The sequence below is a fragment of the Acomys russatus genome, chromosome 5 (genome assembly GCF_903995435.1).
Source record: "Acomys russatus chromosome 5, mAcoRus1.1, whole genome shotgun sequence".
Taxonomy (NCBI): Eukaryota; Metazoa; Chordata; class Mammalia; order Rodentia; family Muridae; genus Acomys; species Acomys russatus.
In genome coordinates, this window is record NC_067141.1 from 38,774,995 (window position 1) to 38,879,291 (window position 104,297).

Below are 104,297 nucleotides of genomic sequence, written 5' to 3' on the forward strand. Positions count from 1 at the left end.
ACAAACAAACAAACAAACAAACAACAACAACAACAAACCCAAAAAGAACATTCTACTTTCTGCTTGTGTGGCAGGAGAAGTCATCTGCCTTCATGGCAAATAGACATCCCTGGAGCACACCAGATAAGCATTATTCAGGAAGTGAAAAAAATTACAGTGCTTCCTATGCTACAGGAATTTGGGTTTGCAACAGTTTAAGAGACTGAATGGATGGAATTAAGCTCCACTTGCAATTTGTGCATAAATGTCATTTTAGTCGAGGTTTGTGTTGCTGTAATGAAACACCAATGAGGAAAAGCAATTCAGCGGAAAGGATTTACTTCACTCACACTTCCACATAACAGCTCATCCATCATTGAAAGCAGCTGGGGTAACTGGGTGTGGTGGTGCATGCCTGCAATCCCAGCACTCGGGGAGGCAGAGACAAGTGGATCTCTGTGAGTTCGAGGCCAGCCTGGTCTACAAAATGAGTCCAGGACAGCCAAAGCTACACAGAGAAACCCTGTCTTGAAAAACCAAATGAACCAAACCAAACCAAACAAAAATGAACACCATCCTCCAAATTAAAAAAAGAAAAAAAAAAGCAGATGGAGTAAGAACTCAAACAGGGCAGGAACCTGGAGCAGGGGCTGACGCAGAGGCTGTGGAAGAGAGCTACTTATGGCTTCCTTCTCATGGCCTGCCTGCTCAGCATGCTTTTTTAAATTGAAAATATTTTTTTCATACAATATATCTTGATCATGGTTTCCTCTCAGACTCCCTTCCCCCATACCTGACTCATCAACTTCACATCTTTCTTTAGAAAACAAATAGGAAAAAAAAAATCAGTATGAAACAAAGCAAACAGATAGAAAAAAAAAAAAAAGAAAAGAAAAAACCTGAAGACACATACATACACATCATACACACATAGACACAGGCACACAGACACAAACACACACACACACACACAAAATCATAGTAGACAACCAAAAGACATGTAAGGTAGAAAAGCGCACCTAACGAAGAGCTATGAGACAAAACATCAAAGCTACCATGAGTTTGTTTTGTGTTGTCCATCTACTGCTGGGCGTGGAGTCTGCCTTAATGGTGGTTTCTGTACCTAGTGAGACTCTAGTGGAGGAGACTACGTTTTCCTTTGTGAGTGGCTATCATCTGGGGAGAGCTTTTGGATGAGGAATGGGATATCATGTGCAGTCTCCTTCTCAGTATTGGGGCCCCATCTGTCAGCCAGCTTTCTCATAGCACCAAGAACTAGCAACCCAGCGCGTCCCTACCCACAATGCTCAGGGCCCTCCTCCCTTATCTACACTAATTAAGACAATGCTCTTATAGGCTTGCCTGCCCACAGCATGATCTCATGAAGGCCATTTTCTCAACTGAGGCTTCCCTCTCTTGGATGACTTTAGCTTGTGACAAACTGACAGAATTAGCAGGACAAATGTCTGAAAACAGAAACAGCTACCCAGAAAAGGCTGAATTCTGTCTTTTAATATTAACTTTTCTCCAACTTTTTTTTTTTTCAAGACAGGGTTTCTCTGTGTAACAGTTCTGGCTGTCCTGGACTCTGTAGACCAGGCTGGCCTCAAGCTCACAGAGATCTGCCTGCCTCTACCTACCAAGTGCTGGGATTAAAGGCATGCGCCACCACTGCCCGAAAGTGGGAGTGAGTGACTTTTTCCTTTTTTTTTTTTTAAATTTAATTTAATTTAATTTAATTTTTTAAATATTTTATTTAATTTTAATTTATGTGCATTGGTGTGAAGGTGTCAGATCTTGGAGTTACAGACAGTTATGAGCTACCATGTGGGTGCTGGGAATTGAACCTGGGCCATTTGGAGGAGCAGGCAGTGCTCTTAACCACTGAGCCATCTCTCCAGCCCCCGTTTTTTAAATTTTAATTAAAAATTTTTTTTTTACTTTCTCCAACTTTCAAAAAGCATATTTTGAGCCTAGGTTTTGCTCTGTAGCCTAACCTGGCCTTGAACATGCAGCAAGTAGCACATCTGAGACTGAGTGCCTTAATAGCCTATACTTTTATATTTTCCCCAATTGTACAATTGCTTATTAAATTTGTAACTAGGCCTGTCGCAGCCTTTCAGGATGATGCTGTGCTTCTGAAAGGAAAAGAGTGGTGGCTCAAAGTGAAAACCACAAGCCAGGCGTGATAGTGAGCTACAACGAACTGGGCAAGAAGATTTCCATACATGGTGCTTTTTCTTCCTGGTGCAAAGGAAAAGTCATTGATTTTTTTCTTTCCCTTTAGTTTGTCCTAAAAGAATGGGGGTGGTGGTGGTGGTGGTGGTGGTGGTATTACTACTTTGGAAAATCTCCTAACAGTCCATCCTTCCATGTAAAGGAAATGAAACCAAAACCAAATTCAGATTCAAGCCTTCAACCTTTTTCCTTCAGAACCAAATATGTATACTAGAAGTTACCCCTTGACGGGTCTTGATATTTGGGGCTCATTAAGAAAAGAAAGCATCCCTGGGGCACCATCCTTCTCAGTTAAAAACAAATCAGCTGTTCACCTCCATTCTAAACTCATTAGCTTAAGCTTTAATGTAGAAGCCCCACCTTAAGACCTGTAAGATCAGATATTAACTCTCCATGTGCACGTGCCCGTTAGAAGGCTTGACACTTTGAAAGCTCGCGGTAAAAGGAGAGATCAGACAAAAGAAAAGAAAGCCTAAGACTGGAAAGAGGAAGAAAGAGGGGGTGGGGGCGTGGCCAACAGGGAGAAAATGAAGCCCTTTAAGTTGTTGGGGCTTGTGGATGGTGCCCAGGCGTGCTTTCAGTTTTGATTGTTCACTGTCATATAAACTTGAGCTCTTTGAAGGCTGAGCAATATCTATTCACCTTTGACTTTCTGGCATGCAGCATTGTCTGACAGACAGTCTTTGTTTCATGGACTGTTTGTTGGTTTGACTCAGCCCGCTCTAGTAATGAACATTCTGAAACTTAAGCTTCATAGCTAGAGATGCATCTATGGCCAGAATGCTTTTTTATTTGTTTATATGGTTTTTGTTGTTGCTGTTGCTGTTGCTGTTGCTGTTGTTGTTGTTGTTGTCTCTAGACAGGCTTTCTCTGGGTAGCTTTGGATGTCCTGGACTTACTTTGTAGACTAGGCTGGCCTTGAACTCACAGAGGTCTGCCTGCCTCTGCCTCCCTGAGTGCTGGGATTATAGGTGTGTGCCACTGCACCTGGCTGACCAAGACAATCTCTTCAACTAAACGAGGGACCTGGGAAAGAGACTCTTGGGTTCTGTCTTAGAAATCCTGGGGGAGGGTCAGAGGATCTGCCCTGTGAAGCCCAGCATTGAGCACAGGTCCCTAGGAACTGTTTTGTGAGTCATTTGAGATACTTTCTCCCATTACTGTGAGTTTGGTGAACAGCACGAAGACCTCAGCTGGCCTCTACTTGCTAATTTTGCAATAGCTATAGAAGGCTACATTAATCTGTGGCAAGAACAGCCCAAAGAAATAACGGCCTTTGATTTTTTAGATTAACAGACCAGAAGAGGTATATCTGTGACTGGGACTTCCAATCAGATGTGCATCATTTGCTCCCACCTCTTATCCATAAGGTACTCAATAGCCCAGAAACACCCACTAATGGCTCCTAGAAGACACCCCTAAATCAGCTTTCTTGAGAGTTGGGTTTTGTGACTGGTGTCTTCTAACTTCTTACTGAGGCACTTTTTTCTAATCAAGTCACTTTCCTGGCCTTAATACCTTGTCTCTGGGCATAACTGACCAGTTATGTAGCGAGCAGCAGCTCTGGCTTTGGAAACACACTTGTAACACAGTGCCTCCAGTGTGTTTGATACAGCTTGGAACCAAAGCACCTGGTAAACCAGTGCATTAGAAAATCAAAGCAATTAGAGTTTGCTTTGGGCTCAGTGTTTCTCGAAACTTGATCTGAAAAGCATGTGTGACTGCTAACGTGCATGATTATTGTAGAGATTAAAGTAGAAGATGATAGTCACAGGGCACCCAGAGATGTCAGCATGTTCTATTCCAAATCGTTCTTCTCTGGGGTGAGTCTGTTGATTTCTAAGTTTCCAGGGTTGTGAAGAGAGCTAACAGAGATGGTCTATGGAGGACACATAGGCTCTGGTTTGCCTTATAAGAGTGACCAAGAGGAAATGATTTTTCCTTCCTTCCTTCCTTTCTTTGTTTCTTCTTCTTCCTCCTTTTCTCCTTCTCCTTCTTTTCTTCTTCTTCTTCTTCTCTTTCTTCTTCTTTTTTCCTTCTTCTTCGTCTTCTCTTTTCTGAGACAGAGTTTCTCTTTGTAGCCTTGTCTGTCCTGGACTGGCTTTGAGGACCAAGCTGGCCTCGAACTCACAGAGATCAACCTGCCTCTGCCTCCCCAAGTGCTGAGATTGTAAGTGTGAGCCACTGTGCCTGGCTTGACTTTTCATTTCTTAATAGACAAAGCAACAGCATGCCAATGTACTAATTTAACAAAGAAGTGATCATTGAAACCACACTGAGAAGCGAGGGAGCAAATTTTATTTACTGTGTCTGCAAACGCGAGCTCACCAGGCAGAAAATCCAGATTGGACTTAATAGTAGGTGGAGTCAATTTAACGTCACCTGTCTGTGATAAAGACCTAGTATTGTTCATTATAGTATTTGTAATCCTTTGAGCATCACCTCTCCTCTGTGTCATCTCTTCCAACACGCAGAGCTACATCTGGAGTCACTGACCACAGCCTTAGTCAAAACTGCCTAGTTAGAGGAAATCCCCAAAATAACGGAAGTTACACACACACACACACACACACACACACACACACACACACACACACACACACAAAGCATTTGTATGATACGTCATAAATAGACCAAGGTAACTGATTTCGTTCACCTCTGTGAGGAAGGTGGGTTTTCTTTATTATTCTCTCTGTATAGGTAAGTACATAAGAAGGGGTTCTTGTTATGCTCAGCAACTCACAGGCGTCTAAGAAACACCGAGAACCTACATTGAATGTCTCCTCACCTACAGCTAAAATCTGTCTGATGAGAGTAACTATCTCATCTGATGTCAGTCTACTTCTTTGGAGTCATCCCGTTCCTACATATTAGGTAGCAGAGCCCAAAAGGCATCGTGACAACTTCACAGGGCTATAGAAGACAGTGTCCACGTGAAGGTAGAGCCCAGATTTTATTCTACTTTTTGACTCCCCGGTCGAAAATCCAGACAATGTGTTGGTAGCAGGACTGGAAAATCTAGGATGAAAGCGGGACTGCAGCTGAGCTCTCTCTGATCCACACAGGTCAGGCCCAGGGGCCCCAGGTGGCTGTGGGTGGAGCCAGGCGCACGCGTATCTAACTGCGATCTAGAATAGGTAGGATTTGCGAAATGCTGGCTTTCAAGTCCTCTAGTCTCCACCCGAAGATGATTATCATAGCTGAAGTTTTGGCAACCGCGTGGACCCTCCCGAAGGGCAGGACCCGTAGCCTTTCCTCCAGGAGTTGGGACCGGGCCAGAGCTGGGTCCTGGCCGAGCGGAAACCGAGCCCCGGGTCGGGGTGACGGGGCGCGTGTGTGAGCCTGGGTCTCCGGAATCGGAGTCCTGGAGGAATCGAGTACCGAGAGGCGTCTGGGTCCCGGAGGAATCCGCTGCCGCTTGGGTTCCTGTGGCGGTGAGAATGAAGGTCAAGGTAAAAGTTGGGCCTGCGGATGTCTGCATTGGCCCCTGTCCACAGCTACTGTGGGCCCTGAGCACGCGTGAGCGGTTGAAGTTCCGAGGTCCTGGAGAGGGGCAGTGCTTGAGAGGAAACAGGGTGCTGTGCCTGTAAGACAGCTGGGGCACAAGCTGCCCGGGTTTTTCTTGACTTCAGCACTTTGAGAAATACTATCATTTATTGTTCCCCGGGTGTGCTGGCATAGTTCAGGCTTGCCACGCACTGGCTTTTTTCAGCCTGAGCTGGCTGCTAGGAGCGCATTCTCTGCTGTCTTCTCCGCTCCATCACCACCTGTGACCCTGGGAGCTTAGCTTTGGCTTTCACATTTGGGGAGACTGGAAAAGTACTATTTGAAGATTAAGTGGGATATGAAACACCATGTGCCCTAAAAATACTGCTTCCATGCTCTCTACCGCTGAGCTAAACTTTGCAGCCTACTCAGTCTCTTCAGCAGCTGGGATAAGGGGTCTGCACCACCCGCCTGACTTACTAATTCATCCTGACAATAATTCTGTACTGTCGTAAATGTCATCACTCTCCCACAGCCTTCTTCCTCCGGGGACAAAACGAAGGCGAGGGGCAAAAGTAGAATTGAGGTCTGAAGCCATGTCAAGGTGTAGAAAGCAGGGATAATCTTAGCCACACACATTGGTTTGTTCTACAGAACTGCTCAGCAGGAAATGCAGTCTTCAGTTCTTTTGTCCCTGTGTACAGACTGAAATATTATCGTGTGGGTTGCTGGGGTGTGCATGTGAGAGCAAATGACAGCGTCAGGAGTTGGCTCTCTCCTTCCCCTGTGGGATCTGGGGAAGGATTTTGGTTATCAGGCTTGCAGGATAATTGATTATACACTTTTACTTGATGCCCCATCTCTCAGGCTTCGGTATGACTTTGATGCATTAATTTGTTCTTTGCTTTGGAGTCCTCCACAACCAATATAGCATTAAATATTTAGCTGGATTGGCATTTGGGTTTAACTTGTGAGAATTTGCTTGGCTGTTTATTTCTCATCAGAGATTGTAACCATATGGAATCAAACAAATTATATATTGGGATATATGTATACATATGTATTATATATAGAATGCATATATACTAAACATGTCATATAAGTATATAGCCTAGATATATATTTATAAATATGAAATATGTAAATATAAAACACACAATAAATATATCCTTTAAGTATATATATTTAGGATATATATCCATTATTTATATATATATCCTAAATATATATTTATAGATTATATTTAGGACATATTTTAATATTTATTTATGTATTTATTTGGATTTTTTTTTTGAGACAAGGTTTCTCTGTGTAGCCTTGGTTGTCCTGGATTCACTTTGTAGACCAGTTATCTATTTATCTACTATTTATCTATCTTTTTTTTTTTTTTTTGGTTTTTTGAAACAGGGTTTCTCTGTGTAGCCTTGGCTGTACTGGACTCGTTTTGTAGTCCAGGCTGGCATCGAACTTACAGCAATCTACCTGCCTCTGCCTCCCGAGTACTGGGATTAAAGGCATGCGCCACCACTGCTTGGCTCAATTATATTTTTATATTTATAAACATATTTATTTAGGATATATATATATATATATATATATGTATATATACCCATTATTTTAATTTGTGCATTTCTTTTTCACATAAAAGGAATCAGATTGTATATATTGCACTGTTAATAGTTTCTAGAGGAAAAAATTCTTGTCAATATATATGGTGCTTGCTCAAATTAAGACCATGTACACAACATTTTCTCCATATGACTATCACTTCTCTATATTCATCCAGCCAACACATGTTTGTGGAATGTCAGCTATGTGATGAGGCCTCACTTGGAACCTGGGAATGCAAGACTTTTACTGAGATGAAGAAAGGATGACAAGCCCAACGGGACTGAGTTCAGCCTCAGCTAGCTTCTGAACCTTCCCTAGAGTGCACGTGTCATCCAGTCAAGCAGCTCTCCCATACTTCCCTCTCCATAAAGTCATAACTGTTAGCTTGTGTGCCATCAGACCCTTAGAACTATACCCTTGAGATAAAGAAATAGACTTTCTGAATGGACAAACGTCATGACATGTCCATATATGCAACAGAATATTTATAGCCTTAAAAAGGTAGGAACTTAGCTGGGCCCAGTGGCACATACCTGTAATCCCAGTACTTGAGGAGGCAGAGGTAAATGGATCTTTGTGAGTTCAAGGCCAGCCTGATCTACAAAGCGAGTACAGGACAGCCAAGGCTACGCAAAGAAACCCTGTCTTGAAAGACCACACACACACACACACACACACACACACACACACACACACACATCAGGAAGTTTTGACATTTTTACCAGATGAATAAGAACTGAGGCCACTGTGTTAAATGGTATGAGCCAGTCATGAAAGATAAACAAACGATTGCACGTATGAGCTATAAGAATGCCAACTTTATAAAAGTAAAATGTAGAGTGGTGATTGCCAGATGAGGGGGAGAGGCAAGACAGAGCTGCTGAGTGGGGCTGGAGTCCCAGCTTTGGAGCACAGAGCAATTCCAGAGATGGCTGCATAACCATGTGAATATATGTATCAACATTGAACCACACACTTAGAAAATAGAATGGTAAATATTATATCCTGGATGTTTTGTCACAATTAACAATAGAAACAGACCAGTTATAGGTTATGGTGGTCCATGCTTATAGGGCCAGCACTCAGGAAGCAGATGCAGAAAGATCATGAATGGAAGCCAGCCTGGGCTGTGTACTGTTAGAGGCCTGCTCAAGCTCCCAAATAATGACACAGAGACCGATTATATTTATTAGTAAGTTTCAAGCACTATAGCTGGGCAGATACTCTTCTATTCCTATTGGACTATGCTGTCCCGGCCTACTGCCCAGCCACAGTGTCCTCCCTCTTCCCCCATTACCTGCCGTCTTAGGCCCACCTTGGCTGCTCCTGCTCCATTCATATCCTCATGGCAGTTCGCTCATGGCAGCCTTCTCTTCTCTCTCTCCTCCACCTGGGGTCCCCCTCCTGGGATTAGAAGTCCCGTGTTACCTCTTTTGTCCAGCTATAGGCTGTTCAGCTCTTTATTAACCAATCAGAGATGATGGAGAACAGTTTTTATACACAACATTGAGACAGGAGTTGCTTCAGTAATGATGACAGTGTCAGCATCCAGGACTGCAACCAGATCTCTGAGTACAGAAATCAGCATTTCAATACACAGTGCACTAAACCATGCCCCACCTCAAATTAATATGACTCCCTCCCCCAAACTTTGGAAAAAAATGATTGTGTAATCTGAATAATATAGGAAAACTCTAAGACTGTTTCAGAGTGTCCTAACCGATTTCCAGCAATGCGAAGCATTCATTTAACTTGCCTTGAAGGCTGGATGCTTTCTCAGGGTTTGGCTAGCGTGTCCTTCTACCTCAGCCCTACAGTCCATCTCTGCAGACATGCGTGTGGAGGCCAGAGGTCAGCCTCAGGTGTTGTTCCTCAGGATGGCTGTCCACCTTGTTCTGAGACAAGGTCTCCCCCTGGGATCTGGTGTTTTCCTGCTTGGGTTATGCTGGATGGTTTGGGAGGCCAAGACACTTCCCGCCTGAGATAACATGTAAGGTGTCTGACTTCTTCTGGGAGTGTTAGGGATCAAACTCAGACCCTGTGCTTGTGGAAATATTGCCTAGTGAGCCACGATTCCAGTTGCCTACAATCCATTTTGACTGGGAAAGCAGTTTACTCAGAGTTCAGCGAGCTGCCTTTCTAGCCATGCTTGCATTGCCTTTCCCCTGCTGACCTTAGGGATGTAGCCTGTGAAAGCCTGGTTTTCATCCTAGTGAACTCACTAGTGGAAGGCATTGCACTCTCTGCCGCAAGCTGGCTCCAGGGCCTCTTGAGATAGCCCAGAGCCAGATGGACTTCAGATATCCCAAGTTTCTAACTGCAGTGCCTTAAATGGTAAGATCAAGCTGGTTAAATGGATTTTTCTTTATTTCTGGCCCATTCTTAAACTGTGTGTGGACACTACTTGTAGGTTCAGTTTTCTTAACCAATATATTTTATTAGGAACTTATTAACCAAGTGTATGTTCTTTATAACCCGAGTAACCTAAACAATAGGAGAAGAGGATTAATAAATAACAAAACCGTAAGGATATCAGTTCTGAGCAATGATTCTCCTGGTGTAATCAGCAGGATTTCTTCTGCTGGAACCTGGAGTAGCCAGAACCCAGAACCTCAGCAGGAGCCGGAGACCCGAAGCCTTCCCTCCTGCAGTTTTCTCTAGGAGCATCTCAAAGTGCAGCGATGAACAGCCAAAACTATCCCGAGTCTCCAAAGGCCCCTCCTCCAGTTTTGGCCTCATTTATATATCTCCTCCCAGAGTCTGTTCATGGGATCTTTTCAGCTGGCAACAATCAAGCTCCCGCACAAGGTGGTTTGATTGCTAGTAGATTAACCTCACCTGTTCTCACAAGATCATTCAGATCCCACACTTGGGATCATATCAAAAACAGGTTTATCTTTCCTTCAACTACCAGTAATTTCCGTTGCCAGAGTCAAAGCCTAGGTCACTGAAGAACTATAGTTCCCCAACGTGCTTACCTTACTTGGCCAGTTATGGACTAGTCACTTCTGACAAATGGCCCCTTTTTAGTTAAGCAAACAGCGGACCAAGGAAGAAAAGATCTTGTTGAGAAATAAGTACTTTCTATAGCAGCTGTGTTAGGAGACCGTGGAGGAAGCTCACTGCCTGTTGTGTTTGTTTGACATTCTCTTCACCCTCTTTACAGTTAGGAGATGTTGGGAGATGCCAGCTCAAGCTGCCTGTGCAAACCGCAGTGGATGTCGGGGAAAGGCAGAACCCTTTGCTTATGATTAGATTGCAATGTCTGAAAAAAACCACATGCTGTTTTCAGAATGCACATTGAGTTACCATTTCATGGAGTTCTCTCTGTTGGGACTAAATAAGAATCAAGATATATCAGTGATAAATATTTAGAAATGCTAGCAACATCTGTGATTTGTGGTCTCCGCACAGGCTGTTCCTCATTTGTTTCTACATATTTTTGTTTATTTTCTGAGGGGAGGCTTTCTTTCTGTCTGTGCTACATTCTTTTCTATTTTTAAGAAAAAATTGTGTGTGTGTGTGTGTGTGTGTGTGTGTGTGTGTGTGTGTGTGTTTGTGTGTGATATATGGGTTTGTGCACATGTGCACAGGTGCGCTTGCCCACACAGAGACCAGAGGTTGATGGCAGATGTCCACAATTACTTCTTCACCTTGTTCTTTGAGATTAGGTTTCTCACTGAACCCTGGCACTTGCAGCTTTGGCTAGACTAGCTAGCCAACAAACCCTTGGGATCTATCTGCCTGGCTCTGCACCCCCACCCCCACCCCCACCCCCAGCCCCTGGCCCCAGTGGTGTTGTTACAAGTGTGAGCAGCCACATCTGACTTTTAAATGTGGGTTCTGTGACTCTGAACTCAGGCTTTCATAGTTAAACAGCAAGGACTCTAACCACTGATTCATCTATCCCTCCAGCCCTTCCCATTTTTAAAGAAGAATCAATGAACAGTTTCATTAAGATACATTATATCTATCTTAAATTCACTTAAATGTCTAACTTGATGGCGTTTCATACAGTCCCTGAGTTGAGAATCCATTTCCTGCAGTCAATATTAAAACACTCACTGTACCCTAAAGGAACCCCACTGGTGTTAGTTAGTTATCAACTCCTTCTCCAGCCTCCGCACTATCCGACAACCACTGGTCTGCCTTCTGTCGCTGTAAGCCTCCCTTCTGGCATTGTGTTGACAGTTGTTTGTGACAAGCTCATCTCACCGAGATGTGTTCAGTGCTACCCGTGTTGCAGAGCATGCAAGAACTCACTCCCTTTCTGTGTTTTATTGAACACTCTTCCATTGCAGGCATATATAATGATAATCTTGTCATTAGTCATTTGATGGGCATTGGGGTTGTTTCTGTTTCTTGGATCATGCAATGATGACTTTTATGAAAATTTTCATATAAAGTTTTAAGTGAGTTTGTCTTCATTTTTCTTGGGTAGACATTTAGGAGTAGAATTTCTGGGAGACACAGTAAACTGTTTAGCTTCTTGAGAAGCTATAGACTTCTTTCCTAGAGCTACGGTACCATTTTATACTCTTACCAGCAGTCTATGATATTTCCATTTTTTTTTCTCACAACTTTTATATTTTTTGACTTCTGGCAATAGCCATCATAGTGTATGCACAGACCACCTCTTGGTTTTGACTTGTTTTGTGTGCTTACAGCTGTTTGGATGTTTTCATTGGAGAACTGTCTACTCAGATCCTTTCTGTAGCACTTATATTTGAGCCAGAACTTGAGATCATCTCCTGAAAATCTACGTATTCACACTCACAGAAGAGTCGATTTTCAATGCTTAGTGGCCACCACCCTCTTGTGATCTCTGTGGGTCTCAGGAATTGCACAGAGGACATTCTTCTGTGTTGCAGGAATTTTGCTGGGCATTTTCCGTGCTTGATAGATGAGGGTCCTCACAGGATTCAGGTTGTGAAACAACCTTCAAGATATTAATTTTAAAACCGTAAAACATGCTGTTGAATTCTTATTTTTTAAAAGATGCATTTATCTTATAAATATGAGCATTTTGCTTGTATAGATGTGTACCATGTGGGTACCTGGTGTTTGTGGAGATTAAAAGAGGGAGATCTGGTCCCTTGGAACTGGAGTTACAAATGAGTGTGAGCCACCATGTGGACGCCAGGAATTGACCCCAGATCCTCTGGAAAACTCATAACCACAGATCCATCCATATTTCAAACTCCCAACTATACTTGAGATGGAGGGTTCTCTGAATATCTGTATGTGCATGTGCGTGCATTTGTGGCTGTGTGTGTGCACATGCGTACGTGTGTGTGTGTGTGTGTGTGTGTGTGTGTGTGTGTGTGTGTGTGCCATTGTGGATATTGGAGGGTCAAAGGACAACTCAGGTGCTAGTCCTTGCTTTCCAATTTGTGTTTTGCGACAAACTTCCTCTTGTGAATGCTGAATTCCAAAGCTGGCGAGCTTTGGACTACGGGTCCTAGGGAATCTGAACACGGATGTCATGTTTCCACAGCAAGTACTTTATCCACAGAGCCATCTCTCCAGCTCCTTAGAGCATTTTTGAAACAGTAATTTGGGGAAGAAAATCACACATGGTACTCCCAAACCTATGCTGGATGCAAACGAGAGGCAGAATAATGCCAAATGGGGATAATTTGGGGGTTATTGTTCTTACTAAGAAATCCTAAGTAGTAGTGGATTGGTCAGGGTTAACGGTCTCGAAACTTCATCTGAAGGCAATGTATGTGGTACTTGGGATCAGCTGCCTGGGCTTTATAGAATGGTTTGAGTTCATGTCCAAGAATGTAAAACGTGAAAGTATATGTTACCAGTCATAGCTTGGAATTAGCAATGAGTTCTGCAGATAAGTGAGGGTGCATTGAGTTGCTAAGGGCATGAACCTGAATGAGTCTGCTATGGATCCTGAGTCAGATTGCCCAAATATGAATACTAGGTCTGAGCACCTACAGACAAACCTGGGTCAGACTGCCATCATATAAATCTTACTGTTGCAGTACTTTTATGAGCTGTTGGGTCCCTTGGGAAAAATTTTCACCCTTTATATAGATTTAGTACCTCATTAGTAGAAAGAATATAATTGCATTCAGGTGCTCCTGGGCAGATTAAGTACTTGGCTGTGTGCAGATGAGTGCATGGAGAGGGCAAAACAAATAATCACCGCACTGTTAATATTATTTTACAAGCTGGACTAGATTTTGAATATGGAGACCTCTTTCTTCTTTCTGCAGAAAGTAGATATCATCCACCGATTTAAGGATCAAGCAGTTTTGTAAGCTGAGCCTTGTACACATCTCTGAGAGACGGTTTTCATCCCAGATGGATCTAAGTCTAAGAGGGTATTTCACAGACACTTGGCTGGTATCCATTAATCCTCTGCAGCCTTTGTCATCACTGTCAGCCTGTTCTTCACAAAGAGTCTCAAGCAAAATACAACAAAACAAATCCCAATCTCTGATCTTATCTATGCTAGATAAGACCAAGTAAGGAGATATTTTTGAATGTATAGAGAATAAGATTTTAAATCTTTAATGAAAAAAACAAAACAAAACAAAACAACAAAAGCTCTATATTTCGGTCAGAGGCAATTCGTGGCCTCCCATTTGGCTGAGATTACAGGGGAACACCCATGTTCTTAGCTCCAGGGGTCCAAAGCGTTGCAATTAAAAATCTCCAAAATATTAGTGCTATTCCAAGGACAGCTTCAATTAAAACAAACTGACACAAGACACTTTCAAACTAGATTTTTATTCTTTCAGGGAGCACAGAGGAGCCCGTATTTGGCTTTTCTCAAGTTTCTTGTAGTCACTCCCGCTATTTGGGCAAGCACTCCTCACAAGGAGCTCTTATCTCGGAGACCTTCAGACAGAAATTGTGTTTTTCTGGCTACCACCTCCGTTCAGCAAACATCTAGCTGAAGAGCAGGGTTTGTAGGTGAAGGACCAGGAACCCCGAAGGAGCCCTTCACTGTCCTTGTGCTGGGGTGTCCGGGTCGCGTCTGGGCCCCTCGGGTCAGCAGAGGGCAGGTCTGTGGTGCAGCTGGTACAGGGACACATCTAGAAGGTACTGGAATTCCTGTTTGTAGAGCATAATGGTGGGTTCCTTTAAATTGCTTTATCTTCTTATAGTTTGGGTTCATGCTTGGAAGCAGCTAGAGTGAAATGTTGCTTGTTATGAGACGTTATAAGCATCTGGGTGACATGTTCTGGAGTAGGAAGTTTGCTGTTCTTTTTGTCTAATCCTTCTTTTGTAGCCGTCCTTTTGAGTCCAAGGCTCTTCCTTATGGATCAAATGCATTCCTTCTCATCTTACAATGCCACAAGAAATCGAACACAGAGGGGCCGTCTTAAGAATCCAAGCCCAGTGGAAATGGAACCTGTCCTGTAGTTGGCTGCTGGGTGACTCTTAAGAGGGAGGTGCTGTGTGGTGGCGGTGCCCTCGTTCCTTCCTGAGTGACCTTGTGTGCATTCAACCTTCACAGACCATCACCGGGGCTTTGAACACCAGAGCAACAACAACAAACACAAGTCGGGAAATGGGCCTAGCAAATACTTCATGGCTGCCAACCTCCATTAGTCACAGCATTCCTGCTTTCCTACTGACAGACCGACTGCTGAGGCTTCACTTCCTGAACCACCCTCACTCCCACAAAGCCTTTTTTTTCCCTCATTGAATTTTAGGAGAATCAGTTGTTCTGAATGTGGAAAATTTGATACTAAAATCTGAAAGGTGCTCAATATACTGTATTTATTAATTTTTATGTGTGGGTCATATGTATGTACATGTTTGTGTACATGTACATGCCAGTGTGTGTGTGTGTGTGTGTGTGTGTTTGTGTTTGTGTGTATGTCAGGAGTATTCTTCGATCACTTTCTGCTTTGTTTTCTGAGACAGGGTCTCCCATGCACCTGGAGCTTACTGATTTTTCTAGCCTGGCTGGCCAGTGAGCTCTGGGGTTGCCCTAGTAGAAAAATAAAGATTTTTTTTTCTACTCTGTTTTCTACCTGTCAGTGCTGGGCTTACAGAAACAAGCCTTTGGCCTCAGGTTTTGTGTGCTTTCTGGACATTTGAATTCAGGTCCTCTTGTTTGAACAAACTTTATTGGGAAATCTCAGGCCCCCAGCAGCTCTTGGTAGAGTTAAAACCCAGCATACATCAAACTCTAACCCCAACATCTGAGCAAAAACAAACAGAAGGGTGGATAGGGTGGAAAGGATAGAAAACATAACCATAAAGAGCACATCAATGGCTCAAAATGTTCCTATTTTAAAAATAACACCTAAATATTAAGATTAAAAATCTTAACATGATAACTTTTAAAAAAGGGGAGGAGATTAGGCAAGGAGTGTTCTTTATTGAAAATTCTCAAAAATCTCCTAGAAAAAGAGTCTCAAACACACACACACACACACACACACACAAAACAAAACACCAAAAAACAAAACAAACAAACAAAAAAACCCCAAACAACTGTGTCTCTGATTTCCTCAGAGAAACCCCTGGCCAGATGTTTAGAGGAATTGACAACAGTTTATCACCTCTGGAGACTCTCAATATTTGCACACACGTATATGGGCACAATATGTTACTTCTTCCATGTTACACTTTTGTTTTGCAGGACAGAAAGCAGTGGCCATGCTGGCATACAGCCCAGGTAGGCATGGAGGGTGTGGCACTGTCTGCCAGTGGGCAGAGTCCAGTGGGTGTAAGTAGGCCATCATGCACCAGTGTATGGTGGGCACACAGAGGAGAATTTGATCGAGATTTTATTCTAGACAGCAGAGGAGTAGAGCATAGCCTGCAGGGAGAGCGGGCTGAAGAGAACTCCTGGAGGTGAGTTCAGGGCCTTGGAAGATGTTCAGGTGCATATAAAGCATGGAGAGTGAGGCAGGGAGGAGAGTGAGGCAGGATAAGGCTGGCAGTGAGTAAGATATGAACTGAAGACTCCAGGCTTCACTGCAGAGACTGGGCAAAAGGAGAGCAAAGTAGAGTTACGAAGGTCTAGGGACAATCAACACAAAACATTACGATGACTTTATCTAGGGAAGTGGAGGCACTCCATATCTAGTGGTGATATAGATGCTATTTCAGAGATAGGACCAGCACTCCTCATGGATGACTGAATAGGAAGCAGCAACCGCTAGAGGTCTGGTTTTGCTCTTGTTTGAAAGACTTAGTAACTTAAAACATGGATAGGAGAAGAAAACACTTTTTTTTTTTTCCTGAGCAACAAGCCGGATATTGGAAAATAAATGGTATTCATCTTGTTTGGCACCAAAAGAGAAAGTGCACGGTATCTTTAGTGAGAATGTAGTCTGGAGTCCAGCAGGTGGTGACAGGGTGGTTCGTTAGTTTTGAAAAATGGCCAGCTCTGAAAACATAGACTGTGGGTGTCTTAATCTAGAGGTCACCGAGTGTACTAGACCTGCGCATCTAAGAAAACATGATTCCCACTTCCACTACAGCCAGTATCTGCTTTGTACTTTGCTGACAATTATCTTTTAATTGGGACCTTTCCTGGAACCGGGAATGGAGAGCGTAGGGACAATGTGGTTTGTGCTTCTAACACACTCCGCAATTAGTCGTAAAGATTTGGAGCAGAATGCAGGGAGGAAGCAAAGTTGTAGTCATTAATAGAAAAGAAGAAAGAGAGGAGGAAAAGTAACCCCCCCCCCTTTTAACTCAGAGTGCCCTTCAGTAAGGATAGGAACGTCTTGGTTTCTAATATGGACACTTGTGTACAATGAGGCACCATAAGGAGACCAAGACGTGTGGCAGTTTTAGTTGGGGAAGTGATGGACAGGCTAAGTTTGCAATTAGACTGTGGTATTCTTTCTCAGACCTGACAAGGTGACTGGCTATGTGCTGTGTACACAGTTAGTTGAATTGTAGACAGGTGAGTGGACTCGCTATCATCAATGGCAACAAGAGGTCACTGTACTTTGCCCTCCCCTTCAACGCACATGACCATAGTTGATGTATAGTCAGAATCCCTGAGCACAGAATACTCTCTTAGATAAGACTTCTGTTGTCTTTGTTGTTCAATAATCCCATGCTTTCAGGGTGCAGCTACGGGGGCTTTCAAACTTCTAAACATTCAAGGCAGTGAAAGGAGGTTGGTTTTCTAGCAGTAAAATGTATTTGCTGCTTATTTCCTTTGTCATTATTACTTTTAAGTGGAAGAATTCAGTTACTTCAAAAACCCTTTTGGAAGGAAGTTTAACTCTTTAAATAACTACGAGTTGTTAATTATCTGGGGCAATAGAAGTGCATTATGGCGAGAACTTTCTCTAACATGGAGGAATGTTCACTGAGGTGCAACAGAGCTTAGCTTTGAACAGAGAAAGTGGTGACTGGGCTACAGGGGAGAGACGGCCAGCTCACTTTCACGCTAGCATTTGTTGTCTTTTATTGGTTCTGTTCCGTTTGCAGCATTACCTCTTAAAGGGTGTATTGTGGGAAGATTGCTCAGAAGTAGAGTACTTGCCTAGCATATGTGAAGCCTGAGTTTGATCTCTGGAACTCGGAGAAGAAACCCCCCCCTCCAAGAAAAAAAAAAGACATGCTGGGACCTGGCTTAGCCTTTCGAGGGGTTATAGAATGAAATTATAGGATGTGCCATTATAACATCACAACTACTGTTTAAAAATTTGTTGCTATATGACAACACAATTGTAGAGGGTTTGAGCCCTGAGGGAAGGGAGTGTGATAAAGACATCCCATTAGGGCTGAGAATCCCAAGGTCTCTAACTCTCTGCATGTTGTCCATGCGGGGAGCTCTGTATTAGTTCCCATCTACTGCTCCTCCTGGGATGGCTGACTGAGATACTAATAGATGAGCATAGCAGAATGTCATTAACCCGTTTTATTGCTATGTACCTTTAGTTGGATAATAGTAGTGCATTTTCTTCTAGGCCCATGACCTATCTAAGTGGTTGGTTGCACCCATCACATTTATGCTACTATTGTACCAATATATCTTTCAGGGACATTATGTCTCAGAGTTTGTAGCTGGGAGATCTTTATGATTACCTTTCTTCTCCAGTAGCGTACATAGAACCTTCCAGCCCCATGAATGCTAGTTAGTAGGGCTGAAGCTTCTAGCTGTGCACTAGCTCCACTTCTCTGTGTCCAAGGATATAAGTTAAGTGTTGTTTTCTGCAATTTGGGCTTTTCCATTAGGTTGTGGAGGGCAACCCATTGTCTTGGCAATAGTCTGTAATGTTTGGGGCATTTTATGGGCCCCTTTGTCCAATGACTCAACAAGATTATAACCCATTTTGGTACTGGAAGTTTGACTTAGATATAGTTATATGTTTAGATCTGCTTCTTAGGCTTCTTTAGAACTTGTTATTTGTCACAGGCTAGTCCTGGAGCCACAGTGATTCTCCTGATTTGGCCTCTGAATGCTGGTATTATAGGCATGAGCTACCACACTGGCTCTCTCTTTTCTCTTATTGTTAGGAAGTGCTTGCTTGCTTGTTTGTTTATATACATACATACATACATACATATACATACATACATACATACATACATACATACATACATACATAGAGAGAACCAGTGTCTCTCTATGTAGTGTTTGCTATCCTGGAACTGGTTAAGTACATTAAGCTGGCCTCAAACTCACAGATACACCTGCCTCTGCCTCCTGACTGCTAGGGTTGAAAGCACGTACTGTCATTTCCTGCTTTTTGAAGAGATTTTTTGAATTTGTCTAATTTTAATGGCATGTGTTTCTACCATTTATCCTCACCCCCACCCGCAGTGTGAGACAGTTTCTTACTGTACAGCCCAAGGAGGCCTGGAATTCTTGGCAGTCTTCAGCCTCATGAGTGTTGGACTGATAACCCAGTGCACTGTGTCCAGATGCAGCCGACTTTATGAAGCCAAGTTCTCGCGTACTTTCTGCCGTGCTATACCCAGCACAGGTGTTACTGTGGATAACTGAGTCACCTTCAGCCTGAAATTCCCTATATATCCCCCCAGAAGGTTATAGTTCCTTTAAGTTTAGGTTTTGGTTAACTATTTTAGACATATAATTTTATGAGGGTTATAGTCTGCGTGCAAAGAGACTCTTCACAGATCATGTTGGTTCCCAGGGATGTGGGGGATGCTGCTGGTGTTTTGGTGGCTGTGAAGCTGTTTTGAGGTATGTAGCCTAGCTAGCAGAGCTGGGATACTTGGGTGGCCCTTGAAGGTAATATCCATTTCTGCTTGGGCATGAGTTCTCTGTTTCCTGCCCCACTTGGCTGGCCAGGACCTCTGTGCTCCTGTGTTCCCTGCCTTCCCACAATGGCAGACTAACACTTTGGAAACTACGAGTCATGACTGACCTTTTCTCCTGAAGTTGTTCAGTCAGGTATGTGTCACAGCAGTACAAAAATAAAGCAGTTTAGCTGTCCCAGAAAGTGTGTCTTAGACTATGGAGCAGACATGGGTGTCGTTTTATTAATGGTTTAGATAATTTGTTTGCTTGTTTGGTTTTGAGCATAAAGACCACCTGTAGAGCTGGGATGTAGCTCAGTGGTTGATCACTGCCCATCGTACATAGGCCTGTGGGTTTGATCTTGAGCTCATAAACAACACAGTTGGAGGTATTTGTCTCCTGGGAAGTGGGAGGGCCTTTTATGACTGCCTGGAAAGTCTTACAGGCTAGAAATATTATACAACAGGTATCCTGGAATTCCCTTTATAGCTCTTTATTTAATTATCTGGAACATTTGTAAAAGAACCAATAGAAGAGGTTTCTATTTCCTCTTCTTTTCTTGCCAAAATGACTGAACATGCCCAGAAATTCTAAGTGTCTTATACCTGCATTTTTACTCCTTAGAAGACAGGATGACAGTGTGTGACAACTGAGGAAAAACTTATCATTTACTGATATTTTGAAATCCTAAGGGCTTGAGAGCTTTAAGGGATGTAAGGAGGGTCAGGAAGGGACACAGTCGCATTTCATTTGCAATTTTATTATATATGGGAGGTAACTGCTATTGCTGCTAACACATAAATGTATTCTTTATTAACCCATGAGTTCACGTAGTCTAGAAATTGATTCTGGGATTCTAAATGCTTTTGCCTAACACATCAGTGTGGGAAGATCTTTACACAGAAGAAATTGCATTTTAATCATTTGTGGGTCATTTGGCTGACATTCTATTTATTTTAGGGTTGTTATTTAAAAAAAAAGAGAGATTTTTGATGTTGTTACTTTCAAAAAAGAGAAAGAATAATAAGGTACTTCTCCATTTTCTTTCTGCAAGAATTACTAAATTCTGCCTCCTGGAAAGAACATTTAATGGAAAATCAGTCAATACACCTCATTGTAGTGTTTGTGGAACAGTTGCTACATTTCTAGGTATTTTGGGTTTGGATACTATTTCTTTCTGAAATTATTCCTCTTGGATCAATTGAGTCAGAGGAATCATCCTTGCAGAGTTCACTAAATATGCATACAATACTTCCTAGAGCTGAACCTCCCATAGGAGTGGCCAGGGAAGACAGGCCAGGTTCATCTGTGGGAGGCTTAGTTTGAATGAAGGGATTTCTCTAAGGGAGAAGTCCTACAAAGAAATCACCAAATGTCTCTCTGAAATCTGAAATGATTATGTTTTTTATTTGAGACGTTCTTATGGTTTCCTTAAGATTGTGAATTCCAAGATACATATGATACTAGCCTCTTTAAGTAGAATCCACAGGGACTGGTTTGATCTCTCTCTCTCTCTCCTTCCCCCCATCCTCTCCTCTCTCTCTCTTTATGTGTGTGTCCATATATATGTATGTATATGTATATGTATGTGTATGTGTGTGTGCACATGGCAGCTAGAAGTTGATATTGGGTACCTTGGTTGCTCTCTATCCTGCAGATGGAGGCTTGGTCTTCCACTTGATCCCAGAGCACACTGATACCACTAGTCTAGCTACATAGACTGTTCCAGAGACTCCTAATATCTGCTACAGCATGCTGGACCACAGGTGACATCACACACACTCTGCAGGTGCTGGGGATTTGAACTTCAGACCTCACTGTTGCACAGCAAGCGCTTATCTACTGACGCACTGCTGTAGTCCAGACTATGCTCTTTTCCCCTTCTCTTTTAGATGCCCTGGGTTGGGAATGCAGGGTCTTGTACATGCTAAGCAAACCAAACCTACTGCTACTGACTTGTATCTATAGTTCATTGTCTTTCTTTTAACTAGGCCATAATAAAGTTAGTAAATAAAGACAGCAGAGTGGGTGCCACTAAATCGTGTCAGTGTTGTGCTGTGTGCCTCTTAGAACAAGTGGTATCTTCATCGGACAGGTTTTTGTGAGCCCTTTGAAAGTACAGAAAAGCTTTAAGAAGAAAATAAATGATCTGTTCCTCTGCTTCCCTTTCCTCAGTCACTTAACCCTGTGGATGTTAAAACAAAGAAATGACCAGGGTTTGAAAATAAAGGGGCTCCTCTAAGACTGTCTTTTCAGAGATTCCCCAGAGAGAATCTGTATTCTGAAGATAGTCCAAAGCACCAGGGTCTGGGAGCATGGCTTGGTGGGAGAGCCCTTGCCTGGCATGTGTGATATGGGGCTTTCAATCACCAGCCCTGCAAAGAAAACAAGCAATACCATGATGTAGAACAATCCATGGATGATGGCTGTTGCAGGGTCCATCTCTGGATGTTTCTTTGTATTTCCTCATTTTTACCTCAGGTCTAAAATTGGATGTAAAAGCTAATTTTAACTTATGGTTAAAATTTCCTCCCGCAAGGTCAAATTAAAAATGAAACAAAAACAAAAACAAAATAAAAAACAAAAACAAACCAATCTATAGAGGAGTTATAGCACCTCATCTTCACTGTGAGCTCAGGCAGCTTTGAACGATCCATCCTCGGCCTCCTGAGCCCTGGGATTAGAGGCCTTTGCTATGTTTTGAGGTAAGATACAGGAACTGCAGAAAGAAAGTTTCTGTGTTCTTATTATGTCACAGGCTTCCTGTTTTTGAAAGGAAAATTCTGTATGAGGGCATCTGTAGGTCTATTTTGAATGTGCTTATTTCGATGTTCAGTCAACAATCTTTGGGTCGGAGCTTAGAGCAACATAAATGACCGGCACTGGACCTACATTCCCTGGAGTTTAAGGAGAAAGTGGACCTGTAAGGCCATTACATCATCTTATGAGAAGTCCAGCGAGGAGGATTTGGAGGGCTCCACCTTGTTCTGTGGAGAAAATTACCACGGAAGCTAAGTTGCCAACAACCAAAAGCAATGGCTGATGATGATAACTAAGCTTTGTGGAGACCTAATAAGTCCTTGGAAGAAACCTAGGCATTTAGTGAACAAACTATCCAATAGCTCTGTGACTGAGTCTCAGAGAACCTGGCTTCGATTCCCAGTACACACATGGTTACTCACAACTGTCCATAACTCTAGTTCCGGGGAACCCTGTGCCGTCTTCTGGCCTCTGGAGGCAACAGACACACATGCAGTGCAGTTATATACATGCATACAAAACACTCATATGCATCAAAAATAAAAATAATTCTTTGAAAAAAAAAGGAATAGGCTGAGCTCAGCTTGCTTAGTGTGTGTATACAGGCTCCTAAACTAGCAGTCAGTCAGCTGTTTATTTGTTATATGCTTGTGTTTAGAGGTAGCATCTTGCTGTGCTGTCTCAAACTCTTGAGCCAGTTGGTCCTCCTGCTTCAGCTTTTGAGGTAGCTGGAGGCAATATTGGATGTCACTGTATCTGGTTCACAACTGTTCTTAATAGCTAATTGTGCACATGAGGTATTATATCAGTCTTTACCTCTTTCTCCTTTAGTTTTACTTTTTCTTTTTCTTTTTTTCTTTTCTCGAGACAGGGTTTCTTTGTGTAGCCTTGGCTGTGCCAGACTTGCTTTGTAGACCAGGCTAGCAATCCATCTCATCTGCCTCTGCTTCCCTGGGTGTTGGGATCAAAGGTGTGCACCACCATGCCCAGATATTTTCTACTTTTCTTTTTTTTAAAATTTTATTAATTTATTCATATTATATCTTGATTGTTAGCCCTTCCCCTGTTTCCTCCCATTCTTCCCTCCCTCCCATTTCTCCCCTTCTCCCCTCCCCTATGTCTGTGACTGAGGGAGACCTCCTCCCCCTATATATGTTCTTAGAATATCAAGTCTCTTCTTGGTAACTTGCTATCCTTCCTCTGAGTGCCACCAGGTCTCCCCATTGATCTAGAAATTATCATAATGAGTGAGTTCACCCAGAAGCAAAAAGAGACAAACGGTATATATTCACTTATATCAAAACACTAGTCCAAGGGATACGTACCATGAAAATCTTTACTTACCAAGAAAGTGGGTCAGAGGAGAGGATGTCCGATTGAGACTTTAGGCAAGAGTAGCATTTTCTACTTTTCTTAACACCAGGAATCTACACAATTCCAAGGATTCAGCATGGAGGCCTGTCCAAAACTCTTAAAAAATTATTCAATAGATTCAAATATTTCAAGTTCAGAGTGAGGAAATTCCTTGAGGACATATTAATGCCTTTGTAGCATTTTTTTTGTTGTCACTTTGCAAAAATTAAATTTTTAATATATGTGTGGAGTAGCTAGGTAAAACTGTTAATATTTTAATAGGGATGGAGCTTAATGATTCTAAACGATTATGTCATTTATTGTTATATTAAATATGCCATGAGCTCCTGACCATTCCGTTCATTTTAAATTATGTGGCTTTACATTATTCCAGATTTATATTTTCAGTGGCTCCCCCAATTAATGGGTGGTTCTTAATACACAAAAATAGTTGTAGACTTCAAAAGGGATAGGAGGCTAGACAGACTTAAGGTGGTCCTGGCCTTCATTTGGAAAGTTTTGATTAAATGGACATAGGTGCTAACGCACAGGATCCACGCTCGCCCTCTCTCTTCTGCTTAAAATCTACACTCTGACATCTTTGTTGTTTTTAGTAGTAAACTCTCAGATTTAGAGAGTGTGAACTTAGAAAAAGAATATTTCCTTCACATTCTGTTATAGTTTGTATGGCTGCCCAAAGATACATCCACACATGTAATCTTAGGCCATATGGCATCAAAATATTTTCATATTAGAGGGTTGGAGAAAAGTGCTAAAGCATTTGATGATCTTTCAGAGGACTTGGTTTCGGTTCCCAGAATCCACACGGTGGTTCACAACTCTAGTTCCAGGGGATCTGATGCCATCTTTTGGCTTCCTGGGGCAGCTAAGTGTGTATGAAGTGCATACACACTTATGCAGGCAAAACACATTTACACATAAAAAATGACATCTTAAAATAAATATATAAACTAAATCAAAAACTTTTTTCATACTTTGACAAAGCCAAGCTTTCTTGTGTTTCTAGACTTCTAATGCAGCTTGTGGAGGAGGCTGGATAAGACTTGAATTTTGTAGAATGAATGCTCTTTGTTAGAAGGAAGAGTGAGTCCCGATTCCCCATGTAAGTTTTGTATCATGAAGCGATGCTGCCAATGGTAAAATGTGCTCACAGATTATCTAAAGAACATGCCAAGATGATAACTGTCCTTTGATATACTTTATAACTGTCCTTAGATATACTTTACAGTCTTTTGATACCTTATCTGTATTGGTATTTAGGTACTGATAAGTTAAAAGTATTGACGTATAATATGCATGTGTTAGGATTGTGGCACAAGATATGGAACTCAGTCTTAGGTTTAAGAGAATGTATCAGTTACAGCTTTACTAAGATCTTGTTACTTAAGATGAGATTCTGTGTGAATTAGCTTTGTATTTTGTGTGAACATTTGCCTATAGAAGCTACTGAGTGCTTAGCCTATTTTGGTTTGGTTGGTCTTGGCAGTGTGTGTGTGTGTGTGTGTACATCAATGCACACATTTGTGGTTGTGCACGTGGTAGCTGACATTGGTGTCTTCCTCTGTTGATGAGTCAGCTAGATTAGTTTTCAGTAGGCCCCTGGGAATTTCTTCTCCCCACCTCCCTGAGTGTGGATACAGGTGCATGCTGCCACACGTGGCATTTCTGCTGGGAGCTAGGCTCTGGACTCAGGTCTCATGTTGGTGCACCAAATGCTTTGCAAAGTGGGCTGTGTTGCCAGTCCCTGGTGTTTGAATGAATATCATGATAATTATGCATCTCTTGCCTACCTGAATTACCACTGTTATACCATACTCTCATTTCATTAAAACAGATCACAAAATAATGCTTTTCTCTGTTTCAGAAATCCTGGATTGAAGGAGTATTTTACAAGAGAGAATGTAACAAATTCATACCTAGCTCAAAAGACCCTCACAGGTACAGTTTTTCAATTACATTCTTCTTCTTCTTCTTCTTCTTCTTCTTCTTCTTCTTCTTCTTCTTCTTTCTTCTTCTTCTCCTTCTTCTTTTTCTTCTTCTTCTTCTCCTTCTTCTTCTTCTTTTTCTTCTTCTCCTCCTCCTCCTTCTGCTAGTGCATTTGAAGAAATTTAGAAATATCACTTGTGTTTGATGATATCTATGAAGTGAGGATATTTATTCACTTCAATGTGTTTCTTCCTTTACTCCATAAAAACATGCCACAAATATTGTAGAAAACCTAGTAAGAAAAGAGACGTTGTCAATTACCTCACAACAGCCCCTGTGCCTATCATCAATATGTTCCTGTTAAAAAGCCTGTTTAAGGAAGTAGTCAACTCAAAAGAGGAAAAAAAAAATACACACAATAACAATACTTGCTGCACTGTGGTGGATTCCACTCCATGCAGCACTCCTTTGAGGCAGGATAGGTGTCATAGGGATGTAAGGCTGTAACTCACCAAGTTTGGGCAAATCAGTTTTATTCTCTGCACATTGAGTATTCAAAATTTTGTGACTATTCCTTATCCCAGCTAAGTACCCCTGGGAAATGATGGTTGTTGAGGACACATTAGGGACACAGCAGAGATCCAAAGGGGTCACCAGGCTTAGGTGTGTTTTCCTCTGGGGGTGGGGGGGGCGGCTTTGTGTTTACTGTAGGCTGCAGAGCTGAATTAGAGAACTCTGCGTTCTGAACAACCCTATGGAAACTCTACTTGGAGAACAAAGTTCAGCAAGGCAGCTGGTGAGAAACAGGGGAAGAAAGGACTACGGAAAATTCCTCAGGGTAATCAGGTCCATGAAGTTAGGACTGGAAGTCATTGACCTGGTGGAAAATTGATATGGAAGTAGAAGAGAAATATTTTAATTAGGGTAGCCAGTCTATTTTAGATTTCCTCGTGTCGTTGGCCTCATATTCGTTTAAAGTTTAGAAGTCATGAGTACGTGGAAAGCATGGTTAAGGTCCTTTGGCAAGGACTAAAATGGTGTCCTTTGCCTTTGTTAAACATTGACCAGTCCCACCCTCACTGAATCACCTGTGGTTGGTAAGCCCTGCGATTGGAAATTCTCATTTTACCTGTTTACAAAATGTTTATAGATGCCAAGGTAACACCGTTCCCCCTCCCCGCACTCATCTTTTATAGTGTCATGTGATGTGATGGTAGGTGCAGCAAAGCAGGCCGAGTCCCAAGTCACTCCTCTCTCTTTAAGTGGGAAATAATCTTCATAATCATCTTGGACCTCAGGAAAAGTGACACCAAGGGTAGTCAGCCCTAAGATGCAAGGAGAGTGCTGAATCTGGACCAGAGCTCAGTGTTGGAGCATGCACTTAGTGTGCATGGGGCCCTGCGATCAATCCCCAGTTATCGGAGAAAAGAAAACCATTGCTATATATTTATTTTAAGATAGTGTGTCAGTATGCATCCCAGGTTGGCCTTAAATTCATCATTCTTCTGCCTTAGCTCCCTGGAACTGGGACTATAAACACATGCCACTATACCTGGCTTCATCGATTATAACTCTATGAAAGATTCAAGACTTCTACATTTTATGGAGGAAAAAAAAACCAAGTCTCTATGTTTGTGTGATCACAAAAATTTTAACAGATGATACTACGGCCATTCCTCTTACACAGTCCATTTTCTTGGATTCCAGTAAGATTCTCAAAAGGATAGCCTTTATGTGTTTTTGTCCTTGTAACGGGTAGGGAAATGGTAGTGTATTTGTCACTTTTTATCCATGTGACAAAATGGATGGAGGAAGCATTTAGGGATGAAGGACTTATTTTTGACTTTCAACTTGAGAAGATCTCAGCACAACATGTAGGGTAGTCCACTCTGCCTCCTGTGGGTGGCAAGACCTCGTTTACACTGTCCAGACAAGAAAACAGAAACTGTGGTTGGAATGAGTCATTACCTTCAAGGGTCTGCCATTAAGTGAAATAGTTCTGCCAGCCAGGCCACACCTCCTGAAGGCTGTAAGCCTTCCCACAGGACCACAGGCTGAGGGCTGTGGGCCTAGAAATTAACCATTCAAAACATTAGACTGGGGTGAGGATAGGGTCAGATTCACACAAAAATACTAGGATTTCACTATTTAGTAGCAACAAAATTTCCTCTTTTACTAAATCTTTTTTTTTCTTCTTTTTTTAGCTCCTAGTAAAAACACAAATCGAACAGAATTAATTATAACCTCTTTTTCTCCTTTTTAAGAAAAGACACAAAAGCTGGTACAGGAAAAAGTGAAAGTTAGAATGCCAGGTTCTGAACAGCTTATTTTGTTATTTTATGAACAATGTCTTCTTTTTTTCTCTTAAAAAAACTATGTTTAAAAAAATTACACTGAAAGTACAATCATTGATGACTAAGGCAGGAAAGTTTCTCTAAGCTACAAAGAGGAAACTAATGAGGAAAATAATTATATTAAGTCCTGAATCATTTTCCATGTTCAATAAAAGAATTCTTAAGAGATTTGAAAAAATTATATGCATATGTATGTGTCTAGAAAAGTAAAGCAGATTTAACCCTTCTTTTTCCTTTTATTTATTTATTTTGACACTGGAGATGGAACCTAGGACATCATAGACTCCCCAGTTAAGAAAAGTAGAACAGTGTACGAAAGAAGGATTGCCAAGCAATAACAATGAGAAGAGGCTCTGGGGCTCTTTGGCAGAGCCTAGCTTGTACAGGCCTTAGTTTCCATTATCAGCACCATATCAAACAAATAAGCCAAAGCAAACGAAACCATCTTAAAACTAATGAAACAAAATTAACCAAACCATTCCAACTAAACCAAACAAAATCAAATCAAACCAATTTGAACTAACCAAATGAAACCAATCAAGCCAAAAATTAATCAAACCAGTTCACTAAACCAAACCAACTAAACCAACCAAATAAATTAAGCTAATCCAACCAAAAGAAACTAACTAAACCAAACCAACCAAATCAAACTAACTAAACCAACCAAACTAAACCAAACCAAACTAACCAAACCAAACCAAACAAAACACCCCAACAAAACAGTGTTAATGAACAGAGTGGCACTAGACAGTGCAGGTGGATAAACACACACACACACACACACACACACTTACACACACACACACACACACTCACTCATTCACTCACTCACTCACCCACTCACTCACTCACACACAGTATCTCTTGTGCCCCTGGATGGTCTGGAACTCACTATGTCACAGAGCATGAAATTGAACTTCTGATCTTCCTCATTCCACCTCTGAAGTGTAGGAATTATGGGTGTGTGCCATCATTCACACTTTATGAGGTACGAGGAGTAGAACCCTGAGCCTCTTGAGTGCCAGGCAAGCACTCTATCTACTGAGCTACATCACTGGTCCTGTTTTATGACTTTAAAATATTTAAAAATATGCTTTATTATTTGATTTCCTAGAATTCTGTGCTATTGTTGCTGTTTAGTAACTGTAATAGCAACGATAATAATACTATCTACCTTCCACGGTTAACCTCCACGGTCAGATTGACTGGATTAAATAGCTTAGTAAATTTGACTGAATTAAGAATCACCTACTGGATTAAGGAGCCACACCTCCAGGTGTGTTTATGAGAGTATTTCCAGAGATGTTTAATTGAGGAGGTAAGACCCACCCAGGATGTGGCTGGTACCTTTCCTATAGGCTGGAGTCAGAATGAATAAGAGAGGAAAGGTTGAGCGGCATCATTCTTCTCTCTGGTGCCTGACTGATGACACAGTGTGAACAGCTGCCTCACACTCCCACCTTCATGACTTACCACCATGATGGACTGTGTCCCCGCAAACTGTGAGCCAAAATAAACCCTCCCTTCCTTCCTTAAGTCGCCTGTAGCAGGTATTTTGTGAGAAATAGTAACCAATGTACTATTTTTGTTACACGTGCCAATGCACCAGGCAGCATGAGCTACTTAAGATGTATTAGTCAAGATAATCCTTCTTATTACCTTATGGGGGTCATAAAGTGTTTAAAATTATTTTTAAATGTGAGAACTGGGGCTTAGAAGAGTCACTGAATCAACAGCATTCAAACCTGTTTTGGTTTCGTTGTCCAAGTTTTTATTAATTTTATCATTGTTTCTACAGTAGAATTATATACAAGAAATAACATGGGAAGTAAATTATGCATAAATATTTAACAAATCCTTATCTTTAGACAATAGAAAACGATAAATATTTACTAGATAAGCATTATGTTATTGCCGCATATATTAGTAAACTAACCATAATTTTATTTCTTTGACTCAGATGCACTCCAGGCTGCCAAGTCTGCCAGAACTTGGTCAGGTGAGACTTTGACAAATCAGCTTCCTTTTTCTTTTAAGACACTGTGCTGGAAAGTACTTGGGAGGATTTCTTCAGATCTCAAGAGCTTTTTTGAAGGTTCCAGCAGGGATGTCAGGTCTTCATAAATTATAGACTGAAAAACCGTCTCCTTTATCAGGGAAGGCTGTCCTCTTCACTGAAGCACACTGCTTAGTGAGGGACACCCATGCAAGAGTGAGGGGGAAATCAGACACCTGAGTACTGGCTAGATCAGTGGGAACAGCTCTGTTGACGAGTGGGTGACAGATGTGTCCGACTGTTCGCAGTTAGAGACTCAGAGTAAGACGCCTGTTATTTTCCTCTGCAAAGGATGGAGGTACAAAAGGGATGTGGGGAGTGTGTGTGTGTGTGTGTGTGTGTGTGTGTGTGTGTGTGTGTGTGTGTTTTGTTGGCTTGATTGAGCATAGTACTTGAATCTAAGGGAAGTCCTGAGTTATTAAGACATGGAAACATCTTAGGATATTTGATAAGAACTTTTACCACATAAAGCATGTATGGAACATTACATTTTATTTTCCTATCTCATTGTATTTGGATAAAATGTAGCTCTGTGTTGGCTATGCAGTGAGATATTTGACATATGAGTTGCACATGTTATATTTGCATAAAACAGGCAAAACACCAACACTGCACAATAAACAAAACTGAACTGCTGTACAAATTTTAATAGTGATGCACATTTTAATGTACATGCCAACAAATGGGCTTACCTTTCCTTTTTGTCAGTAGAACAAAGTTAATATTGGTTAAACTCAGAAACTTTAACTTTTTTAAATTATTTGATTTTTATATTTTTAAATTTTGAGAGAGTCTTGAAGTCTTGTTAATTTGCCTAGGGTAGCCTCCAATTTCTAATTGTTTGGTCTTACTCTCACTAGTAGCTGAGATTACAGGAGTTCCTCACCACACCTGACTTGCTGGCTTCTTGCTTTTCAGACAGGGTCTCACGTAGGCCCAGCTGTCTTTAAACTTGCTATTCAGATGTTATTAAATGAGCTAAGGGTAACCTTGAACTTCTGATTCTCCCTTCTCCACCTTTGTACTGATGAAATTATTGGTGTATTCCACCATGCCCCATGTTTGTGCCAAGCCTATGCCCTTCTCTCTTGTTAAGACAAGCGTTCTTCCAGTGGAGCGATGGACCTAGGCCCCTATGTACATCCTTATTGATGAGTGTTCAGGTTACGTAGTCAGTTACAATATTTTATAATAATTATGAGCAGAAAAACAGTGAATGATTCAGTGCATTTATAATTCAACTTCTATTTTGACCAACATTTACTATGTGGACTGATAAGAGCATATAATAGTATTTATAAATGAATATACATATATTAGGGACCATGGTAAAGGTTTCTGCCTTTGAAGCTGGGCACAATGGCATATACCTATAATTTCAGCACTCAGGGAGGCAGAGGCAGGTGGATCTCTGTGAGTTTGAGGCCAACCTGGCCTACAAAGTGAGCCCAGGATAGCCAAGGCTACACAGAGAAACCCTGCCTGAAAAAAAAAACCCAACAAAACAGAACAAAAACACACAACCTCCCCCGAAACAAAACAAAACAAAACATAGACTTTACATGTTTTACTCTATACCACACCACTGAACATTTTGGGATTTGTATTCAAATATATGTATTGCATGCATACTTACTTACAAATTATATAAATATATATTGTATATTAGTAGAGTTATAAAGTGAAGGGAAAAATAGATGAACACTGAAACACTGTATCAATAGAAAAAGCTTTTGTTTCCCTCATCCCAACTATTTTTATTTGAAAGGATGTGGAGTCACATCTAATGGCACCTTCTGTGGTCCAACTACTCATGAGGCTGAGGCAGAAGAATCATTTATTTAAAGTAGGATTTCAATACTAGCCAGAGCATCCTGGTGAGATTCTATCTTTTAAAAAAGAGCCAGATAAACAAATGAAACAACAGAAAACAGAGAGAGAGAGAGAGAGAGAGAGAGAGAGAGAGAGAGAGAGAGAAGAAATAAAGTCCAATTATACATAGTTATGATCTTTTATCACATGGTTGACAGAGTATATATCCATGTTACGAAGGAGAAGTATGGGCTGGTGAGATGGCTTACAGGGTAAAGGAGCTTATAGCCAAGCTCAGTGAGCCTAATGTGAAATTTTAAGAGTTATTAAGATGTGAAAAAAAAAAAAAAGATGTGACATCTATACATCGATCTGAGGATTAGAAGTACTGCACCAATTTTCCACTCTGAGTGACTTGTTTTCCTGAATTCAGGTGTTACTGTGGCCGGCTGATTCACGAACATCACGGGCTAGATTATGCCTGGAGCCTCTCCGCTGTTGAAGGCAACGGAAACGAACAGTGGTCTGTTGAGAAGCACACAGTGAAAAGCCCTACGGACACCTTTGGCACCATTAACTTCCAAGATGGAGAACATATCTACCACTCCAAGGTCTGCTGATCACCCAAAACCACTTTACTAGTCTTGGACAAAAGACCCTGCCAATGTACTTCTAAGGACAGTGAGCCACATGACGTGGCTTCACTGAAAAGGTGTCAATGTCATCGATCCATTGTCAAATCCACCCTTGTCCTCTCTTCCCTTAGGTATGAGGGGCATTGTCTGCATTCCAGGTATAGAACTAGGTCCAGATGGGTGAACAGATGACAATTTAACAGTGGGGACCAAGCTAGGGTGAGGCTCCTGGGACAGTTATGAATTCTCTGCTTATTAGTCCCTTTGCACACACCGAGGGTGATCAGATGACAGTATTTCAGAGTTCATCATCATTTTATTGTTAGGGGGTTTTGGCATCATGGAGTCCCGGTAAGGGTGTTCTACCCCTTCTTCAGTTTGGTGTGTTTAGTAAGTTCTCAAAATTAGTTTTCTCGATATGAGTTTAATACAGCTATGTGTCCCTATATGGTCTCAGTGAACTTTATAAATTTGTAGAGTTGTACCCGTTTAAGTTTTAGGGGTAAGTTTCACAGTCTGTTCCTTGGGCCATTTGTGTGGCCAATCAATGTGAAGAGTCACCCCACCTGCGCATTTACAGGCAAAGTGGAGCTAAATGACCCCTGTAAAACGGAGTCGCTCAGACAAGGTGCAGCCTGTAGCACTGTGGTTTTCCAGGATATGCAGTGACTTGGGCATGGCACAGCCTGATTTTAAACAGCACCCAGGAAAAAGTAGGGCACAGGGACAAGGGTAACAATGTTTTTACAGGCTGCAATCCCAGTGTCCTAACTTCTTCCCACTGGGCTCTACCTTCTATAGCTTGTACCATCTCCCACTCCTGCCACAGGCTGGTGTGTGGGCCTTTACTGATGTGCATTTGGGGATACTGCACATCCAAACTCTAGCATACAGTGTTAGGAGGCCAGCTGTTCCTCAGCTGCTCTCTTCTGAGAGTGTTAATGTCCTGCTGTTTTCTTAGCAGCAGATGTCCCAAGTGGAACCACCCTAGGAAAGCTGAGTACCAGCCATCTTCTGCAGGCGACTATCAAATGGCTGGATGGAAGCAGATGTTCCTTTTCATAGAGCTACAGTGCAGTTCTAGAGGAATCCACATGTAGTTATACGTCCTCTTGTTGACAGAAAAAAATCCCCCTCATCTTCCAGTCCCCTTCTGTGCAATTTTTCTTTCAAGTTTGATTCTCCTTTCTTTTGTCGTTTTCCCCCTAAGATTGTGTGTGTGTGTGTGTGTGTGTGTGTGTGTGTGTGTGGCACATGTGTAGGGGTGCTGGTGGAGGCCAGAAGAAGAAATTGGATGCTCTGGTGCTGGAGTTACAGGTGGTTGTAAACCACCTACTGTGAGTGCTAAGAATTGAACTTGAATCTTGTAGAAGAATATATATATATATATATATCTTTTTGTTTTTCTCTTATTGTTATTGTTTGTTTGTTGCAATACTGGGGATAGGACCCAGGACCTTCTATGTGCAAGCCAAGAACTCTCCTTATTGTCCCACAACCCCAGACACTGTTTATTCTAACCACCTCCATGTACTCCCTTTTCTGTGCATTCATTACTTACTGTGTCCCTCTCTACTCCTTATGGCCCAAAGCGAATAGGTTTCCTGTACTCACATTGCTTGAGGGAAACAGGAAATAAATGTACATGCATCACAAAGTGGCGGGTGCCGTGAGAATGTAACACGGGTTGTTTGAGCGAATGTGAAGAAGATAGCCCCTTCTATGAGAGGACACTGTGTGCCATGAGAAAGCATTCAAAAGTCGAGAAAACAGGCTCGTGTGTTAAGCTGAGATCTGAAGGGGAACAAGTTGAATGGGCCCAGTGAAGCTGCCGGTTGGCTTGTAAAAAGGTCAGAGGACATTCAGGACAATTGAAAATATGGCTAGACGTATCTCTTGATGATTAGCTTTTTTTTTAAATTGGCTTTATTTTAAGTGTACAGATGTTTGTCTGCATGTATGTCCACATCGCATGTGTGCCTGGTGCCCAGGGAGGTCAGAAGAAAACACTAGACCTCCTGGAACTGGAGTTGCAGATGGTTGTAACTCTCCATGTGGGTGGTAGGAATTGAGTACCTGTGTCCTCTGGAAGAGCTCCTAGGGCTCTTAACCCCTGAGCCATCTCTGCAGTCCCTACAACAAGCTTGCTTTAGACTCAGCTTTTGGCTGTCGTAACAATGTATTTACCTGAGTACATTTTACTATATGTCTCAGCAGGGAAGGGCTGCCTGGGCTTCCTCTATCCTTCAGGCTCATGTTGAAGAGCACCAAAGAAACAGATTATCTTTTGTTTCTATTTCAGTCTCCTTCCCAGAATCCCTCTCACCTCATTCTACAATGAATCTGAGACAATCTGTCTGTTAGGTTCTGTCCAGAGGAGTGAGTCACTTAGAAAAGAAACAGAAGAGAGGTGTTCAGTCGTCCGTTGGGCAGAAGAGGCCAGTGCTAATAACTTAGTTCCTTATCAATGTTTGTATAAGAAACAGCACCTCCTTGGATAGTCCATATGGATAATATGGGGGAGGACTTAGAGGCAAAGAGAGCTCACCTGAGAGAAGAGTTAGGGGCACGGGTAGGTAGGCATAACCCTTTGCCCTTGCCATTGGTCTCAGCAACAAAACCATCTAGTAAGCGTCTGCCTGTGTTTGCCCTGCTACTGCAGTGTGCTGTAACGCCTGGCATCTCAGCGGCACCTCTCACAGATGGGCTAATGATCAACCTACTATTCTTTATCAGTGTTATGACAGCTGTTAGCTAGAAATTCCAATATTTTAATTATGAAATGAAGTGGTCCTATAGTAGCGAGTTGAAGGATGAATGGTAACACACTTTAAGTTGCTGTCATTAATTTAGAGGCCACTGTGCTCATTTGTACTTGCTTGTGTGTGTGATTCCACCCATGCTTTCCTTCTGTTTTTTTGGGGGAGGACATAGACCTGTAATTCATGGTTTCCTAATAATGCCCACCTTTCTTTTCATAATGCTGGCTTATCCCTGTGGTTGGTTAGGATTCTGTTTGAGGAAGGCAAACTCACCTCACTGTGCAAAACTTAAGTGGCCTGTAGTAGCCAGTCATGGCCAGGAATGTCAGAGGAGCTGCAGTGACTTAGTGGCTCTCTCTGATGTGACATCGCTGATTTTCTTTCTTTCTTTCTTTCTTTCTTTCTTTCTTTCTTTCTTTCCTTTGGACTGAGGCTCTCACAGATGAGGGTGATTATTTTGAAAAGAAAATTTCCTCAGGGGAATAATTGTATACAAAGAAATGATTGGCAGGTGTGTTAAAAAAAGATAGCATAGATGTTCATGCTCCTGAATTTTTAAAATTTTACAAAAACATGAAGCGGATCAAGTAAATGCAAAGCTCTGGCATTTATGAAAAGCCATATTTCATCGGCCTTGTAAAGCTCTCTCCAGATGGCTCTGCTGATGGACTGAGGAAGTGTTTTTGCCTAATCTCCAGCCTTCAGAAGAACTGTGGAGGCCAAACCAACTTCCTTGTAGTGATTTACAATTCCCAGAAGGAAGTTGGAGTGAATGTGGAACCTTTAAAAACAAATATTACCATTAGGTAAAGTTAAACTTTCAGAGAGGCCCTGGGCATGTCCTGCCAGGCTGTGGCCACCTCAGTGGCCCTGCTGTGTGTTCATTGTCTCTACTGACTTGCATGCTTCCCTGCCTTCTGTTCATGGTTCTGTGCTGTCCTTCCAGTACATTAGAACTTCTTGTGATACAAAATCGGATCACCTGTTGCATTTAATGGTGAAGGAGTGGAACATGGAGCTGCCCAAGCTTGTGATCTCTGTCTATGGGGGTCTCCAGAACTTCAAGATGTCCTCTAAGATCAAAGAGACCTTTAGCCAGGGTCTGGTCAAGGCTGCAGAGACCACAGGAGCATGGATCATTACAGAAGGCATAAACACAGGTAAAGCTCATGCCTCCCTCCCTCCCTTCCTTTCTTCTTCTTCTTCTCTCTAACTGTGCATCACGTAGCCTGTTACTGAGTCTCTGCTCTGCTCACAGGACATGTGGTGATATTAGGGAGAAAGGCAAACCAATGCAAACCAAAAAGCCCACCCCAACACAGTGCTTTCTGAGCCACATGCCTTTACATCAGAGTTAATCTGCATGGTATTTTACTGGTTCATGGGAGAATGCTAGAATCCTCATGATGTCAAGCAGTAAATGGGACCCTCTAGCAAGGAAAGAGAAGTGTCCAGTGTTAGAAATTTGTTAAGGAAGAGGAGAATTATTCAGGCCCTCGCTTAGAGATAAGAGGAAGAGCGGGTAAGAGAGGAGAGAGAGAGACAGCCAAGAAGCCAGCATCAAACCCATTGTGCTAGGAGCCTACCTTAAAAGTGACGTTTTCACATCATCATCTCTTTGTGTCTGTGAGAGTCTGTTTAGCATGCTCTGTGAGCGGAATTTCGATTTCTACTCTGGTTGTTCCATAGGAGTGTCCAAGCATGTTGGGGATGCCCTAAAAGCCCACTCTTCTATGTCTCTGAGGAAAATCTGTACAGTTGGAATCCCTCCTTGGGGTGTCATTGAGAACCAGAGAGAACTGGTTGGAAAAGACGTGAGTAGACAATGCTTTCACAACCAAGGAAAATGAACAAGCCTCTGAAGTGCGTACTTTACAATATACCCAAATGCCTGATAAGTCGCCTCAAATGTGATACATCCCAAACTGTCATCTGCCTTCCCTCTACAGCTGTCACCCTATCTCACAAAATGCCAGTCCCATCTTATAACTTCCTAAGACAAAAAGCTTGGATTAAGTTTAGAGAAACCCTTTTGTGGAATGCCTCAAACCCACCCTATCAATCAACTCTCAGCTCTACCTTCAGAATATCCCAGGAATCTGACTTCTTCCCCCTTCCAAGTGGAGGAAGATCCAAGTGGCCATGCTTTGACATACAAACACTTGTAAACATCTTCTTTTCTCTCACTCTTGTCCTCTGTTGTAGTCCAGCCTCAGTGCAAAAGCAGAATCCTTCCTATGGGGTATAAATTGGACCGTGCTATTCTCCTTGTCAAATTCTTCAGTGGGTCTGTTCTTCACACAGCTAATGTATGGATCCTTCCAGTGTTTTGCACAGGGTACAAATCACAGTTTAGCTGGCACCTTCCAATTCTCTTTCCCCAGCTTACACTGTTTTATTCATTCCTGTGTGTTGATTGTGTGTGTGTGTGTGTGTGTATGTATATATATATATAAATAAAATAGTGAGTGTGTGTGAGAGTGTATGTGTGTGTATGTGTGTAAGAATATGTGTGTGTAAGAATGTATGTATGTGTGCATACAGGTGCACATATAGGTAGGTGCACATATAGGTATGTAGACTGTGTGGAGGCCAGAACATTATCTTGATATTGTTCGTCAGGTGCCCTACGTGCCTTGCCTTTTTTCTTTTGAGACAAGGTCTGTCACTGATCTGGATCTCACTGAGTAGGCTGGACTGGCCAGCGAGACAACCTCAGAGGTTGCCAACTCTGTCTCCCCAGTGCTGGAAGTACAAACATGTACTGTCATGCTTAGCTTTTATCCCACCTCATAGCACCCTGGTTTTTTTTTTTTTAAATGTGCATTCTGGGGGTTGAATTCTTTGCAATGACCAAATCGTGGGCACTAGAGTGCATGTCAGAGGTTCAGCAGAAGTCCGCCTCACCAATGTGGAAAATCAGCTGTTCATCGGCTACATCTGAACTGAAGGTCTTGTGTCTCTGCATGCATTGTCCTCAGTTGCTGCATCAGGTGGTGCAGGCGTCCCTGTGTCCGGATCCGCAGGCCTTTATGGTTTCCCTGTGGAGCTCCTGCTCCCTCCTGGACCTTCCATCTTCCCACTCTTCCCTACAACTCTCAGCACTCCACCCAGAGTCCAGCTTCGAGTCCCAGTATCTGTCCCAATTCCCTGCTGGGTGGAGTCTCTCAGAGATCAAATTTGGGTTAATATCCACTTACAAGTGAATATATACCATGCATGTCTTTCTGGGTCTGGGTTACCTCACTTAGGATGATCATTTCTAACTCCATCCATTTGCCTGCAAATTTCAAGATGTCCTTGTTTTAATAGCTGAATAGTATTCCATTGTGTAAATGTACCACAGTTTCTTTATCTATTCTTCAGTTGAGGAATGTCTAGGTTGTTTCCAGATTCTGGCTATTATGAATAATGCTGCTATGAAAATAGGTGAGCAAATGTCCTTGTTGTATGGTGGAACATCTTTCAGGTATATGCCCAGGAGTGGTATAGTTGAGTCTTAAGGTAACACTATTCCCAATTTTCTGAGAAAGCACCAGATTTATTTCCAACATGGTTATGTAAGCCTGCACTCCACCAGCAATGGAGGAGTGTTCTCCTTTCTCCACATCCTTGCCAGTTTTTTATCTTAGAAATTCTGGTAGGTGTAAGATGGAATCTCAGAGTTGTTCTGATTTGCATTTCCCTGATAGCTAAGGATGGTGAGAATTTCTTTTTTTTTATTAATTTATTCATATTACATCTAAATTGTTATCCCATCTTTTGTATCCTCCCGTTCCTCCCTCCCTCCCGTTTTCACCCCATTCCCCTCCCCTATGACTGTGATTGAGGGGGACCTCCTCCCCTTCTATATGATCATAGGGTATCAAGTCTCATCTTGTTAGCCTGCTATCCTTCCTCTGAGTGCTACCAGGCCTCCCCATCAAGGGGACATGGTCAAATATGGGGCACCAGAGTCCGTGTGAAAGTCAGTCCTCGCTCTCCACTCAACTGTAGAGAATGCCCTGTCTATTGGCTAGATCTGGGTAGGGGTTCGATGTTTTCTGCACATATTGTCTTTGGTTGGTGCCATAGTTTGAGCAGCGCCCCCTGGGCACAGATGTGCCCATCATAATGTTCTTCTTGTAGGTTTCTAGGACCCTCTGGATCCTTCTATTTCCCCATTCTCCCATACTTCTCTCACCTACAGTCCCAATAGGATGTCCTCACATCTATCCCAATTTTCTGGTAAGTGAAGACTTTCATGGGGCATGCCCCTTGGGCTAGTGTCCAATTATAAATGAGTATATACCATTTGAGTCTTTCTGCTTCTGGGTTAACTCGCTTATTATGATCCTTTCTTTTTTTTCATTATTAAAAACTTTATTAATTTATTCAGATTACAAGTCAATTGTTATCCCATCACTTGTATCCTCCCATTCTTCCCCCCTCCCACTTTCACCCTATTCCCCTCCCTAGGTCTATGACCGAGGGGGGCCTCGACCCCCACTATATGGTCATAGGCTATCAAGTCTCATCTTGGTATTCTGCTTATTCTTTCTTCGAGTGCCACCAGGCCTCCCCACAAAGGGAGGTGGTCAGATATGGGGCACCAGAATTCATGTCAAAGTCAGTCCCCTCTCTCCACATAACTGTGGAGAATGTCCTGTCCATTGGGTAGATCAGAGTAGGGGTTCTATGTTTACTATTGCATTGTCCTTGGTTAGTGCAATAGTTTTAGCAACCCCCCCCACCAGGCCCTGATCCACCCATGATGATGTTCTTCTTGTAGGTTTCTAGGACCCTCTGGTTCTAGTTCCATCCATTTGTCCACAAATTTTGGGAATTCCTTGTTTTTTAAAGCTGTGTAGTATTCCATAGTGTAAATGTAGGTAAGCATTTCTTTAAGTGTTTCTAGGCCATTTGATATTCCCCTTTGAGAATTCTCTGTTTAATTCTGTACCCCATTTTAAATTGGATTATTTGGTTTGTTAGTGTTTAATTTCTTGAGTTCTTTATATATTTTGCATATTAACGCTTTGTTGGATGTAGGGCTGGTAAAGATGTTTTTCCCAATCTGTAAGCCATTGCTTTGTTCTGTTGACAGTGTCCTTTGCCTTACAGATGCTCTTCAGTTTCACGAGGGCCCATTTATTAATTGTGGATCTTAGTGCCTGGGCTGCTGGTGTTCTGTTCAGGAAGTTGCCTGTGCCAATTAGTTCAAGGCTCTTCCCCAATTTTTCTTCTAACAGATTTAGTGTGTCTGGTTTCATGTTGAGGTTCTTAATCCACTTGGACTTGAGTTTGGTGCAGGATGATAAATTTGAATCTATTTGCATTTTTCTACATATAGACATCAGTTAGACCAGCACCATTTGCAACAGGATTCTTAAGTTAAATAATGAATAATGTTCAGGTTTTCATACTAACAGGTGTGTAAATGCTTAGGACTTGTTATTCATAACTGGAATTTTCTGGGTTTGATAAAGATATTGAATATTAACTTAGAATCGGAATTTCAATAAACTGTACGATGAAGGAATGATGCATGTTGACTTACTCCTTCTGAGCTGCTCAGTTTGCTTTCTTATGCACCACAAGACCATTTGCCCAGGGTTGGCACCACACATAGCTGGCTGAACTCTTCCAAATCAATTGTCAATAAAAAAAATTCCATAGCTTGCCTATAAGGCAATGTGATCAAGGCATTTTGTTAATTTGAGGTTCCCTCTTTTCAGATCACTCTAGCCTGTATCAACTTGCCAAAACAAACAAACAAACAAACAAACAAAAAACAACAACCCCCCAAACAAAAACAAACTAACCAATGTAGGTTACAAATGATATTTAATCATAGCATTCTTTGTATGCTTATTAGCTTAAACATCCTATAAAGAACAACATATTTCATTAACAGCTATTTTATCTCATGGTACACAAGAACATAGGAAGAGCAGAATAATATGCGATACCTTATTTGGCAAGTTTTCAAAACCTTGAGATGCTCACCTATTATCCTTCAGAGGTGGAAATGGCTCTTTGTTTTAAGCTCATGAGTTTAAATTGAAGTGTTCCAATCATCCCATCCATTCATCCCAGTGAGTGATGGATGATGATTCATGTTCAAAGGTATCATTTTTGTCAAGTGGAGCCTTTTTTGTATCCTGAGTACTTGAACAAAATTATATCTGCTCTCACAACTTTTTGAATTTTTTTTTGTTTTTAGCTTTTTATTTTTTTATTAAATATTTTTTTATTTTTTATGTATACCTTTATATTATTACATATATATACAATAAACTACCTAGAGTAAGAAGAACCATGAAACAATCAGGAATTATAGAATTATATATATATATAAAGAATATTATTATATATTCTTAGTATTTTGAATGTTCTTGATTTTTAATACAAAGGAAGGCATTAGAGGCTAGTTGTACTTGCTTTTTTTTCTTCCTAGAGAAATTTCTTGTTGTTTAGGCTTCAGTAAACAGACTTTGACTTTTCATGGCGAATAGTATTTTGTTGCTCTATAACTGAGTCAATTATTCCCCTGATTGTCCAGTTACATGGTTTTCTGTTTCTCAAATTTTCAGCCAACATTATTAATATTATAATAAAATATACAACTTAATCCTAGATTGTTTATTTCCCTAGGAATAAGTGGAGGCAGTTGTGTACATTGACACCTTGTCTTTTAGAGAATGGTAAAAATTTATATTTTACCAACAGGGTGCAACGGAATTCATTTTTATCTACCCCTCCCTCTCCATTTTGGCAATAGCCAAGTCTTCTGATTATATTCTCTGGTTGTTTATGAGGTTTATGATCTCTGTACATCTCCTTATCCACTACTATGATTCAGCCCAGCAATAATATTGCCAGTATTCATCATCTCTCCCAGTTTTTACTTTGTATTATTTATCCTTACTTTCTATAAATACAAAACATGTAGTAAACCTATCAGTGATTTTCTTTTTGGTTCATAGCATTAAAATTGTAGCTTGAATTATAAAGTTAACTGTTAAAGTCTAGTGCCTGTTGTTTCTTTGAAATTTCACAGAAACCCTGTGCCATTGGAATGGGCATTATCCTCGCTCATACACAAGAAAAGGGAGATAGAAATTACTCAGAGTTAAAATTAGGCTGGTTTTACACATGGAAATAACAAGTGCAGCAGCTTAAGGGAGAGTCCACAAATGTAAAAAAGTCCTTGATGCCACGTAGCTGTTTATTATTCCACATTTCATTTGGAATATGTGGAAAATAGTGCCAAAAGAATATTCTGAAGTGTATTAGAACAACTTCTGAATAGAGGTGTAGGCTTGGCCTGGTATCCAACCTTGAACTAAAGTTTAGTGGCCAGAAACAAGGTAAGTACAAAAACGAGAAATCAGTATTTAGACACATTTTATTGATATGTCTAGCATAACATCAAATCCCGTGGTTGTGTGCTTATCCTGTTGAGAGGGGTAGCGTACGTGTGGGTGTTGTGGAGCATGCCTTTTTCATGCACTGGGAGGAGCATATTGACCTAGTACCTCATTTGATCTAGAAGAGACGGGAAAATTTTTTTAAAAAAAAGATACACTTGTTGAGATACATTGTCCTAAAAAGTAAGCTGGCCTTTTAATCTGGAAAGGTCCTCCGTTAGTGCACAGGGACAGGGTTTAGATCAGTGAAGTCTGGGGAAGGACTAGGAGCTCTGATACCCTCTTGCCTTTGCCGTCTCTCAGGTGGTGTGCATGTACCAGACTCTGAGTAACCCACTCAGCAAGCTCACCACACTCAACTGTATGCATTCTCACTTCATCCTGTGTGACGATGGGACTGTGGGCAAGTACGGAAACGAAATGAAGCTCAGGCGGGACCTGGAGAAACATCTCTCAATGCAGAAGATACACAGCTGTAAGTTCCATCAGAGGTCTGCATCTGGCTGGGGCTCGCTGGTAAATGAGGAGCCTCCTTGCCATTTGCTTAGGGTGGACAGACCTAAGTGTTTGCTGCCTTGGAGGAGCCACTTCACACACGTGAGCCAAACGATAGAAGAAGGCAGGATGTAGGCTTATACAGAATTGTTGGGGACATTAGGACAGAGGAGAAATAACAGGCGGCCTTTTGACATTTGTGGAACAGGAGTAGGCAGGCAAGTTAGAGAGCCCTTACAGAAAGGGTCTCAGGAGGCTTGGAGGCCTTTTATTTCGGCATCACTAAATGGGCCGTGAGTTGCACTGAGCCGAGCTTGACCATATCAAACCTCAAAGCCCATTCCCAGTGGCACACTTCCTCCAACAAGACCACACTTACTCCACAAGGTTACACCTCCTAATAGTTCCACTCTCTTGGAGCCTATGGACGATATTTTCATTCAAACTACCACAACCCACTATCTGTGAGAGTAGGCGATGGCACGAGGAAGGCCACAGCATGGCTCTGAAGACACTTTACCCAATGTAAGTTCTCTGTCGCTCAAGGATAAAATATTGTAAATGTAAAACCATATATATAGATGTAAAAGTAACATGCAGGGTATATTATAAAGGCCAACCTCAGCTATATAATTAGAACTTGTTTCAAAATACCAAAAAGTCACTTTTAAACATTTTTCCAAATCATCATCTTCTACACTGTGAGTGGTTTATGATGCATTCTTTCAGAGATTTCTGTTCACTTATAGAACATGCTATACATATAGCCATGAACATATATACCTATAAAATACATATTTATACCTAGGAATTTGAAAATATAAATAGGATGTATTATTATAAAATGTCATTTTATAACTTTTCCATTTAGTAGCTTTTATAAAAGAATGGCTCAATAGTTGCTGCAGCTTTTTTTTTGTCTCCTTGATTTGATAAAGTAATATTTAATCATGATAAGAAATTCAAATAGTGAAAGATGTACCATGCGGAAATAGAAAAGACATTGAGGGTTGCCCTTCCCACCACTAAAAGTTTGTTGAACTGACAAAGCTTGGCTGTTTTTGATGATGATGGAGACACTGATATCTATTCTACAGTTCTGCTTATTTTTAAATTCTTTTAGAATTTACAAAAATGAGACATTAAAAAGTTTTCAGGCCCCTTTGTTGTTGTTGTCATTGAAGGCTTTTATTGATCTTTTAGCCAGCAAAAGCTTGAAGATTTCCTCACCATATTTATGCTGCCTTTTGTCTGAAGTCCAGGTTTCTGATTTGGTCTTGATTTAATGAAACAGGAAGAGACTCGTGGTAGCTGAAGGATTTAAGTGTAGAAATCCATGTGGCTGGCTGACATAGACAGGACAACTCTGTAACAGTGTGGTACTATTTGTGACCTGAAACAGGCTCGAGACAAGGTGTGCCTGTGGTGGGGCTGGTGGTGGAAGGAGGCCCCAATGTCATCCTCTTGGTATGGGAGACGGTGAAGAACAAAGAAGCTGTGGTGGTGTGTGAGGGCACAGGCAGAGCTGCGGACCTCTTGGCCTTCACTTACAAACATTTGGAGGATGGGGGGTGAGTTGTTGTCCCTTCCGTCTTGAAAACACTGTGACTATTCATTCTTCCACTTTGGGCTTTCAAGCTGTGCATTTTTTTGTGGGTCAGGTACTGTCACAGGTCAGGCTGAGACAGTCATTCCTCTCTCAGTGTCTGGACTGTGTATCAGACCCTGCTTGTATCCGGGAGAGTCACTGTTTTCTTAGCTGAGCAATGGCCTAATTTTAGGCGTCCGGACAGTTTGTGACTATTATGTCCAAACTAAGAAAAGCCACTGCATTCTGGAGCCTTGACAGCTTGAAGACACTACCTTAGCGTGTATTGCTTCAGGGGGCCTGGGTGATGAATACTGCCACATTAGAGTTCATTCTTCTCTGCAGCCCTCTTCTCCTGCCATGCATTTGCTTCTTGCTCATGGGCTGTCTTGAAGACAGCCTTCTGGGTTGGGTACCCAGATGGGGTTTCTTGCACTGGTGCTACTGGCTTGGTCTCTTCTGTGGGTTTCATCAAATTATGCCCATTTATTTCTCTGCCAGGATTCTGCGCCCTCAGGTGAAAGAAGAGATCTTCTGTTTGATTCAGAACATGTTCAACTTTAGCATTAGACAGTCTAAGCACCTTTTTGAGATTCTAATGGAGTGCATGGCACACAAAGACTCTGTAAGTATTATGAGCTGATGACTTAAAAAAGGCCACCTTTCAGAAATCAACTATTTTTACATTAAAAAAATAAGTATTACATGGAATACTTATTTTGAACTTTGATGGATATTATTTTGAAAAAATTTGACTGTTGAGTGTGTAAACTTGGATTCCTACTGCCCCAACTTCATTCTTATCCTTTGTGCTTTAAATGTCAGATTCTATCTGGGACAAAGCACGTAGATTTACAGAAGAGTTACCAAACATAAACACCTGTAAGGGTTGAAAGAGCAGCTCCAGGTGTCTAGTGAATTCATCTGCTGTGCTAGACGACCACATCACAGCATCTCGAGCGAGACCTGCAGGAGGCCTCCATGTGTGCACTGGACAAGGGCAAATTTGAGAATAAGGTGTGCAAGAGAAAATGTAGTTCAATCTGGGCACGATGGTGCACACCTGTAATCCCAGCATGCAGAGACATAGGCCGAGAGGCAGAGTCAGAGTCAGATGCAGACACAGAGAGGCAAGAGGCAGAGGCGGTTGGTCTTTGTGAGTTTGAGGCCAGCCTGGTTTACATGGTGAGCTCCAGGCTAGGCAGAGCTACATAGTGAGACCCCATCTCGAGCAAAGCAGAAAGCAAAGAAGGGGCGTGACTATAATATGGATTCAGGAAAACTGCTTTGCATTTTAGGGAACTATTTCCATGTCATCAATAGACTACTAGGATGACATGAAACAGAAAATTAGAGTAAATATGCGGATATGTTATCATTTGTATGATCTCCCCAGAAATGGGAGTCTTAGCGAAATCATTAAGAAAGTGTGTTGGTGCTAAAGCTTCTAACCTTAGAAAACCAATGGAACAAAGTGAAGCCTGGCAAGAATGCACACAAAAAGCCCTTTGGCATCTTCAGTGACCACAACCCTGTTTATAAGTAGCCACATGTTTTTAAATTTGCTCTTTCATCCGAAATAGTCCCAGGAATGAGTTCAAGATGGCAATCGTTGCTCAATTCCACTTTTGAAATTATGCAGTTGAATGTAAACAATTTAAGTGGTTTGGCCAGTCATCCAGTTAAGAAATGGCAGATCTGAACTCAGAGGTGACACCCTGCCGTGCTTTACATAATTAGAAGAAAAGGTCACATGAGCGAGCTTGCTACAGTGCTTGCTTCTTTCCATCATTATGTAATATAATTACCGAGCAGTGAGCAGAAAGATCAAGAGAGGCGAAGGAAGGAAACTGGGGCGCTCACACCACAGCCGCTGAGTTCCATGGAATTTGGTGGTTGAAAGTTCCATTTTGTTTATGTACACAGTAGCATGTTGAGACCGTTGGTGAGTTTTATTTACTTATTTTTTTTTAGATTCTTTCTCATTTGTGGATATATAACTTAGATTCAGTGGCTTTAAGATATGTCCCCAATGTGGACTAGAATTTGTCATCCCTGACTCTTTTCTGTTAAAGTAGCTTCCTGTATTACATGAAATATACTTTCATCTGGAAAGAGTGTGTGCATGTGTGTGTGTGTGTGTGTGTGTGTGTGTGTGTATTGTGTGTTTGTGTGCATGCATAAATTTGGGTAGAGTCTAAACATTTAGAAAGGAGACCAAGGGCTAGAGAGATGGCTCAGCTGTTAAAGGCTAGGCTCACAACCATAGAAAGGAGACCAAAAAGGAATAATACTACATGATGAAGAAGTATAGAGGAGTGTGTGCATGGGACATAGGGAAGAAAGAATTGGTGAGAAGGGTAAAAGTTGGGGGCCAGAGAGCATGGGGGTGGGGAGACAGGGAAGAAACAAGAACCACAAAAACGTCATACATTGTCGTGGTGGTATATGACATTATATGCTGATTTATTTTAAAAGTCATTTACACACGAGGATGTCCTGGGCACTTTGACACTGCGAGGGCTGCAGCTCATTGTACCATCTTTGGGGTCCATGGTCATCTTTTACCATCCACGGGGTCCGTGGTCATCATGTAGCATCTATGGGGTCCATGGTCACCTTCTTTCATCTATGGGGTCCATGGTCATCATCTACCATCCACGGGGTCCACGGTCATCATCTACCATCTACGGGGTCCGTGGTCATCATCTACCATCCACGGGGTCCACGGTCATCATCTACCATCCACAGGGTCCATGGTCATCATCTACCATCCACGGGGTCCACGGTCATCATCTACCATCCACGGGGTCCATGGTCATCATCTACCATCCACGGGGTCCATGGTCATCACCATACTGAGTTTATGGGGAGCATTTGAGGAGTCACTTACCACTATGAAGCAAAGGTCTTAGTTTCTCATTCTCATTCTGAAGGTGGATGAGTTGGTTTGTATTGGGAGTTAGCCCAGAGTCTCCTTCCCTAGGGCAGTGAGTAGTAAGCACCACTACACATGGGTTTTTTAAAGTTTGTCTTTTCCCCAGGTGTGCTAACTCTCTGTTTTTCTTGTATAAATGAAATAAAACCATGCTGTTTTGAAATGACAAAATAAGGACTATATTCTTTGGTGGTTTGAATGTTGATCTTCTGGGTGCCATTTGAAGCCATTTCTAAGGTAGTTTCTAAACTGTATGGCTTTCTGACTTTCACCCATCATAGATTACCATATTTGATGCTGATTCCGAGGAGCACCAAGACCTTGATCTGGCAATCCTCACAGCTTTGCTGAAGGGTGAGTGACCCAGCAGACCTACAGTTCTGCCTCACTTCCTGTCCTCATGTTCTAGAGGCTTCTGTGCTTCTCACCCACATAGTTTTGAATAGAATATATGATTATTCCTTTCTTTCCCTCTAGGTACAAGCTTATCAATATCAGAACAATTAAATCTGGCAATAGCTTGGGACAGAATGGACATTGCCAAGAAACACATCCTAATTTATGGACAACATTGGAAGGTATAATGAAAATGAGGTTATTTGAAAAAAAGGATTTTGCGTATTGGTGTATTAGGGTGGGATGAAGAGAGAATTGAAGGAGGCAGAGGTGTCATTCTGATGGCCAGGCACCCAGGGAAGTGAACGCATGTCTCTTCCTTGGTTTGTCTTCCTGAAAACAAAAATTTCCAGGCTCTAAGGAAATTTAAATTCGAAGTTAAAAGAGCAACACAATGGAGAGGTTTTTAAAATGTATTTCTTAATGGGTGTGTTTTGCGTTTTAATTTTTAGAACTTAAATCTTTCTTAGTGCTTTGTCTTACATTAAAATGTAGTATTTATGGTGGAACACGTAGAGACTACCACAAGGAGACTAAAAGCAAGTGCATTCTGAGCCCTTCATCTCTGTCATCAGCTTTGTTGTAAAGTGCCAGGTTAGATCACAAGGCTAAACTGTCTACCGGAAGCCCTTGTGATTAAACCAAGATAAAAACCAGAGAGGTCTGAAGTGACCATACAAATGGCAAGCAAAGATAAAGGGGTAATTATTGCCAAGGAAAAACTTATTTCACAAGTTGCCCTCGGAAAGACTTGGGGTTCACCTTAGAGGTCAGTATCCCATCAGCGTGAATACCAGTCAGCCTCAGGTCATACTGCTGATGTGTGGGCTGTGATGACCGTAGTCCAGGGTACTTTGTAGACACTTTAGCTAAAATTACTGGCTCTGTTGTCTGATAGAGGACTAAAGCCGGAGACAGGGTGTGGCTATATGAACCTCTGGGGGCCTTTCTCATTCGCACAGCGCAGGTCTCCAGATTCATTATGCACATCATTTCAAACCTGCAGTTCTAGTTCCATTCTATTCCCTTTGATCTCTCTACTTTTTCTGGATTCCTGTTTTCTAGGTATTTAATCAGTTGCTCCTAACTTAATCTCTTGCTTTTCTTGTGTTTGTACTCGGTGGGTTTTCTCAACTTTTCAGCCTCAGAGAAGCCTTGTTTTTCTGGTAGTGTAGGGTTAGCCCACTGATTCCTAAGGGCTGAGTGGATTTTCTGTGTTCAGTGGCACCTGAAGTAGATCTGATTTTATCTGTCTGAAGCTGTCAATAATAGTTGTCTGGAGCCTTTCCTCCTGAATTATTTGGCTTCTCCTAGATTTTTGATCCATTTGTGTTGAACGTCTACCTCAAGGGTGGAGGACAGGCAGGGAGATATTTTGTGCCCTGTGAGTTTAGTTTTCACTTCGGCAAAGGATCATGGGATACTGTTTGCTGAGGGATTCCCCTCAGTATCAGCACATTCTTGTCTTCTCTTCCATTGTTGAAAATGCCAGAAAAGAAATGTCTATACCAGCTGTGAAGTGCAAACCTCACTGCACGTGGTAAAGGGTCAGACGGGGACAATGACTTCCAAGTCCCCACATTGGACCAAGTATGTGTACATGGACTTCACTGTGGTATGATTGCTATATAGCATAGCTCTGTGTGTGTCCTGATGCTGCTTACTTGGACTGCTTGGTTTGGGGGGACTGTTGAGCCAACCACTGCTTTGCACGTTCCACACCACTTTTCTCATGTCCTCAGCCTCCCGTGCAGTACTTGTGAATTGATTTGTTTAAATAAATCCCTCCACTACAGTTTGAGTGGAATTTTTGATAGGGAAAAATTAGATGAATATTTTCAATATGCCATTTGTACCCCCAGTCTAGGTAAAGTTTAAATGGAAGATTGATGGCATCAAAATAAACAAATAAACAAACAACAAAATTGAAACCAAAATTAAAAAAAAAAAAATCACCAGTCAAATGAATTAGTCAGCATTTACTTTCATTTTCAGACTAAATATAAACCCAGAAAACCCTTGATTTTCATTTGAATTACCTTTATGACTCACTGTCAGTTTTGGGGAACTTTGAGAATGTTACAGTGTTTGTTTTTTGTCACACAAAACCGCAAACAATTCTTGACTGTCTTCAGTTAGGCCCTGAACATTTTTTTAAGGGACATTATATTTTATAATGATGACATCTATGTAGTGTTTTTCTTAAATTTTTAATGTTAATTGTCTTCATACCACTTCATACCCAAAGCCTGGTGCTCTAGAACAAGCAATGCTAGATGCCTTAGTAATGGATCGGGTGGATTTTGTGAAACTCTTGATAGAAAATGGAGTGAACCTCCACCGTTTCCTCACCATCCCCCGCCTGGAAGATCTCTACAACACAGTGAGTATGCAACACTTCCTGTCAACTTGTTCAGGATTCATTTGTAGTTAGCTTAGGGTTTGCCTGTCTCCTCAAATGCTCATGTACCAACATAGTTTTCAGAAATGCAGACTTACTTTCCAACTTAAGTCACAATCTTACCAATTCTCTGTCTGTCTGTCAGTCTGTGTCTCTCTCCCCCCACCCCATGTGTGTGTGTATGTGTGTGTCTGTGTTGTCTGTGTGTGTGCGCGTGTGAGTCATTGGATTTTCATTTGTTTGTTTGTTTATTTATTTAATCATTTACAGCCTGGTCCCAGCCTCCTCCTTCCTCTCCTCCCGGTTTCATCCTTACCCCTCCCACCCAGTTCCCTGCTTTCTACTCAGAGAAGGGGAGGCCCTCAAAGTGTACAATCCCACCCTGGCACCTCAAATTGCAGCAGGACTAAGCACATCCTTTCCCACTGAGGCCAGACAATGCAGCCCAGCCAGAGGAAAGGGATCCAGTGGCAGACAACAGAGTCAGAGGCAGCCCCTACTCCCATTGTCAGGGTACTCAGGTGATGACCAAGCTGCACACCTGCTGCATATGTGTGGTGAATCTAGGTCCAACCCGTGCATGCTCTTTGGTTGGTGGTTCAGTCTCTGTGAGCACCTCATGGGCCCAGGTTAGTTTACTCTGTAGGTCTCAGCTAGTGTAACCCCTCCCCCCCATACTCCTGGGAGCCTCCGCTGTCCCAGAGATGCCTCCGACCAATTTCCATTCTCTCTCCTGGCTCTCCCTGCTTCCCACACTCTCGACTCTCCCCATACCTGATGTCTACCCTTTTTATCCTCCCCACTCCCTCTCCCTCCAAGTTCCCTCTCTTTATCTACTTCAGATGTCTATTTTTTTCCTCTTATGTGTGAGATTCAAGCATCCTCCCTTGGGCTGTCCTTGGCTTCTTTGGGTCTGTGGATTGTAGCACGGTTATCTTTTACTCTATGGTTCATATCCGCTTCTGAGTACATACCTGTGTATCTTTCTGGGTCTGGGTTATCTCACTCAGAATGATGTTTTCTAGTTCCGCACATTTGCCTGCAATTTCATTTTATCTCAAGACACAGAGACAGTATGGATAAGAACAACTTTTTTTTATTCAGTTTCTTGGAGTGTCTTGACATAAACCTAACATTACTGTGATGTTCTTGGGGCAGTGAAATGACTCAAAGTGTAAAGGCATTTATGGCCAAGGCTGACAATGAAGTTCCAACCTTGAGACCTTGAACAGTGGAAGGAGAAAACTGTCTTTAGCAAGTTGTTCTTTGACCCCCATGTGTGCATGCTTGTCTAAACACACAGACACACAGACACACACACATACACATGCACACATGCACACACACACACATACACACACACACACACACACACACACACACACACACACACACACACACCACACACACACACACACTAACCAAATGTAAAAATACAAGATGTTCTTAAAACTTCCCTGTCTAAAACTGTTGAAACTGATCTGGCTTCTCCATTGTGAAAATGGCCACTGCTCATGCCAGGCACCTCCATGGATTGCCCTTCCTGTTCCTTTCACAGTGTCCTCTCTTCAAAGGTTATTGCAATTCTGTCCTCTTCATGTCTCCTGTTAGTTAACAGTGGTCTCTTTTAGAATTTGCAGTACTTGCAGCTTTTTCTTAGCGCACACATCTTCACACTGCTGGTTACCTTTTAGGATATGCGTTACTCCTCACTGCTATTGTGAGCACTTCCTTGAATCCTTAGAAAGATGAACAGCACAAGGAAGGACTCAGCAAAATACCCATTTACAGAATGCGTTTGTGCCCAGAGATGTGATTATTTAATAGAATTTGTATATGATAAAGGGTAGTCAAAAATGCTTATAATTTGTGATTCCTACTACATAAAACTAACATCCTTACTGCCTTTATCCATACACATGCTTTGAAAACTATTTATAAATAATCATAGCTTCTCTTGGGAAACTCTCTCTTTAAGATTTATTTGGAATCATTACCAAAGATGTTGAAAAAGATTTTTAAAAAAAAATATTCTCGGTTACCTATGTTCTCAAATAAGGTGCCTCCAGCAATGACCATTAAAGGAAATTATTCATTTTCTTCTTTTTTAATCACAGAAACAAGGACCAACTAATATGTTTTTGCGTCATCTTGTCCAAGATGTAAAGCAGGTAACCTCACTATGAAAGTTGAAAATGCTCTTTGCGTATAGTACCTTAGCTTTGAGATAGTGGAGTGGAAGTTTATGTAAGTCTGGATTTTATTGTGAATTACTTACTCTTTTTTTATGTAGTATTATAGATGCTTTAATCACCAACTTTTAGTCTTCTAGGTTTCCCCACTTTGTTTCTGCTTTTTAAAGTCTGGACCACCCTATAAGTACCATTAGCTATGACAAACATGGACCAGAGGATGTAGTTCAGAGACAAAATGCTTATAGAGGACCTGAAGTTCAATTGTCACCACCACACAAACAGACAAACAAACAACAAGCAAACAGACAGGCCAGATTTTGTGGCTCATGCTTATAATTCTAACACTCAAGTGGCTGAGTAATGAGGATCCAGGTTTTACGGGCAGCCTGGGCTACGTATTAGACCCCGTATCCATCACATAGCCAATAGAATATCAGCAGCACAGGCCTTTTGGTGATGCCTATTGTGGTGATTTCTAGTGTTTTTTTTGTTTGTTTGTTTGTTTGTTTTTGTCATTTTTTTGAGTATCAGTGGCAGCCTAGGGATGCAAACAATACTTTTGTACATCTAAGCTCCATTGTAGGGAGTTAGGGTGGCTTAATATCCTGGCTTGTGTTTTGCTCAGAATGTTCTCACTGAATGTTGAATAATTTGCAACTTGACAACTTCAAGTGTCTTTCACTTGTCACATTTTAAAAGTTTCCTATTTTTTGAGGCTTAGTATCTCATTGGATAGAGTATGAACCTTCTGCTTCCATTGACTTAGTTGGAGAGTTAGATGACGGGAACATATTTACTTGGCAAACTTACAGTACGCCAACTTGCCTATGCTGATATAAATGTAAATTCCATTGATTTAAGCTATAGCAAAATGACTTGCCTAAAGGATCTCCTACAACTTTATCATGATATACTGAAGAGGAAGGGATGGGTAAGTTAAATGTGTTGTCCTCTGAGAGCATGGCCAAAGAGACAGAAGAAAACCTAAAGCTATGACTCCTTGCTCTTCCTCGCAGCATACTCTTCTCTCCAGCTACAGAATAACACTCATTGACATTGGGCTGGTCATAGAGTACCTCATTGGTGGAGCATATAGAAGCAGCTATACAAGGAAAAGCTTCAGGGTTCTCTACAACAACCTCTACAGAAAACACAAGGTAACATCGTTACAAGGTACTCCAGTGAAGGGAAGGGAATTGCGAACAGTGGTTTTAGAAAAATGGCGAAAGGAGTCCCAGGGGCCATGAGGCTTCCATTTGAGGGTGCATATCACCTGCTGTATGTAGAGTGCTGTGTTAAAGCTTTGCATGCTGGCAGGAGATGAGTAAGAAACTTCTTAGAAAAAAACAGATTGATAAGTAAATTACCCACAGTTCAAAGTGGGATGTTATACACGCTGTATTGACATTGAAGTGGTGTGATGAATCTGGCTAAAGAACAGCTGCTCTGCCTTTTCTTCCTCTTGAAAAACAAAGAGATCAAAGGTCAAATACTTAATAGATTTACTTCTATAAACCAGTAATGGTCTATAGTCTGGAGACTATTGGGTTATGCATGTAAGGATTATAGTAGAAGATGTAAACAGTGTGAGTTTAAACAAGAACTAGCTTTACAGATGAGTATGTTTTCTGTCATGGTTTTGGGGGACCAAGATTATAAAGGGAGAGCTGCCATCATTGAACTGTACCTAGAGGAGTTGAGTTCTCTTTAGAGATAAAGACATCAGAAAAGGAGCCCTGGATACTGACGTGGAGTGAAGAGTGGGCACAGAGAAGGACACAGCCCTCAGATCTCAGGGCAGGGCTCTATAGCACCGCTGAGACTTTTGTCATGGCTGGGCAGGGATGAGACTAGAGGATTGCTTAGGAAGAGGTTTCATAAAGAACCTGGGATATCCAGCTACTCAGGACCTTTATAAAGAATTGAAGGAAGAGATAGCCCAATTTAAGTTTAGAAAATGAACAGCCCTGCCCCAACCTGCAAAACACATGGAAAACCACAGTTCAGCTAGGAAATAACCCCTGCTAAGATTTCTGAGGGCAAAAGACACCCAACATTGGCCACTGCCTTTGAAGAGTGACACTACTGTGTGGCAGTCTGGAGAAGATCATCATGTGACCTTGATGTGGCTATTTTGCTGCTTATTTGAGGCTCCATTCCTGCTCTTCCTGGTAATGGTCCATAGTATGACATAGACCATCTCCCTAGTTGCTTTTCCCTGAGTGTAGGTGATGGTATTTCAGTGTACACTGTGCCAGACTGCAGTGCTAAGATCTACATGGTATGGATTCAGAGAGGTCTGACATCGAATCCTAGTGGTCTTCTTACTTGGTATATGAAACACAACCTGTCTGTGTTCCCACTCTCCGGTCTAGCAAATGGGCATATTAATGTCTGGTCCATGAAGTTGTGAGCATACCAAACTGATCCACATCCTTGTTACAGAGGAAGCTTTGCGGGACCTAGTAACAATATTCATTATAGTTATTGCCATGTTGATGTTAATTCTCTATTACAATAATGACAAAAATAACGTGGATTTTGTCACTGACAAGCCTTGACTTTATCCTTCCTATGTTCATTTTTCATCCATAGAACAGAAACTGAAGGAGGGTAGAGTTTTTCAAAACCTGGGGCTTGTATCCAATGCTCTTAACGTCAATGTCTGTATATTTGTTTCTTCCTGCCAAGACTTCACTTGATGGTCAGGAAGTAGAGACTTTATATATCACCTGGAAAAACTCTAGAACCTTCTAACTTCACTTTAACCTTAGAGCTCTTTGGGAATGGAAAATTTTCCTTATCAAAAACTATAAAATTTTATTGCCTGTTTTGAACTAGGTCTGAGGCTATTGATTCTAGTGGAATTTCCATGTAGGAGAGGAATTTGGGTGCATAACAGGGAACAAAAGAGTATATTTTTTAAGATGGCAGGAAACAGAAGTGTTTGTTAGAAGAAGGGACAGAGTGTTATTTGAGAGGACACAAATTTAGTTTTCATCATTGTCTGGAAAGAAAATGTCACTACTATAATTAAAAAAAAAAAACCTCTTTCTTTTGTTTTCTTGACAAAACAAAATAACAACACATGCCAGAGTGTGAGTGGCTTTGCCCAGAGCCTTTCCCAGCATCCTCTTCATCTGAGACATTCCGTGGGAAATAGAAAGGAATCTTCGGAAAGCACACTGCATTCCCAGTTCTTTAGGACTGCCCAGCCCTACAAATCCAAGGTAAGAGGCCTTTGTTTGTAGAGTTGAAAATGAAGCTGGTTTTGCAGACTGAGGTGGCCTCTTCATTAATGCTGGAGAAAAGGAGATGCCAATGAAGAATCAATCCCCAGTGTCATAAACAGATGGTATAATTTCCATGTGTCACTGCTGACACAGCTGTTCTTCTGCAATGCGGAGGATTGACAATCCAGTGATTGTCTGGGCTTGTCTCTCAGGTTCTCTTCCTTGTTTTCACCTCTGCCCTGTGCAGTTGGTGACTCAGGCAGGCTATGGATGCCATGGTATTAAATACTCATAACCATTAGCCTAACATGACACTCTTTAAAAAAAATAATTTATTTATGTATTCACTTTGTACCCACGTCATAGCCACATCTTTCCTCAACTCCCAGTCCTACACTTCTTCCCTCTTTCCCCTCCCCCTCCCCTATTCCTCAGAAAAGGGGAACCCCCTTCCCATCTACCCCAGCTCATCAAGTTGTATCAGGGCTGAGCTTGTCTTCTTCCCTTGTGGCCTGGCAAGGCAGTCTCATCAGGGGAATGTGATAAAAAGGCTGTCAAGAGAGTCCATATCAGAGACAGCTCCCACCGCCCTTACTAGAGGACCCACATGAAACATGAGATACCCATTGGCTACATCTTTGTAGGGGAACCAGGTCCAGTCCATGCAAGGTCCTTGGTTGGTGCTTCAGTCTCAGCAAGCCCCTCTGGGCCCTGGTTAGTTGATTCTTTTGGGCATCTTGTGAAGCTCCTTTTACCTCCAGGTCCTTTTCTCCTTCTCCCCACTTTTCTATAAGACTCCCTACATATTGCCCAATGTTTGGCTGTAAGTTTTAGCACCTCTTTCAAGGTGTTGCTGGGAGGAGCCTCTAAGAGGACAACTTTGCTAGGCTCCTGTCTTCAGGCATAGCTGAGTATCATTAATAGTGTCAGGGGTTGGTTCTCTCCCATGGGGTTGTGGGTCTTGGGTTGGGCTAGACATTGGTTGGACCAGATATTGGTTGGACACTCCCTCAATCTCTGGTCTATCTGCTCTATCTTTATCCCTTCACATCTTATAGGCAGGGTGAATTTTGAGTAGAAGTTTTTGTGGGTGGGTTGGTGTTCCCTTCCCTCTACTAGCAGACTTGTCTAGTTAGATGTTGCCCTCTTCAGTCTCTGTGGTCCCTGCTACTAGGAGTCTCTCTAGAGTCCTTCTCATATCCTCCCAGGAGCCTAGCTTAACTTAGGTCTCCAGCTTGTAACAGGACACTCTTAACCTCCTTACCGAAGCCTGCTTGCTATGAGGACCTCTCCCTTTGTAGCTCTCAGTTCTTGGGAGATAGTCCTTTTGTATCTTCTTTTCTCTAAGTCTTTCTTGAAGTTAGTTTTGCCTAATTTTGCCTAATGAGTGTGTGTCTTTAGCCCATTCTTCTCTGGGACAGGAGGCTATTGCTTAAGTATTTCCATGGAAATCATACACCATTAGCCATAAGATGCTTCCTTTCCACAGCTGTTGGCACAGTCTTTGGCCACCATTAATAAACATCCTTTTTATCTTTAGGATGAGGAGAGGAATGCTCTAATAGTTTTTGTTGTAATGCCTCAAAATACAAATAATTATTTAAAAACCTTTATTATTTTTGAAGCATTTTGCTAAGCACTTGGTTGAGCTGGGAAAGTGAGCAAGTAGAGGTAGATAAAATGTTGACTGAGAAATGGCTCCACCTTTCCCAAGGTGGTAAACATTATACAGGACACTGAATCAGAGACAGGAAGCCATACAAAGGCACACAGGGAGCTTGAGTGGCATGTTGGTTGAGCTGGAAAGGGTGAGTGGCCACGACGTTTCTTGTCATCAAATAAAATACAGCAAACTGATCTATTTGAATGTATGCTGGCAGCCCTAGTGACACTCTTCAAAGGAACAATGACCAATCAACCTGTTAAGGTAGAAGTAGAGAATTTTAAAAATAAAATTCTTACTTACCCAAATAGACTACAGGACTGGGTGTCGTGGCACATGCATTTAATCTCAGCACTTGGGAGGCAGAGGCATGTGGATTGCTGTGAGTTCGAGGGCAGCTTGGTCTACAAAGCAAGTCCAGGACAGCCAAGCCAAGGATACACAGAGATATCGGTCTCAAAAACAAAAAAAAAAAAAACAACAACACCAAAAAAAAAAAAAAAAAAACCCAAAACCAAACCAAAACAAACAGATAGACTACCATCAAAACACAAATTGTGCTTGCTGGTTTATACTAACGACATTCCACATATTTTTGAGACAAGATTTCACTATGGAGTCCGGTCTGTGTTTGAACTCAGTCCCCATGGCCTTCTCAGTTCTACATTGTAGTTCAATAAAGCTTGGTTTAAAAAAATAGTTCTGAGAATTGAACCCAGGACTTTGTGCACATCAGTTGGTCTCTGTGTCACAGAGCTACATCCCCAGATGATTGCTTTTGTATGCTTTACACAGTGGGTGCACCATATCAGTTTTACTGGATATATTCTAGCAACGGTTCTACCATGGTGAATATATGGGCTTTTTGTTTGTTTGTTTTGCTTTTTTCTTCTTTAGTGATGGGATCTAACCTAGATAATAGTTATTTTTAAAAGTGTCTCCCGAAATAAGACCAATAATAACTTATAACCAACTCCCATTAAAAATAACCCTCTGTAGCCCAAGAAGCAACCAAAAACCTACCTGACCCCGCTTAAAGGAACTGGGGCTTCATTCTCTTAAGGTTTCTTCTGGCTGATTTGGGGTAAATAGTACCTTTGTAGGGGCCCAAATAAAATTGGGGAAATGGTTAAACAAGTTAGAAATAGCATTTGTTGTCCAGTTTCTAAATGTTGAGAAATTCCAGGCTTAATCAGAGTCCTGTGTGGGACAGTCTGAAATACTGGACCAATTGGAATTGGAAGCTTTCTTTGAAGGTATCCTGGGAGATGCCTTGTTATGATGAGGAACAGCAACTGAAGCACTTGGTGCTGGAACATGAAGGATACAGGATGTCAGTGTCCAGCATGCTGAAAGGAATGAATCCTTTCAGGTCTGATACAATGTCAGTGTCCAGTTCTTTTGTTCTGAAAACGTAATTTCTCAAAAGCATTATATAGTCCTAAATTTTAAATGTATAAGGTAAGTGTGATGCACAGAACAATTAAAGCTGGTTCTCTGCTCTTCATATGAGCAGAAAAAAAAGACATCCGTGAATCTTCATTCATGCCATATGAAGAATGGCATGTAGTAATTCATAGGGATTCTGTAGCCAACAAGAAACAATGCCTATGCTTAGACATTCATGCCTCAGCCAGTCTCAGAGCTGTTCCCATACAGTGGGATTAGCAATATAAATCCCCTGCTTGTTCTGCACTTTAAATTCTTCACATCCCAATTGTATCTCCCTCCCTCATCCCCTCCTGGTCCCCTCTCCCTCCTTTATCTCCTCTCACTCCCTCCCCTAGTCCTCAGAAAGCAGAGCCCTCCTCCCCTAACATCTGACCTCAGTCTATCAAGTCTCATCTGTACTACCTGTGTCCTCTTCCTCTATGTCCTGGCAAGGCTACCCAACCAGGGATCAAAGTTCAGTGTCCAGAGTTCATATCTGAAGTAGTTCCTCCTCTCTATATTGTGGGATACACAAGGAGACTGTGTTACTATATCTGAGCAGAGGGTTTAGGTCCACATCATACATGGTCCTTGGTTGATGTATCAGCCTCTGTATTGTAGTGTAGTTATTCTATATTATGTGGCTAATATCCGCTTATGAGTGAGTATATACCATGTGTGTCTTTCTGGGTCTGGATTACCCCACTCAGGATGATCTTTTCTAGTTCCATCCATTTGCCTGAAAATTTCAACTTCTTTAAACATTCTGCTCCAACAGGGAATTTTCTAGTTTTTCCCCTTAAATGCTTAAGTGATAAAATACATCTTCTTTGAATGCCAAAGATAGTAACTTATTAACAGTGATCAGGAGTGGGAAATTTTAAATTAATGTTATACTGCTGATGGATTCTCAAAGAGTCCAGTTGAAACGCTGAAAATGCCCAGGTTTCATGCACCGAGACCCAAAATGTACTGGTAGCAGAGATGCCTGGTGTTGTGATAGTAAATGCTCATAATGGAAGTGATAATGGTGAACCAAAATCAAAACCATATTCCAAGGGCCTATGAGATGGTCAGTGGGTAGAAGTGCTTGCTATGTAAGTTGTATTGCCTGAGTTCTATCCCTGGAACCTGTAATAAAAGGAGAGAACCAATGAAAAAATAAATAAAAAGTGTCTCCCGGACACTTGCTGTTTTACATTTAGCTAAGCACTATGCTCCTGAGTCCTTAGGATTGTGTTTTCCTTTGTAATAGGACAAGCCTGAAGACTCTCATAAATCAAAGAAGAAGCTCAAGGAAAGACACAGCCTATCAGAGGATCCCGAGGCTGCTGGCTTCGTCTATCCGTACAATGATCTGCTGGTGTGGGCTGTGCTGATGAAGAGGCAGAAGATGGCCATGTTCTTCTGGCAGCATGGCGAGGAGGCCACGGTCAAGGCGGTCATTGCTAGCATTCTGTACAGAGCCATGGCCCGGGAAGCTAAGGAGAGCAACATGGTGGACGATACTTCGGAAGAGTTGAAAAATTACTCCAAGTATGTCTTCTCTCTTCACACTAAACAGTTTTGAGAATGTAGAGACACATTTTCCTCTCTCATTTTTACCATAGGATAAATAGACTTCCTGAAAATTGTGTTTTATTCAAACATCCCCTGAGGAACAGAACCAGTAGGGTGTATAGATAGTTTTATAGGAGGAGAATTATAAGAGAATTGATTTAAGTGAGATTTATAAGAGAACTGATTTAAGTTACTTAATTTATTTAAGTAACCGAGAACTCCTGACACAACTCTGTGCAGGCTGGAGGCCCAGGGGTGCCAGAAACATGGCTTGGCCCATGTCCAGAGGCCCCAGAACCAGGGATCCCATGCAAGGCCTGGGATCTGGGGAAGGGTGTTGTTGCTGTAAGCTGTGGAACCTTCAGGCTTTGGATGCTGGACTGCTGTTTTCCAGGGGTGGTGACAGGTGTCTCACCTCTCAAGGGTGGAGGCCAATCATTTTCTGTACTTAGCCTCCTCGGGCCCCTTGAAAGACCAGTTAGTGCCTACTTTGAAAAGGCATCTTCCTCATGCAGTCCACTTAGTCTCACATGCCAAGTCTCAGAAACACCATCATAGATTCAACATAATGCTGATTTCTAGGTATCTTTAATCCTGATCAGCCAGCGTTAGCCATTAGACTGCACCCTTCATACACTCTCGTAATTAAAGATTTGAAGGAACTCTGTAGAATACAGGAGGGAAGTGACCTTCCAGCGAGGAGAGCTGAGTCCTATTTATAACTATATTTGAATTGTCCAGGTCAGCCAACTAGATTTTAGCTTTCAGTTCCTTAAGGATGGCTAATGATTTTTTTAAAAATATATTTTATTAATTTATTCATATTACATCTCAATTGTTGTCCCATCCCTTGTATCCTCCATTCCTCCCTCCCTCCCATTTTCCCCTTACTCCCCTCCCCTGTGACTGTGTATGAGGGGGACCTCTTCCCCCTGTATGTGCTCATAGGGTATCAAGTCTCTTCTTGGTAGCCTGCTATCCCTCCTCTGAGTGCCACCAGGCCTCTCCATCCAGGGGATGTGGTCAAATATGGGGCACCAGAGTTTGTGTGAAAGTCAGACCCTACTCTCTACTCAACTGTGGAGAATGTCCTGTCCATTGGCTAGATCTGGGTAGGGATTTGAAGTTTACTGAAGTGGATGACATTGGTGCCCTCTGGAGTCTCAAAGTCTTCGGTGTTTGTTAAGATTGCTGCTTACCTTAGGTGTCTTTCAGGGTAAGAAAAGACACACAAAGTAGTAAAGAACCAGAAAGTAACTGGTGGAAATGAAAAAGAATAGAGATTAACAACAGCAGCAACAACAACAACAACAACATGAACAAATAAATAAGTGAAAAAGAAAAAGAGTAGAGATGTTTCCACTAATCTGATTACTAAAGTGTTATAGACCTGTGAACAGTGAAGCTCAGTGAATGATGGAAGCTAATCTGTAGCTTGATTTACAGAGCTAGTGCATTTTCAGAGAAGGAAGCCTCCTGGCAAATTTCCTGAGGGCTCATGGGTCTAGTTTCTTAAATATTTAAGGATTTTAGAAAAAAAAATAATAGTTACACAATGTTTCTTGGACACAGTGTGTGTGTGTGTGTGTGTGTGTGTGTATGTGTGTTTATTTGTTTTTGTTTTGTCAGAAGTTCTCTGTTAGAATTTCCCTGTAGACCTGCCCATACCAGGGTGAATATAGCGCATCACATAGCATGGAATAGCTTCTGACACAAACACTAAATTCTATTCTGGGCTACCAGGAAAACACAAGTTGTCTTCCTTCCATATGGGAAACAGATCTGTTTCACAGCAGGTGCCTTAGCTTCTGTGGCAGAAGCTTATTACACAGCTTAATTCTCTTTTGACCACACCGCCCAATTAACTGGTGTTTTCTACACGCCGTAGTAAATCTTTGAAGACATTTCTAGGGCTCTGACTGACCTTTTGTGTTCTCTGTTCACCACTGTGTCTTTAGGCAATTTGGCCAGCTCGCCCTGGATGTGTTGGAGAAAGCCTTCAAGCAGAACGAGCCGATGGCCATGAAGCTGTTGACCTATCAACTCAAGAACTGGAGCAATTCCACCTGCTTGAAGCTGGCCGTGTCTGGAGGACTGCGGCCTTTTGTGTCACATTCCTGTACCCAAATGTTGCTGACAGACATGTGGATGGGGCGTCTGAAAATGAGGAAAAACTCCTGGCTGAAGGTACATTCTCTTGCCATGTGTTCATATCAGTGGTGCAGTGTGAAGGTCAGTGCATTTGAGTTCCAGGTGGGTACCTCCGGCACACAACAGCTTCCTGCAGGTGCACAGTTCACTCATCCTTTAGAAATCTCTGGAAACCACTTTGCCCGAGTGACTTTTCAAAACTGGATGATTGTACCTGCCCTGCCACCCCCAAACCACTCTTGTGTGAGGGTGCTCAGAGTTAAAAGCAAATACAAGAAACACTTTGCTATACCAAATGGCAGTGCCTCTGAGAATTCCAAGAGGAATGAGGCTTTAAGAATAATACTGACAGGGGTTGGGTGCATAGCTTACTTGCAGAATGTTTGAATGACGTGCATAAAGACTTGGGTTTGGTTCTCAGCATCATAAAACAAATAATTATCAATAGACAAGACATGAAGTAGAATTAGCAATTTTTTTTATTGCTCCCCTAATCCAGTGCGTTGCCTCGGGGACCCCAGGGCTCAAGGGTCCCCTCTAACAACTATTCACACCCTTCATCGTCTCTAAATTCTCAGCCTCTTCAGTTATGTAATCAAGAGCACATTAGTTCAGTGCTTAAGATTTATAACACTTATCGTGGAACCTATGCATAAAGCTTTCCACCTGGTCAACCTTAAAATGCATACATCTGTGAAACTCAATACAAGCGGTGGAAGCACAGATGTTAAGACCTATCTATGTGAGACTGTATTTTGTGTTTTAATTGTCTTCTTCCTACAATTCCTAAAATCGTAGTATATGTTAAACTGAATAGCTATTACAAAAATATGATATTTTTTGGTTAGATATATGATACTAACTCAACAAAATAAATGTTACATAAGGTAGGAAAGGCTACATGTATTTTAATTTCTGCTAGTGAGACCAGAGAAATATGAAACATGCCAATCAAAAATTATCTTATATAGCTTCACAAAATACCATAGAAAAAGCCATTATTTCCCAAAGTTCTCCTTTGATCCCCTTTAACTTCATGTCTGGAGGTGGCATGGGACTGCCTCCACTTATCCAGATCTTGAAGTAGCTGCTTGGAAATTCCTTGTCATGAGAAGGCTATGGCTGAGAGCCTGAGGTAGCAATGCCCCTTACACACATTACTTTCAAAAAATGCTGTTTCTGAGAACTTAGTGGATTTTTTCTTTTATATATGTGTGTGTGTGTGTGTGTGTGTGTGTGTGAGAGAGAGAGAGAGAGAGAGAGGAGAATGAGATATGAGAGAGAGAGAGAGAGAGCGAGAGAGAGGAGAGAGAGACGGAGAGAGAGAGAGAGGAGAGACGAGGAGAGAGGAGAGAGAGAGAGACGAGGGAGGAGGAGAGGAGAGAGAGCAGAGAGAGAGGGAGAGAGAGAGAGAGAGAGAGAGAGAGAGAGAGAGAGAGAGAGAGAGAGAGAGAGAAGGGGGGATTGAAACGTAACTCTAAATGTTTTCCTCCAAACGTGTTGATTACGAGGCTGAAGTAGCTTGATGCATGAACTCCTTAAACTCCACTAATCACTCTTTTCACCAATAGTCCAGTTATCTATGTTGGCCTCTGAGTTTCTGAAGCAGATTTGCAAATAAGTTTGGGATGTCCTTGTCAGAACAGTCCCAAGTAGAGGAGTTTGTAAGATCACCAGGAAGAGCCACTGGGATGGAAAAACTGATTTAAATAATTTAGTATGACAGACTCCCATCTGTCCCCAGAAGTAGATATTTATAGTCCTTCTGTGGTGGAACACTGCTTCTCCAGGCCAGAGGATTTGGAGGCCTCCCCAGAAGCAGACATAACACGATGCTGTCACTGTACATCTGACGGTGGTGTTTTTTACACTTGGAGGAATAACATATTTGGGTCAGAAAACACAATTGTGTTAGAACTAAAGCCTAGAAAGTCTTCACAGATCAGAGGTTAAAACATACTTAGAAAGTCATTTCAGCACGCGGGAAGGAACAAGTTTGGCAGGTCTTTACTTTGGTCTACAAAATCATGGGGGTGGACTGGCAGATTAATCTAACATTTGGCCAGTGAATTCCAAGCTGCTAAGACCTAACTTTAGTTGGAAGAAAGATAGAGAAGCCACCAAATTGGCTTTCACAAATGTAGTAAATACTTTAAACTATTTCTCTTGAAAGGATATAAACATTGAACATAAAAAATTCTTTCCATAAGGCTGTTAATGTGTAAAATATGGTAGCCTAATGAAATTTGCTTGAGCCGTCCTTCCATTAGGTCTTCCTGGAAGACAATAGGTTTGTACAATATGAGAGATGGGTCTTTTATAGTATTAAGTTTATGATATAAATTTTAATACATTTTATATGGTGATATCTATTTAATGACTTTAAATTATTAAAATAATGTAATCATCACCAAAGAATGCCCATAACTGCCTACCCAGGTACAGTTTTCCCCAGGGGGAACAAGTGCCATATAAGTACTTTCAAACTTTTAAGTAGTCCTGGAGAGATTGTACTGTGGTGATGAGCACTGGCAGCCCTTCCAGAAGCCTCAGGTTTGGCTTTCAGCACTGACATGGTTGAACATGGCAGTCTGTAACTTCAGCTCCAAGGGATATGACATCATCTTCTGGCCTCTGTGAACTTTGGATATATTGCATGCCATACAGTGTACAGGCAAATACCTACACAACATTAAAAATAATAAAAAACTTTTAAAGGATGTATATTTAATTTTTAAAATTTTTATTCTTTCTAAAACATATTTAATGTGTTATTTGTCTTTAAAATACATTTATTTGCTTTTACTTATGTATATATGAGTGTTTGCATGTATTTATGTTTGTATACTACATGCATGCCTGGTGCTAACAGAGGCCCGAATTAGGCATCAGGTCTTTGGGGCCTGGAGTTGTACACTGTTGTAAGCTGCCATGTAGATGCTGGGAACTGAACTCAGGACCTATACAAGAGCAGACAGTACTTTGAATCACCAAGAAAGCTTCCTAGCTTTTAAATTTGCCTATTTAATGCTAACAAGGCATTGCACTGTTAGGCTGACTGTTAGCTATATCATCTGTCCTAGTATGGCTGGACATTCAGATTGTTACTAGGTTTTTGCCTTTGCAAACACCTGTGTGTGAGCACCTCTCTGTCCGCCTTTGTCCAGAGCTGAGCAACACATTTGTCGAATTGAAACAGCTGAGTTACAACATACATAGACTCAGGACAGGAGTTGATCTGGGTGTGGTTCTGACTATCTACAGGCACTGTTTTTTATGTCTGTTGTTAAGATGGTACATGCGTCCTTTGTCCTCTGCTCATCCGGTATCTTGTTTCCTTTGCAGATAATCATCAGTATCCTTTTACCACCCATGATTTTGACATTGGAATTTAAAAGCAAAGCAGAGATGTCCCATGTACCACAATCCCAGGATTTCCAGTTCACGTGGAATTACAGTGATCAGAGCCCGAGCAGTACCAAGGAGAGCGCTTGTGCGGTTAGTACACTACCATAGGAAAGAGAGCTTCTGTAATTGTGCACACAGATGCACAAGCATAGAGCTTATCTATAGCAGGCATCTGGTAAACAAAACGTCTGCCTTTTTTAACATTAGCAGAGTATTTATTAACGCCCCTCATTGCCCAGACACACACAACACACATACCTCTGTTTGTATATGCTGCTGTCTTGCTATGTTTCCCAGAATGGCTTTGAATTTCTGGCCAATGTTTCAGTCCAGTGAACTTACAGATTGCCCTGGGGTTACATATTAATCTAGAAGCCTAGGGCTGATTCATCAACCAAGCCTTTAGTTTTCTCCATGTAATCTCCATCTTGTTATATACTGGTCAGGTAGAGTATGTAAGCAACATATCTCATTTCTGCTTGAGGAAGGGAGTCATCGTGTCCAACAGCTATTTCAGCATTGCTGTGCGAATGGCAGAACAGATCGCTTTACCACTTTAAGACTCCCTCAACACTGCCCCAGAACACCACCTGTAAGGTTCTCATCAATAGAGACACACATTTAGAGTTTGTGTTGATAGGCTAGAGAGGTGGCTCAGTGGGTGAGAAGGTGCTTACCGCCAAGCTTGGCAACCTGAGTTCAATCCCAGCCCTCATGTAGAGGAGGAAGAGCGATGACCCAAACAGGTTGACCTCTGACCCCCACACACATGCTGTAACACATGTGTGCACCCCAAGCAAATGTAGCAGATCATTTTTGTTGATCCTCCATGCTGTACCCCACGCATCTCATCCATCACATCTGGAGGCTGTAGGCAGTTTTGCTTGCTCTGGAGTATGCTTTCCTCTGGCTGAGAGCCACTTCCTGAGCAGTCGACTGTCACAGCCAAGTGTCAAGGACACTGAATGCTCTTGCTGCTCCCACTCTGACCATGACTCATCAAGCTGCCCTTTGCCCCAAGGTGTGATAAACATCTTCTCTGATACTTACACCGAATGAAGTGCCTTTAACATCTTATCTGATGTGCCTCAGCATGCATGATGTACTTATTTAATGCTTGTTTAAATTTTATTCACCAAATACTAAATGCGGACTGACTGTGATTAGTATCATGTGGATGACAGTTGTTGGTGACTGATTGAGCATCTGTACATTCTGATGCCCTGAGTATCTGCGTCTCCTGGGTCACTAAGGGCTTTAGTTATTGCTCCTGTTTATCTATGTGTGTATGTGTGGTCCCTCCTCTTCCTCCCCTCCCTTCTTCCTAGTTCCATCTTGAACCCTTGGACCTGGCAAATCAAGTACATTCTACTGGCTGCAGAGAGTATAAAGAATCTCTTAAAAGTCTGAGCTAGACACATGATTACATTTGTACCAGTCCCAGGTCCCAACCCAGCGAAGAGAAGGAATGCATTGATGACCCCACCCCTAGAGAGATTCCAAGGCTTGGTGCAGTGGTCTTCTTTTTGGGCATCTGCCTGTTTGGTTGTGCATGCCAAGTTTAGGGTGCTGGTAGAAACTGAACAAGGAAGAAAGCTGTTCATCACCATATACTTAAAATATAGATGCAAATCTCACAGGACAGGCTGGAGAGATGGCTCAGAGGTTAAGAGCACTGACTGCTCTTCCAAAGGTCATGAGTTCAATTCCCAGCAACCACATGGTGGCTTGCAACCATCTATAATGAGATTTGTATACACAATAAATAAATACATCTTAAAAAAAATTAAAAAAAAAAAAACTCACAGGACACAGGCCATAGTTTGCCAGTGGATGCAATTCCACTTTTGGCTCTTGCAGATTTTGTAGAATGATGGACTCATCAACACTCAGGGTACTGTGAGAACTGGTGCCTTCCTCTCAGAGCCGTTCTCAAAGGAGACGCGGAGTTCCTTCACAGAATGGCAGTTATTGTGTGCTCCTAACATTAAAAATATAGTAAGTTCTTGAACCTCCTGACCAGTGTCCCTCTAGAGCACTTGTGCCCCCAGGTGGCTTAGATGTGGTCACCTTCACTGATTAAGTCAATGAATATTTATATAAGTCAGATATGGCCTCTGCCACGATGGGCTTATTATCAGGAAACTATCCACAAAACCTTAGCATTCTTCAATTTGAAACACTTAGTGGAAGTACATTCTATTATGAATAGCTTGGGGTCATAAAGATGGATTTTTTTTTTTTTACCCTTTGGAATCATTTTAAGCAAAATTTATTGACTAGACTTGTCTAGCCACTCCCATCCCACACCCCACACAATTATTAATTTTCACCTAGGAGATTTGATAGGCTATAAAAGATTTTATCACACTAATTAGGTGCGTGTATTTGATTAGTTGAGGAACATTGTTTACAGTGTGAACTGTGGGAGAAAGCTGGAGGCAGCAATCGAAATAGATGAGGTTTAGTATGCCTTTGTGATAGTAAGTTTTCCTTCTTGTTCCCATGGGGAGCCGAAGCTATATTATCAGATATTCCATGTGCTTTGTAAGGTTTTATTAATGGAGGTGGACCTCCTCCATGTGTGTGTGTGTGTATGTGCGCGCGCGTGTGTGTTGCACTCTTTTTTTTTTTTTTTTAAGGTTTATTTATTATGTATACAGTGTTCTGCCTGCAGGTATGCCTGCATGACAGAAGAGGGCACCAGATCACATTATAGATGGTTGTGAGCCACCATGTGCTTGCTGGGAATTGAACTCAGGACCTCTGGAAGAACAGACAGTGCTCTTAACCTCTCAGCCATCTCTCCAGCCCTCGTGTTGCACTGTGTTGCTATGTTTCCTAGAATAGCCTTGAGTTTCCGGACTCAAGTGTTCCTCTCGCCATAGCTTCTTGAGTAGCTGGGACTGCATGGACACACTCCCATGCTAAGTCAGAATTCTCTTCAGAAGTTTCCAAAATAATTTTGTTAAGAGACATTTAAATTGCATAGCTACTAGTCTCTTGCAGCATGGCCTCTGTGGCTAAATTTTCCCAGGACTAAGCTGCATGACGGTAGCAGAGTGGCAAACCCGGGGAGCAAGAAGAATGAATGGGTGAGGACTAGGGACTGGTCACAGCTTCATGAGATGTAGACAGGGCACAGAGGCAGGAAGCAATGTAGCAGAGAGTAAGCAAGGCACATGGGGCCATTTAGCGGACTTGTGGTTGTGGAGGGTACTGGACAGGCAGAGAGTGTTTTCAGGCATGGCTGGAAATGTAGAGGATTGTGAGACTCTCATATGCCTTGTGAGAAAGCATTGTTCTCTTTTACTCACCAGAGAACCAGTGAGTGTCTGTGACCAGCGTGGTGAGACGAGCTGCTTGTTGGACGATCACCGCCTTAATTGCGTAGCATAGTTTCGTAAGAAGACAGGCTAGAATCAAGGAGAACATGGACCAGCAAGGCCATCAAGGGCAGTAGGGATAAGGATGTCAGCCAGGATCAGTAGCAAAAGATGCAGAAAGAAAAAGAGGGATTTTAAATGAATAATCAGTTAGGCAGGCAAGTATGACTGAGAATTAACCGTTGACAGCAAGGCCTACTTGCCCAGGGGTGGCACTGCCCATGCTCACAGTGGGCTGGGCTTGCCCACATAGATTGGTAGCCAGCTCAGTCTTATGGAGGCAGTTCTTTACTTGAGAATCCCTTTTCTCCCATATGTCAAGCTCATAACTAACATTAGTTGTCTCAACAAGGAATAATTATGGCTGACTGTGGTGATGCAAGGCTTTAGTCACAGCACTGGAGACATAGAGGCAGGCAGATCTCTGGGAGTACCAAGACAGCTAGAGATATATAGTGAGACCATGCATCAAAAAATGGTGGTGGTGGTGGTGGTGGGAGGGTTCGGAATATAGTTATGGTCCTGTATTATTCTTGTTGGTGGCAGAGGAGCGGGGAATTGAACCCAGGATCTTATACAAACAACATGAGTTCTACCACTGCATTCTATCCTCTTCTTACAGCATTGTTGCTTACTTTTCAGAAAGACTATGATTTGGAAAGAGGCCCTGATGAGAAAATGGATGAACATGTGCACTTAGACTTAAGAACTGGGCCCCAGAGTCTTCCCTGGACGAGGAAAGTCTACGAATTCTACAGCGCTCCCTTTGTCAAGTTTTGGTTTTACACGGTTGGTGTTGTTACAGTAGTGTTAATGATTATCAATGGCTCATGACAATGTTACTGATGGTATGTTATTTGCTAACCTGAGATAAAAATTTCTTAAAATTTTAGGAGTCCCATTAAAACTAACAAACATAAAAGGGGAGATGTCAGAACAGGAGGGTGGGAGTGTTGGAAGAAGACAAGAAAAAAGTGTGTATGGGTTAGACCACATGCACTTTAAGTTCTTAAATGGCACCCCATTTATGGCATAGACTTTCACTATACACCCTTGTCAGCCTGGAACTTACTAGGTAGGGGTAGATTAGGCTGGCCTGGAACTTGCAGTCCTCCTGTCGCTGCCTCCTTAATGCTGGAATTAGAGATGGGAGACCATTCTCAGGTCATGTTTTTCTTTCAGAGTGTTTACACACAGCGTAGCCAAGCCTGAGCATTTGGAGTGTTTAGGTATAATGAACGTAACAGCCCTGAGTGTAGAATTTAATGATGGGTTTATTTCTTACTTTCTCAGGCAAAATAAATAAGTAATCCATAAAAACCATCAGTTGAATTGATGTTTTGTGGGAATAATGTGCTTTCTTGCCTTCAGTAGCCTATGCTCTGAACATAAGAGGATGATTTAAAGTTGGGAACATGAGCTGTAGGATCAGACTCCGATATGCGGTGGAGAGTGGCCATTCAGAGAAAGCACACATGCAGTGAGCGTGTCTCACGTTTATTTAATAGCACTTATTTTTCTAATGCTTATCTATGCTTAGGTGACTCACGTCCAGTGTGTTGTATTCTGCAAACATCTGAAGAGTGACAATTACAGGGTGTCTATATAAATGTACATAGTGTATAATCTCAGAATATAGGTTTGGCAGCCATACTTGTTGCACATACTTAATAAATGTATAGCTCCAAATGACAGTTACCCTGCTTCTAAATATCAAATCTATGACTGAGGAGATGGCTCAGTAGCTTATAAAACAGCAAGAAGACTCAGGTTCAAATCCCCAGCACCCATGTGAAAATCTTGGGATGGTGCAGCATTTCTGTGATTCCAACACTTTGGAGGTAGAAACAGACAGATTCCTCCAGCTCACTGGCCAGTCAGTCCAGCTATATAGTGAGTTCCAGGTTCAGTGAACATCCATGACTCAGTGTAAAGCAGAGCTGACTCAACAAGATGGCTCCTAGGTGAGAGCATATGCTGCCAAGAACCTACAAGGTGGAAGGAAAGGACCGATTCCCACAAGCTGTCCTGACTTCCACACTTGTGCTGCGGTCTGTGTGGGCTTGTACCATGCGCTCAACACTGCCTGATACCTAGGAGACTATGTTAGCTATTTATACTATACCTAGATTACTAAGCTCTTCATGTGTCCATATTCATATTCATATGGGTACATATTTACAGTTGTGCGTGCTTGTATGTGAAGACCATAGGTCGACATCAGGTGCCATCCTTGATTACTTTTCACCTTTTAAAAACATTTGTTTATGCATTTATCCATTTATTTAGTGTTTGTGTATGTGTGTGTGTATGTGTGTATGAGTGTGTGTGTGTGTGCATGTCTGTGTCTGTGTCTGTATGTGTGTGTGTACAGGTACCCCTAAAATCCAGAAGACCATTTCAGATACCCTCGAGTTACAGGCAGTTGTGAGCTGGCCAACATGGGTTCTGGGTTTTGAAGTCAGTTCTTCAAGCAAGAGCATTACGTGCTCTTAGCTGCTGAGCCATCTCGCCATCTCCTTATTCAGAGCAACAATTTAATAATTATAAAATAACACTCCTGAGGTAATGAATGTGAGCTTACCGTGAAGATAGGCATCCAGTGACGCTGTTTATCTTGGTATACATGTGTTTCAAGCTGAAACTGGGGGGAAGTCATGAGGTCCTTTCCTGGCTTACTGCTAGCTTGTCAGTGTGCATGCCTCAGTGGTTAGTGCCAATGGGCTGACATCTCCTTCCTGGACCAGCAATCAGTGACTTTCATTCCTAGACCATAGATACCTATGCCTTCCTTGACATTAAGCAATCAATCATCAGAAGTAATTTCCAGTTGTATTTTCATGTTGCCATGTGCAAGTTCCTGTCTATGCTTCTGGGCTGTCTGCCTTTGCTTAGCATCATCCCTTATGGTCACTTGAGCTCACATGCAGGGAATGTGTGTCCCTCACAGATGGCTTATTTGGCATTCCTCATGCTGTTCACTTACACAGTGTTGGTGGAGATGCAGCCCCAACCCAGCGTGGAAGAGTGGCTTGTCATCTTTTACATCTTCACCAATGCCCTTGAGAAGGTCAGGGAGGTGAGTGCTCCTTCTAACTGTGTCTTCTGGACACCCCGGATGAGGTGTTCTTGGCTCTGGGGATGAAAATGGACTCACATCAAGTGTGTGAAGGAGAGACAATACACAGGAATGTTGCTCAGGGAAAAATTTCTGATGTCATTTCTTATCCTTACCAAATACCTTGTGTTGAACTTTGGTACTCAAGGAGCAAGAGGCAATACCCTCTACTTGTTTTTGAACTCTCCAGCTGTTGCCTTCCACAATGTGGCTTCCTTTGTGGTGTGGAGTTTTAATCATTAGCTTACCCACGTACTGTCAGTTTACCCCAAGGAGTGACACATGAATGGTCAAAGTTGCATAACACATAAGGAACACACTCTCAGTGTGTGGAAGTTCCTGGTAACTACACTTGGAGACTGAAGCTGAATATCTTTTTGGCAGAAACAGTGAAAGAAATAGTCATTTTCATTCTACTTTGCCACTGGTCAGTTAAAAGTTATCATTCTTAATGCATTGTAAATATAATCCATAGTTATGACTTTGACTGTCCTAGCTATATGTGTGTGTCTCTGTCTTGTTCCAGTGGTAATTTGGCCAAGATTCCATGCTAAGTAAGTGTTTTCTCAGAGATTATACTGTCATCTGCTAATGAGTTTTATAGAAGAGAAGCACTATCTTAATTCTACCAACTTTTTTTATGTTTTGGGAGAAACAATCATACTGTTTACATCGCTGTGTGTCTTATCATATTGCAAGGGATGTTGCTTATACCAGCGAGTTCCAACATCATGTTCTCAGTGGTTTGCTAGGAGCTCACTCAGGAGCAGCTGTAGGACCAGATCATCAGTGGACTGCTTGGTTTCTAGCTGGTATTCTTTGCTCTCAGCTCAGGAAGCAGAAGCGTAATTTGGCAGAGCCTCTGCAGTACTGAGTTCTGAAATGTCCTGGTGTTGCTCTAGGACATTTGCTTCAGATCCATGAAAGCTGGAACAAAATTCTTTCTTTTTGTCATTTCTAGGTTCTCAAGTGGTGGTTAGGGTTATTGGTAATGATTCTAGATATTAAAGTTAATTCTTCATTAATCTTAGATAATAGTCATTAAATATATACTTATAGAGTTGTTTAAACAACTCATTAGCAAGGGTCATCTGAGCCTCAGGTCCTCTTAGTATGTAAAATTTGGTAAGACTTGGCTTACTGTCTAAATGACAGGTTAATGCACTTAAAAAGATGCTATTGATGGCGTCCCTCTCCAGCTGTGGTTTTGGCCACTGAAACTAGGGGTCAAAGGCCCTGTGTGTTACAACTCTAGTCCATCCACACCCTGTACCTTTCTTTAAACTGTTCTCTCCTTCTGCCTTTAGATCTGCATTTCAGAACCAAGCAAGTTTACTCAAAAGGTGAAGATGTGGCTGAGTGAATACTGGAACCTAATGGAGACTGTGGCTATTGGCCTATTTTCCATTGGTTTTGGCCTACGGTGGGGACACCCACCTTTGCACACCATAGGAAGACTCATTTATTGCATAGACATCATATTCTGGTTCTCTCGGCTCATGGACTTCTTTGCTGTGAATCAACATGCAGGGCCGTACGTGACCATGATTGCAAAAATGGTGTGTACATTTATACATAAATGTCCCCTTCAGTGACTCCACCTTCATGTTTCAAGTCTCATACTTTAACTTTCTCTCTTGTGTTATAAGGATGTCTACGCATGTTTGTTTCTGGGTGCCCTTACCTGTGCTTGCCTGTGTAGAGGACAGAAGTCAATGTTGGGTGGCTTCCACTACTGCTTTTGCCTTAGTGGTTTTTCCATTGCTGTGAACAAGCACCGTGACCAAAGCAATTTATAAAGGAAAGAATTTACTTGGGGCCTCGTGGTTCCAGGGAGTTAGAGTCCATGACCATCTTGGTAGGGAGCATGGCAACAGGTGGGCAGGCATGGTGCTGGAACAGTGGATGGGAGCTTGCATCTGAGCCACAAGCACCAGGCAGACAGAGAGCTAACTGAGAAGGGTGTGGCCCTTTGAAAGGTCAAAGCCCACCCACAGCAACACACTCTGTCCAACAAAGCCACACTGCCTAATCCTTCCAAAACAGTTCCACCAACTGAGACCAATATTCAAATATATGAGCCCTATGGGGGCTATTCTTATTCAAGCCCCCATGGCTCTCTACCTTCTGTTTGGAAACAGAGGCTTCTTATTGAACTTGAAGCTCACTTTTATCTAGACTGGCTGGCCAGTGAGATCCCAGGGCCACCTGTCTCCCCGTACCATGTCTGCCTTGTACATTCATTCTGGGAATCTAATTCAGCTCCAATAGGCACGTTAATACTGAGCCATCTCCACTAGTTAAAGTTTGAAATTGTTTCTAGAAGCATATTCATTTTTGGCTAATCATAAATGTGTATATAAAATGGGCAGGGTAGCTAATAGGAACACTTAGTTTAGTCTTTTGTGAGGGCTGGCCATGTGGGATTGAGTCATATTGTGTTTTGATTTGTATAAGGCCACCACCAAGAATGTACTCTCTGAAAGCACTAATTTGTTCTTTTACCACTCACTCTTACTCTTAAGAAGACCTCACTATGCACCACATACTATACTAGATATTTTGCATATATTAACTCATATACTGTTTGCAGCAACTTTATGAAATAAGTAGTGTCTACTTTTTACATACCGGGAAATGGAAGTTATAAAGTAAATCACTCATGAGCATATGTGGGGAATCTAGGCTTCCACAGTGGGTGGATTAGCTCTGATCTGTCCTCTGATCTTGCTGAACATTGTGCCAACTCTTGCCATCTGGAATTTTGAAAGTACCCAAAGATCTACCCTCTTGAAATAACATCAAGATTATCTTGGCGTTTATTTCTAGCAAACAATGAAAGTTAGTGTTCTGGAGGGACAGGGGTAGTCCAGAAATAAATAAAGACAGAGGGAGAAAGACCTGAAGAGCCTCAAGATGGACCTTATTGCTTCTGCTTCTATCTCTTTCTCATGGCAGGACTGGGATTTGAAACTAGGGCCTCATGCATAAGAGACAAGCACTTTATGGCTGAGCCCCAGGCCATCCCTTAGCTTTTCTATTTTCTTGCTCCTTTTCTTTTAGACAAAAAGTGCATCCTCTGAGTTTGTTAATGTCCCGTTTGTTAGAAGATCTATGTGGATAATTTGTATGTCGCAGTGATTGGCGCAAGCCACTTCCCCCTGACGCCAGGTTTGATAGGTTCTTTGAGTGCTGACTCCAAGATGAAGAACTTCTCCCGGGTGTGGCTTAGCCATGCCACTTAGTCATTTGCAGGGGCTTCTATGGCAGCAACAAGAGTTATAGTTAAAGTCCAGCTCAGGAAAAGTCACTGCTATCACTCTTCAGCCCATTGGATACTTGGATCTTGTAGTCCTCACTTCATAAGATAAAAAAATGTGGAGAAAGGGGACATGTTGGTGACTTCTGAGTCTGCACAGTGAGCAAGTAGGTGGAGCTGATGTATTTTAGAATACGGAAGGAAACCAGTGTAATCAATCCCGAAGACACTAAGTGGCTCTGGGAGGTAAATCTGGGAACAAACAATCATTGGAATAATTTGTTCTAACCAAATCTTTGCTTTAATTGGTCAAAAGTTGGGTTAGCCAGTCAAAAGCAGCTAACATTTGATCACTGCTTACAGAAAGAATCTCTATTTCTACTTTCTGCACATCATGTGGCTCCATCAATGCCACTGACCTAAAGCACGTACTCTGAAGAACAGCAGTTTTCAATGCACAGGGGTCGCTTATCGCTACTTACATTATGATTCATAACAGTAGCAAGATTACGGTTATGAAGTAGCAACGAAATAATTTTATAGTTGGCGGTTACCATAACATGAGGAACTGTATAAAGGGTCACAGCTTCAGGAAGATTGAGAGCCACTGGTGTGGAGAAAAGAAAATAATGTAGCCAGAGAGAACTCAGCTGTTTTGGATGGAGGCATTTTAACCACTGACTAGAGTATCTAGCTGTTCACCTGTGTGGTGGCGATGACCGCTAGGGCTGACTTTGTGGTAAATTCTGGTTGTGCTGTGCTGTTTTGCAGGCAGCAAACATGTTCTACATTGTGATCATCATGGCTATTGTCCTGCTGAGCTTCGGCGTGGCGCGCAAAGCCATCCTCTCACCAAAGGAGCCCCCTTCATGGCGCCTGGCGCGGGACATTGTGTTCGAGCCGTATTGGATGATGTACGGAGAGGTCTACGCTTCCGAGATAGATGGTACATATGGAGCTTTGCCCTCATGCAGAAACAACCCCTGTAGATGCCCAGAGTAAAAACGAATCTGAGACGTGTTCACAAGAATCCTTTCAATGTGTCTCTTTGTAGTTTGTGCAAGTGAAGCGCCTTGCCCTCCGGGTTCCTTCCTGACTCCGTTCCTGCAGGCTGTCTACCTCTTCGTGCAATACATCATCATGGTGAATCTGTTGATTGCCTGCTTCAAGTAGGTAACCTTAATTACATACGATTGTTTCATTTACCAAAACACAGCCATATTGAGTATATGACCTTTTGTTCTTATGGGTGTCCCATGTTTTATTACTGTGGCTTTAAAGCAAGGACACGGAACTATTGGTAGGAAACACATTGAAACAGCGAAGTCATAACTGAAGTACATGCGTGAGTGGAGAGCCGAGCTGATACTGTGTAATTAAGAGGTCTGCAGAGCTGACGGCTCACTAAGGGCTTGACGTGTGCTGCTCCCATGTGGGCCCTGTCGGTCTCACTTTCTTCTCTCTCACAAGTTGGTTTTTCTTCCCACTCCCCTTTTCTGACTCAATTCCTCCATTTTACAAGAAAAGGATCTTGGGCCTAGACCTTGGGACTTTTTCTTTATCTGTGCCTTTTCATGTTCTTCTTCTTATTTTATATATCTTGGAAATCTTATTTCTAGGGGCTGCTTCACTGACTTCCTGGCTTATTGTCCCAACCCTCCCAGTGGCAAACTCTTGAACCTCCCTCTTTTCCAACATAGACTTGTTCCATTTCCCCTGATTACTTATTGAAGACAGAGTTCTTTTCATTTAAGTCCCCAAAATACTCTGTGAATGTCACTACCTGCTGGTGGGCAGGCGGAGTCACCTGTGAATTGATGACATGTACTTGAGACCATCCTTGAGAGCTTGCGGAACTGCAGACTGATGACCCCCTCACCGTTTCCCATTTGATAGTGATGAGATGGAGTCCATGGGCGGGCAAGACCTCATGTGTCCAGGCAATGCTGGGATGTAGTCCACAAATGTCCATGTCCTCATGTCCTCAGGTGATGCTGACACTGTGAGCTCAGTGACCACACTCTGAGAACCAGAATTCTAAGTCGGCCCAGTGTCAATCCTCTGCTTTGAGGGCCCTGGGACACACTTCTCTCAAGGGACACACCATCCTTCTTTCAATGATAGTTGTGGCTCCTTCCTATCACTGGTCCAGTTTTGGTTGTCAATATTTTTATGGCTAAATTTGACTCAAATTCTACTCGGCCATTTTTTTTCCCTCGGAAGAAACTTAATTAAAAACATCTAAGCAGAGTTTTGCAATGGGTATTCCATTGGGCCTGCTACCTCTTGTGTGTTAAATACATAAACAGTTCAGGGCAATATCTTGAATATCTTGTTTTGAAGAACTCTACCACCTTCTTAAATTTCCACTGGGAGTTCTTCAGTATCAATGTTTATTGGCTTCTTTAAAACTGATGTAACTTAAGAGAAAATCCAGAGTGAGCACCAATAGGGGCTACTTTCACTAGAAAGTTAACGTGAATAATTCATCAGGTTCCCTTTGGAAGCTCTGTGTATTGGCTTATTTAAGGAGGAATCGATTCTCTCGTCTGTCTTCTTCATTCATATGAGTCTGTTGAGATGCTTTGGCTAGAGTGATTCTAGCAGTTCTTGCTTTTGCCCTGTGAGGGATAGGTTTATGTGTTCCATAGCACAGAGGAATATCACACTTGTTTACGTGGGAGGATGAGTTACATTCTGCAAAAGAGCTTCCTTCATGCACAGCAAAGGTGTCCCATTGACAGCACCGAGTGCAACACGGCAGTTTCTGTTCCTTGTCTAAAATGCTGCCAATTTCTAATCTCTGATATCAGTGTCTGCATTTTGTTCATTGTTCCAATGAACATATATATATATATAGTAAAAACTGCTTACTGTATTTTATTTGATGGAAGAAAAATCATAGGAGTATAACAGTTATTGGTTAACTGCTACTGCTGATCTGTTAACCAATCAGAAAGGTTGGGAGATAGAGTCTGTCACATTTCGAGGTCCCAGATTAAAATGTCGTCTCTCTCCTTTTTAACCTACAGCAACATTTACTTAGATATAAAATCCATCTCGAATAAGCTCTGGAAATACAACCGCTATCGCTACATCATGACCTACCACCAGAAGCCCTGGCTGCCCCCGCCCTTCATCCTGCTGAATCACATGTGCCTGTTCCTCCGAGGGCTGTGCTGCCGCCCAGCACCACATGACCACGAGGAAGGTGATGGAGGGCTAAGTAAGTTTCTCTGGTGGAAGAGAAGGAAGGAAGAAAATCAAGGGGCAGAGACACTGGGATTGAAGGTGGGAAGGGGATAAAAGGTGGAGATGTGGGGGCTACTAATTACAGTGTGGGCACCACGTGAGGGTGCTGAAATGGTGCTGGTGCAGACCTTCACCTTTGCCTGGGGTCTCGTGATTATTTTTGCCTTTGTTAAGTGGTTCTTGGAAACAAAGAAGCAGAAGAGCCAGTGTCTTTGGTTAAATGTGTGAAGGCTTAGACCTTCTAGAAAAACTGCTGACCTGGGAACTCCTCTGAATATCTCTTAGAGAGTAGAACTTATTGCTCTGTTGTCTAGAACAGTGATTCAAAAGGTCTGAGATGCAGGAAAACAGAGAAGCAAGCTTTGGCTAGCAGATCAACTAGAATCACAGCTCTGCTTTCCTCACCTCCTAACAAGGCATGAATATTTTTAAATTACCAGTATTATCAGTAGGCCCGGCTAGCAATCAATCAAGACACCGACACTTGTTATATTTTAAAATAGTCTTAGTTAACCTGGGATAGGGCAGATATCAATCCTCTAAACTGCCTCCCATAGTGGGGCAGGCATGGAATCCCTGTCTTAATCCCATGCCATCTGCTTCTAATAATTTCTATCAAGCTATCTTCTGTCCACAAACCCAAATACTTGCTAATGTTCTTCATCTGGGCCGGATTCTCCATCCACGCCGGCCATGTGTTTCTCCTCCATCTAACCCATGGCAGCCTTCCTCTCTTCCCTTCAGGTCTCTCTCCTTTTTCCTCGTGGCAGCCTTTCAACTTCTCAGAATTCCTCTTTCTCCTAGCCCCACCTATTTTCTGCCCTGTCCAGGTGGGATGGCTTTTTATTAAACAAAAGTTGGGTCACAGAGACAGCAAGTTGTAATTAGCATAAAAAGATATCAAACCCTCCCCCAATACATGAGGGTCCAGAAAGTATGTACCAATATGAAGTGCAGAAATATGGAAAACTGTATTCTCATTTTGTTTTATTTAAAGCAGGATGCTCATATTTTTGTTCAAGTGTGACCCTGGGTATGTTGGACTATAGCAGAGGCACATGAATTTGCTGATAACACTTCAAAGAGATATCATTTAGTATTTTTCTGTGGAGGAACACATTACAATTCTTTGCTTTTTGGGTAATTAAATAATTATGTTCTTATACGAGCAGACAACATTGTTCTTATAGTTCCCAGTGTTCCACACTTGCACTTGTCTGGAATTGGAGATAGGGTGTTTGGGGCAGTGTTCACTGGGACTGTGTGGCCTGACAGCAGATGCAGTCTTAGAATGAAGGTGGCAACAAAGCCTCATGATATGGCACAGTGAACAGTTTCACGCACACCCAAGTCATGAGTGTGGTTTTGAGTTGGATGTTGGTTGTTGTACACTCACAGCCCTTTTATTCTTGTTGGACATTTTCCCCCACCCTCACTCAGTTATGTGAACCCATGTGAGCTGTGACGCGTTGAGGAATGTGGTGCCTAGGTCACCAGCCTGCAAGCTTTGACACTCACACTCTCCCTCTCTCTCTCATCTTGACTGCATGGTGTGACCATCACAGCGGTCACAGGAGGACTCCACTTACTGTTTTCACAGTTGTATATGGTGTCTATCAAGCAATTCCGTGGTTGGCACCAGGCCTTTTTCTAGCTCATTTCTATATCTACAAGAATATTTATCCTAAATATTTAATTCAAAAATGCCTCTGAGGAGTTTGTCTCTAAGCCTGGCAATCTGAGTCCTGTCCTGGGATCCACGTGGCAGAAAGAGAGTATCTTCTGACCTCCACACATGTACTGTGGCATGCATGTGTTTATGGTCCAGCAATCAAAAGCCCCCTTTGGCTCTCCTAACTAACATGCTCAATTAAGCACCTCACCCCAACGCGGGGCTTTCCCTTTGTAGGAAGTAGAAAAAGAAAGACTGAAAAGTTTTCTCTCCAAGGTGACTTCACCTGGAACTTTAGAACATTACTATCCTGGCCTCTTTCCACTCCTTTAAAGGTAGAGTTGGCAACAAATGGGGCAGCAGTGCCACCTGGTGGGTAACTTTAAAAACTACATATTCCAAGCTGGCCTTGGGAGCTTGAGGCGGATTGGCCGCTGGTGTGCTTCCTGGCCCTGAAAAGCTTCATGCTTATAGGACCTCAGAGCTGGAAGCTGTGGGAAATGACCAGTTTTTCCTAATGCCTCAAGAATTCTTCCACACCATGTAAACACAAAACACTGTGTATTTCAGTTGTAAGCACGTTTTTGTAGCTAAACACATCTTCAATTTGAAACTAATTCCTCATTGCTCATTTAATTGGAAAATAATGAAAGTTGTCACTATTAATAAGTTATGGACTAATATTCAGTTTTCTTCTGACTTAAGTGAAGACACTTATGAAGAACTTTCCAGTTTTGCCCCCTTAGCAACATCGTGTCCTCTTGATATTTCCCAAGTATTAGAAACACACTTAAAGGTGATTTCTGATTCTCCTCACTGAGAAACATGCCAATGTATCCACCTGAACGCTAACATTTGGTGAAGGCCTGCACTGGCCTCAGCACCACAGAGTGAGATGTCCTTAATGAGTTAATTACCTCAGGGAAGAGTGCAGTGTTGACTGTCTATTGGTTGGTAGTTCTCAGAGGAGGACTTAGCCCATCTATGCTCAGCCTGACAAGGGAGGACTTTCTATCATCATCATCACCATCATCATCATCATCATCACCATCACCATCATCACCACCACCACCACCACCACCAGCAACAGCAGCACACTCTACCCTCCTGCAAATTTTCACCTGTAAATTATTTATTGTTCTTTTAGGAGCTAAAGCAATCAACAGGGAACAAAGACAGTGAAGTTCTTTCTCCAGCTGTACACAGGGAATCTTGGGTAACACAGGAAAACACTGGGCAGCAAGCTTCTGCTTGTTCATTGTGTTCATCATATTGTATGTACTGATTTTCTGGGAGCCCAGTGTGATGAGAGGATGTGTCTGTCACATAAGCTACCACTTACGCCTGGGAGAAAAGCCACCTACATCTATCACACTGCCATCACAAAATCCCTGAGGCTAGTTACTTAATAAAAGAGGTGTACAATTGACCTTTGAGTAACCAAGTTTTAGCCTTTTAAATTAAAACCGATTTTTACATATATATGAGAATTTTGGTTTTGAAGATTTGCGAGAATTAAAAAACAAAACCAAACTATGAGACCATGCCAGGCATTGTGACACACGCCTGCGATCCCAGACATGAGGATGCGGAGAAAAGAGTATCTGCAGGTTTGAGGCCAGAATGAGCTACATAGTGAGCCTGTTATTTAAAAAAAATGGCAATCAAACAAGTTTAAAACAGAAAAAAGAGAAGGAAACAAAAACTCTCAAATACCAATGATGCAGCCTAGAAATCTGAGCAAAATGAAGAAGAAGAAGAAGAAGAAAAAAAAAGGCACTACAGTGATAGTCCAGTCTATAAAGTACTTGCTATATAAGCACGCTGACCTGTGTTTGAGCCTCAGAGCCCTCATAAAATAGCTTGGTGTGCTGGTACATTCTTTTAATCCTAGCACTGGGGAGGCAGAGAAAGGCAGAAGTCTTGCCATTCAGCCTGGATGAACTGGTGTGTTCCATGTTAGTAAGAGCCCTTGACTTTAGTGACACTACCGGGTTGACCTCTGGCCTCTACCTGGATGTGCACCCATGTGCCCTCCTACGTGTTCACTTTCCCCATGAACACACAGGCTCACAAATACACATGGAGTAAGTTAGATATATCATGAGTACATAGAATGCATACATAGACAACAATGTATTTTGCCATTTAGAACCATAAAATGCACAAAAAAATATGATCACAGAATATAAGCAGTGGCACTTCTAGTCAAGAGAAATGTAAGCAGATACAAAGGCACGGTATCAAACTGCAGCTGCGCTCTGCTAACTGTAGCTGTGCTGTGACCCTTCATAGCCACCTTCTGTGGCTGCCGAATGAGCTAGAGTTCATTGGCTTTAAAACACTCTGTGATCTCATCATTGTGTGAGCCTCCCGATGTTGGGCATAAAAGAATGTACCACTACACCAAGTCATTTTATGTGGGCTCTGGAAATCAAACTGTAGTGTTCATGATTGCATGACAAGTGCATTGTAGACTAAACTATCACTCCAGCCCCTTTTTCTTAAATTTAAAAAGTTAAAAGGTGATTTCTCACAATTTCTTCACATATAATACATGTATCATGCAAAGACATCTTGATCCTGTATGTTATTGCTACAGTGTCTGGCCAGTGTTGATTTTTGAGTGGTCAAATTTAATATGCAGATTTTTGACAGTCGGTACGTCAGTGCCTGCAGTTCTGTCGTTCAAGGGTCTAGTCCATTTGGAGGTTGGGATTCCAAGATTGCAGTTTCTGGTGAGCCTCTGGCAGTGGCTTCCTGGTCACACCACAACATGGTGGACAGGTTCCTGTTGTGCCAATAAATGAGGTAGGGGAGTGGGGAGATGAGGTAGGGGAGTGGGGAAATGAGGTAGGGAAGGAGAGAGAGGAGAATGGAGAGCACTGCATAGAGAAATGGGAAGCAAGAAAGCAGGAGAGCTAAGAGGGGCTAGCTTGAGGTGGGCAGTCCATTAATCCATTCCTCAGGGTTTAGCCGTCACCCAAGATCCCACCATGTAGGCCTCCCTGGTGAACCAAGCCTCCAGCGCAGGTACCACAGGGGACACCACCCACACTGCTGAGTGGCACACTCTGTACCAGCCTCCCAAGAGCGGCTTTTAGGTGTGTCGTGCTTATTTCCACAGAGCTCTACCTCACAAAGGATGACCTGAAAAAGCTTCATGATTTTGAGGAGCAGTGTGTAGAAAAATATTTCCATGAGAAGGCGGAAGGTCTGAATCGTAGTTTTGAGGAACAAATCAGAGTGACATCGGAAAGGTAAAGTATATCTCTTTAATTCCCCAAACTGCTACCAAATCACGATTGTCCTAGAATGTCTAAAAGAATAGAAGGGCCCGCTTCCAAAGCCCAGAGGTTTGAGTTCTGGACAATTTGATGCTTGTATTGCCAAATGACTATGTAATCAGTATCCATTTGTTGGGTACTACTGGGCTCTATATAGTCTCCCATTCACAGACAAGATTTCCTGTGCGATGGTGTTACATCCAGTGTTTGCATGTGGAGGGGTTAGGAGGAATGAAGGAGCAGGAAACACAAGATAATCAATGATGTAGACTGAGGAAATATAGACGTTAATGTTGGTTGGATAAAAAAAAAAGCTATGAAGAACTGGATGTAATTGTGCATGTATTTAATCCCAGCATAGAGGAGGCAGAGGAAGGCAGGTCTTTCTGAGTTTGGGTCTAGCCTGGTCTAAAGAATGAGTTCCAGGACAAGCATGACTACAAAATGATACCCCGTCATGGAAACAAAAACCCAATATGATAAAATAAGAAACTCTGAAGAACATGAAGTAGTTTAATGAAAAAGAAAAGATGGAGAAGAAGGAATTTGCAGTGTGTGGTTTGGGCTGTTCTGCTTCACATAGCTTGGTCCAGGAAGGTTGCTGTGAGAAGATTGAAGAGGAGAGACCTCGAGGAGATGAGGGAGGTAGGCAGCAGGGCCACATCCTGGAGTGATGCTCTCACACAATTGACATCCACAGTCACTGCGGGATAGAACATGGGCAGTGACCAAGCTTATAGGAGTAGAGCCTTGAGTGCTCAGGAGCCTAAGGTAAAGCTATGGCTCAGGGGGCTTGTGGTTCCTGAACTTCCTGGAAGGGGGCGCTGTAGGATGACCATTCAGAGGTTTGAGCGTAAAGGATGGATGTGTTGGGGAAAGGGAATCTATTAGGAAACCCAGTGGGTGTGTTACTATGATAATTGTACATGTTCAGGATTGTGTTAAAAGTGTGCAAGTGTGCACACGATTTTATGGACTTTTAAAAACAGAATTGTTCTTGCGAGTAGAAGCAAATTGACACGAATTAAATATATCCCTTTACTTTTGAATATACATGAGGCTGACTATAGAACGTTTAATCTAATTGTATGTTTTTTGATGCCCCCAAATCTGATAGATAGACATGAATTCGTAAAGACAACTTCACCTGAAATAGACTTACAATAGGAACTTTCTTACAGTAGGCATGCCATATTTATGTAATTCTGTACTTTTCTGTTGATATTATACTTGTGTAAATATATGTTTATGTAGCTGGTTGAACTTCAGATCAAATTCAGTATTGAGAAAATGTTCAAAATCAAATGATGATTGTGGACACATAAACCTGTAATTTATCTCAGTAATCTCTTTAGACTATTGCCATTTCATCTTTCTCTCTTTCATATCCTGTCTCTGGACAGCTGTGCTTACCCAGCACTGTGGGGCTGCTGGGTTCAGGCCTTTGTGTGGTGCGTATGCTCCTCTTTGGACCTGGCAGAGGGTTGTAATCAGAAGCCAAGGCGATACTGAGTGAGGACTCGGTGCCATGAATCATAGCAAGTACATCGGTGGTGATGGTTCCAAGTCCTTCAGTCCTCTCACTCTCATGCATCATCTTTCTCTTGGACTTGAGGACCCAAGAACCAAGGACTTAGAAAGAAGTGACCATCAGCAGTGATGGTCATAATATGTTCAGTCTCTTAACCCTCATGTGACACCTCATTTCTCTTAGACCTGAGGGAAGGTTAGACAGTAAGTGGTTCTTGACTCCTGAAAAATATGGATACTCCTAAGGGGGTTTGAACTTGGCTCTGATTTTCTAGTAGAATGTCTTCCAATGGTCATGGTTTCTTATTACAATGATCCTCAGTGGTAATGGTAAGGATTTTACATCACCATCGTTGTTGAGGCCATTTTGGGGAAACTCATAAATGAGCGGTGCTAGGGATGCAACTGAGCAATGTTTTTAAGAGGCACCGTAAGGAGATCTTAGAAGCCACTGCGCATTTGCCTACCTCCAAAGAAGGCATTCTCTACCTTCTAGAATGAAACGACTTTGAGGTGTGGATGGAGGATGAGCACTAAGGTGTGTAACATATTGAGCAGGAGCGCGTGCTTCGGCTGTCACTCAGCAGCGCTTGCCAAATGTCCTTTCTCTTTGCCCTGTGGAGCAAGGTGCTCACGGTTTCCTTTTCCTTTCAGCACACGGGCTGCACTGTGTTGGGGTAATGCCATGCTTCCTATGATTGGTAGAAGTTCCAGCACAAAGTGTTCTGTGACCCCACTGTGCATCTTTAATGTCAGCCAGTTCATGTCTGGCTAAGGCTGTGCTGACCAGCATCTGTGAGCAGCTCTGGTACCTTGTCCTTCATGCAGGATTCCCTAGGCAAACCTGCTTTGATCCCAAAGGACTTGCTGAGGGGAATAACTGGCTGTGGTTATGGGGAACGGAAGTCATACCTACCTTGCAGAGCTGTGGTGTGGTGAAAGAAGACAGCGCAAGTAGAACTTTCACGTGATGCGTTGCTCATAGTCACCACTCCATGGATGGGACTGTCAGGCTGATTATAATTATGTTTCTTATTATCTCATTTCAAAGAATCTTGGCTAATGGGCCACAAGTAAAACAGTCTCAATGCCCGGCTTTCCTCCACTCAGACCATGCACAGAGGAAATGCAATAGTCAGGATTTGTTTTATGTGTCAGAATGAGTCGCTCCATTGAATTAATGCAGCCAGTGGTCTAGGAATATAATTAAAATATGCTTCACAGGACACTGCGTTTTAGAAAATGAGTGCCTGTAAAAAGCAAGAGGGCCCATTTCAGGCGACCAGGTTATTCGTCTAACAGGTTTCTATTGTAGCATGCCACCTGTTGCTGTGAATAGTGGCTGGATTCTATTGTATCCATTCGATGTGTCTGCAGCTAATGGAACTTAATGAGTCTCCATTACAGCTGCTCAGACCGTACTGTTTTTGAATTAGATGAAACAGGGCCCTGGATGGAGACGTTCCAATTAAGCATATTTGGAAGGAAATACACACATACTTTGGGCTCTTTCCCACATTGTCCTTGCCAGTTCCAGCTTCGTAGGTTTCAGAAGGTCAGCACGCATGCTTTAAGCCACTGGTGAGTTACGGAAGTTGGATTTTATATAAAATTAGCCAGAAAAGGCTCTGCCCATATAGAGTACAATGAAAATGAAAAAACACTACCTTTTTTGTTTGTTAAGTTCCTATCCACCACAGTCTCAGAAAGAAGGGGTGGGAGATCGTGTGGTTTAGGTATGTTCTAGAGGCAAGAACTTGAGCACTGCTTTGGGAGGTACATGCTAAAACTGAGTGCTCTTCTCGAAGTTGAGCGAACTTTTTTCTCTCAGCCCCTAGGAAAAATGGGAGTATTTTTCAAGACTGCTGATGAGCACATCAGCTATGAAATCGCTGGTTAACTTTCCTCCTTTGCTGTTTTTCAGCTTAATCCCATTGGCAAAGATTTTCATTTTATGTACACAATTGCCTTGTCTGCATGTATGTGTGTACAGCTCATGTGTGCCTAGTGTCCAAGGAGGTCAGAAGAGGGTGATGGATCACCCAGAACTGGAGTCACAGAGAGACGTGAGCTGCTATGTGGGGGCTGGGACTTGAACCTGGGTCCTCTCTGGAAGAACAGGCAGTTCCCTCAAGCATGAAGCTCTTTCTCCAGCTTCCCTGAGAGTATTTTTTTATCTAATATTTTAGTTTTTATTTTTTAACTTAAAACAATCATATGCAAAGAATTAAGATGTGTAAGACAGAACATAGAAACCCACAACTTTCTACCACCAGCAGAAATAGACAAAGAAAATAACCAATAATGTAATTACTTTTAATGATCACATATAATTCTATCTCCTCTTATAAGGAATATTTGTCATTTTAACACAATGACACTACAGCTTCCTAATATGTTATAAATAGTTAAAAAATGTTATAATGTAGAGGAAATCATTATCATCTCACTTTTATTTATTACCTAATGAGCCATTTTTCCTTATTTTTTGTATTTTTGTATTTGGGGAATTATCTTCTCAGGCCATTTGGGATCTTCTTTTTATTCCTTAGCGATTTACAAAAGCTTTTTTGTTTATTAGGGGATATAAATGTCAGAATATAAATTTCCCAATTTTTACTGACAGAAGAGTTTATTGGGGCTTATGGTTTCAGAAGGAAACGTCATGCACAATCATGGCAGGGAGCATGGTAGCAGGCAGGCAGGCATTAGAGAGGTAGCTGAGGACCTGCATCCTTATCCACAAGAAGGACACACACACACACACACAACACCCACACAACACAGCGAGAGAGAGAGAGGAGAGAGAGCGAGAGAGAGAGAGAGGGGGAGGGAGAGGAGGAGCGGAGAGAGAGAGAGAGAGAGAGAGAGAGAGAGAGAGAGATGGATGACATGGCTTTTGAAATCTCCTTGAACGCCCATCTTTAAATCCCTCCCCCAAACAATTCTACCAGCTAGAGAGCAAGTATTAACAGATATGAACCTATGAGAGTTATTCTTAATTCAACCACCACCACATTGTACTCTCTGGTCCCCACAAGCTTGTAGCCGTATTCTAATGCAACATGAATTCAGTCGAACTCCTAAAGTTTCCAAAAATTTTCACAGTCTGAACACAGTTTAAAAGTCCAAAGCTTCTTCTGAGATTCAAGGCAATCTCTTAACTGTAACCCCCAGTAAAGCGAATAAACAAATCATATACTTCCAACATACAGTGACATGGAAGATCTGTTCCCATTCAAAAGGGAGGTGGGGCGGAATGAGCCTAGGGAAGAAATACTGAACCAAAGCAACATCCAACTTCAGCGAGACAAACTCCAAATCCTCTAATTCCATGTCTGATGTCAGAGTTTGGATGGCTGTTCTCTTCCAGCTTTGCTGACTCTCTTGGGCTGGATCCTTTCCCTGGCTGCAGATCTCCTTGGTGAATATCCCGTAGCTCTGGCATCTCCAGCCTCTAGAGGTCTCCAACACAATCCAGGCTTCTCTTTCATAGTTACAGGCAATGACCTCTCTGGACATCCCCTGTACATGGCTGACCTCAGTGGCATTGCTTCATTGTGGAAGAAGATTCTATGGCCCCTTTACTTGGGTGTACTTCATGACTCTAAAGCCAGGACCATGTGACCTAGTCTGATAAGTTTTGTTGCCACTTCCAATGGAACCTGTCTTTCTCCTTGAATTATATTTTCATGAGTTTTGATTTGTTGATCTTTTTCTTTACAAAGTTTCCTTTCTCTATGTTGAAAGCTTATCTGGGTGGGGTTTCCACTCTCTTTACTACTGTCTCCATCAGGTCTCGCATCTCTCAGCATAACCCATGGCTCCAACTTTAAATTTCCTGGTGCTCTTTTTTTATCCTTAAACTATATATTTTCTATTTTATTTTATTTTTTTGCCTCAGCTTCTCTTTTTCATTATAGAGCTGCATAAACGTGGATTACTAACAACCACACAACAGAGTATATATTAGGCTGTCTTGAAATCTCTGCCAAATAAATTAATACAAAACTCTTCAATTTAGCCTCTGGCAGATTTTTAGGAAAAGGATAAAAAGCAGCCATGTTTTTTTGTCAAAACATCACAAAAAATGGTCTCTAGCTTAAGTTGCTAATATTGCTAGTCCATGAACTTCTTGCTGTGGCATACATAGTTCACATTGCTCTTAGCATTACAGTCTACCAAGCTCCTACTAGGATGGTCACTTAAGCCCTGCTGCTTACAGCTTGCGCCTGCTTTTCTAGTCCAAAATCTCAGTCTTCCACATTCTTCTACACCCCAACATGGTCAGGCCTGTCATAGCAACATCCCACTCACTGGGACCAATTTCTATCTTAATTATTTTGTATTCTTGTTACAAGATGTAATGACCAAAGCAACTTATAGAAGAAAGAATTTATTGTGGGCTTAAGGTTTCAGAGGGTTAGACTACATGACCATCACGGTGGGGAGCATGGCAGCAGGCAGCCTGGCAAGCATGGCACTAGCTAAGACGATGGACACTGAGTAGGTAGATACCTGGGATTCCCAGAGTATGACACCAGAATACGCTTGTTAGAGGTTATAAAGGCAAAAACCACAAAGCTTCATACTTACCGTCTTTATCTAACGAGAGACAAGCTATATCCTGATGTACTTCCTGCCTAAGTGTGACCAAGCACTTCCTGTGCAGTTGGGGCAAACAAGCTTGTTTGCAGAAGCAAAAACACGTGGTTGGTAATCTTACATGTACAACAGCCCCCAGCATTCCAGGAAGTTATCTGTTTTTAGACAAGTGAGGCTTACAGGTTAGAGGAATTTTTTGTTTTATAGATCTTTTAAGCTCAACAATTTAAACGTAAAAGTTAACTTTATCCTTCACTTCCCGCCTTGCACTATATCCTGAGTCAAAACCATGACTCCGGTGGATACCTGTTCTCTATCTGGAGATGTGTGGAGTAGACAGATGTGTTTTAGCCCAATGAGAAGCACCTTTGAGATAACCAAAGGAAGTTCAGAATCTTGAACGTGTGCCTGTGATGTAGCCAATGCTTTACTAGCTTACCAGAACTCCCGTGATCAGTGTGAAAACTCAGGATGTTTGAAACCTTAGTACAACAACAGCATAGGGAGGGAACGAAAGCTGAAACAGGTCTCGGGTTTCACATGTCTTAAATCGCTTCCTGGGCCAGGCATGGTGGCACATGCCTTTAACTCCAGCACTAAGAAGGAAAAGGCAGGTAGATCTGTACAAGTTTGAGGCCGATCTGATATACACAGTGAGTCCAGGACAGCCACGGCTCTCTTACCCAGAGAAACCCTGTCTTGAAAAACGAAAACCAAAACTGAACCAAACCTAACCAAACCAAAAAAATTACTTCCTTAGACTTGCATAATTTGCACTTATACATCTTTTTTTTTGTGATCTCCACCTTATGTTTTTTAAAAATTAATTTATTCAGATTTCAACTAAATAGTTCTCCCATCACTTGTATCCTTCTGTTCCTCCTACCCTCCCACCCCGACCCTATTACCCTCCCTTAGGTCCATGTCCGAGAAGGACTGCTTTATGGTCGCAGGCTAACAAGTCTCATCTTGGTAGTCTGCCTATTCTTTGAGTGCTACCAGGGCTCCCCACAAAGGGGAAGTCGTCAAATGTGGGGCACCAGAGCTCATGTCAGAGTCAGTCCCTGGTCTCCATATAACTGTGGAGGATGTTCTGTCCATTGACTAGATCAGAGTAAGGGTTCAGTGTTTACTACTTGTATTGTCCTTGGTTAGTGCAATAGTTTGAGCAGACACCCCTGGGCCCTGATCCACCCATTACGATATTCTTCTTGTAGGTTTCTAAGATCCTCTGGGTCCTTGTATTTCCCCATCTCCTAGATTTCTCTTACCTAGAGTCCCAGTAGGATGTCCTTACATCTGTACCAATATCTTGGTAAGTGAAGACATTCATGGGGCATGCCTTTTGGGCTAGTGTCCAGTTATAAGTGAGTAAATACCATGTGAGTCTTTCTGTTTCTGGGTTAACTCATTCAGTGTGATTGTTTCTAATTTCCTCCATTTGTCCACAAATTTCTGGATTTCCTTGTTTTTTATAGCTGAGTAGTATTCTATAGTGTAAATGTACCACAATTTTTTTATTATCAATTCTTCCACTGAGGGACATTTAGGCTGTTTCTAGATTCTGGCTATTATGAATAAGGCTGCTATGAACATGGCTGAGCATATGTCCCTGTTGTGTGGTGGAGCATTTTCTGGGTATATTCCAAGGAGTGGAGTATATTCCAAGGAGTGGAATAGCTGTGTCTTGAGGAAGCCCTATTCCCAGTTTTCTGAGAAAGTTCCAGATAGATTTCCAAAGTGGTTGCATCAGTTTGCATTCCCACCAACAACGAAGTAGCATTTTTTTTTCTCCACATCCTCGCCAGCATGTGGTGTCACTTGAATTTTTGATCTTAGCTATTCTGATGGGTGTAAGATGGAATCTCAGAGTTGTTTTGATTTGCATTTCTCTGATGACTAATGAGGTCGAGCATTTCTTTAAGTGTTTCTCAGCCATTCGATATTCCTCTGTTGAGAATTCTCTGTTTAGTTCCAAGCCCCATTTCTCAATTGGGTTATTTGGTTTGGTGGTGTTTAATTTCTTGAGTTCTTTATATATTTTAGAAATTAGATCTTTGTCAGATGTAGGGTTGTTGAAGATCTTTTCCCAATCTGTAGGCTGTCGCTTTGTTCTGTTGACAGTGTCTCCTGCCTTACAGAAGCGTCTCAGCCTCACCATGTACAAAACTCAAGCCCAAATGGATTAAAGACCTCCACATAAAACCAAAGATATTATGTTGGTTAGAGGAAAAAGTGGGGAAGAGCCTGGAACACATTGGCACAGGAGATAACTTTCTGAACAGAACACCAACAGCCCAGGCCTTAAGGACTTAATACATCTTAAACCATTTTTTTTTTGACTACATCAAACTGACAATTAAAACCATCACAGCTATCTATACATAGATAACTGCATTAGTTTCTTAGGGTTACTATAGGAAACCTAGCCCAAACTCAACGTTTTATGTTAGCAAAAAATGATTGTGTCATGTTTCTGGAAACAAGGTATCCAAAATCAAGGTGTCACAGGACTATACTCTACCTGATGTCTCTAGGAAAAGTCATTCCTTGTCTTGCTAACTTCTGGTGGATTCCAGGCCACTGTAGTTCTTTGCTTTTTGTTGAACCAAGGCTATCTTCTCTCAGTGTGTCTTCATATCTTCTTTCATTTTTGAATCTTTATGGGTTGTCTTTAATATATAATATGTATTTTTAATTTTTTGAGGTTATAATACAATTACATATTTCCCCCTTTCCTCCCTTCAACTACTTCCATGTATGTATCACTCATCCCTCCCCCCTGTCTCTCTGCCAAATGTGTGGCCTTTTTTTAACTTAACGGACATGATAACATGGAAAAAGGAAAGCTCAGGGCGCTTTGGACCTTAGACAAAGGATTGTCTGCCCAGTAGAAGCTATTCCAGTGTTTGTCATTAAAATGAATGAATGCATTAGCAAATAGCAATGGGCCGACCCATCAGATAACTGCAGTGGTAATCTGCTGGCAGCTGGATTGCTGGTCCTGAGGCATTAGAAAGACATATGGACTAGAAATATAGATTTATAATTTCCTCTCCTTGATGTGGTAGTGATAAGATGGGAGAAGTTGAGCTCACCTAGCATTAGGATATGTACTGTATTAGAGAAAAACATAGGAAGCAGGCTTAGCTTCTGGCAGCAGTGACTTTGCTGAGAAGAGATCAAGAACATAATGAGTGAGTTAACCCAGAAGCAGAAAGAGTCAAATGGTATATACTCACTTATATCTGCATACTAGCCCAAGGGGCATGTCCCACGAAAGTCCTCACTTACCAGGAACTGGGACAAAGGAGAGGACAGCCTATTGGGACTCTAGATGAGAGAGGAATGGAAGAATAGCAAAGTAGAAGGATCCAGAGGGTCCTAGAAACCTACAAGAAGAACATTATGATAGACAGATTTGGGCCTAGGGGTCCTGCTCAAACTATGGCACCAGCCAAGGACAACACAGGCAGTAAACTTCAAACTCCTACCCAGATCTAACCAATGGACAGGACATTCTCCACACTTGAGTGGAGAGGGGGGTATGACTTTCGCACATACTCTGGTGCCTCATATTTGACCACGTCCCCTGGATGGGGAGACCTGGTGGCACTCAGAGGAAGGATAACAGGCTACCAAGAAGAGACTTGATACCCTATGAGCATATAAAGGGGGAGGAAGTCCCCCCCAGTCACAGTCATAGGAGAGGGGAGTAAGGAGAAAATGGGAGGGAGGGAGGAATGGGGGGATACAAGGGATGGGATAACCATTGAGATGTAACAAGAATAAATTAATGAAATAAAAAAAAAAAAAAAAAAGAAAGGAAAAAAAAAAGGAACAATTCCCACCAGATTAATGTGTTTATTGATTTTCTTCCTATCTTTACCATTAGGGTTTCAGAGATGTTCTTCCAACTGAAAGAAATGAATGAAAAAGTGTCTTTTATAAAGGACTCTCTACTATCCTTGGACAGCCAGGTGGGACACCTACAGGACCTCTCTGCCTTGACTGTTGACACCCTAAAGGTCCTTTCTGCTGTTGACACCTTGCAAGAAGATGAGATTTTTTTGGCCAGCCGAAAGCACTCTACTTGTAGAAAACGTCCCCACAGCTGGACCAATTTCATCTGTGCAGATGTTCTAAGCAGCACGGGGCGGTGTGGAGAGAAGGAATTTCAGTACTATAGCATGCCCCCTTCTTTGCTTCGGAGTCTTGCTAGAAGCCAGCTTCCCTCAAGAGTGCACAGAGGTGCTCTCGTAGAGGTGACACACAGCAAGAGAGAGGCGTCATGTGTAAGAGAAGACCAAGAGGAACAAGAAATGGGATCGAGGACAGTTGCATCTGGGGCATCCCATGTCAGACAGGCACACTCTAAGTATGGCCAGTTTCTCCTGGTCCCATCTTCTGGAAAGCAAGTTCCTTTGTCTTTACGAAACCCCTTACCTCTTTTCAGATCACCTGAGGAGGCAGACATAGATGATCTGACACTGGAACATATACACCACAGTGATATCACCATCCATCTGCCTGGGCCGACCCCTGCGGCCGCCCACCAGGCACTGGTAACAGAACAACATGAGGCAGTCACGCAGGTGTCAGACGAACCTGACAAGAGAGAACAAGATCCAGTCACGGTCACTGGCATACCAGCTCCTGTGACAATGACCTCTCTTCCTTCCCGAGCCATCAGCGTGCAAGAGGAAGGTGGATATGTGAACTGGGCATTTTCAGAAAGTGACGAAACAAGTGTGTTTAGTTTAGAAAAAAAGTGGAAAACTTGCTTGCCCTCCACTTGTAGCAGTGACTCTGTTCCAGGTGGGGACTGCTCTCTGCAGACTGGAGGCAGGTCTGAACTGGACAGCTCAAGAAGACTGGCCCAGGGTAGTGAGTGCTCTGTGGTGTCAGCACCATGGACCCAGACAAGAAGAACCTTTTGGGTCAATCCTCTCTGCAGAGACAAACCTCTCATTAAAAGTCATAGCTTTAGATTCCACAAGGAGGAGAAACTGAAGAAGAGCTGGAAGAACAGCAGTAAGGAGCAAATGTTTTAAATTTATCTTTGTTTTTCCTAACCATACGATTTCTCATTTTTTTCTTTTTAAAAACCTTTATACAATATATTTTGATCACCTTCTCTTCCCCAACTCCTCACAGATCTTCCCCCACTCCCACAACTCCATGTTCTTTTTCTTTCTTAAAAAAAAAAAAACAAACAAACAAACAGCCAGGTGGTGGTTGCACATGCCTTTAGTCCCAGCCCTCTTGAGGGAGAGGCTGATAGATGTCTGAGTTCGAGGATAGTCCAGGGCAGCCAGAACTTTGTTACACTGAGAAACCTTGCCTTGAAAAACAAACAGACAATCAAACACCAAAACCCAAAACAAACAAACAATCCACAAACCAACCAACCATCCAAAACAACCAACCAACCAACAAACAAAACCAAGCCCGAACAAAGTAAAAAGCATAAAAAAAAAAAAAAAGAAAAAAAAAATCATAGAGTTGGTTTGTATTGGCAGCGATTCCTGGGTGTGGGGCCTGTCTGGCCTGGGATGTGATTGATTTGGCCAGTGTTACTTCATTGGAGACAAGCATTTCCCCTTCTCTCTCAGCTTCTACTATTTGTACACAGCTGCTTGGTTAGGGGAGGAAATGAGTGTCTACTTCCCCTTTTCTTTCCTGCAATTCTTGTGTTACATGAACTTGTGCAGGTCCTGCACACGCTGTCACAGTCCCTGTCATGTCATATATGCATTCATGTCTAGAAAACAGTTTCCTTGGTGTCACCCACCATCTCTATTAACAGTCTTTCTCTCTCTCTCTTAAGATTTATTTATTATTATGCATACAGTGCTGTCTGCATGTACACCTGCAAGCCAGAAGAGGGCATCAGATCACAGTATAGATGGTTGTGAGTCACCATGTGGTTGCTGGGAATTGAACTCATGACCTCTGGAACAGCAGTCAATGCTCTTAACCGCTGAGCCATCTCTCCAGCCCTTAACAATCTCTCTTGTCACCCTCTTTTTCTGCACTGATCCCTGAGCTGTGAGGGCAGGGGCGTAATAAAGATATCCATTGCCGGCTGAGTGAGGGAGCACTTTTAAAAGTGTGCTCAGTGGCACTACTACTGCAGTGACAACGTCTGTGACTACTAAGGGTAGCATCGCTCTTCTCATTCTCTCAGTGCCCTCTGTAAAACAAACTTGTCTCTTCAAACTACCTTCAGCATCCTTGTGCATACCATGTTCCCTCTAGGCCATTCAAAATCCTCAGAGACAAGTTCAACATGGATCAGAGCAAAACTGCTAAGCAAGAACAGGAGCCTGTCAAAGAAAAGGACGAAGACCCAGGGACTCCGGGTGCCCGTAAGTATTCCCTCTTTTGTACTTTCAGGTTTGAGCAGCTGAGTCAGCAGCCTTTCCCCTGGTTCCTTTTGAGTACACCCAAGAACATTGTTCCAGGAAGAGCGAAGACACACATTTTGACTTGTTTATCTGTTCATAACCTGAAAACCATTAGGGTTGTTTCCAGATAGGGCTAGTCCAAGAAAACCTGAGTGAGCATTTGTGAACAAGTCTTTCTAGGGACATTTGTTATCATTTCCCTTTGGCGAGTACTTGGAAGAGGTTGAGGAGTGCCAGCGTCCTGTGGTATGTACTTGTCAAAGATGCCACCGTGTGGATTAGGAGGATGCCATCTGATCTGCTGCCACATCTGCCTGCATGATGCTCAGTCCTAATGTCAGGCACACTGATGGCTCCACAGTGTGCATCATCGTGAGGTTAGTCAGCATTGGCTCAGGCTCTGAGGAGACTTTCCATGTGTTCAGTTGGACATATCTCTGGGTCTTTTGTAGAATGTAGAAATTGATTTGTTTGTTTACTGTGAAGTTGTAAATGCTTATTGTGTGTTCTAGCCTTTCATGACTGTTTTTGCAAACCTTTTCTCCAAGCTGGTATGTTAACTCCTCCTTGTCACAACTGTCATCAGAAGCACATGGGATTATTTTTTAAATTTTGATCAAATATTTGACTTTTTCCTTCTGTAGCTAAAAGTTTGCTTCCCTGCCCCCAAGCCCAAGACTTTGAGCCTAAGTCTCTTGTTTTCTTATAGGATGTCTATACTTATAGTTTCTACATTAGCTCTAGAGTCCACTTTAAGGTAATTTTCATATATGGGGATAAGAAAGGATTAAATTTTCTCTCCCATATGGATATCAAAAAATTCTATCATTTTTGGTAAAAGTGTGAGTTTTTTCTATTGAATTACCTTAACATTTGTCAAAAACTAATTGACTATCCAGACCCACTGTATGCATGGCTCTATTTTTGTCAATCTCCATGCCAATACTAAATCTATCCCAACTACCGAAACTTTATAAGTTGTGAAATCATGCATAAAAGAAATCCTTCGTTTTTCAAGAAATGATTTGGCTATTTCATATGTTCTTTGCATTTATATATAAATTTAGTCTCAAATTCCAGTTTTTACCCAGAAGGCTTCTGGGATTGGAACAGAATGCTCTGACTCTGCATGCCAGCTGTGAGAAAATTGACATCTTACCCGCAACTAAGCGTCTGATTCACGGACATGAGATATGTCTAACTAGCAGGGTCTTTTAAACCTTTTCTCAGTAATTCTTTGTAATTTTTAGCATTCATGACTTGAATATGTCCGGTTACGTGAGTGTCTAAGTATTGAAGATATGTAACAAAACTTTAAATTTTATTATAATAATTGTAGTTACTTTAAAACAGTAAATCTGTGATTGTAGTGTGTGTACATATTTATCTGTGATCCTGGTGAGTACCCCTCTCTCTCTCTCTCTCCCTCTCTCTCTCTCTCTCTCTCTCTCTCTCTCTCTCTCTCTCTATATATATATATATATATATATATATATATATATATATATAACCAGCATATTGATAAACTCCACTTCTCTACCTCTGTATGCTCACTTATGATATTAATTTTACTGGTCCTTTTTGCACCTGTGTTCCTGGGACATTGTCTTTAGTTCCTTTACTGTCGTAGTTTTGGTTCGGCTATCAGGATAATTGGCCACACTGTTGTATATATCTTAAGCTTCCTTTGAGAGTTTGTAAAAAGATGATAACCATTCGACACTGCATATCCCGTTGGATTATCCAATAAAACCATCCTTGTGGGAAAGCCTTTAACTACACATTAAGTAATCTGTAATAGTCACAGGGCTGTTTTCGATTATCAGAGTCTTAAATTGGCATTGTCTGGCCCTGTATTTAAAAACTATTCATTTCATTTAATGTTTCCTGTTCATTTCTATGCCTTCTATAACTTGGGTCATCTCTTGCTTTTGGTTAGTTGGGTCAAGGCTCTGTGCCTCTTCTCAGTTGGCATTCAGTTATCTGTAATAGTCCCCCCTCCCCCTGCCACTCTCCAGCTCTTCTCTGAGACATGGTATTACTGTGTAGCCCTGGCTGGCCTGGAACTCACAGAGGCAGAAGCTGTGATTACCGCTGTGTGCCACCAGCCTTATAATATTATTTTGTTATTACTTTACCGCTGCACGCAGGACCTATAGCAACCCTGTCTCTTGCTTTCTGGATATTTGAAATTTATATTATCTTTCTTGTTTCATGACCAGCCTGACTGTGGGTTTTTATCTGTCTTGTTAGTTTTTCTTTTTTTGAAAAAAAAAAAAATCAATTCAATTTTATTGATTTTTTTCCTTGAATTCAATTCTGTTTCCCTTGTTCAATTTACTTTAAGTTTGACTTGATTTTTCTCTTTCTTTTTAAAGGTAGAACATTTTCTTAATTATCTGGGAGTTTCTTTCCAATTTTTAAAGAAATAATATTTCAATTTACTCATTGGCAGTTTCATAAATGTAAATATTGTTTATTTTATTTTTGAATACAGGCATTCAATGTTATAAAATTTTCTCTAAGCATACATTAATTAGGCCCTACAAATTCTAGTGCTGCTTTCATGTTAGTCCAGTTAATTTTATAAATATATTCTCAGGATAATTTTATCTAATTTTGTAAGAATCACCTTTTATGGTCCTCATGTTTTTTTTATTTACACTTAATTTTTTCAAATAAACTGATGTTTAAAATATGCAACTCTCTTTGTTACAGTAATGAGAAGCAGTTAAAGTCTTTTTATTACTGTCTTAATATTTTTATGTGTTGTGGGTCTGTTTAAGTTGCTGGTCACTTATTCTTGCCTTAACATTAGTGGTTTGCATGAATCTAGAAATTTGTCTTTTTAAAATTTTCTACTTAATAAAGTACAGGCTTTTGAAGTATTCCTTTATAATATTCTGAATGTCTTTGATGGCTATTGTAATATTTCCCTATTCATTTTGTATCTGTTACTTTGGGTCCTTTTCTTTCTTCTAGCTGGTTGGGCCATGGGCCTGTCATCTTCTTTACTGTCTCAGAACCAGCTCTTAGACTCACTGATTCTTTGTATTATTTTCCTTGCTTCCTTTTCATTAATTTTTGCTCTGATTTTTATTATTTCTTCCTATTTACTAGGTTTGGTTTGTTCTTGTTTTTCTAAATTCTTAAGTTGTATCATTAAGTCATTCATTTGTGACTTTAAAAAGTTTTTAATATAAGTGCTTATGTCTATAAAATTTCCTGTTGGGCAGCTTTTACTGTGTCCCAGAGGTTTTGTTGTGTTTTGTTTTCATTTTAGTTTAGTACCAGGAATCTTTATGTTTATTTTTTAAAGAATTCTTCTTTGACCCATTCATGATTCAGTAATGTGCTGTTTAATCTTTGTGAGTTTGTGTAATTACTGGAGATTCATTTACTGTTGATCTTAAGCTTTATTGCATTGTGGTCGAAAGAGCACATGGAATTATTTCAAATTTCCTGAATTTGTTAAGATTTGTTTTGTGTTCCAGGATGTGGTCTGTTTCGAAAAGCTTTCATGGGCTGTTGAGTAGAATGTGTATTCTTTGGTCTTTGGGAGGAATATTCTGTAGCTATCTGTCAGATCCATTAGATGTACGTTGTCATTCAGTTCTGATGGGTCTCCCTTCCTTTTTCTTTTTTCTTTTTGTCCTGATGTCCTCTCTAGTGGAGAAAGTGGGGGACTGAAATCACCCACTATTATTGAGCTAGAATTTTTTTTTTGTTTTTTTTGTTTTTTTTGTTTTTTTTGTATCTTTACATCTAGTATTCTCCTTTTTATGGGATGGAGTCCACCTGTGCTTGGTGCATATGTGCACAGGATTACGGTATCTTTTTGGTTAATTGTTCCCTTGACTACTCTTCTGATTAGTTTTAGTTTGATTTATATTTTTGCTAGATATTAGGATAATGTCAGCTGCTTCCTTCCTGATTTCATTTGCCAGGGATACTTCTTTTTGTTTTTTTAGTTGGTACCTATCTTTGATGGTAAATTGAGTTCTTCGTAGATAATGAAAAAATGGATTTTGTTTCTTAATCTATCTTAATAATCTTAGGTGAATGGGGAGTAAAAGCCATGATATTTGAATTTATTATTGAAAAGTACCCGTTGGTTGATGTAATTTTGTTGTTATTATTATTGTTATTTTGCCATTTGTACCCTTAGCCCTACTTTGTGCTTTAGTAATCATAGCCTTATTATTTTTACATAATCTCTTGGTTGCTCGTTCCCGACTTCACTCTGAACTATGGCTTCCAAAACTCTTTGTAAGGCTGATTTGATAAATATAAATTAGTTTAGTATGTTCGTACCTTGAAAAGTTTTTCTGTCTCCACCTATGGCAGATAGTTTTGCTGCTGCAATGTTCTATGTTGGCATTTGTGATATTTTGCAAGTTGAAGCACATTATTCCTCCCTTTTCATCAAAGAGGTTTTTTTTTTTTAAATGAAGTAGACTGAAACCATGATAAAAGCCCACAACTGGTCAAATGCCAAGAACAACTGGCTGCGTGGAGCCTACCCACAACTGGTAGATATCAACACCACAACACGACACCCAAGGCTCAGGGAATATTTTGAAAGAAGAAGCAGAAAGGTTAGAAGAACCAGAAGACCAAGATATTGGTTGTGAGATAGTATCTTCTACATATTACAGGAAAATATGATTCATGAAATATCAAAATCATCGTTGTTTACACAAGAACTGCTCAATGACAGTAGTTGATAGGCCCACATGGATGGAGGCTACCCAACAAAGTCCTACCCCTAGTTGGAGACCTACAGGCAATTCATTACTACAGAGAGAGAGAATCAGTCTTTTCCAGGGACAAGCCCTCAATAAGTGACAACCCTTAACAGATGTGTATATGATAAAAACTAAATGGACTCAGCATGTTGCATGTATGCATGTATGTATGTATGTATGTATGTATGTATGTATGTACAAATTGTATATATATTTCATTGTATATAATACATATATGTATATACACATATAATCATGTATGCATATATATGTGACAGTAATTAAAGATGTCATGAATCTGAGAGGGAGTTGGGAGCATGTAAGAAGTTGGGAAAGTTGGCAATGACATATGTATAGTACCCATGTGTAAAATCCATCCCCACAAATTAAATTAAGAAACTAAATAGAGGAAAAGAGACAAAATGGAGACCATTATGTAAAATCAACTGTTAGGGGAGAGAATTAATGACAATGAAAGCTGCAGTCTCAGACAATGCCATGACCTGTTGGAATCCTATGGATTAAGCATTTAAGGAGATTTATTTTATAAACTTTCAAATGATCTAAGTTAAACTAGCAATTGCACCTGAGCTCAAGTACTCAAAACTTCATTCATTTGTTGCTTTGAAATTTACCAATGTAAACAGGCACGGAATCCAGCCACCTATTAATTCAGTGTTGGAGACAATGAACAGTGGAAATAGTAGACTGTTTTCCAAGCTCACACAAGTTCTGATACGAGCAGAATTCCAATGCAAGTACTTTGAATTGGAATATCTCCTCCCTTCTCTATCAGTGTTTTTTGAAACATAATCTCCAATCAGCAGTATGAGCTTCCCCTGGGAACTCATTAGAGATCTGAGTCCCACCTCTCCTCTAGCTTTTCTGAGTAGAAATCCTGAGGGTGCAGGCTAATGACTGATGGCAAGCCCTGGTGATTTTGATGCTCCTTCCGGTCCCACTCTACATTCTTAATCACGACTGTAAAGAGACTGTACATGGATGTGTGTGTCCTGCTAGCCTGAATGAGGGGTTTGCAAGTGTCTAAGGTAATTCAAAATGTGGCCAGGGTTAATAACTACCACCCACTGTGTGCTTCTATTAACATACTGTCAAATATTGTCAGATTAATGTCATTGTGTTCCACTGAATGACTTTCCCTCCAGGTGATAACAGTCAATGCTTCCTATCAAAGTGACCAGGTGAATTCAGAGCCAGGGGAGACAAACGTCATGGAGGAGTACAGCAAGAACTGGCTCTCCGTGTCCAACTTCAGCCAGCTAAGTATGTGATTACATAACCTTGGACTCCAACATCTGGCAGAATCCTCCAGGTTGTGGTATTTAGACCACTGCGGGCTTCTGTCATTCTTTTGTGTAGAGATGAGGTAAAGAGATGGCAGAAGCCGCTAAGGGAAACAGCTCTTTGCTGCTTGTCATGCCTTTGAAAGGGACAAAAATTCATTTGTACAAAGGAATTGCTATCAGGATAGAGAAAAGAAATATTAAAAAATACATGATAAAATCTTTTATATTTAAAAATATAATCTTTTATATTTAAAGAGTGTTTTGCTTTAGTTGGGTCCTTCAGTGTGACTTGTAGGGAGGAGAGTTTTCTTCATTTTTATAACCCTTAAAGGTCATGCAATACTGGTAACGATCAGTAGGTCAGCCACTGTTGGTTATTCATTGTGTCCCATGTAGGGTGTTTCCATGTGGACGTATGTCCCTTAAGCTTAATAAGATGTGTGTGGGAAGAGCTACAAGCAAGATATAGCATGAGAAATATGATGAGATTAGGCAGATTATAAACAGGAACACACACAAATGTAGCTTTGAACCTTGCGCACTGGAATATCTTTATATATAAAAAAAAGAAGAAAGCATGTGATCAAGGACAAACACATTTGAAATTACTTGAGACACTAAATATAAAGCACTGCAGGGTCCTCTACTTCTTTATAAGCCCCCTTTGCTCAGATGCTCTGTGGTCCTTAATGACATAGTAATCTTTTGTACCAACCCTACCTAACCCCTTGCCCTCCCCAGGGGACACTGGGCAAAATCTGAAGACATGCTTTGTTGGCACAATAAAGGGAAGTGCTTTTTGGCATCTACTGAAAAAAGGACAGGGATGCTATGAGGCATCCTCTGATGTATGGTACAGGCTTCAGGACAGTGAATTATCCAGGACAAAGTGAGTGATCCCTATTTTGTATTTAAAGCATGGAAGCCTCTATGAAGCCAGTGAGAATCCAGTGAACACAAAGCTGGCAGCATTAGTTGTCTTGTCTTAGCTCACAGTTAGCTAGAGACTATACCTTTATATATATTAAATCCATGGATAAAACATGACTCTAGCTGGGCTGAGGACTCCCTGACAATAACCTGATCTGTAGGAGCCTGGGGCAAGATGATTGTGTCTTCCAGGCAAGTCTGGGATAGATAGTGAGAGCTTCCACCACAGTAAAAGCAAAAGCAAGCCAAGAAGCAAGCAAAGAAAAACAAAAACTCCTGACATAAATTTAGGATGGATCATATCCTCTCATTTAGAAATGTTATATATATATAGTTATATAATATATTATGCATTTTATAAATAGTATAACCTGTGCTTAGTTTTTATTTTTTAGGATATGGGCATGCCATGATATTTTTTGTACATGTGTGTAAACTGATTCAACTATATTTACTCTGCTATCTTTTCTTGCCATCATTCCCTCTCCTGGTAGTCTCTTTTCCAAAATAGTTATCATCCTAATTCCATGCTTTTTAAAAACAGAGTTCACAGAAGAGAAACACCACTGATATTTGTCCTACCCTGCTTACTGTCTTAGTTAGGATTTTATTGCTGTGAAAAGGCACTGTGACCACAACACATAGAAAGGAAAATGTTTAGTTGGAGCTGGCATACAGTTCAGAGGGTTAGTCCATTGACATCATGGCAGCATCC

General features: G+C 41.7%; 1 protein-coding gene across 4 annotated transcripts; it reads left to right on the forward strand.

The window, feature by feature from the left end:
• Positions 1-5,299: 5,299 nt before the first annotated feature.
• Positions 5,300-96,850, forward strand: Trpm6 (transient receptor potential cation channel subfamily M member 6). 4 transcript variants are annotated; one of them, XM_051146224.1, is made up of 27 exons: positions 5,423-5,669; positions 25,527-25,600; positions 29,903-29,941; positions 32,244-32,421; positions 36,154-36,367; positions 36,897-37,021; positions 42,923-43,094; positions 44,517-44,685; positions 45,204-45,327; positions 47,922-47,994; positions 48,118-48,218; positions 50,285-50,419; positions 52,555-52,608; positions 53,649-53,789; positions 55,728-55,862; positions 60,215-60,495; positions 62,478-62,706; positions 66,016-66,168; positions 70,107-70,253; positions 72,415-72,543; positions 73,890-74,141; positions 76,613-76,787; positions 76,896-77,010; positions 78,874-79,067; positions 83,893-84,025; positions 94,083-95,221; positions 96,449-96,850. In XM_051146224.1, exons 1-27 carry the CDS (start codon positions 5,658-5,660, stop codon positions 96,598-96,600), a joined length of 4,845 nt encoding a protein of 1,614 aa, XP_051002181.1. In that variant the 5' UTR covers positions 5,423-5,657; the 3' UTR covers positions 96,601-96,850. The 4 variants fall into 4 exon arrangements, with proteins under 4 accessions (XP_051002180.1, XP_051002182.1, XP_051002181.1 ...); XM_051146222.1 differs by lacking the exon at positions 5,423-5,669 and adding an exon at positions 14,387-14,410 and having other exon boundaries at positions 96,449-96,849; XM_051146223.1 differs by lacking the exon at positions 72,415-72,543 and having other exon boundaries at positions 5,300-5,669; positions 96,449-96,849.
• Positions 96,851-104,297: the final 7,447 nt, after the last annotated feature.

Excerpts from the sequence above, each read along its gene's own strand:
- Trpm6 (XM_051146224.1), top strand. Across the intron at positions 72,544-73,889 it reads CCCTTGAGAAGGTCAGGGAG|ATCTGCATTTCAGAACCAAG; the intron begins GTGAGTGCTCCT and ends TTCTGCCTTTAG. Across the intron at positions 95,222-96,448 it reads GAAGAGCTGGAAGAACAGCA|GCCATTCAAAATCCTCAGAG; the intron begins GTAAGGAGCAAA and ends TGTTCCCTCTAG.